General features: G+C 38.9%; 1 long non-coding RNA gene across 1 annotated transcript; it reads right to left on the bottom strand.

Annotated features, from left to right (window-relative positions):
• Window positions 1-70251: 70251 nt before the first annotated feature.
• LOC103280415 (uncharacterized) lies at window positions 70252-122625 on the bottom strand. The gene is made up of 3 exons (XR_010006778.1): window positions 122454-122625; window positions 77205-77276; window positions 70252-71964 (listed from the first exon to the last, which is right to left on the bottom strand). It is a non-coding gene; the product is annotated as an uncharacterized LOC103280415 (long non-coding RNA).
• Between the last annotated feature and the right edge of the window lie 10789 nt (window positions 122626-133414).

The following is a 133414-nucleotide window of genomic DNA, read 5'->3' as shown; positions in this document are numbered from 1 at the left end:
GAAGCTGTTACTAATAGTCCAATGTTTACTGACATATTCAGAAAAAAATCATGAAGGCACATACACATATAACAGGTCCAATGGCTCATTAATAAGTTGATAGTTTTCTCTCACTAAGGCTAGAACTAGTTGTTACTACAGATGATTTAACAACTCAATTTAACAACTCAGTTATTTTGCTGCACTGAATCCTAGAGTCAGATTTACAAGTAAAATGATAGCCCCTTTCATTGGCAGTCCCAGAAAATATCATTCCAAGTACAACCTAATTCTGTCTGGCTTAAAGAAATACTTTTACAGTCAACATAAGTCATTGAACAGAACAGTCAATAATAACAAATATAAATTATACTAAGATGACTCCAGAGCCTTCTAAGAAAGTATTGCTAAAATTACTTTTAAGCCCATAACAAAAAACAGAGCGATAGCCCATATCTTGCATCTCCAAAACAAACTAAACAGACATGATACAGCTGATGAATGCAGATAAGATTATCTTGAGAAGCAATAGAAAACGATTCTCTTACATTACACAGTCCATGTATTTCTCAGAGGTGAAACAAGACAACTAATAAAACAAAGGCTCTGTTTCTTGTATTTTATTAGGTGCTGATAAAAATTCCTTCTCTGATTCAAGGTGATGTTACAATATTTCATTAAATGGAATAGATTTCTGTGTAGAATTTTCCCATCTGAATTACTCAAGGCATCACAATGGGCTTTCAAAGTGCTGATTCTAATGTAATATCATCCACTAGTATTTTCCCCTACATATAACATTCCGTATGCTCAAATGAAAATCCATGGCTGAGATCCAAAACTCCATAGGGGTCCAGTAAGCACATAGACTTCAGTTCAAACAGAAGTTGAACAATTTATTTCAGTGGTGAGAATTGCTCCATGACTGTATCATGCAACATGATAGCCGCTCCAGGATTGTGATGCATGTATCCTCAGTGTGACATTTTGGTACAATTTGATCTCTTTACCCAATTTCTTATTAATGTAAGTATACAATTATGTTGGGACTTCCAGAGACTATCACTGTAGAGAACTACTCTGATTGAATTTGATTTATTATCTGATCTCAGGGAATGGGAAGACTTCACTGGGCATAATTGGAGCCCCCGGTGGCGTAGTGGGTTAAAGCCTTGTGACTTGAAGGTTGGGTTGCTGACCTGAAGGCTGCCAGGTTTGAATCCCACCCGGGGAGAGCGTGGATGAGCTCCCTCTATCAGCTCCAGCTCCAAGCGGTGACATGAGAGAAGCCTCCCACAAGGATGGTAAAAACATCAAAACATCCAGGCATCCCCTGGGCAACGTCCTAGCAGACGGCCAATTCTCTCACATAGAAGCAACTTGCAGTTTCTCAAGTCACTCCTGACATGAAAAAAATAAATAAATCTGGGCATAATCCACTTCAAATTAATCACATGTATGCCCCATCAATTTCAATGAGATATAATTAAATACTTAAGAATCTTATTGAAATCAGTGAGATACAAAATGCCCTGGTTTTCTGGAGACTGGAAGACATTATGTGATGTCATATTGGTTATCTAGAGCATATGGATTTTCTTGGGAGATATCATATGTGACTGGGTTACTTTGATGTGTAAAGGACAAATAAGTTTCTTGGGAGAAGGATGGCACTTCTACAGGGAATTACATGTTTTCAAGTTTTTTAACTCACTACAGATTGATTGGGAGTGATCTAGAAGATGAGCTCTTCCCACATCACTGCAATTTTCCCAGACATTCCTCAGTGGCATGAAACTACTAGGAAGAAATAAATCTTATGTTGTGCTTGTGTGTGTGGGACAGAAAGAGAGGAGTGGGGAGAGAAGAGAGAGATGCCATGTCTATACTAGCCACTTAATCTGGGGCCAGATTGGAGCATTATTCCTCGACTGGCCCCAGATTGATTGCGATGGTGGCTAGATGCACTGGACTGAAAGTTCTGTGGCACTATATTGCCAGGCCATCTCCTTGTCATCTGTTGCCACTCCACAGATATCCCTGTGAACACCTGACTTTTGCATTCATGTCTGTTGAGGGTCGATCTGTGTGGACAATGGATTGTTTTGAAATTGACCTGATCCAGTGATTCATATAATTATGAAGCCCTAGCATACACCACAGTATCTCCTGCCTTAATGTGGAGCAGAATTGGGTTAGGGACTAAAGAATCAGAGTATTTACCAGAATTCCCCATGCTTCATGAGGATGGCCAGTACGTAGACAAACCCAGAGAGAGAAAGAGAAAGAGTTTTTCTCTGATCAGAACATAAGTTAAAGGTAAAGGTTTTCCCCTGACGTTAAGTCCAGTCGTGACCAACTCTGGGGGTTGGTGCTCATCTCCATTTCTAAGCTGAAGAGCCAGCATTGTCCATAGACACCTCCAAGGTCATGTGGCCAGCATGACTGCATGGAGTGCCGTTACCTTCCCACCGGAGCGGTACCTATTGATCTACTCACATTTGTATGTTTTCGAACTGCTAGGTTGGCAGGAGCTGGGGCTAACAGTGGGCGCTCATTCCACTCCCAGGATTTGAACCTGGGACCTCAGCGCTTTAACACACTGTACCACCAGGGGCCCCATGATCAGAACATAGATTGTGACAATTAATTCCCAAATGGCAAAGTTTGCTGTTTTCATGAAAAAATGATGGCACCTGGGGCATAAATGTTATGCCCCAGGTTCCATCAAAAGTGACTGAAAGTATAGCACTTTATGGTAAAGAGCACTTTTTCTTTGAAATATTGCCTTATCTTATCAGCCAATGGTTTCTGTGTATAGCATCTGCTGTGGGAAATTACATTCTTCCAACACCCCAACCTCAAGTTCATAATTCCTGGGAAATAGAATGCAACCTTTCATCCAGTCAGCACTCCTATTGTTTTCAGAATGACACCCACATTGTCTACATTCTATAATTTCTTTTAAAAGTCATAGGTCAACCCCTGTCTACAACATTTGCTGACAAGTCTTAACTTTTTTATTGGTTTCCCTTGACTACAGATGTCTTAAAATGGCCTCTTTTGTTGTTACTGAACAATTCTTTTTAATTCTTTGAATATTTAGATTTTACTATTTTTTTAAAAAAAGATTACTATAAAAATAGTTACATATAAGGTGAAATATATAAAAAAAGTTTCAAGGGACAAATGGAACTCTGTGGGGAGTCCTATACATCCTATACATTGCACAATTGTCATGCCTGGTCTACAGAGTGTTCTACAGGTTTGCATCTATGGATTTTTTTTCCAGGATAACCTTTCTGAAGATGACAGATTGGACTTGGGATCTTCTCTGCACAAAATGGCTAGTGTAGACATGGTATCGCTACCACAGAGCTATAGTCCTCTCTTTTAGAAATAATTAAATGTAAGTTGTATCAATCTAGAGACAAAAGAAATTCTCAAAAAATAAGAATCTTATTTCTAATTATATGTGGGGTAGATCAAGATGTCTTTCCATCTGAAGGGGTAAATAAATCCACTTTTTCTTTTTCCTTCTCACCTTATGCTAGTTCATTCCCTACTCGTCTCTGCTGCTTTGTTGTGCTTTGTTCTTAGGAAGGACCTCTGCAAAGCTTGTCATTTGGGCCCGAACCATCAATAAATCAATGAATTAGGTGGGTGGCTACTCTTGACAGTGCCCATCTATCCAAGGTTTTCTTTAATATGTTGTCAAAGTGAGACATTAAGCAGGTGTGATCTTCTATAACTCCCAAACACAACAGCTTATATGAAGACTTTACTCTGTTTTATGGTGTGATGGCCCAGAGGCATAATCTGTGTAGTTTAAATTTGTACAGATATCAGATCAGTGAATAAATAGCTACTCTGTATACCTGCAGGTGGTCCTTGAAGGACAAAATGAAAGGTCATTTCTGTTGGTTTATATCAGTTTATATGTTTGGCAGTTGTCATCTATATAACCCATTAAGCTAACTCCATCTAAACAAAACGGTACAAAAGAATTAAGTTCAACTCATAGGATATACACAGACATATACAGAAAAAATAAACTCCATTTCAGCTTGAAAGGCACCTAAACCAAAGTCACAAATTCTTATTCTATATGCTGAAGAGTTATGTAAAAACCTGTTTATTTTCCCCCCTTTTTACTTACCCTTTGTGTGTTGTTATGACATCATTCCTCATAAAGGTAGAAATGGATTACCAAGCACACAAAACAATGCATTTGTATGCGATCTCCTGAATGTCCCAAGAGTGGAAGGAACAAGACATAATTTGGAGTTGGAATCTAGAGTGATTTATTATTGTCATTGTCTTATAGTTCAGATACTTTCCATATGTTGCAGTAGAAACCCCCTTATGTATAATATGTAGAAAACATATGTAGTAAATTAGGGCTCTTTAATTGTCCTGCTCTCCTCTCAAACTTGTTTTGGTTTAAGCATGGCAGTGTCTTTGTTTATCTGATCTATTGTGTCTAGCCTTCCTTTTTCCTTTTTCTAAAAAGAGGATGCCGAGACATGAAAAGAGTTTCCAAAACTTTGTTGGTGTTTTTTTTTGTTTTTGTTTTTGCGTTGCTTTTGGAAATAAGACAAGGTGGGTTTAAGATGTAAAACATCCCATTGCTTTGGATTTATGGCTTAACTTCTGTATAACGCTTAGCTTGCCTTAGTCACAGAACAGTCTGTAGCACAAGAAAAAGGCCCTGAAGGCACTCACCTCTTCCAGCTGGGAGAAATACGTGCATCCTTCTTTCCTAATCTGGCCCCAGCTGTTGAGCATTATAGCTCTATCTTCTATTATTTAATAGAAATAATTTGAAGATGAAATTTGCCCTCTCATGGAAGTGGCATAAATGGGACCATTTCACCATTTGAAGGACTAAAACGCCCAATTTGATTTACTGATCCAACAAAAAACCACTTATATTATAAAGTCTCTTTGACACCTTCACCCCTCGGCCCATTCACTCATTGTTTAATATACAAAGGAACATTTATGAACTAAATAAATCAGCATCATTCAAAGCAAGTCAACCTCAAAGTGCCTACAGAAAAGACTTGGTTGAGTAACCCATATGGAATTAGTTATTCTGTGTCATCTTTATGATGCTGATTGTCCAGTCACTGTTAAAGTTTTTTCTTCTTCACTGAACCCTCCAGGCCAATTCTATATTAAGCACAGAAGTGGAGAAATATAGAACAGCAATTAGGTCATTTCCCAAGAACTAAGTTACAACTTAATTTTGTTACAGCTGTCAATTAATGAGATGAATAATCTTTTCTTTGGTGGCATAATATTTCATGTTATTTTTATAGTCACAGAGGTACAGGATGGCTCACTAAATGGTAGAAAAAGAATCTAAGGTAGTTCAAGTGAGGACTCCCATTATGCCTCATGTGACAGAATGAAAAGCATTCAGGTGTCATCTTTAAAATCAACAATGCATTTTTTTAAAAATTACTTTTGTGAAATAGGACATTTATTTGTAACAAAAACCCATAACATAGAGCAATAATTACTTGCTTTTCTTTGAGCCCAAGTGCTAGATTGGTAACTAATTAATTTATAGAAGCTACTGTATAAATTCCGAAAATACTTATGAGTAGGGTTCATTCATAAGCTTTGCTTTTAATATTACAATTTTGACTTGACTCAAAGCTATTTAAACAAAAATCAATAGAGTGACATCAGAGAAATTTGGGGCAGCACTTTATCAGATCAAATAAGTACAGTCATACCTTGAGTTAAGACTTTACTCTGTTCCATGACCAAGTGCTTAACTCAAATCACTCTTATCTCAAAGCGAATTTACCATTGAAATGATATTAATTTGTTCTGCCTCCCCAAATCCCCTCATTTTTAACATTTTTAAATGAGAAAATGTAGTTTATAAATAACAAACAACATATACATGCATGATCACATGAGACAATAAAAAAAGAAAGATCAACTTTTAAATGGTAGAAGCGAAAGTTATGGCAAGAAGAGGCAGAAGCATCATTTTCTTCATACTGTACTCATTCCAGCCTCCCTCCCTCCCTTGCTCTCTCTCTTCAAATATACCAGGAATAAAAACCTCACAAAATCAACTAACTCAAAGTTCCTCAAAGGAGACAAGAGCAAAGTGGACAGCAATCTTCCAAAGCAGACAAGAGCTCGAGGCACAGAGGCTGCTTTCATGAAACCCTAAAGCCCTATACTCTTGCGCTAGCACTCCCTCTGGTTCTAGCTCTTTACTCAAATGCTACACCTATGTCAAAGAAAAACTCAGGCCAAGTGATAACTCTTAACTCAAAATGCTCTTAAGTTGGAATGCTCTTAAGTCAAGGTTCCACTGTATTTTTACAACTCTGCTATCATTAAATATATACATCTGAACTATCCTGGTGTGACCCAGGACAGTTCTGATTAAAGCCTCTGATGTTCTACTTTTTCAGCTGCTTTAAAAATGTCCTCAATCCCATTTCCTCCCATTTATCCTCAGCAATTTGTGCAGTGGTATTTTGCATTCAGTTAACCCAGCATCAGGGAGAGAAGAGAAAGGGGCAGAATCTTGTTCTTTTCTGTAGACTCAGACATTGGTCAAGCTCTTCTAGCTTCTATGTTATTCTGCATTAATACCTTTCTCCATTTTGACCACACTCTATTGTGGTCAAGATGCTTGGCCATACATACCACATTTTTCATCAGTAAAATCTTGGAAGGTAGCCAATATGGTGTAGTAGTTTGTACTTGTATGTTGGACTGTAATTCTGGAGACCAGGGTTCGAATCCCTGCTTAGCCATGAACACCAACTGGGCAAGTCATTCTTAGCCTTCAAAGAAGGCAAAAGCAAACCCCTTTTGAACAAATTTTGCCAAGATAATTCCATGACAGATTCACCTTAGGGTCACCGTAAGTCTGAAATGATGTGAAGGCACACAATAACAATGTAAATAAAGCTACTATTGAACTAACAAGAGCTTGTAGTACAGCTACAATTTATCCAAGTAGCTTAGCCAAGTTATTCAGACAGCTGCTTAATAGAAGGAATATCCCAGTCTTTCATAAGCTGTTTGTGATGCTTAGTGTTCTGTGTCTTCCAGCTTTTCTAGGAATAACAGACATCCTTTACTGACAAAAAATGAAAAAAGAACAGGTTTGTACCAAAAAGATTCCTGCCTGTACAATAGTTAAATCAAGTCAGGTCTTTGGATTTTTGTCATTGTGAGAGTCTTATCTGGCAAAGAATACAGTTCAACATGTTCACAGGTTTGAAAAGAAGTTTGTCCAATTTTAAATCTTTTTTTGGAACTGCCTCTTACAAAGTCCTGTAATCCGCCTGAGAAGGAAAAGCAATTTTATATAATTGGAATATGCAGGTTGGAATAATTTTATGTCTATTAATGGGTAACATGCAGTACAGTTCTAAGCATGTTGACTTATACGTAAAACTCTCTTTTAAGTTAAATGAAATGATAGCAAGTTATATTGAAGACTGCAGCTTGAAATATTTAGAAAACACAGTTTTTCTATTCCAAAATAAGTCTAAGCAATGAAAATATTGTAATACGAATCATGTCACTTGCACAATAGGTAGTAAAGTCTATGGTATGTACAGTTTTTGCAGCAAAGTGTTCATCTTGATAATGCATTCACCATTGTGAAAAAATTATCACAATTCCTAGGCATGCTAAATTCAGGGGCTGCCACCAATATTGAAAGAAATATAGAATAACATTCAGATTAATTTGAAACATATATTTTATCTGTTTCTGCATGCATGCCCATATATATTGATTATAGACACCTACATCACAACATTTAAACATTAATGAAATAATTTGAATGCCAGCAGAACAGTTTCCATACTAAGAGCTTGGATAAGTTATTTTTTGAATTACAGTTTCCAGAATCTTCTAGACTACATGGGCAGTAACTTTGCTAGTTGAAAGAATTCTGATAACTGGGTCCCCAAAGAAGTAACTTTTCTAAACTCTATAATTCATTGGCCTATTCCTAAATCTGTTTCCTCAGAGGAACATCCTACAGAATTCAGTGTAATTTTACAATATGATTTTGTTGTTAACTGCCATCAAATCACCTTTGACTTATAGCAACCCAATGAATAAGAAACCTCCAAGGTTGAATCTATGCTATAGAATGAATACAGTTTGACACCACTTCAACTAACATGGCGCAAGGCCAGGAAATGCTTGAAGTTGCAGTTTTATGAGGTCTTTTGCTTTCTCTTTTGTCTAGTGTGGATTGTTAATCACCTTGAGTCCCCATGGGGAGAAAGGCAATAATAATAATAATAATAATAATAATAATAATAATAATAAATCCAGTATATATATCTTGTTTGCTGTGTCATACTATGTCTTTATATGATGATGATGATGATGATGATGATGATGATGATGATGATGATGATGACGACGACGACGACAACGTCGTCGATTGGTGGGATCACAAACCTGCAAAAGTAATGGAAAACGAACTGTGGGAATAATACTGTGGGACTTTCGAATCCAGACTGACAAAGTTTTGGAACACAACACACCAGACCTCAGGTTGTAGAAAAGAAAAAAGTTTGGATTATTGATGTCGCCATACCAGGTGACAGTCGAATTGATGAAAAACAACAGGAAAAACTCAGCTGTTATCAGGACCTCAAGATCGAACTGCAAAGACTCTGGCATAAACCAGTACAAGTGGTCCCGGTGGTGATCGGCACACTGGGTGCTGCGCCAAAAGATCTCAGCCAGTATTTCGAAGCAATAAACATTGACAAAATTACAATCTGTCAACTGCAAAAGGCCACCTTTCTGGGATCTGTACGCATCATCCGAAAGTGTTTGACTTGTGATTCTGTGGTACAAAATCCAGCATATATCTCTCGTTTGCTGTGTCATACTATGTCTGTGTCAATAATAATAATCATAATTTTCTGCCAAAGAGGGCTGAGGTCTCAGCAAACTACAAATCCCAGGATTTGCTTGCATTGAGCCCTAGCAGGTAAAGTAGTGTCAAACAGGAATAATTTTACAGTGTATCTAGTAATCCAAGTCACCCTATCATCAACAGCTATAGTCAGGTTTTGCAGCCTCAAGGCCATAGCTTTCTTGGTTGAGTCTAATCTTTTACCTACAGGTGTGTTTTATTGAATTCAGTCTGGTTAACATCTGGAGAAATAAAACACCTTTGGTGTTTTATAAATTTATTTATTCTGTTTCTGAGTCAACCCAGAACTCTGTTTCTGGACAACCATTGGATGTAAAGTGGCAGGTTATTTCAGAGAGAAACCAGATCAGTGTGTGTCTATGAGGAACAGATTTATTTAATGAAGGAACAATCTAGAACAGGTAACTGTTTAAAGCTTGATATCACATTGTCTATAGCTTCCTAGCTATACTGCAGTTAAGCTCGACACCACAAAAGGCGCATGAAAGTTAATTTCTCTATTGTCAAAAGAAAAAGATACAGGTATAATTAAAGGATGCTTTATGAAGGTGTATATTATTTTCACAGGATTATAAGGCAATCTGGTCCTTAGCTTAAGTTTAACGTGATTACATTTTCAAACATGTTGTGAAAGTTTCAAAAGACATTTGCCTGGTGCTGGAAATATACTTGTGACAGCAACAGGTGAATCGCCTTTAAAAGGACATTCTGAAATTAGGGGCCATTGTTATCATCTAGCCAACTTTCTCATTCCAGTTTTTTAAGTACTTTGAGAAGAACCTCTACTAATGATGTTAAGATGGGCTGCGTACTTATTGTCTTTCCATCCTGAGTGAGGTCAGAATGATCACCATGAATAGGATCAAAAATTAATTGTGAACAACTGCAAATGAGAAACGAAGCAAGATAGTGAAACTTTGTGAGATGACTCATTCACAAATTTTCTATATTTATTACAATTGTTCGATCATGAGGATAATCTTGTTTAATTCCTTATATTTGTCTTTCCCCTTTATTCTGTAAATTAAGTCTTTCCATTTTACCTCCTGTTCCTGTGGAGGGGAGGGAGGGAGAAAAATGAAGAAGAATGTAAACATGTGATACCGATGGAAAATGTTCTGAACGTTTGTATAATTTTACATAGCACTATTTACAATTAAAAAAAACTTTTAAAAAAGATGACTCATTCACTATACTTCGACCCAGCGCCACCATATTTTATACCAACTGAAGCTTCTGAACAGTATTCAAAAGCAGTTCCATATACAGTGTATTTCAGTAATCTAAACTGGAACTTATTGAAACAGGGATTATTGAAGATAGGGTATAACCTTCCAAGGGAGACTCATAGGCCCGGGCTGTGGCGCAAGCTGGTGAGCAGCCAGCTGCAGCCAGCTGAGACCAATCACTCTGACCAAGAGGTAATGAGTTCGAGGCCAGCTCGGAGCCTATGTTTGTTTTTGTCTTTGTTCTATGTCAAGGCATTGAATGTTTGCCTTATATGTGTAATGTGATCCGCCCTGAGTTCCCTTTGGGGTGAGAAGGGTGGAATATAAATACTGTAAATAAATAAATAAATAAATAGCTGATGTGAAATTTGTAGATGACACCAAATTAGGTGGAGTAGAACACCCCAAATGACACAATAAGATTTCAAGATGACCTTAACAAACTGGGCCAAAACTAACAAAACAAATTTCAACAGGGAGAAACGTAAGGTACTACCCTTACATTTGAAATACAATGGCTGACACTTGGCTTGAAAACAGTACATGTGAAAGAGATCTAGAAGTCTTAGTAGACCATAAGTTGAATATGAATCAATATTGTGATGTGGCATCTAAAAAAGCCAATGTGGTTCTAGGCTGCATTGATAGGATTATAGTGTCTAGATTGAGGGAAGTCGTAGTTCCCACTCTATTCTATTTCATGTGTCCAGTTCTGGGCAACACAATTCAAGAAGGATATTGACAAGCTAAAATGTGTCCAGAAAATGGTTACCAAAGTAGAATATGTGACATGGTTTCTAATCACCCTTGCCTTGTTTAAAACTAAAAGCAGAAGTTATCTAATCTAACAAAATGCTCTATATCACTTTAGAGGCCGAGCTGTGTTAACTTTAGAATGGAAACTATCACTTTTCAACATAAATCTTTATATATTTAGTTTTTGCAGGCAAAAATTAATAATTTGCCAATTTTTCTTTTTCTGCAGCTTTTTCAACCATTGTTCAAATATTTTTAAAACATTATTTTCATCCACACACACACACACCCATATATATATTCAAATGTATATTTGCATTTATCTGTATGATTTTTTAAAGTAGTATATGAAGGAGGAACTCTTCCACCATTACAGTGCATGATGTGCAAGTGATTCTGCTCTTCTTGCTTCCAGCAGATGGCACTTGAGAGCCTAAAATATAAGCCTCAGGCCATTGAAGACCAGTTATTGATTAGAAACAGAACCTAAACAGTTCTAGGTACTTGAATGGTTGTTTAGGTACAGAGAGATGCTGATACAAAAAGCTCAAAATCGTTATTAACAATACAATTGAAACAGAAAAATCATCACATCCAAGCTATCTTAATGTTAATGAACATTTCCTTAATTATCTGCAAGCTTATCAATGTTATTATAAACTTATGGTTTTTTAAAAATAAAAAAAACACACTAAAAAACAGAAGAATTCCAGGCAAGAAACAATTAGGACACGCTAACACCTCGCAGCAAAGGATTCCCCCAGGCAGGAAGCAGCCAGACTTTGAAGCTGCAAGGCCATTCCATGCTAATCAAGGTAGCTAATTTGCAACATTCACACTTGCCTCAGGCAAACAAGAGTTCTTTCTCCCACCCTAGACATTCCATAGATATATAAACCTCACTTGCCTAGTTTCCAGAGGTTCCAGAGACCTCACAACCTCTGAGGATGCCTGCCATAGATGTGGGCAAAACGTCAGGAGAGAATGCTTCTGGAACATGGCTGTACAGCCCGGAAAACTCACAGCAACCCAATGATGTTCTTGTTTAGACATAGGTGCCAACTACAGGGTATCTCATTATGTATGCAAATATAGGCATTCCACATTCTGGAATCTAAAACACTTTGCATATCTATTATCTAAACAATGAGGTAATGGAGATGCAAACCCATAGTTTTTAGTTGCTTTACTAGGAAGTAGGTGACCTACTGAAAGGACATTTTACATTCAGGTACACAACAGTATTCCATAGGTCCTTGCAAAATAACTCAGAAATCCAGGCCCTAATTAACTTTCTAATGTGTATTATCACAGAACAATTGCTGAGAGCACAGTTTCTTAACTAGGAGTTCTGTGAGAAATCATTGGAAAACAAATGGTTTTTTGAGCAGTAGATAGATATAATATTTTTATGCAGAGCTTTTCTGAAATCTGGAAATTTTTTCAATGGTTCTTCCAGGGTAAAAAAGTTGGGAAAAGTGGGCTTGGAGATAGGAGAAAAAAAATCAATTTGCTCATATGTAAGCTAAGCTGTATAAGGTATATGTTTAGGTATATGTTTAGGTTACAGAGTTACAGTTTGTACCTCCCTGTTCCAGTCTTGGGCCCTCCAGCTGTCATATCAATAATCCCAAATCATTGATCATGTTTGCTGGGGCTGATGAAATGTCAAAGTTTATACTATCAACCCTATTTCACTTTCAAGTCTAAACAGCTCTATAATTTGCATTTTATCTCTGAGCCTAATCATATTTAGTAGATATAAATAACCTGATGCTGAAAGGTCCTTTTGATTTTAATAAACATTAATTAACATGCTTGGGATTACAGTGTTCATTCATAATTCCTTAGTGCTGCTGGCTCAAGACATTTGTCTCCGAAATGGCAGAATTAATGCCTTCTTCCTCACCAACAATAATGTAAAAAGCATCTTACAGACAGCCAAATTCTGTTGACACTATGGCCCAGTCTACATTGACAATGTAATACAGTTCAAAGCTAGCTTTAAACTGTGGCAGTTAGACAATAAATGCCTATGAAAGCCTTTGAAAGAAAGTCCTAAATACTCACCTGTGATTTGCATAATCGACATCCTGGCTTCACTTTCCTCAATGCTTGTTTGAGATTGACTTAAATGATCCATGTAGATGTGTTTAAATTTTGCCCCATAACCAACAAGAATTCAAGAACAGCAACTAATGCATTCCTATGGAAATCAGCAGACGATCTATCAATTAGAAGGTAGTTCTGAGTCTGATGGACTGCCTTAGCAGGGACATTTAAAAAAACAGCTTTAAGGAAGTCTGATTCCCATTTATCAGCTAATACTACAAATCATTTTTCTATGCAAGGTCCACCATCAACTAACTTAAAGTTATGGAGTAACAGAATAATTGATTTGCACCAGTGACTCTTAACAGTCTATATTATTCTTATATCACTTTTAGTGCTAAAGATTGAGAAAGCAAGTAGGTTTGTTAATACAAAAATAAAGCAAAACAGTCCAGTATCGACTCATCAAAATGCTGCACCTGTGCAAAGTATTTGTAACCATTCCATAGAATAAATCTCTAAAAATGCTGACATAATAATTACTTGAAAGGAAATAGACATTTATCTGGCCAGATGCTAAAAATCCCTAGGGCAAAGCTTCTTCCAGAAGGGAGTCCAGGTCAGTTGCCCTCCATTAGTGGACTTTTGCCCTTTTCACCTACATGGATTATCTTATTCCCTGTGGCTTCCTGAAATGAATTTGCTTGTGGAAGCCTGCTTGCCTATAATGCATTTTAAATCAAGAGCAATGATAGGTGAAGACAAGAATGAGAATGAAGGTGGTTCTGACACTGAATCAGGTAGGTTAACCTATGTTTTATTATGTTGCATATGAAGCCATGCCAAGTAACTTGGAATTTCATTGTGGTGCTTAAAAAAGCCAATTTGACATTTATTAATATGTAACCTAGTTATGCATTTGTAAGTGCTACATATTCATGATTCATATGTAGTCCCTAGTTTAGGGTTTATATAAGGACAACAAAAGTCCCCCAACTCCACTTACCAGTAAGCAGCTGCTGGGTTCGACAGGAATCCATTTCCCTGTTGATGAAGAAGTAGTTGTGATGTTCCCATCCAACTTTGTATTAGTGACAAGGGGAATTTACAACAGGGATTTCTGCCTGTTGCACCAAGGATTGTACACAGGAGGAAGTGGGAACATTGGAAGATATTTCTCAATCAAGAGGGGAATGGATCTCCATTGTTCCTACCGGCTGCGTACTGGTAAGTTGGGTTGGGATCTGGCTGGAATCCACCATGTTACCATGGGTGCATAGTACACAATGTCATACAGGATTCTGGTGTCCCAAACTAAATCATCTACACACAAGGCTATATATTCCACAACTGTCATCAATATTCATTTTGTTGCATGAGTACTTTAAAGATATTGTGACAAATAAGCTCTGCAGAAAGAAGGTTTTAAGGACATGAACTACTAGGCCTATGACCTTGCAAGGTATTGGACTTTAGAGTTATCTGCTTAGAGAAGTTAGCTCTGTCATGCCGCTATGTTAATCATGAACCTTCTCAATTTCATAGTCTTTCCAAAACAATGGAAAACATCTGGGCTTTTGGCATGCATGTCCCCACAAAAGAGCATGTATTGGTGAGCATTCACATAAAAGCAACTCTGTCATGCTGCCTCCTGAGTCCTAACCTATGCCTAACATCCAGGTTTGTTATGGCTTTTTCCAGGTTCCAAGCTTTTAGCACTTGAATCTCACCAAAATGTATTCAGCAAGAGTTTGTTGAATCAAACTCTTAAGCACCATCTTAATGACAAATAACTAAATACGAATAATTAATTCCTTTCCGCCAATGCCAAACTAAGTTGCATTGTAGATGTCACCAAATAAGGAATATGTTCAATTTTGGAAGGGGGCAGGAATGCAACTTTTAAGTTAAATTTATAGTTATAGGAGTGCGGTGTCAATAAAGGAAAAGGAATATCACATAGCACCAGTGTTTAAAAGTGCATAGGAAGTGTGTGTGTTTTGTATTACACAGGTCAGTGATTAATTGCATTTACATTTTTTAAAAAGTAGTTAAAATTATTTAATTTACTTCTGATAGACATGAAAGGAATGCATTATTTTTTTTTAAGTGTAGAAAAAATTAGAGCCTAAAGAAGGAATGCCCTAAAGGCAACATATACAGGCTGTGGCGCAGGCTGGTTAGCAGCCAGCTGCAACAAATCATTCTGACCAAGAGGTCATGAGTTCGAGGCCAGCCCATGCCTGTGCCTGTCTCTGACTCTGTTCTATGTTGTGGCATTGAATGTTTGCCTTATATGTGTGCAATGTGATCCGCCCTGAGTCCCCTTCGGGGTGAGAAGGGCAGAATATAAATACTGTAAATAAATAATAAATAAATATCCTGTCTCATTTTGGAAGCTAAACTGGTTTAGCCCTCATTGGCATTTACATGGGGAATCACCAAAGAATACCAGGTGATGGAAGCTATATTTCAGAGAAAGTACTGTAACTGACACAATCTAGTAGGCCCCTTCTACACTGTCATATACAATCCAGATTATCTTTTTTGAACTGGATTATATGGCAGTGTAGACTCATACAATTCAGTTTAAAGCAAATAATGTGGATTATCTACTTTGATAATCTGGGTTATATGACAAGAGGCATGAGAAAATTCCATGAGATTCATAGGGTTGCCATAAATCAGATGGCAACTTAAAGACACACGCACACTAACATGAAATTAAATTAGTGATTAATCAAGTCTATTCCACTGAAGAATATATATTCTATTTATACTGTACATATAAATATTTTAAACATTTAAACATATTAATATCACTTATAAAAACAGATTACTCAGTGAAGCAGTTTGGCTTTATTTATTAAATATTTATATCATTTATAATTACAAATGTGTGTTAATTGATCCTATTTTGATTTTTTTATTTGCAGAGTGTATATCTATGCATTCATTTAAATCTACAGCTGAAAACCTTTTTCATTCATAAAAGCATTTAACAAATGTAAAGTTAACATATCTTAAGGCCAATCACTTAGACGATTAAGAAATAGGATATTATGATACTCAATTAAAATTTCATAGCTTCCACAAGTCCCCAAAGTAGATATCCCCCTACAACACACAAAAAGCATTCAAGCAAATACCAAAACAAAAATAGCTTTTCAACAGAAGGAAGTCACTTGGGTCCAGCCAAATATCAAATCTCTATAGGCAATCGAGCTGGAGAAAGTTACTAAATAGTTCATCATACTGTCAGCTTCTACCATGGATACAGCCAATAACCATCATGCATGGACAGGGGCTGAAAAACCGAGGGGGATTTTCATCTTCCTTAGGTGACAAATTCCTCTCCTCTCCAGATTAGATGAAATCAAATCCTCCCTTGCATCTGGAAGTATACAGTTATACTTCTGCCCCCTCCCTTTTTCCAGACCAGATGAGGCAATCGCATGTGAATGGCTTTCTTTTGCAGAAGCAGCTGGTGTGTCTTTTGATCAAAATTGCCTTCCATTCACAGTGACTGTAAATCTGGACAGCGAGGTATTTTTACGTGATGAACTTGACATGCTTTACCCATTTAACTCTTCAACCTATACCTTTGGTTTATTAAACTGAGCTGTGGCTGAAAGAGCTTCAGATGTCTAGCCCAGGGAAGAGAAGGCAGATAGGAGACGTTCAATATCAGAGGGCACCGACAGGTTGTGGTCCAAGTAGGGTTGGGGAAGGTGCGGGTAACTCACTCCACTCTTTTGCAGTCCACTGCCTGTAAGGGTTGCATGCCATTCAGTCTTCTACATGTCAAGAACACACACTGCGAACAAGAGGTGATATGTTTCTGTTTCACAGAGGAGAATCAACTTCACATGAGTGTTGATAAACCAGACTAATACCATTGCAAAGGGCTGAGCCCCCAGTGGCGCAATGGGTTAAACCCTTATGCTGGCAGGACTGCTGACATAAAGATTGGGTTGCTGACCTGAAGGTTGCTTATTCGAATCTGGGGAGAGCTTGGATGAGCTCCCTCTGTCAGCTCCAGTTCCCTATGCAGGGACATGAGAGAAGCCTCCCACAAGGATGGTAAAAACTGTCAGAGTAATTGCAGCGCAGCAGCAGTTGGATGGAGTCAGAGGAACGCAGCACCAAGAGACATCAGAGACGATGGTAAAACTATATACAAGTTTTACTGAAAGCAGTAATAAAGACAAACAGACTTGCAGACAAACACAGGACTTGACACTCACTCAGAACTGAACTGAACTGATGCAATCAGCAATGCACAAACACTTGTCTCTGGACACTCCCCAGTTCCAGCCACACATCAAGGACATTACAGCTTCATAGTAATTAACTCTTTCCAGACTATAGTACACTCTGGATGATGCAATCAGTATGCAATACAAACAAGACACATTTCATTTAAACACTACCAATACACAAATCCCACATTAACAAAAACAACAAACATCTGGGCGTCCCCTAGGCAATGTACTTGCAGACGGCCAATTCTGTCATATCAGAAGTGACTTGCAGTTTCTCAAGTTGCTTCTGACATGAAAAAAAGTGAGCCAAAAGCAGCTAATTTGTGCAAATGTCACACTTAGAGACCTTGAGATTCCTAGAGAGAACATAACTCTGGGAATATCTAGGATCTCAGGTGCAATATGTAGACAGCTTCCACAGACGTTGACCATGGAGTCATTTGGGAAGACCTAGGGCCTTATCACACAGTAAAATACCCAATTTCTGATGCCCTTTGCATACTGGTTCTTATAGGTCCTGTCATATAGCACGTGGTCTGTTTCATCAGTAACTCATAGGAAGCCATATGCAAAGACAGTACCTTTTGTAAGACAGGATTCCAATAGTTTTCACTTGTCTTTTATTTCTCCACTTGTGTCTGATAGTACACCCATCTGCAGGTCATTGGCAGCTCACCCTCTGTTAAAAAATCTTAGGTTTCTCCTTGAAAGGAGTGGATTAGCAGATCTTGGGTTTTCCCTTGAAATATGTGGTTTAAAGACCACATACATTCTGATTCTCTTCATTTACTGTGTTTCCCGTCTGTTGTTATTTTTTTTAAATTTTGGAATCATGTACTTTTACAGGATCAAAAAAGGTGTTTTTATGTTTCTTCCATTGGGTGGAGGTCAGGACGTTGAGTGGTTGTGTAAGAGCTGTTTAAGGGGAAGGGAGAGTGATATAGGGGAACATCTAATGGATTGGGAGGAGTCATCTATCACGTTATAAAACAAAGGCACATTATTTTATTAGATATGGAAAGGAGAGAGCTCAGTGGCATGGGTATGTATCAAGCCCCCATCCAGTCTTCTTAAAACATGGATCGCCTACTTAAAAGGTGTTTTCCTTTGATGTGTGTGATAAGATGCTCTCTCATGTAAAAAAAAAAAAAGCAATATTTTCTCTTTCATGGGCTGTCCTGTGATTCTAGACACATGGAATATAGAGGGTTGATTGTACACAGAAGTATTTTTTTAAATAGGTGAACATACTCAAAAACAAACAACTCAACCTCACCATCCTAATCTTACCTTGTTTTTAGACCAAGGAAAGGCTGGAATGGTTGCTAGTGCTTTAACCTGGCCATGTTTTTAAAATGTTAAATACCTTTAGGAACACCAGGAAAACTTACAGTGTATCAAGACAGCTATCTGAATAATACTATGTACCCACGGTAATTAAAAAATTAATAACAAATATATACTAATTAAAGTTTTCTTCAGAGAAGTTAGACATTTACTATATAGGTAAAGGTAAAGGTTTCCCCTGACGTTAAGTCCAATCATGTCTGACTCTGGGGGTTGGTGTACATCTCCATTTCTAAGCCGAAGAGCCGGCGTTGTCCGTAGACACCTCCAAGGTCATGTGGCTGGCATGACTGCATGGAGCACCATTACCTTCCTGCTGGAGCAGTACCTATTGATCTACTCACATTTGCATGTTTTCGAACTGCTAGGTTGGCAGGAGCTGGGGCTAACAGTGGGCGCTCATTCTGCTCCCGGGATTTGAACCTGGGACCTTTCGGTCTGCAAGTTCAGCAGCTCAGCACTTTAACACACTGTACCACCGGAGGCTCCATTTACTATATAGGCATGATTAAATACATGTAGTAATTTGAGCAATGGAGACTAGGGACCTCATTACATTAGGGATTTTTTAGTGTCTTAAGATGCTTGCAGCATGCTGAGAGGATGGAGCCTGCTGGATGCCATCATATGACACACAGCTATTTCTGGCAGGGATCTGTCCTTCCAATGTGCTGCAGATATCCTAGGACGCTTCCCAGAGAACATGAGAGGCTTCCTGTATTCTCATGGAGAAGAATAGGGCTAACGTGGGGGAACCTGGACGGTCATGCTTCCCTCCATGTGATGGGTAAGTAAACATTGCGGGGTGTGGGGCAATTGGTTCTCCCTCGGCCCATCAGATTTGTCACAATACATGGTGAATCCTCCTGCTATTGCCCATAAACTGGACCTCAAGGTGATGATGTCCTAGGAATCATATCAAACTCAGCAACAGAAACCTACTGGGAGTGGAACTCTCTGTCTCGGCATGTGGTGGACAATGCTTCTTTGGAGGCTTTTGAACAGAAGCTGGATGGTCATTTGTTCGGGGTACTTTCATTGTGCTTTCTCTGTTTGGCAGGGGGTTGGACTGGATGGCCCATGTGGTCTCTTCCAACTGTATAATTCTATAACAATGAGCAAGTCACACTCTTTCCATCTCAGAGGAAGACAAAAGCTCTGAACAAATCTTGCCAAGAAAATAATGTGATTGGTTGTCATTAAGGTCATCATAATTTGAAAATGACTTGATACATCAAAGTGATGGTCCACAAATTCATGATTAATTTCATAAGTAAACAGTACTTTGAACTGGACTCAGAACATGGTCTCCCTGTTCTGAGTCCAGCACTTTAAATATGACTCTACTCCATGTTTGAAACAAAGTGGAAAAGAATGCAGCAATTCACGTGCTTAATTAGAATACAAAGTTAGGGGCAAAGAATTAATTTATCCCCTTGGCTACATTAATCTGGGTAAAATTTATTTTTAATTTGGTTTGGATCTACAGATCCAACTTATATATGTCTAAGGGAAGAATTTCTACTGAACTCCATGGAATTACTGTGCAGTGACTAAATTAAAAAGCTTTAATAAACTCAATACAACAACAACCACAATAGACTTTATTACAGTCAACAGACCATTAGGCGACCCATAAAATACATATTAAAACAGCACAATAAAAAACATTCATAATAAAAATAATTACTATCCCACAGTTTGAAATATGAAAAAACATTTGCTAGATATATTCGTTATTACAAAATTGCACAATACTAAAAACAGAATTACCGGTAAATATTTGTTCGGCCATTCATTAGAAAAGGTAAATAGTTCTGAATGTCCCACTTTATTATTATTATGAGCCACTATCCTGCCAACTTAAAAATCATAAAGAATCTAGAGGTGTTGGTTAAATGAAATAACCTAAAAGTTAGTAACATTGCAGCCATAAGACAAATTCAGTTGTTATATGTGTGAGTGTGTGTGTGTTATAGTCTTATGAGTTTTGGTAGCCGATAACAAAAATAAACTCAGTACCTATATTTTCATTATTTGCCAGAATGGCAAATTTTTAATTTTATGGTTTGTTCATAATCCTTTTGTCCATATAGTCTTCTGGTTTAGGATGACTGAGTGCGGTGCAGTAGCGATAGAATGAAACAACAGACAATTGATTCCCTATGTTAGATGGAGAGCTTGTTTGAAAAGATTTTCCTTTTGTCAGACTATAAAGTTGTGTTTGTCAAGCTATTATAGTTGTTCCATAATAGAAACCAGACAAAACCCACCTCTCTGTTACAACCGTGGGTAAGGACTTGAAAACATGAAAGCCTTTTTTCCGCCACTAAGGCCTAAAAAAGTCAAATCTTTTGTGATGTATAGAGTTAGGGGATTTGAGCATTTAAACCAGATTACAAAAAGTCAATCTTATGTGTTTCAACTTTATTACTTTAAAAAAATAATTTCAAGCAACATCTGAAGAATATGGGTTTGTCCAGATGTTCTACTTATTTCAAAAGACCCCTCATTGGTAATACTAATGCAGAATGAATTAGATGGCTTGGTTCATGTGAAGTTAATCCTTGAAAAACTGTTTTACTGTAAGAGGTCACAATTTTCTTGGAATCTTGTTTTCTTTGTCCTTGCTAAAGAACCTAAACCCCAGGCTCTTTGTAAGAAAACAATTGACAGAAACAAATGTGCAATATATCTGTAAGGAATACACAAATTAATGGCAGAGTTTTGAACATCTACTTTTTGGCATGATCGCTCCCAGAATCCCCCAAATTTCCTCTCTAAGGTTTTTTACCCCCTTTGACACTTTTTAAAATTCTAGTTGTCGCTGTCACAAAATAGCATGGACTTTAAAAAAAGTAGTAGCAGCTACTACAATTGTTCAAGCTCTTCCAAAATAGGTGTTGTGTTGGAGAGGGAGAAAGTTTGTAGTGCATTGGTGTGTTTTCATCAAAAGAATGATGGAGACTACATTTTAGAATGTAATTTTGGAAAGAAACAAACCTTTCTAATTCAGATTGAATATATTTTAGGGTACAAGGCATGGATTTTCCAACATTGCCTTCACTGTGTTGCTGTGAGTTTTCTGGGCTGTATGGCCATGTTTCACCCACATCAGGAGAGAATGCTTCTGGAACATGGCCATACTGCACGGAAAACTCATAACAACCCAGTGATTCCGGCCATGAAAGCCTTTGACAACACATTGCCTTCACTGTCAAAAAAGCAAGAAAAGAATCACCAACAATTGCAATTAAATTACCAAATTAAATTAAATAAATTACCAAATTTATCTTAAAACATAGTTATCAAACTGACAACTAAGCATTTATTACAAGCCGGATTGTACATGACCATTTTAATGTTTCCATCATTCAGTATTGCTAACCCAAAATTAAATTATATGCAAATCTATTAGTGTTATTTTCATGTAAACATGATTTGCATTGTGTGATTTAGAGCTTGGAAAAATTACTGTTTTGGATTGCATTTTCTGCTGGCAGGGGAAATTGTGAGACCTATAGTTCCAAATTGTGATTAAATTTTAAGTGAAAATAAGTAATATTAACTAATGCATAAGTCTTCTTGCTTTTTAAACCTGCATTTAACATCCTTAACTGCCATATTGCATTGTAAGTAAGCTGTCAAGCCCATGTGTGCACAATTACAAAAACAACTGACCATAAAGCTATACAATCCGTGAAATTTCTAAACACCCTTCAAGAAATACCCAAGTTGTGCTTTACTGTGCATTTATTACATGTGGCATACAAAACACAGAGTCTGTAAACAGACTGTGGTGCAGCCGATGAAGATGTGAATGAGGTTATCTCCAAGTTGACATTGCATGCAGACACAGAGTGAAGCTCAAGTCCTGAATCACACAAACTAAAAATATCAAAATGCAGAATAGGAAATGGTTGCTCATTGTGATAATGGTAATATAAAACTCCAGAACAAGAAAATAAATTGTTCTTAAATAACATGATTACAAAGGATTTTAATTGCATGATGCCAAGATCCCTCAAGACATCTTTCTAACTGACCCCCAATCTGTTGTCCTCTTGTTAGCACTTAAAATATTTTTTTATTCCAATAGACTATTTGAAAAATGATCCAAAAGATTTCAGCAAGGAGACCCCTTCCTCCATTCCCAACAACCTTAGTTTATATGATAGTCCTCATGCTAGCAAAAATAGGTTATACATATGCTGGGCAAAATGAAGATGAAGCCTGTATTGATCTTGTGTAGCTCAAACTAAGGGGTGTCTTATATTCATGTTTTAACTATGAGGCATGCATTTATGTCATTTCAGGGTCATTATGCAAAGATACTCTAAGTCATAATATTCCACCCCTTTCTATTCCAAGTAACGTAATAATTTATAGTGTAGGTTTGAAAATATCAGAAAAAGGATCTGCCAAGAAACAAGACATTGCGCACATTAGAAACCCCCCACTGAACAATATTTCTTTCTCCTGCATAATGAAATCTCATCTAATTACTTTCACTAGGGCCCAATTTAAATGCCTGGAATGATATTTTTATGGACAAGAATGTGCTGAGTAAACTAGATTTTGCATTCAATGAATAATAAATAAGTAATGTCTTGTTTGTTTTTGGGCCATCCATGTGCATAGAAATATTGATAGTGTATGCTGAACCAAACAAAATCATCCTTTATGGGACTACTTGGCAAAACTGTTATCTTATTTGTGAATAACTGGACATTTCACGACAAGGAAAGTACCGGTAATTGCCAAAATACTAGCATAGTTTGGGGGGAATTCATCCATAATGTTGGGAGTTGTAGTTCACCCACATCCTTATGCATTTTCTAATGGAAGCATTCATAAAAAACAAAAGCAAGGAATGACTATTTCCTATAAATACCATTACAAAAGAACTAACCTGGGCATTGCCGGGTATCTAAATTAGTATTATTATAATTCTTAATTTACACCTTTCCCTTCCTATTAAAATATTTATTTATTTATTTATTTACAGCATTTATATTCCGCCCTTCTCACCCCAAAGGGGACTCAGGGCGGATCACATTACACATACAGGCAAACATTCAATGCCTTTTAACATAGAACAAAGACAAACAAACATAGGCTCCGAGCGGCCGCGAACTCATGACCTCCTGGTCAGAGTGATTCATTGCAGTTAATTGCAGCTGGCTTGCTCTCCCGCCTGCGCCACAGCCCGGCTTTCAGGTCAATGCACAAGAGAGCCGGCTCCAACTTTTTTACATAATACGAGTATGATGATTGCTGTCTTGTGTTATATTTCAGATAGATGACATTGAGCATGCACATTGTATAACTGTTTTAATTATTTTATAAATGAATTTTTCTTCAAATAAGTAAATCCTACTCATTCTTAAAACCCACAGTTATCCTGCTCCTCCTCCTGCAAAAGATAGTCAGATAGAAAGTCATGAGTGATCCTATCAGATTTATATGGAGGAGGTTTACCATTGTCTTCTCTACAATGTGCTAGGTGTTTTGGACTTGGAAGAGTATCAAGGAGAAGGCAATTGCAAACTTCCTCTCTAGGTGTTTTGGACTTCAGCTCCCAGAATTCCTGACCTTTGCCAAGGCGGCAGAGGCTTCTGGGAGTTGAAATCTAAAAGACCTGGTGGACTAGAGTCTCTGGAATCTCTGCAAAGGCTTGGAGAGTGCGACCTCTCCATGCTTATCCAGTTGGTTTCCACGTTGAGCAGGGATTTGATCTTTGGTCTCCAAGAATGCAGGTCCAATTTTCAAACCATTTCAATATTTTCCCTCTCATCATTCTCATAACTAACTATGCATAAATAAACTCTTGACAAGTGCCTCATGATTTTCTTCTTATATTGCTTATGGAAAAACAATATCAATGTCTTATGGAACTCTTGCTGAATACATAATTTCCCCAACACACATTTATTCATATTTGGAAACCTAACCAGTCTGGGAACAGCCTAGCCTGTACAGCTTTTTTCTCTGATAAATACAGATCACTTTTAATGATTGATGGGAAATAATAACGATGCTATTTAACTAAATTGCAGCAATGTATATTAAAAAGTTCACATTTATCTGACAAATAATATATTCCATTGATTACGGAGATAGATTTCAGAGAATTAATCATGTGATCAGAAGGGACAATCTGCATTTGTTTTCAATCACAGAACTTTAGGAACCACAATATTCGTTTTATTGGCTTCAGTCCAAAGTCTTGTTAAAAGTCCCTTTCAAATGGCATAGAGATGCATCTCATTAGTACAGAAGTTATGATGTTAAGGAGCCTATAACCATTTAGCTATATGTGACCTTTGTTGTTCCTTGTTTAAGACAGATTGAAAAACAGATGTGTGTTTTGGAACTTGGCTCTGAATCCATGAATAGGATTTCTGTAGGCTTTTAATCTTATGGATCTATCCAAAGCTGTATCCCACTTTGTTATTGTTGTTACATTCTTCCAAGTTGACTCCAATTTATTGTGACCCTATTCTAAGATTTGAAGGGTTAAATACCCCAAAGGCACCGATCCTGTCTGATCTTGAAAGTTTGTATTCATATTTAGAATGAAAGTTTAACTTTTTTTTTCAAAAGCTGAAATGGAAGAGCATTCCCTCTGAGGGTGACCATACAAAAGAGTTTACTGCAAAAGGTACCCATCTAACCAGTAGCCAATATTAATAACATTTGGAGCAACAAATGGATACTGGCAGCTATCATCTAACTTTTCATGCATCCAACTGTCTTGGATAACAAGGCCACTCCTAATTATCCTCCTTCTGTCCAACCTTTTCAGCTCCTTTTAAAACGTCTTTTGTGCAGAAGAGATACATATAGAGTTCATACAGTGAACCTATGAAAAATATGTAATTTTCAGTAGATATAATAAAGTCAGGATCCCCCGGTGGCACAGCAAATTAAATTGCTGAGCTGCTGAACTTGCAGACTGAAAAGTAGGTGGTTCGAATCCGGGGAGCGGAGTGAACTCCCGCAGTTAGCCTCACCTTCTGCGAACCTAGCAGTTCGAAAACATGCAAATGTGAGTTGGTCAATAGGTACTGCTTTGGCGGAAAGGTAATGGTGCAGCGCGCCATGCAGTCATGCCAGCCACATGACTTTGGAGGTGTCTACGGGCGATGCCGCTCTTCAGCTTAGAAATGGAGATGAACACCGACCCACAGAGTCGGACACGACTAGACTTAATGTCAATGGAAAACCTTTACCGTTTATAATAAAGTCATGGATAGAATCTTACACTTTACAATATTATATGTATTAATTAATCATGCAGTGTGCAGGCATGCACATAAAGACTATATATTGATTTGGTTTCTTCCCTTTTTTTCAAGGTTTCCTAAACCCAGTAGAGAATTCCATGGTTTCTGTCTAATGTAGTAACTTTGTATGTTCTCCCTCACTACTAAATTTTGCCCTCTTTTTTGCTTGTCTTTTAACCTCACTTTGATGTCCACATGAAACTTGGTTTTTCATATGTGAAGGGGAGGCAGGTATGACTTGCAATTCCTGCTGTTCATAGACTTGACTGCTTCTAAGGCATTGTATATATATATTTGTTTGTACTGAACTAAGTCCTGAACTTTAGGTTCACTCTTTGCAGAGTGTTTAGTGCTTTATTGTATTAAAAAGCTTTAGTGCTTTTTTGTATTAAAAAGGCCTCAAGCGGGACCATTTCCAGAACAAGCAGGAGGAGTCAACATCTCTGACATGTTAAAGGGCCATCCATCTTGTGTCTTTGTCAAGGGGTTAAACAGTTTGAAAAATGTGGTGTTGTACAAGTTACTCCCTAGTTTGCCATGGGAAGAAACCCGGCCTCCTGTTTTCACTTTCTCCCTCCACTTTCCCTAATGGATATAAAATATATGAGCATCCCACTATCTTGGCAACAGCTAACACTTTCCAAATGCTAAATAAATGCAGTTTATGCGAGTTCACTAATTATGAGATAGAAATGGAAAGCTGATTCTCATTTTTGTTTTTGAAGCCTCATGCTTATGAGGTTTGAGTGCAGAATTTGAATAAGATTTTGTACCGAAGAGCTGAAACAGGGCACATGATAGTGAGAAGAGGAGAAGCCAAGGAGTAACCAAATTCGCAGGACATCTTGACTCATGTTACAAGACTGGAAGTTGCTAGCAGAATATTGGTACTATCCCATTTCTCTTCTTATTTGACTCAATGGGAATGAAAATAAATACACCATGTCCAAAGCTGGCACATTTCACTGACATGCTCAATTTTAAGAGTTTGTTACAGTAATGGGGAGGTTTTGGATCAATCAAAATCACCATTCCTCTTTCCCAGTAAAATTGCCTTTTATACCACACCCATTGTCATTATTGGGGCAACTAAGCAAAGCAAAGAAAGAATCACGTGTTCTGGGATGGCAGAATTACTATGCTTGCTGACAATAGTGAATATTGGGGAAAACAGTTTGGTTGGAGAGGCTGGTGTAGAGTTCAAAAAGGTGAAAAGAGATAGTGTGATTCCACAACTAGTAAGCTGTGATTTACTTGCTTGGTTTTTTAAATTAATATTGTTTCTGAATTAGATGTTGCACCAGATGGAAATTTTAGTCACAGCCAACTATAGCTTCAGGACTTTTTGAGTTCTTTACTGTTTCTCACTGTTCCAAAGGTAATTAACTTGCTAGTGTGTCTTGCAAGCATTTAATGGGGTGGTAATTCTTGCATGATAGTAAAATATTCATGTCACCTCCTCAACACTTTTTTAGTCATTGTGTTTGCCTCCCTGTGACACACTGCCACGTGCAGGAATGGGAATCAACACAGTGACAGGGCTCTTGTAAGTTTTGTGTCATTTACACAAATGATTCCTCCATAATTTCCATGTTATGAACCAATTACAGTGAAGGTTAGGGTTATATGGCAGTGTGGACTCAGATAATGTAGGTCAAAGCAGATATTATGGATTATCTGCCTTGATATTCTGAGTAATATGGCTGTGTGGAAGGGCCCTACATGTAGTAGAAACTCTATTTAAACTGTTATTCTCTACCCATGGAGAGCGATGATAGAGGGAAATAGGTTTAATCTGCTTCTCAACCATAAAATGAATGCCTGGCTAGAATCTATAGAATGCTTAGATTTTTGAGACCATCATTGATTCAACCAATAAAGGCATAGTGAGCTAAGAAGTTCTTGTTTGCAAGCATCTTTCAATTGCTTGAATGTCTTTTTGGTGAAGGGCTTTCTATTGAAACGATGTAGTAATTTCTGTGCTACTCTCATTATTTCATTGGGCTGGTGTGTTTCCCATGAACTGTATGCTCATTTAGGAAGGCCTATTTAATTTTAGTTGTGCTTATCTATTTTGGGTTGTTGTATGTTTTCCGAGCTGTATGGCCATGTTCCAGAAGTATTCTCTTCTGACGTTTCGCCCACATCTATGGCAGGCATCCTCAGAGATGTGGGCAAAACGTCAGGAGAGAATACTTCTGGAAAATGGCCATACAGCCCGGAAAACATACAACAACCCTGTGATCCTGGCCATGAAAGACTTCGACAACACTTATCTATTTTGTTGGAGCCCCTGGTGGTGCAATGGGTTAAACCCTTGTGTTGAAAGGACTGCTGACTGACAGGTCGGTGGTTTGTATCTGGGGAGAGCGGGTGAGCTCCCTCTGTCAGCTCTAGCTCACCATGTGGGGACATGAGAGAAGCCTCCCACAAGGATGGCAAAACATCAAACATCTAGGCATCCCTTGGGCAATGTCCTTACAGATGGCCAATTTTCTCACACCAGAAGTTACTTGCAGTTTCTCAAGTTGCTCTTAACACAAAAACACACACGAAAAAACAGACATATTTACACTCAAGGATGTTACCTAGTTCCTTCATAAGGTAAATATTTCCCCTTGACATAAAGTCTGGTCGAGCCCAAGTCTAGGAGGTGGTGTTCATCTCCATTTCTAAGCGGAAGAACTGGTATTGTCCATAGACGCCTCCTAGGTCATGTGGCCAGCATGACTGGATGGAGTGCCATTACCTTCCCACTGAAGCAGTACCTATTGATCTACTACAGATTTGCATGTTTTTGAACTGCTAGGTTGGCAGAAATCGGGGCTAACGATAGGAGCTCACCCTGTCCCGTGGATTTGAACTGCCAATCTTTCGGTCAGCAAATTCTGCAGCTTAGCGGTTTAACCCACTGCGCCACTGCGGCCCCTAGATTGTGGTATTCATACTAGTGGATAGCATTCAATTTTTTCAAAAAGGATTTTATGCTACTTCTGAGAAACAGGAAAAATATTCTTAAAAGGAAATGGTACTAAACTACTATTGTGGCCCAGGTAGAACAATTCATAACTATTTACTTTAAAATAATGTCCATAGTCTGCAAACAGTCCTACTTGAAATGTTCCTCCATATGTTTAACAAACTAGCTGTGTGCTTTTACCATCATTCCATTTTCATGAGCAAAACACTGTGACCATAAAACATAAGTGTCCATTTTTGTTTGTGTTTAGCTTTACATCTGAAATTGCTGCCTTGAATTATAAGGAGAAATCCCAGCAGCATGAATAGGAACAACAGTCTGCTTTCATAACTTGCATAAGTGATACAAAACTCTTTTGTTTTACAAGTTGATTTATGAACTTATTCTTATATATTTTTAAAGAAGTTTGAATTCTAATAAGATTACATCATCCCTTGGGATCCTGAAAATCCATATGTGCTTTTATGAGTCCAATTTTGTCATATAGCTTCTGCGGCAGGGATATGAGCCAGGCACGCTGTTCCTTTATGGTCAGAATGACCCCGCGTTCCCAATTAACAGACATTGTTTCTTACTAGGCAGAGTCAGCCAAAGGAAGCCCGCAATCCATAGCACCTAAATGTTTTTTTTAAGACATCACAGCCTTACATGTGTATGCATGTAATCTAAAGACTTTTATCTTGCTTTTTTGATCAAAGGATCCTCAAGGTAACTATTGTGTTTTATCATTGCAATGGGCATATTATAATGGTTAATTACACTAGCTCATCAATATTTAGAACTAACTGGTTGTAGATCTGATAGTTGGTCACAAAACAGATATGTTTATATGTAAAGTAAGAATTACAAATTCATCTGGTCTTGTTGTAATTAGACTAATTAACTCCATTTTGACAATAACTGTCATCTAACCCATGGCCTGTAGTGTTTTTCTGAACTCTGCCATTTCTGCTATATTAGAAAGGCTGTATCTACAATGTAACTACAACATTATGTGCTCCTGGCCACTGCACCTGAGGTTATGGCCTCACTGCCAAATCATGAAAACATCCTCATAAACAGCAAACAATCACAGGCTACATTTTGTCCAGGTGTCATGACCTTAGATAAGAGTTGCCAAGTATGTATTAGATATTGTTCATGTGCATTTTATCTTTTTTTTTGTAGCTTTATAGTCTTATAACATAAAAATATATACTTCAACTAGTGCTGTTAGTATGTTGGACAGTACTGTGCTTAATAGTTCCTTTGACCAAAGTTATTGGTTGTTGTCTGTTTGCCTTCCTTCTTTATTTCAGGACTCATCTGTTTCATGTCCCACCTTTAAAATTCAGTAGGGTTGATATGTCAGTCCTACTACACTCATGGGACTGGATATTGTAGTTTTGCTAAAGATGTTCAATCTGGGCTGATGGCAGCATGAAGCATCCTCGGGTAGCTCAGACTTGGTAAAAGGACTTCCTGCAAATATCTGCAAACATCATTTTGTATTTATTGGTTATTGGTTATTTACAAATGCAGTATTGCACATTCTGAGAACCCACCTACACTGTCATATAATTCAGTTTTAAACACACATTATTTCATGGTTGGAATGGAGTGATCACACAATAAAAGCCTTATTTGGAAGCATCTTTTAGCTGAAACTGGGTTTTATCTCTGCCTTAGTCTTTGCCACACTGCTATCTTTTTGTTAATATTAGAAAAAAGTATTGTGTATTAGGTAAAGATAAAGGTTTTCCTTTGACATTAAGTCTAGTCGTGTCTGACTCTGGGGGGTTGGTGCTCATCTCCATTTCTAAGCTGAAGAACTGGCATTGTCCGTAGACACCTCCAAGGTCATGTGGCCGGCATAACTGCATGGAGCACTGTTACCTTCCCGTTGGAGCAGTACCTATTGATCTACTCACATTTGCATGTTTTCAGGCTGCTTGTTTGGCAGAAGCTGGGGCTAACAGTGGGAGCTCACCCTGCTCTCTGGATTTGAACCGCCAACCTTCCAGCCAGCAAGGTCAGCAGCTTAGTAGTTTAACTCACTGTGCCACCTAATTCATTAATTTTCCATGTTTAATAGATTTAAGAATGTCTTGTCTACTTGATCCAGAATTCCCCAGTCAGGCTCTAAAATCTCTTTTGATGGGACAGAATGATTGATTTTATTCTGTCTGGCTTCATCTTACCATACCCAGAATTCAATGGTAAGCTGAATTTTGCTTTTGAACTAATGAAAATTTCACAGTTTGGCCGTTGCCAAGTGTCTGACATGGATAATATTTAAGTTAGTTGGATGAAAAAATATCAATTTCCCTTATAATCCCACCCAGTGTTAACTAACTCAAAACACATATCATAAACAGATTAAGGCAATACAACAACAACCACCACAGTAAAAAACAAATCAAGCAAAAAACTGCTGGTGTCATCTTTATGATTTTGCAATATGTTTTTGCTATTAAAATCTATATATATAAAAGAGTGATGGCATCACGGCGACCCACAAAACAACAAAACTACAGGCCCCCCAACCCCGAAATTTGACAACACAACCCATCATCCACGCCTCTAGGTTGATACAACAAAAAGAAAAGAAAAATAAAGTCCTAATTAGAGAGAGAGGAATAATTGTTTTTATCCAATTGCTGCCAGTTAGAAGGCTAAGCTCCTCCAACAGAAGTGTCTCCTAGAAACCCAATAAAAAATAATAAAAATACCAAAAATTAATACAATAAAATACTATAATAACAGAAAATAACTAAAAATAATACAAGAAAATAATAAAATATAATAAATAAAAATATAACTTACAATAAAATTAATAAAAAATTGCAAATAACGTCAAATAAAAATTACACAACAATTTTTAACCAATACCACCATCACTTTGCCACAGCAACGCGTGGCCGGGCACAGCTAGTATTTTATAGATTATTGCAAACAAAACACTCAAAGCAAGTGTTATGATAATGGTATCTGTAGATATGCTTCTCTTTATGAACAAGAAACCAGCAGATTGCATGCAGGATAAGCCGTACCTTGCTATTACAAGATGTCCTTTGTGGTGACTCTGACTCAGCCCAGGCTGGCTTCATCATTTTCAAAATGTAATGACACTTCAACAGTTATTTTCAACTCCTTGAAGGCAGTTCAGTGAAACAGAGACAAAAGAATTAGCTCCAAGTTTATTTCATTCAAAACACAGCTGGTCATCCACAGCACTCCACTGCCTCCAGCAGCAAAACCTCTTCCCAAAATGGGAAACAAACATTTGAACAACTCAGAAAAGAATGACACTTTATTTATTAGGGATGTCTATCAAAGCCTCCCCACCACCCAATTCTGTTTCCACTTGGAATCCTACATAATACTTGTAGATCAGAAAACCGCTGAACAAGTGTCATACTCTAAGCATGGAGGCAATTACAATGCAGAGATGAAGAACGAAGCAACCCAAATGTAGATGGATTAAGGCATAAAGAAACAGCCTGACATACTTATCTGATCTTTCCCTTTGCTCAAGGGACTCCTGCATTATTGCTTGCAATTCTCTTTTGTTCCAGTTGGTTATTGCAATAGTAATGGCTCATCAGTGTATAATAAACTACATCTTGTTTATCTCATAAATGGCTTGGGCTGTTTGTCTTTCCTCTAGGGAGAGTGTTGAAAGCAATGGTGGGTTTCTTCGTGGCGTCATTGTTCTGGGAATATGTCTGCAAATGGGCTCCAGATGCCCGTTTTTAAACTCCTTTTAGATCTCTTTCTCTAAGGTGAAATAATCCCCTTGCATCAGGCCAGGAGGAAGTGAGGGATAGGCCCTCCATCCTATCCAACCACCATCTGTGTCAGAGAACACAAGGCAGGTATTTCTACCTATATTCCTTTACTGCATGAGAATCAAATCCCTTCAACATCCATTATTCTTGCATATCTTCATTGAAATTGTATTGTCTTGTTTTTAAAAAGTTTGTTGCAACCAATAATTTTAAAATGTCTTCCATGTAGTATTAAATATCTTCTATTGTGACAACTTCTAGGAAGGTGGTCTTATAACAACCTCATCACACGGCCACCGTAAGTGTCCCATGTCACTCCTCTTTGTCACGGGGCATGAGGAAGCCATCACCCCATGCCCCATATTGCTGGTCTCCTCTGGCAGCTCATCCCATGGGGGGAAGTGTGGAGTGTGTGGAGCGTGTGGAGCGTGTGGCTTCCCCACATTAAAGTCAATGGCAACACAGGAAGCCTCCTGTGTTGCTGCAGTGGTGGCACACCGGTTCCGCCCTCCTTCACCCATAGAGCCGGCATGACGTCTGATGAGAGCCGGCCGGCTCTATGGGTGAATGGAGCTAGATTGGTGTATGCCGCCGATTTTAGCCCCGTATGATGAGACCTCAGCAAAACCCTGTACAAACAGTCCCCAAGTTACAAATACCAGAGTTACACATGATTCATGTCAGTGTGAGATTTGTGTAATGAGAGTATTTAAATGTAATTTGTGCCATGCTTATATTGCAGTCAGATTGCATCATCCAGTGTGTGTAATAGTGTGAAAAGAGTTAATAACTAATGAGCTATGATGACCTTGGTGCGTGGCTGGAACTAGGGAGGATCCAGACACAAGAGTATGTGCATATCTATTGCATCAGTTCAGTCTGTCTTGAGTTCGAGTTGAGTTTGAGATCTGTTGGAGAACAGATCAGTCCCGTGTTTGCTTGTCGTCTGCAAGACGTCTCGAAGTGTCACTTCATTCTGCGCTCCATTGCTTTTCATACTACTACTGCTGTGCTACAATACTCTGACAATTCACAGTTAAGAATTAAGAATGGGGGTGAGACAACAGGAAGTGAGAGAAATCTACCTTTTGGAAGTAACATTCACTCCTGATAGAGTTTTCATGGGGAAAAGGTGTCTCCACTGAAGCTTTCTCACCAATCCTTGTTTCCACAACAAGCCAAATTTTTCAAAATCCAATTATTACAGGGACAGAAAGTGAGGTGAAATGTTCTGAACAGGGGCACAGACAGCAAAATAGACTCCATGGGGGTGTTAACCCTTCCCTATATTATCCAAATCTATCTATCTATCTATCTATCTATCTATCTATCTATCTATCTATCTATCTATCTATCTACACACACATACACACACACACACACACACACACACACACACACAGAGAGAGAGAGAGAGAGAGAGAGAGAGAGAGAGAGAGAGAGAGAGAGAGAGAGAGAGCTGGAGTTACACTTTAAAATGTACCTGTTCTGACTTACAAATTCAACTTAAGAACACACCTACAGAACATATCTTGTTTGAAATCCGGGGACTGTCAGTATATCAGATGTGCAACAAAATAATGGCTATTAGCATTTAAAGAGGTTTTGAAAAGGCATTTCCTGTTTTTGAAAATGTACTCCTAAAGCCTATACAAGATTAGGCAGGATATATCTGCCAATGTGGCATCACACATTTACCTTGTAATTTAACCTTTGTATTTAAGCACAATATTGTGTTAATGTATGCACGCTGAAATGGGAAACCAAATACACAACTCTTGAATGGAAACTTGAATGGAATTTCAGATGTTTTGCTTTGGAAAAAAATGTCCAATTTCTTCACATGCAAAGCATCCATCAAGACTTATATCCTGAAGGCATAGATCCCATCTGATCAGGTTAATACTTGGATATAAAGCTGTTAAGGACCAGGTTATGTAGGCTACATTTCAGAGGAAGTCAATAACAAATCCCAAACAAAATTAGTGGAGAAAATTTACTCTGCACAGATGACAATCTCATACATCTACCTACCTTGTAGGTTGATCCCGTGCATATTTTGCAAGACAGAAGTGTATCAGGGGAGATAAGGTGTCCTGCTATTTTACACATAGATCAAATTGAACAAGATTAGATTTCAGTACAAATTTTTGAGTACTGAAATACTGAAATAATACCATAAGATCTGCTTTTGGTAGCTCTCATGATTTGATCTTTTTAGTTTTAAAAAAGAAAACAGTTTTAAAAGCTCAACATATAACAGATAGCCCATTTTAAGTGTTATTTCTACTTGTCGTTAAATTCTATTTTCGTGAAATACTAAAGTTGCTTTTGCCACCCAGCTTCTCATATAGGCAGTAATTAAAGTCTAGTCTTCTTTGAACTTGTCCACAAATTTTTAGGGTTGTTCAATTTCAGCAAAATCAGGATGCTTAAAAACAATAGAGAAAGAAGAAATAGTTCATAGTGATCTGGCAAGTTGGAAGTCATATATTACCCTGTATCCATTTATTTTAGTGTAGTGCATTTGGTAATAAAAGTAGTTAAGTGTATTTGGAGGTTGCTTTCATTTGTTATGTCTTGATGTATTTGTATGTTTATTTTTATATAAACATCATTAATGTTGTTTTGTGTAATTAAAATGTAAATGTTAATAAAATATTTTTTAAAATATCCCACACTTCTAAAGACAGTTCTTGCCATCAATATATTTGATGGAATTATAAAGATATTGTCCTTGAATCAATCAAAACAGGGTCTAAATGCCTTTAGTAGCACCCAGATCTGGAGGACTGATAACCTTTTTACCTTGAGTTCAGCTTCAGTTCTGCATGTCAACAGGTTTCTGGTGGCGTTAATATATTAATGACATTAAATGGCTCCACAGGTGCCATATAGCAAGGACATTGTTGCTATATTTTTAGAGGTACCTGAGGTCTTTGGGAATATTGAGGGATATTTGCTGGACCTATTGTTTTGTCCTGACAATCATTCAAAAACAGCAATGAAACTGGGTCACAGACAGCAATACATTTCTTTAGCTATTTGAAAGGTATCCTGAGAGAAATAGCTCCATAAATTGAAAACAGATGGACCAAGATGCATGTTTGGCTGCAGAGAACTCTAAGGAGCAGAGCAAAGTTAAGTCAGGTGTCTGACACTCTGTGACATTTCTGTGTCTCAGTAGAATAGGAGAAAACACCTGGAGACCTGGAGTGATTGGTGGTGGTGGTGAGTTAACGTTTTTATAGTTATGATACAATTGTGTTTGCTTCTTTAATATGTTCCAAATTTAATATGGTTTGCAAGAAATGACTGAAAATGTTTGCAGTTTGTTCTTTCTTAGGAACAATATTAAGGGTACGCTCCCTGCAGCACATCGTGTTCCCATAGAGATATACATGCACTGTGGCACATTGTGACGGCGTCAGGGGTCAGCTATGATTTCACTGATTTATTTATTTCAGTTTATATCCTGCCTTTCCTCCAAGGATGGGACTTGTGAAGAGTTTGCAATGGCACAAAACAATACACATATAAACGGTTTAAAGCACAATTGAAAACATATATAAATTGGAAGAAAATTACGTTATCTTCTAAAATTTATTTTCTTCATTTATTGATTCTGTTCTCTCCAGTATAACTAAATGATTCTGGTTGTTGATATCCATTAGATGCTGGCAGTTTGTAAAGACCCATTGGTATACTTATACAGTATTTATTTATTTTATTTATTTCCAACATTTATATCCCACCCTTCTCACCCGAAGAGACTCAGGGCAGCTTACAACAATGGCAGTAATACACAAGATCAAAATTACACAGTACATAAAATCAATTAAAACTATTAAATACAATATAAATTTTTTTAAACAATTTTAAAACAAATAGTCAGATCCATTCATCCACAAAAACCTTGTGCTTTAGCCATAAGACAGTCCGTGTCATCTTTGCCATTATTCATTAAAAGCCTGAGCACATAAACATGTTTTTAGGGCTCTTCTGAACCCCAAAAGTGTTGAAGCTTGTCAAATATCTCTGGGGAGGGTGTTCCACAGCCGGGGAGCCACCACCGAGAAGGCCCTGTCCCTCGTTCCCACCAGCCACATTCAAATAGAAAAAAAGAGTGGAATCATCCAGTTGCCATGGCTGGCAGTTCTGGCAGATGTTGAATTAGGGTGTGTGCTTGGATAACTAAAGTAACAATTTGCTTCCTTTCACCAAATGTGTTGCCTAATGTTGGCATTTCACTGTTAAATTAGCTGGGCCAGGCTCAACATTTGGATTTATAAGACAACGGAAAAGCTTTATTTGGTTCCCTGTTAATAAGTTATGCAGATCTAAATCCTGCATAGCTCACGTTTTTTGATCATTGCAGAGGTTGGATGCCCCTACAGACTTGGGAGATTCCTGTTCTGGACATCCAGCTATAGGAACATATTGGATGTTTCTCTGTTCCCCCCTATGAATCTATGTCGTGATGTCAATATGTATTCTGAGCACTCTTAACTCATAATAAACACGTGTGTTCTGCTTTTCTAATGTGCCCATCTGCAAACCCTTCCTGGTTCATCTGCCTCTCTGTATTTTCCTGTTTTTTTTTTTTTTTTTTTTGGGTTCCCATTCGTGTGAAGTCAGGGAACTATTTTTTACCTCGCGTAATGCATTCTTAGGGGTCAGGTGCAATCCTGAGTGGCTTGTATCAGCTGCATATATTGGAATTTAATTCCCAGGTGCTCTGCATTTGCTTCCTCAGATAGAATATTTTGTCTGTAAAATGTAGATTCCTGAAGGCTTCTCCTGGTCTTAGGTCACCTATAAAGTATTTCATCTGTCTTACATTTCTTCATTACACAGAATAGTTGCAAATGGCCTCATTTTCTTCACATTACTAGTACCTGTTTTCCACAACAAATCTGGTTTCCTAGTTGTAGAACTGTAGCAGAGGGATTATAAACCCAAATGTTTTTTGTACACACAAGCATAGATGTTATTGTTCTTGTATTAACGATATGTTTCACAATAGTATTCTAACATCTTTGTAAACTATCAGGCATATTATCATTTATTCTCTGTGTATCCTTTGTGTTTAGATTTTGTTTGCTGTATGGATAATAATAATTGTGTAAAATGTACTCACACAACCTACTTTTTTTTCGTGTCAGGAGCGACTTGAAAAACTGCAAGTCGCTTCTGGTGTGAGAGAATTGGCTGTCTGCAAGGACGTTGCCCAGGGGATGTTTTGATGTTTTTACCATCCTTGTTGGAGGCTTCTCTCATGTCCCTACATGGAGCTGGAGCTGATAGAGGGAGCTCATCCGTGTTCTCCCCGGATGGGATTCGAACCTGGCAGCCTTCAGGTCAGCAAGCCAACCTTCAAGTCACAAGGCTTTAACCCACTACGCCATCAGGTGCTCCGCCTCACACAACCTACTGACTGTAGTCTTATAGATTTTGCCTTGTTCTTTAATATCACTGGTTTTCAAGGAAACATTTTCATAGCAAACTGCACTGTTTTATATTCATCCTCCGTTACGTTACAGATTCACAGATTCATAAACACTTATACAGTAGAGTCTCACTAATCCAAGCTAAACGGGCCGGCAGAAGCTTGGATAAGCGAATAACTTGGATAATAAGGAGGGATTAAGGAAAAGCCTATTAAACATCAAATTAGGTTATCATTTCACAAATTAAGCACCAAAACATCATGTTATACAACAAATTTGACAGAAAAAGTAGTTCAATGCGCAGTAATGTTATGTTGTAATTACTGTATTTACGAATTTAGCACCAAAATATCACAATATATTGAAAACATTGACTACAAAAATGGCTTGGATTATCCAGAGGCTTGGATAAGCGAGGCTTGGATTAGTGAGACTCTACTGTATAATGTTAGAAATTGAAGTGACAACAAGGGCTATCTAATGCAACATTATGCCATGCAAAAACACACAACTAAAGCACCCATGATGATGCCCATCCAATGTCTGTTTACAGATCCTCCAAGATGGATGGATGAATTTGGGAAAGTGTCTGTTAGCACTGATGTAAGGAAGCAGAATTGCAAGCTGGGCCTTTTTTCAGAGGAGCAGCAGTGAATATCTGCTAAAACACTAGGATAACAAGTGGATCTTCCCTTCTCACAAGTAAATTATGTACAATTATACATCAAAATTTTATTGTTTGCTATCAATTTGCATAGTTTTGCTTACTCTGAGATATGTTTGCATGCAGTTGGAATTACAGTAATCCTAATAAACTAAGTATGAGGCTACATTGTACATGCACACATTGTCTTGACAAGCTCTTGCAGTTCAGAATTTACATTACTTTGCTGGTATTCAGTTTATTGCAGGAGTTTGCTAGATTGAGTGATTTGGGGTGACTATACATAGGCATGAAAACCCAGACTCACCTAGCATCCATTGCTAGCTGTCCCTACAACATTTGCAGACCTATGTGAGTTTTGCGTATTTTTAAAGTTTAAACTGATTTTGCTCTCCTTTGGGCAAAGTTATGGAACCCTTCAGAGCTTGCTGGAAACTCTGGAGTATGTGGTCTGGACATCTGGATTAGGATCAAACCAGATGGACACTGTACCATCACACTTTTCCTTCGCTGAATAGTGCAGGAGAAAGAAATGGATAATCAAATGTCACTTCCATTTCTCCTAGCTGGCCATGGATTTCTGTCTGACCTCTTAGTCATTACAACTGTCCCTTCTGGTGACAGAAAGGGTGTCTGGGTGACCAGCAAGAAGGAGGGACACTTGTTTTGACATAGCAGAAGTGCTCAGATGACCTGCAAGAAGGAAGGGCACCCATGATGGTCAGAAGCTTGGATGGAGTTCCATAGCTAAGTGGAAGCAGCAGAAGTAACACAGAGAGTGAAGAGATGGTTGAGCAGGACCAATGCATTCTCAGACTGGTTGGACCATGTGGATGCAATACTGGGCTGCTGCAGGTTTGACCAGTTCCATCTTGGCCAGGATTTAACACCCAGTGTAGGGTTGCTATTGCTTTTAGACATTCCTTTGAGGGCAGTATAGGGAAAAAAAACCTCTCTGCAGCAGTGGTTCTCAACCTATGGGTCCTCAGATGTTTTGGCCATCAACTCCCAGAAATCCTATCAGCTGATAAACTGGTTGGGATTTCTGGGAGTTGTAGGTCAAAACACCTGGGGACCCACAGGTTGAGAACCACTGCTCTACAGCAATCTATGCAAAGCATGGAAATGTTACTCCCAGAATCAACCTGCCAGTATGAGAGTTAGTCCAAACAAGTAACATCCACATTCTAAATGAGATCTGACAAATGTAGTATCTACCCCCATACCCCCCCCCCCCCCCAACAGTCCTAACCCTTAATTCTTTCCTAATCTTATGTGGAGATGCCAGAGACTGAAGATGCAAGTGAAGCATTTCATCTACCAGTGGCCTATGAACAATCATAGAATCATAGACTCATGAAGATGGAAGAGACTACAAGGACCATTGAATCCAACCCCCTGCCATGCAGGAAAACACACTCAAGGCACTTCCAACAGATCTGGCCTCTGTTTAAAAACATACAGAGATAGAGACTTCACTACACTCTGAGGCAGTATATTCTTTTGTTGAACACACCTCTAATTGTCAGGATAATCTTCCTAATATTTAGGTGGAATTTCTTTTCTTGCAGCTTGAATCCATTGCTCTGTGTCCTGGTCTGTAGAGTACAGAAAACAGGCTTCCATCCTCCTCAGCATGACAGCCTTTCAAATATTTAACTTTGCTATCATGTTCCCAGGTCCATAGCCAGAAAAATGGGGAGGGGGGTGTTGAAACTTTTTTTTTTTTAGCGAATCACGAAGAATAGTTCCATAACGCAAAATAATTTAGAAATCAGGCTCCATCGATAAACTTCAGTGTACACTCAAGACAGATAAACTTCAGTGGACACTCATGGGGATTTGGTTAACCAGTTAAAATTCATGAGTAAATCAGGTTTTTTTTTAAACTTGAAATTTGGGGGGGGGGTTGACCCCCTAATCCCCCCTCCTTGGCTACAGCCTTGCATGTTCCCTATCAATCCTCTCTTTTCCAAACTCCCTAAGCCTTAACTTCTTTCATTTTTGATTATCACAAAAACCTGTAACTAATTCAAAATTATACGTACAGGTGAATCAGTAGATTAATTGGGGTCTAGAAGATGTCCGCCCCCACAAATTGTCTGGGGAATGTTGTGAGAACCAGTTTTTCACTCCTGTCCTCCTCCCACATCTGTTATGGTGTGTGAGACTCAGTGGAACACAAATACACATGCAGGGCGTGGGGAAGCTGATAGATTTGGAAGCCAAAGGAGTTCTTATTTTCTCTTGTGGCTGGCCAAAGATGAACAGGAGCTGGGAAGTTAATAGTTTAGGGATGAAATCAGTCGGTAGCCTTTCAATTGAACAATTATATTGGTGTGTGCTGAAGATTTTTTCTCCAGCGACATGAAGTCATTCATAGCTTGATGTACATTAATATTCTTTTCTCATATTTTGTGACTCTGCATGAACAGCATAATGTCAAAACTTTAAGAAAGAGGTGGGGGGGGGGGAGAAGAAGAAAAGAAAATCATTTAAAACTAAAGATGTATTTTCCCTCTTGTCAACAAGATATACTGGTTACGTTGAGATATTTTGTTTTGTTTTTGTTTAAGAAAACAGCATACCGTATCCAAGACAACTGAAATTTGCAAGGACAAATTTAAGGGTGGGAGAAATCAGAACACCTTAGAATCCCTTCAGGGAAATCTGAAAACATTCAATATGGAGAAAACATGAATATAACTCCCTTCACTTGGGATTTTGTGCAAAATGACAGTGTTCGTTTGTTCTTTTTCTGGATCTTCTTTTTTTATTACATCAGAATGTATTGTTCTGGGCAGGGAAATTATGACATGGATAGATTGTTACTTTGGATGAAATAAGCTGTAAAAGCAATGAACATTGGTGAGCCAAATAAAATGCAGAAAAGCCATGAAGAATAATAAACCATTTTCTTGTGATAAATATTCCGACGAGAGTTGGATTTACTTCTGATCTTTCCATTTGCAGTTGATTCATGTCACCTTGGGCATGAGGCAGTAGTCTTCAATGGCAAGGTACAACCTAATGCAATAAACCTGCAAAGAGAATGCAGGGATTAGGGACTGAAATCCTTTTAATACATTCCAGAATGAACTACTTCTCAGCATTTATTTGGGTAAAATACCAAAGTCTGAAGCCAGAAATTTTGTAGGGAAGGGGTAAAGAATCATTGTACAGCAGCCAAAACATACCTAGTTGTAACCCAATATGTTTTAAAATGATTTTATTGATTCTCCCTCTCCCCAAATTTAAAAATATTGCTTGCCAGTTATCCCAATGGTTTTTTAAAAAATCATTTTGAAAAATTGAGCAACTTGACTGGATTATTCCCAGTGTATTTGAACATTTTTAAGGCAAGGTGACTATCTGAATATGAAGCCAATGCCAAGTATTTTTGGTTCTATATTCTCCATCTTCTTTTGCATTGACACCACAGTGCAATTCCTTAACATTTAACACACAAAGCCTTAACCTCCTCCAGATGTTTTCTAATGCAGCTGTTCTCTACTTGTTATTGGCAATGCTCTATGGGCATCCAGGTGCCATCACTAGAACAAGTGCTGTTGCCAGAAACTAGTGTTCAAACTACATCGTTACAATTGTCAAACCACAAAGAAAGACTCTGAGAGTGATTCCTATGGAGTAGGAATTTTGGAAAGTATAAACATAAAGGTAATGGCTGGGATTCTGTATCAGCTTATGCTTAATTAAGTAATTTCTTTTTCTTCTTGCATAAGGAAATGGTTACCTTGCAAATGTCAATAATAGGAGACACTCAGCCTTTCTTCTCTTTGCTGAGATCATTTTCGATTGCAATTGTAATCATTACACATAAGCCCCCTTAATTGTCCACAATTGCAAAAACTGAAACCGAACAAAGAATGATAATGCGTCCATATAAACATTGAGATTATCCCATGAAATCCTTGAGAAAATTAAATTCTACTCAGCCTAGTAATGACAGAAGGTTGAAGGTATTTTCCACAGTAAGCCATAAAACAAGAATGGTTTAAGATACTTTGTTGTTAAAGACTGTGGGAAAAGGGCTCAGAGTGGCCTTGAGGTTAATATTTCCTGTATTTTTATTTGACAAAACTATTTCAGAATGAGAAGGCTGTGGTTTAATCATTATTCAAAGGAGTTAAAATGTAGGCATCAGAGGTGAACATTATTCATATCCACAGAATGAGCGAGGTCATTGAGATTGGTTTGGAAAAACTGCAGCAGTTTTCCTGGTTGAGCTGAATAAAAAGTACTGTAGAAATGTGTTCTAAACAACAATTTTGTTTAGTTTTCTTTTCTTTGTAATTTCTCATCTGTGCTTGTCATTGGTAAAAAACCATTTACAAAGAGTCCTGTTTCAAACATATTAATCCAACTTTTTATTTGTTAGCTTTATTTCTGGAAATGCTTCATAAAGCAACTTATCTTCTCTTTTTCTGATGAAAATAGTCAACTGTAATGCAGTACATATTGATCTGTCATATAGTAATAGATCATGGTTAGATGCAGACCAAACTGTCCGTGAAGTTCCCACTGAAATCAAAGGGAATAAAGTCAGCCAGCCAAGGCTGAACGTTTGATTGGTAGCTTTGTGTCAATGTACTGCTGAGAATAAGCTCCATTGAACTAGGTCCTCAAACTTTGGTCCTCTAAGTGTTTTGAACCAACACCCAGAAACCCCAGTCAGCTTAGCTAATAGTCAGGGATTCTGGAAGTCGAAGTCCAAAACATCTGGATCACCACGATGTGGGCATCGTCAATCTAGAGGGAACTTACTTCAGAGTATACATACTCAAACATCGTACTAAAGGCTGTAGCTATAGGGGAAGGGGCAAAATTCCTCTCTAAATTATCATTTTCCCACCCCAATGATTGTTTTCTTTAATTATTATTATTTTATTGTGACAGAAGTGACTTGAGAGCATACTTCAAATCACTTCTGGTGTGAGAGAATCGGCCATCTACAAAGACGTTGCCCAGGGGACTCACGGATGTGTAACCAGCCTGTGGGAGGCTTCTCTCATGTTCCCGCATGGCAAGCTGGGGCTGACAGACAGAAGCTCACCCTGTCTCGTGGATTCTAACTTCCAGTCTTCAGATCATCAGTTCAACCGGTACAAGGGTTTATCCCATTGTGCCACCGCAGTTCCTTATGACTTCATAAATTGATGCCATTGTAGTAACTCAAGATATCAGTTAAGCATTTAGAAATAGTTTCAGCATCCAAAGAGAAGTGGCACATAAAGTTCCCAAGGAAGTGTCAACACAGAAAATGTAAGAGTTTTAGATATTCATGGTGATCAATGTCTTCAGTGCTGGAAGTTTGGGGATTGAAGGAAAAATGACAGAAGGGAGGCAGAATTCTAATTTGGGGAAGCAATGTCTTCATTATGCTTTCCTGCAGCTCATTGCTACAGTCCACATAACTTATCAGAAAATGCAGTACTGAAGGGAATTTTGCTTATTTCAGAGGGATTCCATGAAGGCAGAAATTTATGCTCTTCGACTAATAGACCAGCTATGTTGGCCGGGGGATTGTGGGACTTGTGATCCAAAAAAAATATTTTAACCATGTCACCTTGAAAACAATTGTCCCTTTCTAATGATAGAAGTTGTGAATAACATTTCTTTATTTATTGGCTTTTTGTCTGTATTTTTTATGTAGCTGTCATGTAAGCAAGTACTTGGGAATGATAGTCTTACATCTGAGGAGATATGTATAGAGTTGCACATCTCCCACATGCTCTTGAAATCAAAAACCAGCTTTCATGGAACATGCTAACAATGGTTTTTCAGCACACTGAAATGTGTTGGCTGCTATCCTGATGCCTGAAAAGGTAAAGGTTGTGAAATATGTTTTGGGACAATTGATTTAATTCCCCATTAGTCATCAGGCTGTGTATGAAGATTATATATTGATGGGTCACCATACTAACATTAGGGGCGTATGTGTGTCTTTTCCTGAACCTATGATTACCACTACACTGATCAAAGGCTCAAAGGAATGTAATTGCAAAGGGACTTTGCTTGTTGTTTTGCCAGAGGATCTCTGAATCTCCTTTGTGTTGTGTTAACAAAAAAGTATTAATAGTACACTGATCCTTTATCTGAACGTGTTAAGCTTTTCCATGAGGCAGACCTACCTCCAATGAAAGAGGGGGATTATTTGAATAAGCAGGATATGCTTTGTGATTTCTCTTGTTCAAAACAAGAGGTTTTTATAGAAGATGTGAACTTGGGAGGTCTGGATAAATAAGGGTGTGATGTTCGAGGACAAGCTTTGTGTTAAGTCCTCTGTTATAAAGCCACTGGAACATTGATGGCATGAATGTGTATTGCTTTTATTAAACTATAAATGCCACATATTTACTTCAGAGAAGCACTGCTTATTTTAGATTGACTCCATGAGATTGGAAATATATGCTCTTTGAACTATTAGGCCAGGTATGTTGATCAGGGGATTCTGGGAGTTGTGATCTAAAAAAGTTTCTTTTCTACATTCTGCTAAAAATGTTGTCCCCATGTTGTTGTTTATTCATTTAGTCATTTCTGACTCATCGTGACCATGTAGAATTATCCCCGTGTAGAATTCTATAATATGTGGAATTCACTTTTCTGCCACAATGCCCTGAATTTTCTTTTCTTACCATATCATTGCCTTCCACAGAGATGTACAAAGCTGATATCAAGAGAATGTTTCAACGAATTAATGATACATAAATGGACCCCCCTCCCAATTACATGTTTCTTAGATCAACATTCTGCAGGGCTACCAATATCGGGATCCAATGAAGCAATTTGCTTTGTCCTTTCAACTTAGCTTGTAAGCTTTTAGGATATTTATTTATTTACTATATTTCTACCCTGCTCTTCTCATCCCGAAAGGGACTCAGAGTGACTTACAGTTTGGCCACTTCAGCGCCATATTGCAAATACACAGTGTATAAATACTACATTTATTTATTTTGTATCAAAAACATTGCATAAATAAGTAGTAAGGTAAAGGTTTCCCCTGACGTTAAATCCAGTCATGTCTGACTCTGGGGGTTGGTGCTCATCTCCATTTCTAAGCCGAAGAGCCAGCGTCGTCCGTAGACATCTCCAAGGTCATGTGGCCGGCATGACTGCATGGAGTGCTGTTACCTTCCCGCCGGAGCGGTACCTATTGATCTACTCACATTTGCATGTTTTCGAACTGCTAGGTTGGCAGGAGCTGGGGTTAACAGCGGGTGCTCAAGCCACTCCCGGGATTTGAACCTGGGACCTTTCGATTTGCAAGTTCAGCAGTGCTTTAAGTATAAAACTGATAAAAATAGAAGGAGCACAAGCAGCTAAATATTTTTTTGACCAAAAATGGGCAATAGCAACCACATTGTCAGTAGCTTTAAACAATTCTTCCATTGTACATAAGGCTAGGACATTGTGGAAAAGCATACAGATGTGGAGTTGTTTGTTGCACAAGGTGGAGGAGTCTCTTAGGAAGTGCCATTTTGCCAGGTTGTCCTTTGATCTGCCCACTCTACTTCTGAGTCTGTTCAGGGATTTCAAAGTTGCCCATTCTTGCTTTGCCCCTGGAGACAGACCCTCGTGGGGGGCCAACCAATTGGGATTTCCTGGTTTATCTGCCCAGAGGGATACTCTTGCTGTTGCTGGGGGAACATTAAGAGGAATGGTGGTTGTCATGAAGGTTTTCCTTGATTTGAGTCTACTGGGAGGAGGCTGATAACCAGTTTTTTTAAATCTATTACATTAGTTAAAAAAACAGATAAATATATAAATACAATAAAAATGTTAAAACTATTAAAACTGTTAAAACATAGCCCTAAACCCATGGTCGTCCTTCATGCTGCTGCATTCAAGTCAGTTCCATATTGCACTATTCCCTAAACACCTGGTTCCAAAGCCAAGTCTTAGCTTATTGGCTCATAGGATATAGGCTCATAGGCTGGGTAATGTTAATTTCACACCATACAGTTATAACACTTTATTACTGATTTAATTTCTATGGCTTCAATCTATGGAATCGTGGGATCTGTAGCTTTATTACATTTTTAGAGTCTTTCACCAGGAAGTTTTACTATAACAGAAAAATCTAAATCCCAGGATGTAGCCATAGCACCTAAAGTGGTATTGCAGTGGTACAATTGCACAGTGTGAAAGATACCTAATGTATGAAGTTCTGAGAACTGTGCATACACTTTAAAATGATAACAACTGTTTTAAAAGATCTAAAATGGTTAAATGTTGTTGAACAAAGAAAGCTAGGGGAACCCAGTTATTATGGTTACATGTACAATGCATGCTTCGGGCTCAGAAAATTGCCTCTTTGTGCAACCCCTCTCTTTGGCTCTTCTTTCTTCTTTAGGAAAAAGTATACACATAGCCCTACAATCTTCTATTTGAAGGTATTGCTCTCTTTTGCTCTTTTTAAAAAATGTATACCTTGGGGTTCCTTCAGATATGCCGCATCCTCTGTTTTGCATGTGAGTGGTCCTGTTTGGACTCCGAAAAGAGTTTGCGAAAGACCACCCAAGCTCAGTATGAGATGAAAAATGTAACAATAGCCTAAAAAGACATCACTAATAATAAAGCAACTTTTAAAAAAATTATTTTAAGTTTTACTTACAAAAATAATACATGGCGGCTACATGCAGATTTCATTCTTACTCGGGAAAAATTCATTTATTGAAATAGTAACACCTACGAGATATGTTTGGACTTTTAGAAACAAGAAAATGTCACTTCTTTTCCTGAACCCCCCCCCCCCCCCCCAAGATTTTATCAATAAATTAGTTGATTAATCAAGTAAGGTTTCTTTAATTGGGCAACACTCTTGATCAGGCTACAAAAGTCAAGATACTATATCAATTCAGCATAGCATACATATTTGCCAGAGGAGTTTCTGAATAACACATAACACAATATATGTGGATCAATGGTCAATGTGATTGACTGTCATCCCATTCAACAATTGCTGCTCATGTTACTCTGTGAACTTTAATGTTGGATATGGTATGCATTGGCACTTTCCATGTGTAGGGCAACTTATTTTGCCATATGTCACTAATGCATTCCACAAAGGAGACATTGACATACATATTCAGAAATTGATTTATTTCCTAGTAGAATAGAATTAGATGCAGTCAAATCACTGTATAAAGGAACACAATATGGTCTCCTGATGTCTCACCAACAGTTTTTTAAAAGGCAGGTTCCCTTTTCTATTGGCAATCTTAACTAGATAATGTCAGCCACTCTTTGCTGTGAGTTCTCTGTCCATATAGATCACAGTAGTGAGCAGTATATGTGAAGAGTTTGCCATCGTTTTCATTCTCCAGGGTGCACTCATGCAAGTGCCCTCTGCCAGCTTGCTCACTCACCTGCTCTCCACTCACCTGCCTGCCTTCTTTGCTATCCCACTCCCTGCTCACTTACCCCTGAGTTTGGACACTCAGTCTCTAAGAGGTTCCCCTGCATAAATGTTCTTTATTCACAATTTTTCCACTTTCATGGGGGTCTATGCCCCTAAATACAACAAATGTTGAGGGATGACAGTACAAAAATATAAAATGTGTGACAACTCTCTTGAAAATACAGTAGAGTCTCACTTATCCAATATAAACGGGCCGGCAGAATGTTGGATAAGCGAATATGTTGGATAATAAGGAGGGATTAAGGAAAAGCCTATTAAACATCAAATTAGGTTATGATTTTACATATTAAGCACCAAAACATCATGTTATACAACGGATCTGACAGAAAAAGTAGTTCAATACCCAGTAATGCTATGTAGTAACTTCTGTATTTACGAATTTAGCACCAAAATATCATGATGTATTGAAAACATTGACTACAAAAATGCGTTGGATAATCCAGAATGTTGGATAAGCAAATGTCGGATAAGTGAGATTCTACTGTAGTACATTAAAATGATTCAAAAAGTTTCAGTAGAACACAGGCTAAAGATGAATCAACAGTGTGATGCAGCAGCTAAAAAGGCAATGAAAATCAACAGAATTCAGGGTCTATATCAAAGAAATAGTAGAAACAATATAGATAGCTTTAATCAGACTGAATTACTAATAATACATTTATTACAGCCTCTCCTTGTGGCTTGAGGCAGGGTACAACATCATTAAAACAAAGAGATTTGTTTTCATGTCAAGAGCAACTTGAGAAACTACAAGCTGCTTCTGGTGTGAGAGAATTGACTATCTGCAAGGATGTTGCCCAGGGGATGCCCAGATGTTTGATGTTTTACCATCCTTATGGGAGGCTTCTCTCATGTTTCTGTATGGGGAGCTGGAACCGACAAAGGGAGCTCACCCTCTCTCCCCGGATTTCAACCGCCAACCTGTTGGTCAGCAGTTCTGCCAGCATAAGGGTTTAACCCATTGCACCACCGGGGGCTCCAACAAAGAGATAAAACACTATTAAAATACAAGATATCCAGAGTTAAAATGCAGGCTACAATTCGCTTAGGATGCTCCATCCAGTTTTGAGCACCACCATTCAATACATGGGAAAATCATTCTGATGCAGTTCATTATGAATAGGTTTAGATCAGATTGATGGTAGACTGGGTAGATAGAAGTCAAGCAGTTGCAATGGAAATGCTTTACACAAAAAGTCGCATTTCCTTGTTCTTTAACATTTTTCCTTGGGACAAGTAATAATATAAGAAATGTTAGTACAAACAGTTGCGTGTAAGGCTTATATTAATTGAATAGTCTGTGTCAGTGGTATGTAGCTATTTTGGCACATTAGAAGGAGGGAGTGAATGTGCATTTTGAGAATGTGATCCTGAACACAAGAACTTTGGAAGGAGTTTCCATTGACTTCAGTGGGACACACCCCAAAGTAAGCGTGTTTATAAGCCACTTAGGTGCTTTTGAAAACATTGCCGCATCTCATGCTTCACACATACGTCTGTCCCATATTCATCCATCTGTGACTGCATTAAAGAAGATGGAAAATGGAAAGAGACGCGTAGTTTTCTAGCCCTTGGGGCTTGTGAGCTATAGGTAAAAGTGCAGAAGACAAGGATCCATGGCAGAGAAACTGATTAGAAGGTCTGGTTTAGATCGCTGTGTAAGCAGGAAATGATGAATCTTGGCAAAAGTCCAAGACCCAAAACAAAGCAGCAAGGAAAGCTGATGCTGATGCTTGGGAAAGACAAGGGAAGAGAAAGAAAGCAGCTGGAAAGAAGCTGTAGAAAAAGCCCTCCCCATAGGAAATTGCAGACATATTTCAATTCAACAAAGCCTGAGGAATTGGTTATCACCAGTCTTTGTACATATTATTTGTTGACCATTAATAACCAATAAGAAGAAAGACGGGGGTGGGGGGGAGAGGCAATTCTTCTTGGAAAATTCTGAGGAGAAGATAAAGGATTTGGATATTTGGCTTTGAAATATATTACAAATTGGCAGAACTATCCTTGTGAAAGATGATTGACAGGGAAACAACAAGATATCAACTTATAAAAGTATATAACTTTGGTTGCCTTTCAAAATTTGTCTTATTTTATTTTCTTAAAAAAGGTTCCCTTCCACTACTTTAGGGTAATGGAGTAAACTGTACCAGCTCAGAGGCTGTTGTCTTTTCACTATTATATTTGAGAGGCATGTCAAAAGGAAGTTAGTTGAGCAAGTGTGAAAGCTTTGGATTGGCTGTGAACTTTCTTCCAGTCACATCCCAGAAGTTACTCAGGTTGCTTTGTCCCCTTTGAGGATTGACACCTCTTTCTGTCCTCCAAAATGGGGATAAAAATTTAGCCTAACAAGTGCAGAGCTTTCTATGTATAAATATATGGATGAATAATTATGGGAAATATTGGGGTAAATTTGTGTATATATATATATATTTGTGTGTGTGGAAAGTCCTGTTCTTATTAATAAATGTTAAAATTAAATAACTTTCCAGAGATATGGGTGGCAATGGTAAGAATAAACACTACTCCTCTCAGTTCAGCATTTTCTTTTCTGGAAAAATTATTCAACAGTTATTGTCATACCTCATGAATACCTTTCATATGTAGGGGAAAGGTTCCTAAGGTTAATCTCTTGCCATGGAGATTAAAACCAATAAAAATGGGTTCTTTGGTTATGCCAGTAGAAAAAGGAAGAAAAAGGAAACAGTAAGGCCTCTGTGTGAAGAAGGTTTGTTTTCTGCTGCCCTTGAAACGAGGACTCGGAGTAATGGGTTCAAATTACAGGAAAGGAGATTCCACCTGAACATTAGGAAGGACTTCTTTGGGGGGTGATTTGAATGTGATTTTCCTGCTTCTTGGCGGGGTTGGACTGGATGGCCCGTGAGGTCTCTTCCAACTCTATGATTCTATGATTCTATGACTTCCTGACCATATGCGCTTTTCAACAGTGGAACTCTCTGCCTCAGAGTGTGGTGGAAGCTCCTTCCTTGGAAATCTTTAAACAGAGGCAGGATCACCATCTGTCAGAGATACTTCGTGCTTTTCCTGCAGAGCAGGGGGTTGGATCAGATGGCCCATGTAGTATTTTACAACTATGATTCTATGAACCCTAGTTCCCAGAGCTGTAGCCCAATATTTAAACTGCTACACCACGATGGCTCTTTTTCATATTGTGAATAGGTTCAGTAGTGAATAGATCCAATACAAGTTTCTACTATAAAATTTTATAAGAGGTATAAGATAGATTTTCAGACTTGGAGAGGATTAAAAATACTTTCCAGACTCCTCTGTCCTGTCATCTTTCCTCCTGCTTGCTCATCAGAAAGAAAAGAAAACAAAAAGCTCTAAAAGCCACTGTGAGAATGTGAGAAATGGAGTGGGATGGGAATGCAGAAGGAAACTACTTGAAAATATATTCTGAAATATGGAAAGGATTGGTTTGTGTTTGGGCTAATGTATGAATTGGTTCAATTCCAAAACAATGTATTCAACTATCCCTAGTGAAAATCTACAGCACATAAGTTCTCTGTAGCAGGCTGAAAAATTACCAGTTCCTTACTGAGGTAACCCAACTAGGATTTGGTTTGTCAAGATATTCCAGATAAACCATATTTCATGGTTTCTATAAAGCACTCAACTATGAAGATTCTACTGTGTTTGTTTTTATTGGCTACAACATTTCCACCAAAAGGCAGACAGAAAGCAAATTCAAACAGCTGGTCAAAATCCTTCTGTATGCATAAAACAGCACCTGCTACCAACTCCGTTGTTTGGAAATCTCTTTCTTTGTTTCATTTGAAATATGGATTAGGCACAGAAAGGTTAACTTTTTGGAATCTGTATTTTTTTTTATTTTGATTGAATAGGCCATGATCCATTCTCCCATGCACACAGCTGCATCTGGTGGAGGAGAGGTCAAACATTGAATTATTCATTTCTACTCTGTTTTACATACAACTGGGATAGAAAACAGAAAGATCAGCTTCAATAAAACCCACAAAAAGATCAAATGCTCTCTAAAGTTTAAAGACCAAATACGAAGAAATATCTATCCATCTTAATGAGCATTGTTTTACTCAAATGTTATGTGAGTGTCCACAACTCATAAAGCCATTCTCACTATTTGCATTTAGTGGAGCCTCTCTAAATGTCCTGATTTGGTAGGGCCAGTTCCAATTAATCTACTATCTCACTATTTCAGCTGCTTTTAAAAATTTTCTAGTTTTTTCCTTTCCCCTTTGGCCTCAACTAACTTCAACTGCTTCAAACTCATTTCAAAGCATTCTCAGCCCTGCAACCCCCCTCGGAATAAATCATGCCAAGAAAATTCCATGAAATATTTATTTCAGAGTTGCCATAAGTTGCAATCGACTTGAAGGTACATAGCAACAACTGAAATTGTTGTCACCTGTTGTTTCCAGCTAAAACCACTAAATGATATATATAATTTTCTCCAGATCTTCCTGGACAGTAGGATTTTGGTAGCTTGTAGACAGTCACTTAAACAAAATCATCTCACTGGCAATAGGAGACTACACAATACAGGTACAGATACAGTGTAAGATCAGACACTATGGCTGACATAGATATTGCAACTTCCTCCATTCTCTTTGCAAACAGAACCTACTAATGACATGACACCAAGGTTTCACACACCAGCTCATCTTCCAACATGTCATTTCTGTGAAGTCAGGCAGGCTCCCTCCCTCCTGTCTTTCCGAAAGAGAACAAAAATGTGGCTATGGGACCAGGCATTTGAGCATGAGTAGCAGCAAAAATGAGATATGAATATATGACCTACTGACAGACTCCACCTGGACATGGAGAGCGCCTTAAATGTATATTTAAATGTATAATTATGTATATTTTTAATGTATATTCTTAATTTTATTGTAATTTTTAATCTCGATGGATTTTTAAATTTGATGAAAACTGTTTTTTGATGTGTATGTTTATATTGTAGGCCACCCTGAGTCCCCTGATGGGTGAGAAGGGCGGGGTAGAAGTGATGTAATAATAATAATAATAATAATAATAATAATAATAATAATAATAATAATAATAATAATTTCTGATTTATGGCAACTCTGAGGTGAATTTATCATGGGATTTGCCTGGCATGGTCGATTCAGAGGAGGTTTGACATTGCCGCCTTCTCAGGTGAATAGAGCTTCAAACTCTGGTGTCCCAGAGTCCAAGTTGTCTACACCAGCCTTAAAAACGGAAGGAAATCAGAAGTCATCTTTGCTGATGTCATTTCTTCTCTAGATTAGCCCCAGAATATTTAGTATATACTATATATAGATGAGCCTTAGGCCTACTATTCAAACCACTACATCACTGTGGGCCCTGGTGGTGGTGCAGTGTGTTAAAGCACTGAGCTGCTGAACTTGCAGACCGAAAGGTCCCAGGTTCAAATTCTGGGAGCGGAATGAGCGCCCGCTGTTAGCCCCAGCTCCTGCCAACCTAGCAGTTCGAAAACATGCAAATGTGAGTAGATTAATAGGTACCGCTCCGGTGGGAAGGTAACGGTGCTCCATGCAGTCATGTCGGCCACATGACCTTGGAGGTGTCTACGGACAACGCTGGCTCTTTGGCTTAGAAATGGAGATGAGCACCAACCCCCAGAGTCAGACATGACTGGACTTAACGTCAGGGGAAAATCTTTACCTTTACCTAGGACTAATAATTAGATTTCAATAATGGTATGTCTTCAGTAGCTTCAACAAGACTATTGCTGCAAGACAACAGGCTACATGTGAATTGCGAACAATAACTCTCGACATGCACTGAGTGTTCTGTGGGGCTGTTTTGATAAATAGCAATATTATCCAAGTAAATATGAACTGTGGAACCAAATAGCACCTCAAATAGAAATGAATGTACATTTCTACATCAGATAAAAATATTGAACTGCTTTCATAGAGGAACATTTATGTGTGTAAGGCTCCAGAAGATCCTTGTCCCTGTTAGTATTTTTTCCATGTATCTTTGAATATGTTATTTTCCTTGTATTATCCTGCCCTCTTACAGCTGTGGAGTAACCTTGGGATGTTAAAATGTTCTCAGTTCAAGCTATGAAACACGCCAGTTAGTAGATATTAAATGGGAACTTTTGCCAGTCTGCTCTTGCATGGAATGATGAGTAGGAGTGATTTATTGGTGGTATCACTCCATTGCTTTTTAACTTTAGAGTCAAGTTCAATGAGAGACTCTAACTACCTCCAAAAATGCTTTCCCCTCAGATCTAGGTGCAATGGTGCCAGTCTCCCTGGGATTGGATGGCTTTATATGGGACCCTTCCATCCTGTTTTTTAGCAACAGCTGCATTTGCTAGACTTAGCAGCCATTCCTGTAATCTCTGCTCTTGTGCCAGGCTTAATAAAACGTCCCTCTGCTTCTTCTGAAACTTTCCACCCCCATTAAGGTCAGCCAATATGTGATTTTGACAACATTATAATTAGTCTTTCTTGCTTGCTTTTATTTGTTTGGCAAATGATCATTTTTCCACTGAGATCTGAACCAGATGAGGACAGAGTTCCATCTGGCCTCAGGTTTCATCATCCAACCCCTTTCATCAGACAATCCATGGGAATCTCTGCCTTTTCCTGAATGCAAAAGGTGAGCCTGGTTTGTCTCTCACATTATAAATAGCTACTTTCCAGGCAGGGTGTAGTGGAATAAAATTCTGTTTGTATCATGTGCAGAAAGCAAATTCTGAAAGTCATTACTACTTTCCTTTCTACAGATCCTGTTGTCTAGATTGTCTGCTGGTCGGTGAGCATAAACCACTCTGAGTTTGCACAAGACAAATCACCACCTGTGGCTCATTAATGTGAATGCAGATGAAGCAGGATGCTTTTATATCTACAAAACTGCAATCCTAAACATACAAACAAGAGGTGATGCATATGACTGAGAATTGACCCTGACAACATGGCAAGTTCAACATTAATTATGGCTGGGTGTGCAGTGAAGATTGCTCTGTCATGTTGCCAGATTGATTTTCAAGCCATTCTGAGGTTCACGGAAAAAGTTACCTCATTGCAGGCTGAAAATCAATCTGACTCTATGATGGAGCATTTCAACCTGCATTATGGTGTGGTTAACAGAAATAGGCTCAAAACTTCCTGCATACACAGCAGCTGATCATCAGTCACATAACTGTAAAATTGTAGGGACTATAAGTGTCATAGAATTGAATGCATTGTTAGTATCGGAATCCATTGATACATAAAACATCCCTGGGAGATGGCATCCGACCTCTGCTCAAAAAGCTCCAATGGTACTTTTCTGCTTTCCAATATAAGTCCACTGTCAGAACACTTTAACTTTCAAAGTTTTCATGAATGTTGTTTGAATTGTTCCCACTTTTCATGGATTTAATTGTATCTTATTCCTCAGTATTTGTGTATGAGATCATAGTCTACAGCAGTGGTTCCCAACCTGTGGACCGTGGCCCAATAGTGAGCCGCGAGAATAAAAATCCGACCTGCAAACCACCTTCCTCTTTATTTATTTATTTTATTATTAAATATGTTTTTCTAGATTATTAAATATGTAGATGAGCAGATTGTGACTACGGGATGGCATATGTTCTGTATCTGAAACTAGAGGTGATGTGGTCTATCGAATGGGATTTTCTGAATCAGCACCCCAAATAACCAAACTGAATCTAAAGTTGACCAAATACTGATTTGTAACTCCTTTGGTACTGATGTTGGAAAGTGGTCCCTGGACAAAGTAGTCCCCGGTCAAAGTGGTCCCCAGTCAAGTGGATCCTGGTCAAGTGGGCCCTGGTCAAAAAAAGTTTGGGAACCACTGGTTTACAGCAAGGGAAAAAATAGAATGGCAATAAAGATCTTTGATGATCATGAATTACAACCACTATTTTTGCTGCTTAATTTGTTATGTGGCATAAAGGTTAATAATTCCACTGAGAACTGTCACTGCCTAACAGTCCTAAAGTTTGGCTAAGCAATTCTGTGTCATGGGATCCATGCTCAGCGTACTGCCAAGATGCAGCCTAGTCTTCAGTACTTGGTAGAAGTAATAGCAGAACTAGCAGAACCACTGCTAGTAATGATAACAGTAACTTTCATCATTTTCATCCTGATTTTCATTGTATAAAGAAAAGACAAGTCCCTTTCTCAAGGCAGAGATATTTCAGGATATGAAGCTAGAAGAATCAAAGGACAATTAGTTTGATGCTATCATTATAAAGTTAGACTGAACTAGGAAGGCCACTGTTGCCCATAAAGCTCTAAAGGCACTAAACTATTTTATGTATCTAATTATTTATTTAAATACTTCTATCTTGTTCTTTATCACAGGATTGGAGGACACTGTACAAGATAAATAACTGTAAAATTTCCTGATTAAAAGTGAAAATAACTGCAATAAGATAAAGGCATAGTAAACATAACAACAATTGAAGTTATGTAAAATGGTTTAGGGTGGGAAACATGGCCAAAGATCACTGACAGATATTTATGGTCAACAATAGCCTTCTTAGTTCAGTCTAACATTCTAATCATAGTATCAAATTAACTGTCCTTTTAATCATTTTAGCTCCATATCCTGAAATGTCTCTGCCCTGGGAGAGAAATTTGTGTTTTCCTTATATAAAAATGATGGGAATAAAAATGATGAATGTTACTTCTATTACTACTAGTAACTTGGAGAATGACCATACATTCATATTAATCTAACTAAAATTATACACTGGCAATAACTACTGCAGCTTCTGTGTAGAAGTATCATAATTTTAATCAGGAATCAGGATAGTTGCAACAAGTAGTGGAGGTATTATATTGTTTGAGGCAGCATTCAGGTCTTTCAAATAGAATTACTGAAGCAATGATGGATATAACTCCTAATGATGAAATACTATTACACTGTAATGTAACCAGATGCTCTCCGATGGACTCTCTTGGTTTTTCTGTGGAGGAGATATCATCTAGCATATAACCCACAACATTCATTATTGGGCTGTGGAATCATAGCATTTTGATTTTGTGGTTTGGCTATAGATATCAAAGAATGTATCAGTTCAAATATCTTGATTTTATATAGTATAGAGCAGACCTACAATAAAAATACTTTGAGAGTCTTATCTTGATTCTGATTGATTCTGGGAAAAAGGGACTGGGAGTGGGTGGGAAGAGCAGTGACTCTTCCACTCCCCACTTTCTGTTGCTTGAAACTACTGTTCCAACGTGTTTGAATTAACTGGATTGCATGTCTGCCTAAGAAATTAGGCATAACCAGTGCTTAGGCTACTGAGACTATGTAATCCCCACCCAAAAAAGTCTATAGCTGGCATACCAGCTGAGAAGCCTGCTGTTGCGCTGCAGAAGAGGCCAGAAACATCTCCAGCCAGCCTGCCTGTTGCTGCCTCTGGGACTCCTTGTGAGTAGACTGCAGCCCCAGGCCCTTTCCATCTGGGTGTGACTCGGCACTTCCTAGGAAGGAAGCTACATCTATAAAGCCTGAGTCCACAAGGCCCTGGTAGGGCTGAGAAGCCTGCTGTTGCGCTGCAGAAGAGGCCAGAAACATCTCCAGCCAGCCTGCCTGTTGCTGCCTCTGGGACTCCTTGTGAGTAGACTGCAGCCCCAGGCCCTTTCCATCTGGGTGTGACTCGGCACTTCCTAGGAAGGAAGCTACATCTATAAAGCCTGAGTCCACAAGGCCCTGGTAGGGCTGAGAAGCCTGCTGTTGCGCTGCAGAAGAGGCCAGAAACATCTCCAGCCAGCCTGCCTGTTGCTGCCTCTGGGACTCCTTGTGAGTAGACTGCAGCCCCAGGCCCTTTCCATCTGGGTGTGACTCGGCACTTCCTAGGAAGGAAGCTACATCTATAAAGCCTGAGTCCACAAGGCCCTGGTAGGGCTGAGAAGCCTGCTGTTGCGCTGCAGAAGAGGCCAGAAACATCTCCAGCCAGCCTGCCTGTTGCTGCCTCTGGGACTCCTTGTGAGTAGACTGCAGCCCCAGGCCCTTTCCATCTGGGTGTGACTCGGCACTTCCTAGGAAGGAAGCTACATCTATAAAGCCTGAGTCCACAAGGCCCTGGTAGGGCTGAGAAGCCTGCTGTTGCGCTGCAGAAGAGGCCAGAAACATCTCCAGCCAGCCTGCCTGTTGCTGCCTCTGGGACTCCTTGTGAGTAGACTGCAGCCCCAGGCCCTTTCCATCTGGGTGTGACTCGGCACTTCCTAGGAAGGAAGCTACATCTATAAAGCCTGAGTCCACAAGGCCCTGGTAGGGCTGAGAAGCCTGCTGTTGCGCTGCAGAAGAGGCCAGAAACATCTCCAGCCAGCCTGCCTGTTGCTGCCTCTGGGACTCCTTGTGAGTAGACTGCAGCCCCAGGCCCTTTCCATCTGGGTGTGACTCGGCACTTCCTAGGAAGGAAGCTACATCTATAAAGCCTGAGTCCACAAGGCCCTGGTAGGGCTGAGAAGCCTGCTGTTGTGCTGCAGAAGATGCCAGAGACATCTCCAGCCAGCCTGCCTGTTGCTGCCTCTGGGACTCCTTGTGAGTAGACTGCAGCCCCAGGCCCTTTCCATCTGCAGCCCCAGGCCCTTTCCCTTTCTACTCACAGGTGCTAATTTTGAAAGAGCAGAGTGGCATACTATAGGAAGGCTCTCTGAGAAGGTAATAAGAAATGAGTTGGAAGGAAACTCCGGGCAATAATGAACTCTCGCACTTATGTGATCTGTTGGGGAAATCGTTCGGTACCGTCCTGCAGCAGCTGGAAATACTGAACGCGAAGCTCGACCATCTCTTCAAGGGAATTTCCCTGATTGTGAAATACCCTTCTCCTACAGACACTATAACAACTATACCAACCAGGCTTATTAACTCAAATGAGGAACTAAACACTCCGGAAGGCCATGGAGAAATTAAGCTCAAGGAGCAGAAGATGGTCGTCGGTCCAGGCCTGAGAGGGACTAGAGAGGAGGGTGGGTTTTTATCTGGGGGAGTGGGTCTGGGGAGGGGGGATGGGAAGGAAACCAACAATGTCCTGCAGAAGTCTAACACTGTGCTGCCCTCTGAATTGGCCGGACAATCTTTGGAGACTTCCTGCAACTCTCAGCATCTGCTACGAACAAACAAGGTTGCAGTGGAAGTCTCAGACTCATTATTGAACAGAGGCAGGTGGACTTCTAAGCGAGCAGTCCAGGTATCTCTTGCACAAATTTTATCCATAAGCTGGTCGGAAGTGAGAATCAAGACAATCGACTGGCTTTGTAGAGAACACCAATCCTGGAACCGCTCCTTGCGTCTTATCATTGGCTTGGAAGATAAAATATTAAGGGAAAAATTGTTTTTGTGTGGGCCCAAATTGCAACAATGGGGCATCACTCTCAGGAGGGTCCTGGTAGACCCACTGATTCGCCCCTTGGACATCGGGCTGAGTATTGACATTCAAGATTCCCCAATTCTAAGTCATGCTTATTCTACCTCCGAATCCCACAACAAGACTCCAGTCTTGTTTAGTCACCCTCCCATTCATGTTGATGATAAATCAACTGACCCCTCTCTCCCATTAGTGGAGAGAAGCTCCTTCTCTAAACAAACAAGTACCCTTGGAGGCTCTCCTTGCCAGGACAGCTGACTAGTCCCGGCAACTGGCAACCCCACCCAGTTTATCCATCAGGGGGAAGAAGGCTTTCATGGAGGTGGCCCCATTGAGGTGATATGGGGGAGGAGAAAGCACGGTCACTATCGACCCGGGGAGAAGCGCAACAGAGTTTTTGTGACCCTGGAGAGGTCTAGGTGCGGTAGTCTTCAAGACAGACCCCCCAACCTCAAGGTCCTGCTTTTGAACGCCAGATCCGTCAACGGTAAAACAGCTATCATCCAGGATTTGATCCTGGATGAGGGGGCGGATCTGGCATGCATCACCGAGACGTGGCTGGATGAGCTGGGAGGTGTGAATCTCACCCAGCTGTGTCCTCCAGGTTTCGGGGTGCATCAACAGGCCAGGGTTGGGGGGCGGGGAGGAGGAGTCGCGGTGATCTTTAGGCAGTCCATCGCCCTGATCAGATGCGCCGTTCCGCAATCTCCGAGGTTCGAGTGTGTTTTCCTGAAGGTGGGAGCCCGAGACAGCGTGGGGATTCTGCTGGTGTACCGTCCACCCCGCGACCCAGCAGTCTCTCTGTCTGAGCTAGCAGAAGTGGTCTCCAATGCGGCCCTTGTCTCCCAACAACTGATAGTGTTGGGAGACTTTAACATTCATGCTGAGACCACATTGACAGGAGCAGCTCAGGATTTCATGGTTGCCATGACAACCATGGGGCTGTCTCAAATTATATCTGGGCCCACACATCAGGCAGGACACACCTTGGACCTTGTTTTTATTGTGGACGGTGGGACAGTCAGAGTGGAAGAGCAAAACATTCTTCCATTGTCATGGTCTGACCATCATCTGATCTGTTTAAGTATCGCCGTGTCTTCTAACCTCCGCAGGGGTGGTGGACCCATTAAGATGGTCCGCCCCAGGAGACTGATGGATCCGGATGGACTTCTGAGGTCTCTTGGGGATCTTCCTGCCTTGGAGACTGGCGATCCTGTCGATGCCCTGGCTGATCGCTATAATAGGGAGTTGGCAAGGGCACTGGACACGATCGCTCCCGAACGTCCTCTCTCGCTACGTAGAGCCACGTCGACTCCTTGGTTCACTGAGGAGCTGGCCGTGATGAAGCGTGCGCGGAGGGGACTAGAGTGCATCTGGAGGAAATCTCGGGATGTGTCTGACCAAGCACGGGCTAAAGCCGCTATTAGGGCTTACTCCGTGGCTTTGCGAGCAGCCAGGAAAGCTTTCACGACTGCCCGCATAGCGTCTGCGGCCAATAGGCCATCGGAGTTGTTCCGAGTTGTTGGGGAGCTCCTGCGGCCTCCTGAGGCACAGGGGCTTCCCAATGACTCGGCAACTAGGTGCAGCGATTTCGCTCACCATTTTGCAGGCAAAGTTGCTCAGATACGCCTTGAGCTAGACTCCAGTTTAATTGTAGTTCCAGAGGAGGTAACCGAGGTACCTGTCTGTTCGATCTCATGGGATTCTTTCCGGCTTGTTCTTCCTGATGACGTGGAGGGGATTCTTGGGTCTGTGAGGGCGACCACCTGCGCTCTGGATCCTTGCCCCTCCTGGTTGGTCAAGCTGGCCAAAGATGGGTTGTTGGATTGGTTTGTGACCATAATAAATGCCTCTTTGGTTCAGGGGTCAGTTCCATCCTGCTTTAAGCAGGCGGTAGTAAAACCACTATTAAAAAAGCCCTCGCTTGATCCATCTATTTGTAACAACTACAGACCAATTTCCAACCTCCCATTTTTGGGCAAGGTGCTGGAGCGGGTGGTTGCCAAGCAGCTCCAGGAGTTTCTCGATGACACTGATTTTCTGGACTGCTCGCAGTCTGGCTTCAGGCCTGGGCACAGTACCGAGACGGCTTTGGTCGCCTTGGTGGATGACCTCCGCAGAGAGCTGGACAGGGGGAGTGTGACCCTGCTGGTTCTCTTGGACATCTCAGCGGCTTTCGATACCATCGACCATGGTATCCTTCTGGGGAGGCTCTCTGGGATGGGGCTTGGTGCCACTGTGCTGCAGTGGCTCCGGTCCTTCCTGGGGGGTCGTTCCCAGATGGTGAAGTTGGGGGACTCCTGCTCGGACCCCTGGCCATTGACCTGTGGGGTCCCGCAGGGGTCTATTCTATCCCCCATGCTATTCAACATCTACATGAAACCGCTGGGAGAGGTCATCCGGAGTTTTGGAGGGCGTTGCCATCTCTACGCAGATGACACGCAAATCCACTACTCCTTTCCATCTGAATCCAAGGAAGCCCCTCGGATGCTGAACCAGTGCCTGGCCGCTGTGGCGGACTGGATGAGGAGGAACAAGCTGAGGATCAATCCTGACAAGACAGAGGCCCTCCTGGTCAGTCGCGCGTCGGATCGGGGTATTGGGTGGCAACCTGTGCTGGACGGGGTTGCACTCCCCCTGAAATCACAGGTCCGCAGTTTGGGGGTCCTCCTGGACTCAGCGCTGACGCTTGAGGCTCAGGTGTCGGCGGTGGCCGGGAGGGCCTTCGCACAACTCAAACTTGTGCGCCAACTGCGACCATACCTCGTGAAGTCTGACTTGACCACGGTGGTGCATGCCTTAGTTACCTCTAGACTGGACTACTGTAATGCGCTCTACGTGGGGCTTCCCTTGAAGACGGCCCGGAAACTACAACTGGTTCAGCGCTCGGCGGCCAGATTAATTACAGGGGCGAGCTACAGGGAGAGATCTACTCCCCTGTTCAAGGAGCTCCACTGGCTGCCGTTCACCTTCCGGTCCCAATTCAAGGTGAATACCATCATTTATAAGGCCCTAAACGGTTTGGGACCCACCTACCTTCGTGACCGTATCTCCTATTATAAACCTGTTCGATCCCTCCGCTCATCCGGGGAGGCCCTTCTTTCGCCACTGCCTTTATCCCAGGCCCGTCTAGTGGGAACGAGAGAGAGGGCCTTTTCTGCTGTGGCCCCCCGACTGTGGAATTCATTGCCCTCTGAGATCAGGCAAGCCCCCACCTTATTGGCTTTTAAGAAAGATCTAAAAACATGGCTTTTTCGATGTGCCTTCGGGGAGTAAATGTTATATACCTTTGATTACTCCCCTTGGATTTTATTCTTTGGACTGTTTGGACTGTTCCATCTTATACCCCTGTTCTCTTTATTTATATGCCTCTCTCTCCCGAGTTTTTAATTAAATGTTCATGTGGCCCGCCCTGTCTGCTCTGATCTGTGTTGTAATGTATATGATTATTTTTGTACTATTATATTGTGTTATGATATATTGTTTTATTTTGTTATATTGTATGGTGTCTGGCCATGGCCCCATGTAAGCCGCCCCGAGTCCCCATTGGGGAGATGGTGGCGGGTTATAAATAAAGTTTTATTATTATTATTATTATTATTACCACTCAAAGCTAGTGCAATCCCTCAGTGTCCACAGGATCCATTTAGATATTCCATAACAAAGATGGATCAAGTAATACACCCAGGCTATCCCCCCACTTTTTCAGAGAGAATGCACCTCATGTAGAGCAGGTAGCTTACCCAATTCATGAGCTCAATAACTACCAGCCTCCATTTTTCAGGATTCAGCTTCGTTTTATTGGTTTTCACCCTGCCCTTTTATACTATTCTGGCATTGGTCCAGTGTCTCCACACAATCAATTCTATTGACAAGAAGACTTGAGTGTCAAAAGCATACTGATGAAACCAACCCCTAAACTCTTTATGAGCTCACCCAGAACTTCAACATGGGTTTAAGAGATAATCCATGACACCCACAGCTTAATGGTCATGGAGTTGATCAGGAATCTCTCAGTTGAGAGTGGAATCATTATAACACAGTGCCAACTACTCTTTTCTGATGGAGCTGGTCTAGTAAGATATCATGTGTGGATGACACCTTCACCATTTGGAGCCATGGAGAAGAAGAACTCAACAATTTCCTGGACCACCTCAACAGTATCTGCCCAAACATCCAATTCACAATGGAAAAAGAAAATGAAGGAAAACTGCCATTAATAGATGTTCTAGTCATCTGCAAATCCAATCAACAATTGGGACACACAGTTTACAGGAAACCTACACACACAGATAGATACCTTCATAAAAACTCCAACCCAAGTCAAAAAAGAAGCACAATCAAAGCCCTGGCAGACGGTGCACAAAGAATCTGCGAACCTCACCTCCTCCAAGTTGAACTCAACCACCTAAACTGGGCTCTACAGGCCAATGGATAGTCCACCACATTCATCAGAAGAGCTGCAAGGCCAAGAACAAGCCATGAGAGTCAAGACAAAAATCCACCCAGAGGAAAAGTGTTCTTACCATACATCAAGGGAACCACTGACCACATAGGTAAGCTGATGAAGAAACACAACCTACAAACTATCTACAGACACACCAAGAAAATACAACAAATGCTACCCTCAGCAAAGGACAAGAGGGATCCTCTCACCTCTGCAGGAGTCTACCGGATACCATGCAGCTGTGGACAAGTCTACATAGGGACCACCAAATGCAGCATTGCTCAGACATGAATCAAGGAACATGAAAGGCACTGCAGACTAACTCAACCAGAGAAGTCAGCCATAGCAGAGCACTTGATGAACCAACCTGGACACAATATATTATTTGAGAAGACAGAAATGCTGGACCACTCTAACAAATAATCATGTCAGACTACACAGAGAAGCCATTGAAATCCACAATCATGCGGACAATTGAAACAGAAAGGAAGAAACCATGAAAATGAACAAAATCTGGCTACCAGTATTAAAAAAAAACCTCTAAAATCAGAATAGTAAATAAGGAACAACAGTCTGAAAACAGAGGAATTCCAGACATGAGTCAATTAGGGACAGCTAACACCTCTGAACAAAAGATTCCCCAGGCAGGAAGAAGCCAGGACATGGATCTGGCAAGATCATTAATGCTAATTAAGGTTATTAATTAAAACATGCACACTTGCCTCCAACAGACAAGAGTTCCTTCTCCCACCCTGGACCTTCCACAGATATATAAACCTTCCTTGCTTAGTTTTTTTCCAATATACCTCACAACTTCTGAGGATGCCTGCCATATATGTGGGTGAAATGTCAGGAGAGAATGCTTATGGAACATGACCATACAGCCTGGAAAACACACAACAACCCTGTGAAAGCCTTCAACAACACAAATGGGGTCATAGTATGGGTCCAAGTATTGACCCTTTCCTCATGCACAATTTCCACCCTGAAAATACTTCCTTCTCCTAAACCTTCTATTTGTCCCTGGTTATACTAAGTGCTATGACTCAGAGCCTGAAAATCTTATCATTTTGACTGTTAATTGATAACATTCTTCACCTTGCTTTTATGCAGTATCGCTACAGATGGCATCTTCGGGTGGAAATATACTTTTGGTCGTAGGCGGCATGAAGGGAAAAGGATAAAACGTAACCTTCCTTTTATGCCGTGATCCTAATCTGGTCTCCTTCCTTTGGTTAAGAAAAAGAAGTGACAGTTTTGAATTGCATGTTTGAATAGCATGCCTTATGTCATGTGTAGTTTGGCCCTTGAAGAGATGAGCAAGCAGACAGCACTGAAATCAGTAACAGACATGTTTGTTGTTGTCATACTCAGTTGGCTTTTGTTGACTTTACTCCAACTTCCCCCCTTTCCTTTTTGACCCTAGAAATTAATCCCTCCACCATAAATATGCAATTGAAGAACGAAGAGCTTAGGTTTCATATGCTGCTTTCTTTATTACATTAATGTTAACACAGGAAATCAAGAAAAGATCACAAAAAGACACCAAAAGACTCATTATCAGGATGTTCTCTTTGATTCCAAACAAAAAAAGGAGAGTGAAAAAAAAAAGAAGGGGTGAGTTTGATCAGGCAACATCAAAAGCTAAAGCTAGCAGGGCTTAGTTTGTTTTGCTTTAGGATTCAACCCTTCTCTCCCAGTTACAAAATAGGAGGATTTAGTTAATTTTCTCTGCAATTTTGCAGTTGCAGTTTTAATTGCATCTCTTGTTTTATGGCCTTCCCTGTCTATTTGTCTCTCTCACACACACTTGAAGACACATAACACAACCATCCTTATGTTGCACATTTTAATAAAACAGTTGAAGACATATAATGCCAAATATATGCTTGGCATGATATTTTGATACTGTTGCTTCACTACTGGTGTTTTGCAATGCTGTAGTCTCACCCTGCTTTTGCAAAGGTTAGAAGTGCAGGAACCCCACAAAGTGTAAATAAGAAGAGAAACACTTCTTTTGTCAATTTCTAGAGCAACTCTGTGTTCAAGAACTCTCTCTCTCTATATATATGAACAGCACAGAAGGAACTAAAATTCCTAAAGCAGCATTCTCTTAAGGAATTTTGTGTTCCTCCAGTATGACATTATGCTTGATGTTTGTCAGAAGTTGACCATGCAGTCATGCTACAGGACACAGAGATTCCTAGAGATAAATTATTAATCAAATTGACAAATAATCAAATATGCAGTCTGGCAAATGTGAAGGGTCAATTGGATTTGGATTTGGGGTGGGAGGGGAACATATTTACTATGCAAGATGAATTTGATCCAGGGCTTACCTTCTTGAGGGAGAAGGAATTGAATGTGTGGCTCCCTGACTTTTGGGGACCATATAACACACCATTGTTCTGGGTCCCTAAAACTGGTTTCAATTGGCTGGAGAGCCTCATGTGAACATGAAGAGCCAGTGTTTTCCTCCAACCCTATTGTATATACCTAACGCTGGATGCAGGCTAATACAAGCTCTTTCACATTATACAATTATGGCACAATGATCTCTAACAGCTATGGCTTCATCCTATGGAGTCACTGGATTTATAGTTTCAGAAGCATTTACTTTTATCACCCAACCATAAACCCAAGAATTCCTAAAATACTACCATAGAATGTAGAGTAGAATGATAATGCTTTCATAATGTAATGTTCATGTTTCCATGCATAGTTTGGTAAAGGTTTCCTCTGACGTTAAGTCCAGTCGTGTCCAACTCTGGGGGTTGGTGCTCATCTCCATTTCTAAGCCAAAGAGCCGGCGTTGTCCGTAGACACCTCCAAGGTCATGTGGCCGGCATGACTGCATGGAATGCCGTTACCTTCCCGCCGGAGCGGTACCTATTGATCTACTCACATTTACATGTTTTCGAACTGCTAGGTTGGCAAAAGCTGGAGCTAACAGCGGGCGCTCACTCCGCTCCCCGGATTTGAACCTGGGACCTTTTGGTTTGCAAGTTCAGCAGCTCAGTGCTTTAACACACTGAGCCACCAGAGGATCCCAATAGTTTGATACATTTACATTATAAATCACTTTACATTCTCTGGTTAATAAAGGAGGAGCTTTTAAACAATAACAAATAATAAAATAATAAATCCAAACACACATTTATCTCATTTATTATATTATCCAGGAGCCCCCAGTGGTGCAATGCATTAAACTCTATGCTGACCGAAAGGTCGGCGGTTCAAATCCGGGGAGTGGATTGAGCTCCTATCTGTCAGCTCTAGCTCCCCATGTGGGGACATGAGAGAAACCTCCCATAGGATTGTAAAACATTAAGCATTCGGGCATCCTATGGGCAGTGTCCTTGCAGATGGGCAATTCTCTCATACCAGAAGACATGAAAAGAATGTATTATCCAAATAGTTCTACATGAATAAATGTTGCATGTAGTCCAAATCTCAGTATTCGAGGTCTAAGTTAGGATGCTGAGTGAAGAATGCGATAATGACACTTAATGTACTACCTTCCAATTTGGAGAAGTTATTTCTTTAGAATACAGTTTGCAGCATCTTCCATCCACTACAGCCAACTGGCAGCAATGATCAATTGTCAGGATTGTGAGATCCAGGGATGACATGGTGTGATGATATGAAGATTGTACAAACACTCTCGGAAATCAGAATTCAAATCCTTGCTCACCCATGGAACTCCACTAGGTGACCTTGGGCAAGCCTGAGATTAAAGCAAAGGAAAACCCTGAAATTTTTTTCCAACAAAACTCATAAGTCATAGTCAACTACTGTAACATGATGGGTGTACTTAGCCTTAGTGTAAGATTAGACTATTCCATAGAAGTGCTTGCTGAGAGGAGTAAAGGACCCTTTTCCTCCGGGTATTCTACCAATCTGACACGTAATTTTAAAACCTGTTCCAGTGACTGTAACAAATCAGTCAAAAGCTGTTTGGGATAATCCATAAACTGTACAAAAGAATACAGAAGAAAAAATGTAAACTAATGCACTCTAGTACAAACTTTGGTTCTGCTACCATTTACTCTGAAGCAGACAGCAATGGCTGCATTTCAAGATTCAGTCACAGAGCCAAACGGATCTTGCTGTAGTGGAAATATTTTACATCCTGCATCCATCCCATAATTGTGTTTGAGAGATTCCAGCATACCAGTCTGATTAATGGCCTGCAACAAGTTCATATCCTACCAATGAACTGATGCTGTCTGTAAGCGGTGCTACCTGGCTTCTGTCCACACTAATGCATCTTGCTAGTTTTGCTGCAGGCTAGATATTTAGTGCATTCTTGGCCAATAACTTCGTTCTTCCAAAACACATTTGTCTCACCCTGTAAAGATATCAAAATGGTCAGAGTTTTCATTTGTGCGGTTTCTGACCTCAATAAAGCTTAATATATTTTTGACAGGGTTACTGATGCTAACATTACATGAGGGACAACTCAATGGCATAGGGAGACACCTGAGGGTTGACCTAAGGATGATGAAGTGTTGCTTTGCATATTTGGAAAGTGATATTCACCAAATGCAATTCCTTCCTAACATTCAACACTGGAGCATGAATTCAAGGTGACAGCTGGAAACCCCCCTAACTCTATTGCTTCATGTCTTTTGATATGGTAGAGAAGTATCAAACTTTTAATGAGTTCCAGAAAGCCAAGAGACTTTCATTGTATAAAGAATCAAAATGTGGGTTTGCGTTCAACAAAAAATGCAAAAATAACAGGGTTTGAGATGGGACAGGGGTGGGTAGAAGTGAGAATGGGTAACACAGGGGATTTATAGCTGAATAGAAAAGCCTAACTTGCTTTTCCAAAATCTAGTCCAGCTGAATGGTGACCTGGGATGGTTACCCTTATGGTCTTATTGGGTGGTCTTTGTTGGGAAGCACAGTGTCCAACAAAAGCATTAGCTCAGCTGCCATGATGGCAATGCCTGAACCTTTAAAAATACTATTCTTATTTATTTATTTTTCATTTTATATGAAGTGAATGCAATAATGAAACATCATGTGTGGTAGAGAGGTGTCATATATTCCCATGTTGTAGATAAAGAGAAGGATTAATATGGAGAAGTCTGACCCACCAATCAGTTAAACCTCAGTTCATGGTCTGAGAGAGACTAATTTTACTGGAAGTCAACAACATTATAAGCTATTATTATATTACACTGAGCTACAAAAAAACCCCAACATCAGTGCTGATAAAACAAAGAATCTGTCCAGGAATCAGACTTTACCATTGAAAAACAGCATGATGTCCCAATCAATTTCAAGGGTGAATAGCTCTTTTTTGTGGCATATCTACTTTTTCCACATAGTTGAGACCCCAAGTGCTGAGGTACAGAGGAATGCAACATAATTCTCAATCAGAGATTTCTATAGGTCTCTCACCAAACTATGTATATCAGGATTCAGTAAGATTGAGCAATAGCAGTTAATATGGTATTAAACTGCTATTAACAGTGTGATGGAAGTCATTCTGAGAATATATGTTTTTGTCATCTGTTGACTTATGATGACCCCATGCATTTAGAGAGTTTTCTTAGGCAAGGAATACTCGAGGTGGTTTGCCATTGCTTTCCTTTGACATATAACCTACAACACATGGTATTCGCCATATCCCATCAAATACTAACCAGTGTTAACGATACTCAGTTACTTTTAACTCACTTGGGGTGCTTGAAACACTGCTTTGTACAGTTTTGTCTGCTGTGATATCAACTGATGGTATTCTTTAAGGTGAATTTCAGACTGTTTAAGGACTTCATCAGACAGGCAACATTGCCCATCCTATGACACTTGGACCTTTCTTCAGGTAAGGAGCCTGCCAGATTCCATCATATGATGTTGATTTACTTCTGTCGGGGTTCCATGTCTGAAGAGAGATCTAAGCATCACAGGAGGCAGTGCCAGCAACACAGGAGGCTTCCCATGTTGCATACAAAATAACGGGGATACTGGGTGGCGATGAATTTCAGGATGTGTAAGGGATTTCTCAAAGCAGCCTGCAGTTTAGTCTTCAAATATTTATATCAACTTCTTCAGTGGAAAAATAATTTGTAAATTAACACAATCATTTGTTAGCTTACATTTTGGAGTCTATCTTTTAAAAATTTCTGCAAATCAATCTCCAAATTGTTACCCTGAAAGAAGACATTAATATTTTCACGCTGAAACACTGAAAAAATTGTTTGTTTATTTAGATTAATTTTATCTCAACCTTTTCCCAGCATGGGATCCAAAGCTGACACCTTAAGTAACACAAGATGGAAAAAGAAAAAAAAAATACTTATTTCAATATTGTACTTGTTTTTAATCCATTATGGGGTGCTGAATTCAAAAAAGACAATAAAATTGTTGTACAAGTTTACATACTTGTTTGTTACTCAATTTTTATTAAGTACAGGTGCTGATCTTCCAGTGTGATTTCTTTTAATGCTTTTGAAAATGTTTCTGTGCTTCTATCAATGAATTAAAGTATTTTGAAAGTCTATTAGAAAACATTAACCTCTTTTCTTACTGTTTACTCCCCAAAGAAATCTTTACTCAATCACATGTTACAAAATAAAATTACCAAAAACAAGTTGTGGAAAAAAAAAATGTATGTGTTAGAGCAAATCTGATTCAGAATTTTGGATTCAGAATGCCAGATTCCCATAAAATATGGTTTTTATGACTCTCAGTGTTACAGGCCTGTGAATCAGTTTTTTTTATAATGAATTGATTATTGTTGAGGTTTAACAGCTTCAAGATTTTATATATATATATATATATATATATATATATATATATATATATGTGTGTGTGTGTGTGTGTGTGTGTGTGTGTGTGTGTGTGTGTGTGTGTGGTGGTATTTACGATATAATATAATATAATAAGGTAAGGTAAAGGATTCCCCTGACGTTAAGTCCAGTCGTGACCAACTCTGGGAGTTGGTGCTCATCTCCATTTCTAAGCCGAAGAGCCGGTGTTGTCCATAGACACCTCCAAGGTCATGTGGCCAGCATGACGGCATGGAGCGCCGTTACCTTCCTGCCTATTTATCTACTCACATTGGCATGTTTTCGAACTGCTAGGTTGGCAGGAGCTGGGGCTAACAGTGGGCGCTCATTCCGCTCCCAGCATTTGAACCTGGGACCCCCACATAATATAATAATATAATATAATATAATATAATATAATATAATATAATATAATATAATATAATATAATAAAAGAAAGCACATATTAAAAGAAGATGTGACATGCTGGGTCAAACCAATTGTCTAATCCACCATGTGGCCAACCAAATACCGATAAAAACTGCACAAATAAGGTACGAGTGTGGCATCCCTTTCCTACAATAGCACGCTCCCTTAAAATGTTACTAAATGTTATGAGATTTTTTTTTTTTTGGGATGGATGGGATGAACAAGTTCTATAGAAGTGAAAAGGAGAGAGATAGAGACTGCAGTGTTAAAAACCAAAGCATGTTTTATTGAATCTTGTGCCTGCTGTTGGTAGCATGATGTTTTTAGTTTGTTGTGGAGTTTTAAAATACAAAAGTGTTATTTGAAGTGGAGGGGGAAAATGTGGGCAATATTGCCAGCAGCTGCTGGTTATTGTAGCCGTGCTTTTCCTTATTCACACTCAGATTTCTTCTGTCATGGCAGACATATGGAAGTTTAGGGAGAGAGCTCAAGCTGTTTCTACTTAGGAATAGAATTCCTGGGCAAATAGGACCCCGAGGTTATATTATTTTGCATTGATCTATCTCAAGCATTCAAATGACATGCTGGGGACTGGAACCAAAGAAATTGTATTTTGTCTAAACAACAAAGAGCCCCATGGCACCCTAAAGATGAACAAGTTTCGTTTGGCAAAGGCTGTTACGGGCTGCATCCCAGTTTTCTTTGAGCTCTTCAGCTGAAGTTTGCTTCACCCTTTTAGAGAAGGAAATGCTGAGCAGCTTCACACAGGACTACCTGAAAGAGAGAGTGATGATATTTCTCTATCACTCAAACAGCTAAAAGACACAACCAGGAGTAATAAACGAGTATTAGCATTACAACTCTCTGTCTGCTATAATTGTCTGCATGAGGGCAACGTTTCAAGGTTAGAATCAGCTATATTTTGACAAGTTGTGATCTTTTATTTTCCTCCTACAAATCTTTACACTGATTCCTCCTGTATCCTTTCATTCTCAGGGGGAAGCTGAGTTCACACACATGTTGCTGGACAAGAGACAAAGACAATCTGTTACACACGTGTAGAACAGATGCTTGCAATGAAAAAAAATGCTTCGATTGCTGTATTACTCATTTCCGCTGTCTCACTGTCCAGGCAAGTGTTGACCCACATGGAACTGGTCTTTGGGATTTTTCCATGTCAGAAGCAGCAGACAGGCCACCCAAGAGAGCTCCACAGTCAATGTTTGTGAACCACAAGCTGCTTGGGTACCACCTGCTTTAAACAAAACAGTGGGAAGAGGAAATGCACAATAAGAACAGAATGTGAGGGAGGGAGGTATCTTAAAAGACATTAAGAAGGGGGCATGCTTTGGATTTAGGCACATCTTAAACCCACAGCTGAATTGGGCTGATCAGAGAGATTTGGAAATTGTCCATTTCGAAACAGGACCCATCTCATGCAGATCAAATATGATTCATTTATGAGTAGGTACAGGACCCCTCAAAAGTGGGAAAAAAACACAGATAAAATACTTTTTAAAAACTTGAAATAGAATTTCTCTAGAAATCTCTAGGTCAGTGGTTCTCAACCTGGGCTCCCCAGATGTTTTTGGTCTATAACTCCCAGAAATCCCAGCCAGTTTCTGGGAGTTGAAGGCCAATAACACCTGGGAACCCCAGGTTGAGAACCACTGCTCTAGGTCCTCAAGGACTACTTTGTGGTCTATTACCATCTTAGGTCTTGACAGAATAATACAGATTACAAATGTTCTATCCAGATTAATTTTCAATTTTGATTTTGACGTATTTATCGATGGATTTTTTTTGTTTTTTTAAATTTTTTAAATTTTTTATTGAATTTTACATATTCAGTACTTAAAATTTATACATTCTTTAACAAATTTGCAATACAGAGTTATGTATATCATAGCTCCTATGGTTTTTTCACTCTCTAACTATATTACATACTCATATTATTTACCTTTTATTACCCTTCACCTAGTGCTATCCCTTCACCCCAGACCAGCCAATTACAATATTTATTTCCAAAATTCCATTGTTTCTTTTACAGGTTTTCCCCCCTTTCCTTCTACGTATACAAACTCTATAAATTATCCCCATATCTTCCCAAAATCATCCTTTTTTAATAACCCTCTTTTAATTTTAATATTACATGTCAATTTATCATTTATCACAATATCCCAAATCTCCTTATACCATTCTTCCAACTGGCACTCCTCACTTCCTTTCCATTTTTTGGCTGTTAACAATCTTGCTGCTGTTACCAAGTTGGCGATTAGTTCCTTTAACTCTTTTGATATTTGAATATTATCCATAAATGACAACAGTGCTATTTCAGGCGTTCCTATTATTTCTGTTTTGGTGATTCCCTTTATTTCTTTAAAAACGTTCTCCCAAATTTTTTGAACATATTTACAGGACCACCACATATGTATATATGTACCGATTTCCTGACAGCCCCTCCAGCATTGCTTAGAGTATTTCTTATCAATTTGATTTAATCTAATTGGTGTGAGGTACCATCTCCAAACCACATTATAATCGATGGATTTGAATATGTATTAGTTTTATATGCTCTTTTAACTGATGTTATTTGTTGCTCCACGCCTCAATTCACAGGAAGAGGCAAGTAATAAATGAATAAAATTCTTCTTCATCATTATCTTCTTCTTGCTGCTACTTTGCAGTTACATGGATTCCACATTATGATAACAGGTCTCTGTATTTGCCCAAAGACTGTTGGACTGATTTCTTTAAAAAGATCATATAGGTTCTTTCCCTGTATATGATTATGAGGAGCAAACTTTGAAACCCTTTCACGTTCCAAAGCAGAGGAGCTTGAGCTTGGCAAATCACGATACTTCAGCATCTGTGCCATTAAGCAATTTTATGAGATTATGCAATATGAAGCCAGATGTTTTCAATCTCTACTCTTAATATGACACCATAACTGTGAATGAATATGTAAGTTTGATGATAATATTTGGGAAGGACTCAGAATGCATGTTCTGTTTGTTTAGCCCTGTTTGTTTGTTTGTTTGTTTGTTTCTTCCTTCCTGATGTTCCTTTCCAGTAAAAAAAGCTAGTAAAGAAATATGTCCTGAATTATTTTTTTCAAGGGAAATGGTGCACAACATAACAAAAGCATGTCTTCATGTTGACTGAGCATTTCTATATCTGACATTAAGAATGGTTTAACTCTACTTAATGGCTACCTTCTGTATAAAAATCTCTGTAGGTTCCTTAATCTACTGTCTGCTTGAGAAGCAACAGAGCTGTTACCTACATACTTCTGTATCTGAATTTCGGTATTTCAAGACTGTGGTCATTCATTTTTCTTTTAAGACATGTATATGCGATATATTTCAAAGATGTGCTTTTGCCTTTCCTGTAGGTCTAGTGGCTCAGTGAGTAGGGTTGTCATCTTGTTAAGCTCAACACCATGAATCAAATCCCAGAGGGAATGTTTTCCTTGGGCTATCAGTGTAAAACAATGGTAGGCATGTACTTTCAAGCTTTCCGCTAACTCTCCTTGTCATCTCATTTTGCCATAGTTTGTATCCCATTTCTGACTAGTTTTGCTGTAGCCCTGTGAATCTAATTACAAAAATAACTAGTGTGTGCATAATTACAATTATTTTTGAACAAGTTCAAAGCTTAGCATTTAATTAAACATTTAATAGCCTCTTTCATAATGCCATACATGGGTTATATGAAATATAACCCATGAACTGAAAGGAGGATGCAAGTAAGCTATTGAGTCAAAAACTTGTAATGACCCCTATTTCCTCTCTTCACATTACTCCTCACACTAGAAGCTGTGGTTCCTTCTACCTTTCCACATCTCTCTTATCACTTTGCTGGAGATGATCAACAAATAAGTAGGGGGCATCAATTCTTTCTCCTCAATATTACCATTTTTAGGGCTAGCCCAAGAGGTAAATAATGAGCAGGTTCCTGTATTGAAGAGGATAAAGTACATAACGTTGTTGTTTACTTTTAAAAGCACCAGGCCTCGGCTAGGATGTGGGACCTCTGCAAGTGCTTGGTCATGCCAACAACTGATATCTGTTCTGCTGTTTTATATTTACTAAAAGAGAGGTAGGATATAATTAAGTACTGCTCAATCCTGTTGAGTTGAGATTTAAGTCATGTTTAGCACTGATTTTTGCTGGGACATGTCCATAACATTTAAGGATGTCTGTGCCTCTATATGGTAATCGAACCCTGTATAGTCATTTCAATGTTGGACGAACCTGGAGAGAAGGATTTGAATCCCTGCTCAGCCATGGAAACCCACTACAGTAGAGTCTCACTTATCCAATATTCGCTTATCCAACATTCTGGATTATCCAACGTATTTTTGTAGTCAATGTTTTCAATACATTGTGATATTTTGGTGCTAAATTCATAATTACAGTAATTACTACGTAGCATTACTGCCTATTGAACTACTTTTTCTGTCAAATTTGTTGTATTACATGATGTTTTGGTGCTTAATTTGTAAAATCATGACCTATTTTGATGTTTAATAGGCTTCTCCTTAATCTCTCCTTATTATCCAACATATTCGCTTATCCAACATTCTGCCAGCCCATTTATGTTGGATAAGTGAGACTCTACTGTATTTGTTTTTTGTCAAGGCACACTCCCTCAGCCTTGGAAGAAGACAATGTCAAACTCTCCTCTGAACAAATCTTGCCAAGAAAACCCCATGAAAGGGTCATCTTAAGTTTGTCATAAGTCAGAAATGACTTGAAGGCAAATAACAACAATATGTGGATTATACTGAATTTTTAATATTTATTTCAAAGTATTTATATCTAGCTTTTTAACTTTTGTAAGCCCTTTGTCACTTTTAAAACAAAATAACCCAGAAGTAGATAAAATACAATTTCTTACAGATGCAGAATTTAGAGCTGGATGACAACACCTACTGTCCCCCAACTGTATTGCTAATGGACTTGTTGGCTTTGGCATTCTGGTCTAAGCTCTGGTAGGATCTCATCCTTGTGCTATACTAATGTATCCAAGAGTATGTCCCACTGAACTCAGTGGCATTTTCTTCTGAGTAGACATGCCTAGAACTGCAATGTCAATCTTGACTATGCAGCCAAGAGCAGCCATTGGAATGTCACGGAGAGTTCTTCCCATAGTGAAATCTATTCACTCACACTGAAAATCACACTATTGCCTCAGAGGGAAGAATACTGGAAATGCAAGCAAAGAAAAGGTAAATTATTTAAAAAACCAAGAAAGGGAGTGCCTTTAAATGTTGAGACTCAAGGAGTGAATACTTTGGCTTCATTTATTGATTTGCTGTTGAATAACACAACAGATGTTTTCCATTAAAGCCCTGGAGAAAGTTCAGTAGGCGCCAGTAATCCTTACAGTCCAGAGGCCTTTCTGATAAGGCAAAAAATCAACGTCTGTTCTATTGTTACCAAATGAAAGTGGCAGGTTAGGCTGCTGTAGGTTGCTCATGTTTCTTGAAGTACGTGCTACTTTTAGCATGGAAATGACATTTTTTCCTAAGTGGAGACTACAGAGCAAAATCTGTTTTGCCAATAGTGTAGTGTTTTGTTCCAAAAAAGTGTCAGGGACTGATGTTTGTAAACCTTTTTACAAAGGCTTTTAGAAAACATTTACACTAGTAGGTAGCACACGGCAGAATTGTATTACTCCAGGACTGGAAGATCCCTGCCTCAAGGGAGACAGTCTTATCTCTATTTGCATCATCTCTTTCTATCAGCCAATTCTTTGGATTTCCTCATTAGCTTCATAGAAGCTCTGGGATATATGTCTGCATTGTTGAGGTGTTGGAGCCAGAACATATTAACTTAACAGGCCTTCCCCCACTTGCAATCTTTATGCATAAACATTAACCAGACCTCTATTTAATGGAAGTTCAAAGCTCTCTCATATAATAATAATAATAAAAGGGGAAGGGGGATTCAGAAGGCTTTCTTCACTTTCAGATACTTGTTTCTCTTTTCAGACTTCTTGGAACCCACTTGAAGGACTGTAATTGCAGAACTCAAGCTGTCTGCTGCCGCCAGGACACCAAGATGGTTCTTCAAAGCTCACTGAAGTAAAAAAAAGAGAGAGGAAGAAATAAACGGTCTTGACTTGAAGGACTTTGGATAACCTGTAATACACCATGGAGAGGGGAGAATGAATTCTTATACTGAGATAAAAGTGAAGATTCTCGGATTTTGACCCAAACTTATGCATAATGTTGAGTCCTAGCAAATAGTATAACTAATTTGATACCAAGGTAGAAGATGCTGCCTTTTTGTTCTCGTTGTCATAGACATGTTGGACCCTAAGAGACATCACATAACAATTCTGGGGTCTGTAGATTAGGGATGAGCCTTTAAATTGCTCATCCTAAGAAGCCCTGAGCCTCCCTAAACTGCAAGTCCCAGAATTCTGCAGGAGACAGTCACAGCATTTAACATGGATAGAAAAGGGATAATGCTTAAGTGTGATGAGACCCCGGGTTATACAGTGGCACCTGATGGCTCCCAGTTGAGTTGTAAATGGACCCTGGGTATCACCCATTTTTGAAAGGAGCTGTCCAGGGTTATAAACTTAGATCAAAGATACGGTTCAGCACCTCAGATACAACCTTTAAAGTTCAAACTAACATTTGACATGGTTTCATCATCCTACTGAAATGGAAACCACCGCCTGTCACTGTTATTAGTTAGATATACCAGTTTTCTCCACTGTATTTCAAAAGAAGAACACTCCCCTGGCTTTGTAAATTGCTAGAAGAGAGGATCTGCTGTACATGAATACAACTGGCCTAGGAAACTGCCTTGTGATGAGTCATTGGATAGTTCCTTCTAGTTCAGTAGTTACACTTGCTGAAAATCCTGCTTAAGGGAATCAGTCTGCCTTTCCCAATTCTAGGTAGTGATGCCAGTGGTTGGAAAAGATAATTGTTTTTGACTGCCTTTCCCAGAATATCTCAACTAGCTGGCTGGTAAGTTATGGGACTCAGTGTTTCCAGACACTGGTTGATGCCAAGGACTGAATCTGGGATGTTCTGAATGCATAACATGTGCTTTATCATTGGACCACATCCCTTCTCAATAAAGCTTTCAACAATGCATAAGTGTGTGTGTGTGTGAGGTTCTGTATCTTATCTGCAGGATCAGAGTACAAGTGTTACAAACCTGTCTCATCTGTTAAATGTTGGCAGGCAAGCTAGCACATTGCCAAAGAAGCCATAAATTGGCCCCAAGGCATATGGAAGAAAGGCTATCCATAGGCCTGGCAATACTTAATTTTAGGATGCAACATTACACAGGAAGGGTAGGTAACACCCAGGGGTCAGTGAAGCATATTAGAAATCATGGCATCCCATGTGGGCCACACTGCTGAACTTCAGTACAAATTTGGTTGGTATTGCAATGACTCTCTATGGTACAGAAGGGTGCCAAAGTGTCCTCCTCTACCATAATATTCCCTGAGATGATGATGCAGGAAGGGAAGAGAGGAAATTGATTTGCTTCAAATATTTCAATGGTAAGGTGTGTGTTGTGACAAGAACCATTGGAAATGACAAAAATGGGTCAGTGATAGGAACAGCCCATCACTGTTCTATGCACATCACTTGGGATTAAAACTCATTGAATGCCACGCGTAGGATTTGTTAGCAAGCATAGGATCAGGCTCTCAAAGTAGGCATCATTAACTGTTAATATTAAACTGACATAATTAATTCTGACTGCCTGAGAACATTTCCCTGTGCGTAGCTTAATGTAAGATCATTTGAAATGCAAATGCAAGCCATTTGAATTTCATAGAGCTTAAGATGTTACAAAACATAAAAGAGCTTTGGGAATTAACAATAATTAGGTTACCAGCAAAAAATGAGAAAATGTGATGTGCATATGAAAGTGAACCCATTCAATAAAATAAATAAACAAAGCAAAGCCATCCAGTTATAACTTGGAGTAATGAATGATTCTGTCTTATTTTCCATATAGAGTGCCATCCTATTCCATCATTTTCATATTACTGCAATCTGTTCAGAAACAAAATGTGGGTTTTGGGATAAAAAAATTAAAAAGCACAATATCCTGGCGGGTGTCTGATTCTCAATATAGAAAATAAACATGTTGCCTAATGTGCCTTTTGTGGTGTTGGGGAAAAAAATTGATTCTCCAGATGTGGTGGTGCATAGCAAGCTGTTTGTGGGTTCCCTGTTTAATACTATCATAAAACACTGTCTTGCCATCTGTGCTTTGTGGATAGGACATGCAGTCTTGTAAGGTTTGCACTGACAATGCATGAATACATTTATATGAAGTATTTAGAGGCTACCTTTGAACTATGAGTGCCAAAATGGATATGAGACAAGGCTCCTGTATCTGTAACCTTTTGGCAAAACCTGAAAGCAGGAAGACATAGTGTGGAGTGTTCTGCCAGGCAGAATTGAACATCTCCTTCACTTTCAACCCACCTTTCAGCTACAATATTTCATTCCCTGCCCAAGACAGCTATTTGTTGACTTGTGGGGGAGAAGTGTCCAAATATGACATCAGTACTGTTAGGCTCAATTTTGGCAGCAACAACCTTGATTACTTCTCTGTCATCCAACTTTTTTGATGCTTTTGAAATGTCCCCCTTTGTGTCTCCTCACATGTTCCTACTTTGTTCTCAGCTTACTTCAATGTCTGAAAATGGACTTCAAAGGACAGGGCTGTGGCACAGCTGGTTAGTAGCCAGCTGCAATAAATCACTACTGACCGAGAAATCATGAGTTTGAAGCCAGCACGGGTCGGAGTGAGGGCCCGAAAATTAAATAGTCTAGCTTGCTGTTGACCTCTACAGCCCGAAAGACAGTTGCACTGTCGAGTAGGAAATTTAGGTACCACTTTATGCGGGGAGGCTAATTTAACTAATTTATGACACCATAAAGCCTTCCAGCAGTGTGTGGAAGAATGAGGAAGTACTCCATCAAGGACTCGGTGTCGCAAGTGGACGGTGAAGCGGCAGCTCCCTCTGTGGCCGGAATCGTGCATACCCTCATGAAGCCGGAAGCTGGAATGTTAAATTGCCTCTGTATATATATGTTGTATGTCTAATGGTATTGAATGTTTGCTATGTATATGTGCATTATGATCTGCCCTGAGTCCCCTTCGGGGTAAGAAATACTATAAATAAATAAAGTACAAATATAATTTGTACTCTATTAACTCAGCAGGGGAGCTTGGCGAAAGGAAGAGGAGATGGAATCTTATACTTCCCATTGGACTCAAACAAAAGCAAATTTCTTGGGTTGCTTCTAGATTTTGTTGTTCTGTGTTCTTCCTCATTAATAAGTTTTGCCATGCTCTTATAGTGCTTGGCTACACATATTCCAATTTTCGTCAGTGAAATGTTCAGCGGCATGATATAAGAATATAGCTGAACATTCCTCTGTCCCGCCACACTCCAAAATCTGATAACTATTAAGGCATAGGAAGAGGCCTGACCTGGAAATTCTACTTTGAGCATAAGGAACCTCTCAAAATAGTTTCCAAAATAAAGCACACACAGATATACAAATAAATAAAAACAAAGACACACAACTCCTCCCAATAGTAAAACTCCATAAATAATGAGGTCAAAAACCACAGAAAACAAATGTGTCTTTAAGACTTTCCTAAATGCCTGTAATGGAGCACCTCAACTGGCAATGCATGCCAGAGATATGAAGACACTGTTTTTTTAAAAAAGGTCTTTCCTTTTGTGCTTGCCACAAAATGTCTTTCAGAGGTTTTTAACGCCTAGGTGGAACTTTCTTTTCTGTTTAGGATTTGTGAGGAGCATCTTGATTAGGGCCAGCCCAAGATATTTTTCTGCTGGAGGTGAAGGAAAACATGATGCAGTCTGAATCTTACTTCAGAAAAGGAGATTGCATTTAAAGCATATATAAGGATACTCACAGGCCCCCTCCACACAGCTGAATAAAATCCCACATTATCTGCTTTGAACTGGAATATATGGCAGTGTGGACTCAACTATCCCAGTTCAAAGCAGATATTGTGGGATTTTTTGCCTTGATATTCTGGGTTATATGGTTGTGTGGAAGAGTTCTTGGACACAGAAACAGCTGGGAGGAACAACAGAATAGATACCACCGATCATCTGCTACCTGAGGCAGTTGCTTTACTCCCCCTATTCATGCCGAATACCTTGACTTTTATTACTAGAAAATCCAGCTCAGGAATGTCAGGGGTCCTGTTTGGGGAAACCACACTTCTATCAGTCCTGAAAAGACTTAATATTGCCAAATATTTTTGCCTCAGAAATGTTTTTAGCAAACCCACCCCTTAGTTTAACAAATTATTTTTAAATAATTATCAGTCAATTAATCCACACCCCAAACACAGTGAAATGACAGAACATTATCCTTGGTCACCATTGTCACACTGAGAGAGCCCAAAAGGGACTCTGAAGAATGCCCATCCTGGATCCTGCTGTCGATAGCATTGCTCCAACCATAATCCATAAAGGCAAGAAGTGCTTTTATATGTTATGGACTAAATTATGAGCTCAAAAATTATATATCTGGACTGCAATTTCAAGATTTTCCCATTTTAGCTATAGTCTTTAAAAACTTTCCCAAGTTCTGGTCTGACCCTATGCATCTAGAACAATGGCTTCAAACTACAGGAAAGGAGATTCCACCCGAGCATTAAGAAGAACTTCCTAACTGGGAGAGCTGTTCAGCAGTGGAACTCTCTGCCCCAGAGTGCGGTGAAGGCTCCTTCCTTTGAGGCTTTAAAGAAGAGGCTGGATGGCCATCTGTCGGGGGTGCTTAGAATGCGATTTTCCTGCTTTTTGGCAGGGGGTTGGACTAGATGGCCCACGAGGTCTCTTCCAACTCTATGATTCTATTTTTAACCTGAAAATGAGTCTTCTGTTTTATCACCAAGGCACATTGCATAGTACATGTGCATATAATTATATCCTTATAGACTTATTTGAAGTACAATTATATTTCTTAAAAAACAAAATTAACTTTATTCAGTGGGCTCATTTTCAAACATTTATAGAATTGCAGTTTATATCACCTAATGTTTAAATTCAATGCCATAGATTTCTGCCACCAAATATTCTGAGAAAAAAAAATCAAGTGCATTAGAAATTCTTCTAGAGTTTGTCTCCAGTTCATATCTTGATCAACAAGGATTAATTAATTACATAATTTATATTAGCCAGGCTCTGCCTTTCTGACATAAATTATAGCCTGAAGGAGGCTGTAATTTACATGTAGTAGTAATCTTGAATGAAGACTTTAGGACTTCATTTTGAGTAGAACTCCTGGGTAGGATCCACTGAGATGGCAATCTGCATGTGTCAAAAATATTTCTTTAGAGATTCAGGCAGCTCATATATATTCCCAGAATTCTGGTGATTTGGGAAACTTGAAGTGAATTAGGTTTCCCAGAAGATATCTCACAAACATCCTTAACCCAATTAAAATAAATAAAATCTACTCACTTCTGCCAGCTGTCAAGCAGACTAGACCTATCAATTGTTGAATGGTAAGCCAATGCACAGGTAAATTTCATTATAGTACAGCCTTCATATCCACAGAGAATACATTTCTGAATGTACCATGGAAACAGAAAACCGTGGATAAAATTGAATTGTATTGAAATGAACAACTTCCACCAGATATTACCATAAAGTTTACAGTAAGTGGTCTGTGGTTTGCTCTTCTCCACGACATGTGAGTGTGGAGAAGAGCAAACCAAAGACCACTTACTGCAATGCAGTCTGAGCTTTGCCACATGCACCATAAAGGACCTTCTCACAGCGACACCAGGGGCACTCCAAGTGACCAGCTTTCGGTCCAAGGAAATCTAATATAATGTCAAGTTTTAACTTTGTTTGTGTTTTTAAAAATACATTGTAACTGTACCCTCAATTCTCTTCTGACATGATACATAAATAAATACCATAAAGCTGCCCTGGAGGACCTAGAAAATTCCCAGAGAGACTTCCTTTCTAGAAATTTGCTAGGTCCTCCACAATGACTCTATAGTAACATCCAGCAGAAGCATACTGTACAATCACCTGGAAAACCTAGATGATTCCTACAGAGGACAAATTTTGTCAGATGCAGGTAGGTAAAACCAAAGTACCAGTCCTATGGGCATGGGGTTCATACTGGAATTCTCCTTTGAACTACCAATAAGATTTGGGCGAATACATCCAAATGTTGGTGGGAAACCTGAAAATCTTAAATTTAGGTGAATAGAGTAGAAATCTGCACCCTGATGTAAGGCCTTTCATAAAATAATAGTTTAAGGTTGGCATTTATGACTCCTTCCCCAATTTTTTTTTAAAAAGAGAAAATGCATTGCCAGAAAGGAGACATACACAAAAAGAAGTTGCTTCCAAGTGAAAATCCTCCTCCGCAAAATAAAGCACATAGGGTAAACATTTTCATCATCTTGGAAATTTTTGCTCCATGTCATGTATAAAAGCTCTAACAAAGCAAGATGGCTGATCACCCCTTTTCTTTGGCACATGGCAAGTATCTGCATGACCAACCTTGGGTCTATTCCCTGAAGCAGAAAATTAACAAAAATAGGTGGAAGTCATTTAGCTAACCACCCACTGGGTGTCAGTGTTTACTGCACACAACTAAAAGGGAATTACAGTCTTACATGGGGAAAATAGCCTTATACCCAGAAGAAAGAAAATCCAAGGGTGGTGTGTTATTTTTGTGGCCAAAAATTGTAAAGACATTACCAGTAAGATGAATGATCAAGCTAATAGTTCATTGGGGGGGGGGGGGGTTGTAAAAAACAAAAACAAAAAAAAATAGCTCACTGGAGACCAGTTTTGAAGACACCTTCCCTCCCATACAATATTTGTGGGTTTTAAAAAAATTATCTGGATAATTAGGGCTCAGTTTCAGGAGGTCAGATTCCGAGATATAATCTTGAATAGACTTTCCAATGAAGTTTCTCTGGGATGCTGATTAATCCCAAAAACTTGGAACATGCTGACAAAATGCTTGTGTGCCTGAAGAGAAAAAAAAATTCAGAAGTATGATGGATCAATTTGTATTATGATTTTACACATTTTACAAGTTTCCGCTTATTCGGCATTGCCCCAAAACAGGATGCCGCCACTTTACATGAAAATTTAATTCAATATCAAGATTTCTAGCCTTAACTTAAAATTTCACTCCAGAACATTTAGAAATAGGGTTTTAGGCAGCCAAAGCATAAGAGCAGGCAAAGCAACCAGAGGACTGCAAACACAGCATATAGAAAAGTCCAAGGTGTGAACAATTTGTAAACAATCACTGCCTTCCCATCATAGCAATATCTTTGGTTAGTGTGCACATTCTAGAAAAACAGCTTAAAATCCTGTTGATTATTCCTAACTAGAGCAGATCTACTGAATTGTTTCTTGTATGGTACGTCAACACCCATTGGTGAATCTAAGTGACCCATTGAGTCTCCACTTGATGGGACTAATAATATGATTTAGGCTCCAGTGTTAAAGATAGTGACCTTCATAAGAAACTGAAGTGAGCTTCAGTTTAATATAATGAACTTCATAAGACTCTAAGGAGCAGAATAAAATAGAACTCATGCACTATCATATGCATAGTTTTCACAAGAGTGTCATTATATAATTAGTAATTAGTACCTTCTGAACAGCTGGATATATTCTGCAGCCTTATTTTGGCATTGAGAAGCTTAGTAAAATATATACATGAGAAGTGGGAACTCCTAGGGCCCTTCCATACAGCCATATAATTCAGAAAATCCCACAATATCTGCTTTGAAGTGGGTTATCCGAGTCCATACTGCCATATATTCCATAATGCGGGATTTTATTTAGCTGTGTGGAAGGGGCCCTAGTCCCATATGTATGGAGAATCTCCTCTGTCTAAGGATGCGCTCCATGTGACAGAAAAACATCCTCTCTTTCCTTACCAGGATTCTGATTGCCTGAATAGAATTTATAAATATCCTTTTGTTTTGCTTTGCTTTTACTTCAAACAATTATTACATAATAGGGTATCATAAGTGGTTACGTCAATGCAAAGTCAAACAACTATCTAATAAACCAAACGGGAAACATTAAGAAGATTATAGAGATGGCCAGAGAGATAACATTATATGTCAACTGACTGTGCCTCTTCATTAGTTTCTGAGAGGCTAAGGAGGAATCAGGAATGAATAATTCTGAGTAATATAACAAATAAATGAATGTTTTACATTATAATAGTGTTCCTGGTTCTAATTTGTTCCAAAAATCTGCAATTGATAAATTAATTTCTCCTTGCAGGCTGACTGCTAAGCCCTGTTTTTCCCTTTAGAGATGGAGAAATTCAGCCTCTTTTGTTGAAATGGATGTGAAGAAATGCTATGTAAGCACCAGAATTTTCCAGTCAATTATGATTTTTGGACTGGGTTATTACACTTTTATTTAACAAAAATATTCTTTCTAGACACCCACAATTTAGATGAACAAAAACTGAGAAAACCTAGCACCCAGAATCACATGATAGCAAAATCATATGGATGGTTATGCACAAGGGCATCTGATTTTAGTCAATGGTGGTTATTCTCTGATAAGACTATTTAAGAAGATAGTAGCAAAATCAAGTTGCAAACAGTAGCAACTGGTGGCATCAATGGGTACTTTTATCATCATAGGCTATCACTTGTGGCTGAGTATAATTGTCTTACAAGGGTGGAGTCTTTGTCTAAATGACTGTAGAGACCTATTTTGAATCCCCATGGTCTTTCACAATGACATAGGTTTCCAGGTGGAAGGCAGTCCCCATAAGGGTTTGCTTGATGTGCCTTCCTCTTGGCACACTTCTCCCTTTCACACTCTATTGGTCTTTCAAATTTTGTTGTACAAAATTAGTAATTTTATACAACCAAATGATAATGCTACCAATATTCCATTCTATGAAATTCCAGGATCTGTAGTTCAGGGAGCGGTACCTAGAATTTTTAGCTACTTCCTCAACAAACTACAGATCCCAGGATTCCATACGATGTTCCCATGGCAATTAGTGGAACCATAATGCTACAAGTGTTAGTGTGAAAGTAATCTTTGTCAGTGGGCTAGTGTATCTGTGGTTTAGAAAAAAAAACTCCAAAGGTTCATAGTTCTTCCAAATAGGTTACTCACTGTGGACATCTCCTTTAAAATTCAAAGCAAAACCCACAGCAAATTCACATCAGAAACTAACAATCACTGATGGATACACCACAAAATGAAACTTACTTTCCTTCTGCAGACCCCGACATCTCAAATTGTACAAATCAAAGTTGAATTTGTTCTTGGCCATTTTCCCCTTTCACAAAAAGAATGGCAGACGTTTACAATTGTGCAAACTTTGCATTTGTGTTTCATTACTATATAAGACTATTGAACTGACATCAGCTGAAAATGGTTTGTTGGAGTCAGCGCCACAGCTGCAGCCCCACTAAAGGAGCGTGCCAATTGAGGTGTGAAGTTGTGCAAGCATTTGTTTCTGGGACCAGCGGGCTTCTCTTTCTGCATACTTACCAATCTAAGTTCTGCACTTAACTGACAATTTTCTTTCTAAAGCGAAACCAGAATAGTATCCAGACGACAATTTCCCCAGCTGTACTCACTTGCCAGCTCTAGAAGCAGTAAAATCACAGTAGTAAAATCAAAATTTCTCTCTCAGTATAATCTTTGTTTCTTTCCCAGCTTATTCTTCTCGGGAACATAAATAGCCAAGACTAAGAACAAAAACACAACAACACCCAAAGAAGACACATTAGGTTGGGCAGTCTCAGACTTGTTTTAGGCTGACCATAAGTGCCATTTAGTTTTCTTCAAGGCAAAATTGTAAAAATAAAACAGCCCACACTTTTTAGGAGGCTGAGCAATACTGTTAAAATATTGTTTTCACCTTCTCCCCTTTTTATTGCTATTTTGAAGTTTTCAGCCCTGAAATATTTTAATAGGTACATGCACGTATGTGTACCTACTAGGGGTGTGTAAAATTATCATTACTCTTTGTATTTCGTATGAAATTAGTTAAATTTCTGCATACAAATTGATATTTAAAATGTGCAGGAAAGGTGGGGGGATTTAAGAACTGAAATACCAATAATTTTCGTTAAGATTTGTTAAGATTTGGATGCCTCCCAAGGTCAGCTTAATTTTCAGTATAAGCATTTAAAAAACGTTTGTAAAGCCAAAAGTGTTTTAAAAACCAATCCTGTTTTTCTTTGGCTCGATTGCCAGAGAAGGCACTGAGGGTGAGACTAGCAAATTTGGGTAGGAGACTACAAACACAGCATTCTTAGAAATGTAGTTTGGGAAGGCGAGGCTCCCTGTGGCAGAGAATACAAAAGGCCCTGCCAGAAACTACATTTCCCAGAATGCAGTGCTCAGCATCAGAAAGTCCATTTACAGTCAGTCTAATAATAACAAATAAAATTATTGAATCTGCAAAGGGGACTGAAGTAAATAAGTAATAGTATAAATCTGTGCTAAGTTGAAGTTATGTAGTTGTGTGTCATTCAGACAGACATTAAAGGGAATTGGTGTTGTCGCTGTTTTTGTCTAAACTTTTAAAAATCTGTAGATGTGTGAATCTTTCTGAAACTTCTGTGGATTGATGCCCTGGTTATCTTGTGCATTTTGTATAAAATTTAAATAGATAGCTATTGCAGTTTTTTGATGTTATTTATAAAACATTTGAAAATTCCCCTAAAATCCATAGACAAGTGAAACATTCTGAAATTTGGTGGGCTAACAGTGGTAAAAGTGTTGTACCAATGTAGCACGTTTCACTCCAATGGCTATAAAAATCACAGAGAAAGGAGCCCCTGAAGTTTCCCCAATTATAATAATTATGTGCAATTACTAAAAACGAAATGTAATGAAATTTTGTTACTTTCATTATAGAAATGAATTTTAGAAACACTTTAGAAATGAAATGCCAGCACTCCCCAGTTTTGTAATGACTTTTGAACAACATTTTTACTTAAGTCTTTATATATGCTTTAATATGTATTGAATTTAATTTTTTAAAGATGCCACGAGTTTGAAGTTTCAGGAAAGCATTCCTGAGAGGGCTCTAGCGCTCCCAAAAAAATCCAGAAGCAATTGCCAGCTAGACCTTTTTGTTCACATTTGAAGTCCAGCCACATTTAGCATATTGACTGTGGCAATATCAATCAGAGATATATATATATATATATATATATATATATATATATATATATATATATATATATCACAAAGCTATTTTTAAAGTGTGTGTATGCATCCAATGAGATTGAAGAAAAGAATAGCGGAGAGGAATTCCTTTTCCATGCATCTTCCCTTTTACATTATTGAAGGAAGAGCAGGATGGGATTAGAGAGCTGCCTTGTTGTTATAGTGGTACCATCCCAAACTAACCTAAGAGACTGAGTGCAGTAGAACCACAAAGGGAATGTGATGAGTTGAGGAGAGATGGACAGGGAAGTTCCTTTTGTCACAAACAATACATACTTGAGTCTTACGCTACAGGGAAACAATACGCTTATGAGCAACTAACCTTTTTGAGCTCCCTAGAGCTTTTCATCAGATTAAACAGTTTAAAAAAGGCATGCAGGTGGCTGACTGGCAGAAAAGCATGGAAGATTAAAATCTGGGCTAAATGTTTTAGCTGCTAGTTTGCTTCTGATTGGCCAACTGCTGTCCTTGTTTTTCTATCTACTAGGCTTGTGCGTTTTAATCCATTTCTGCTGGCCAGATGCCAATAGACCCCAATTTCCATTTTCATGTGCCTCCCAAAAATGGGCATGCAGCTGGATGGTCATTTTCAGACCGCAGCCAAAAAAATACGGCGAGATCTGGCCCACTGACAGCAATTGGGGGGGGGGCTTCCCGGGCTCTCCTTCCCATCATTTTTAGGGTTAGGGTTTAGAATTAGAGTAGGTAGATAAATGTAGGTAGTAGTTTTCTGAGAATGAGGGTTGTCTTTGTGTTTGCTGAGATTATTATTATTAATAATAATAATTATTATTATTATTATCTTTTAGAAGTATTTTCTGAAGGAGAGGAGGGGAGACAATGGATTCTGGCCAATTTTCTCCACTGATTGGTGGGCAGAAAATGGTGATGGCTGGAACTTTCACATTATGGCCACTCGGCCAAGCTGAAGAAGCAGGATTGGCCGAAGGAAAATGGCTAAAGTGGATCCACGCACAAGCCTAATATTTACCCCTCAAACTGATGTTGTTTTCTCATGTCAGCCTGCTTCATTCTGTCACAGTCTGCTGGTCTCTCTTTCCCTCTTGATGGATGGATGTGCACCCCCCAAATATCTCTTTCCATCCATAAATGCCATGTTGTATCTATTTTAATTAAGTAAAAACTACTGTATGGGAAAGAGGTCTTCAGCAATCTCTTGAATTACTTAACCTATGAATCATGCCAACATTTGGTTTGAGTTATTTTAAGTCATTTGAGGAAAATGGATAAATGAAGAACTTATGATCTCTGACACATTTTGCATTGCTTGATTATGAATAGCTATGGGGGCCTTTTAAACACTATACTAATCCTATGGAGAAAGCCCTTCCATAAGTAGTCCACACACAGATGGGATAATTGTTCAAATTACTCAGAAACATGTATGTGTGAGAGCAGGGACAGTGGTGATGTTCCAGATTTTGGAGTATTGACATATTGGTTAGGACACTTGCAATGTAAGGCATGATATGACTGGGGCATTAAACCACAATCCCACTCAGATCAACATTGTTTTATACGGTTAGTGAAAGGCTCTTAATTGTTAGTGTTTTAGAATTTTAAATAGCAAAATATAACCATTATAAAAACTTGTCACTAGGAAAAATTAAACCATAGCGTCTAGAGCAGTGGTTCCCCAGATGTTTTTGGCCTACAACACCCAGAAATTCCAGCTAGTTTACCAGCTGTTAGGATTTCTGGGCATTGAAGGCCAAAAAATCTGGGGACCCCAGGATGAGAACTACTTCTCTAGAGCCATAATCATGATTAAATCTCTGTACTATGCTGTGTCATTCAATAAGTCTACTGTAGTTCCCTGTTAATTAAATTTATATGTGGATATACAAGCCTACATTTCTAAATGCTCTCCTCACAGTGATAGCACTGGAGCTGTCTAGTAGTTGCTAGTCCCAATCAGAGTAGCATTTATGTAAGTTCTATTGATTCAGTAAGTCTGCTGTAGTTCTTGGCTAATTAAATTTAGGACTATATATCCTTGATCTAAATTTAATTAGCAGGGAACTACAGCAGACTTATTGAATGACCCAGCATGATGTAATGGTTTAAGCACTGAATGATTTAAAAAAACATGCGATTTTTCTTGATCTTCTACTGAGTGTGCTTTAGAAATTCAGGAATCAAATTTGCAAATTTAGTCATTTTTTACCTTCTAGAGGACATTCAACAGAAGATTTAGAAAAAAATCGCATGCAAGGAAAAACCATGAGCTATAACAAACAGACCTTTTGAATCACTTGATGGAACAGTGCCTCTAAAAATGTGGTAAATGTATCATTTAGTACAAATAACAATTTTTGTCAGAATCTCTGTAGGAGAGGAAGTCATCAGACTCCTCTTCCCAGCCTACTGCAATCCAGGTAATTATCAGCACCTCTCCTGGTGGGATGCTATTTGCATTTTTTAAATCAAAAAGTAGAGTTTAAATTCAAAGCTTGGCATGTCTATTCTGGCTCTTACTTTGGAATTTTTAATCTATCAATACTGTGTAGTCAAACATATGGAGCCATGCAAATTTGGTTAATGCTCTGTATCACTGAAGCCTGATGCTTTTCAGCAACGTATGAATTTCAGTTGTGGAGAAAGTGCTCCAAATGAAAAAGCAAATTGCGATCATAATATTCTCTCCCTCTTTCTCTCTCAGCCCCTATATACCCATGAACATTACAAGATACATAAATGTGCAAGTAACAGTCTATCTTTAATCATTTTCTTTCTTTCTTTCTTTCTTTCTTTCTTTCTTTCTTTCTTTCTTTCTTTCTTTCTTTCTTTCTTTGGAATCAACATGCTGTTTAAATTTTTCAAATATATGCATTAGAGTGGGATTGTAACTCTACTAGCAAGGAATAATTAAATTAAATGGCTACACATATTTTAATGGGTATTTTTTTGCCTGAATTGACATACATTTGAATTAAATTTCAAGGCAATTGTTTCTCAAAATGAAGGAACCCAGAACAAGGGAAAATGTAACTTAAGATTCAGAGTGTTTTGCTTACAAGGGAAAAGTGAGTTATAGCATTCTTGAATTCTTTCTTAACAGAAGACACATTGCTTGTGAGACAAACATTTGAGCTGATATTCTGAAAAAGGCCAGAGAAACAGGGTTCTTTCTCGCTTCCAGTTCTTCCAAACTTCTACGGTCACCAAGAAGTCCTTGGTTTTGTATTCCTCCTCCAGGTTTATAGATGTTTTCCCACTCACCTACATCAAAATGCCAAAAGGCTTTATTCTTCTGCATGCCTTAAAGGCAGCAGTGTTCTAGTCAATTTTCCAGGGTGACTCAATTGCAGTGGTTCTCAACCTATGGGTCCCCAGATGTTTTGAACTACAACTTCCAGAAATCCCAGCCAGTTTACCAGCTGTTAGGATTTCTGGGAGTTGAAGGCCAAAACATCTGGGGACCCACAAGTTGAGAACCACTGTTCTATTGTAACCTTTAGTACATGTTCAAGTTCAATAGGGTTTGCTATCCACAATTACCTGTTTCCATGGTAAGTGCAGAATTCATGGATATAAGTATTGTACTGTATTTTGTGATACTGATTATAGCCTGTTTGTAAATCCCCCTGAACAATTCAGAGTAATCATATAGTCGTTTAGAAGTTGAGATTGCTACTCCTTGCAGTCCTAGTCACCATGACCAGTTGTGAAGAATTCTGGGAATGCCTTCCCAACATCTGGATGCCGACATTATTCCAATTTCTACCCTAGTACATCACAATGTGTATAAAAATAAATAAAAATGGTGCAATTAACACCTATTCCTAACCATTGCTTATGGGGGACATTCTACTTCTATTTTCCATGCCTTGCTTGTTCATCTATTTTTAGAGATGTACTACTAAGTTGTCCCCAATTATTCATTTATGGTTGAAAAGAAAGACCACACAGATAAAAAGCCTTTTGTAATTGAAGAACCAGCATGTGTTAGATGAGAATTCTAGGAGACAGAGATTCAAATATAATCTCAGCCATTGGAGACCCACTGGCTGACCTTGGGCAGGTCACATTATCTCCGTGTGAAACAAAGGTGGTGGCAAACCTCCTCTGAATTAATCTTGCCAAGAAAACCCTATCATAGAGTCACCATAGAGTCAACTTGAAGCCACATAATAACAATGACAATAGTAGAACAAGTGCCTTCATGCTCATGTTTATCAGAATAATCATACAGTATATCACTAAATGCAGAAAATAAGAATGAGAGTCATGCCATCATGACACTTACAACAGATCTCCTTCTGGTGTGGAAGTCCCTTCATTTTTATTATACTCTGTGATTTAGAAATAGGCAACTTTTCTGGATCTGCCACTATGGCCTTGTTTAACCTAAGCATGTGCTCTATATGGCATGTTGAGTTTTTAAAAATCTATGCAAAGCTTTGCTGGCTCAAACTGCAAAACATTCCAACACTGCATCTCTATTTTCAGATAACTTTTCTCATGTTCACTTCATGTCACAATCTTGTGTCTCCTTTTTGAAAGGCAATAAATATGACTGTTCCTCTCTAGCCTGTTATCCTTCCCGCAACCACGTGAAGAATGTATCAATATCACTTTGATATCTTTGTGGAATGTGGAATGTGGATTCTAATGGGATTTTCTAAACTCAGTTGGGGAGGATATAGAGGGGAGCAGACTCCAGGTTGATGGAATCTCTGTTCCCTCCAGGAGGCTGGAATGGAATTTCATTTGTACCACACTTTCATTCTGCAATTCCTACCACTTCTGCCAGGGTATTGTAGCCCAATATTAAATCATTTGTTCCTAACCACAGGCCAATGTGAATGTCTTCTGAATGACCTTGGGACAACAGGGAAAGTATAATCAACAGCATAACTTTGGGTTATTTTCCCCTGGGAACAGGGAAAATTGAGGTCTTTCCTGCTCCACCTAGTTGGCTAGTTCATATTTATCATTTCTGGATTGTATAAAGATGTTTATCCTTAAATATTTGTTGCTAAGGTAGTTGCAATTGCTGGCAAAACACATTGGAGATGCTTGTTTTCTTAATGTGCATAAAAATACGGCTAATGTTCTTATTAATTCGGCGAGACAATATGAATTTACCTTACAGATAAAGTTATCAATATGTCTGGTTGTGGATTCTGCAACACACAAAAAAGTCTCTGGAGCATTGAAATCTTCACTTTTGTTGAACTAAGCAGATGTTATAATCAAAATGTCTAAGTATAAGCCACATTTAAGGTAGCATTTAGATTCTTTGATGCCCCTTCTCTCTTTGGGACACAAGAGAGGAACGTTTTGGTGATTGCCCCTTGAACATAAATGGGCTAGAGGGTGCTGAATTATCTTTAACAGCGTTTTTCAAAAATTTAATTAAATTGTTTAAATAATTGAATTAATTGAATTCTATTTTAATATTTGCCTTGTATATGTTTGTAACTGTATCGCTTTTTAAGTTATTAGCTTAGCTATTTTGGGTCCTATGCAAGCTATGAATGAAGATGATGATGATGATGATGATGATGATGATGATGATGATGATGATGATGCCAGAGTGTGGAATATGCTAGCTTTTTTGAACTTCCCAGATTATAATTTCAATCTCTTCCCAACCATTTTTATACTACTTGGACTTTAATAATTTTTATAGGACCACACATTCCCCGCCTCTGTTACAAGTGTGGCTTGGGTTCTCTGCTGAAGTTTGGAACAGAAGCTCCTGAGCAAATTTTAAGAGTTCTTCTTTAGCCAATGACTTGGTGGACAGAGGGGAGAAATGTGAGAAGCTGGTTAAGCCGAGCAGCCTTTGAAAGGGAGAGAGGTACTGGCTTCCTACTGATATTTGCAGTGTTCATAAAAGTAATCCAGGTACTAAAGCTAATCCTAAAACTACCATACTGTTAGAAGTCTAACAGGATTAGCAGATACAACTCTCTTCCCAACTTTTAAAGATGACAAAGTAAAAAAATTAAAATGACCAGTGCCGCAGAAAAATTGATCCACCTAGAAATAGTTAATTCATTATATTACTGAGTCTATGAAATGACTAATAAATGAACCCAATGTTTTTCATCTTGTTACTTTATAAAACAGGAGGGTAGGACATAATATTTAATATCCTCCTTGGCCATGAGGACAAAGACATGACACCATAGCACTTTGTAGAAACTGCTCTCAAGATATACTGAAAGCATAATTTGAAAAATGTAAGTCGATAATTGTTTCCCTTGATGGTGTCCTGATAAAGTTGACTTAAGTGGACAGGATGAAATGACATCTAAGCATAATGCAGTTTCTCTAACTTTGTTCTCCTATGTTACACTACAACCACCGTCGTCCACTGTCGGGATGAGGGATGCAGTCAGAAGGTGCTTCCAGACAGAAGGAAAGTCCAGCCAAACTAGGTTTAAAAAACCCAGTTTGGGTGGCCTTTAGCTCTCACACCTCCTCCTAAACCATGTGCTTTCTCTAGGAGGATTGTCTAGATGCTCTCCTGGTAACTTCTGGGACACCCAACCCCCCCCCCCCCACCACCACCACCACCACCCCAGTAGAAAATAACTTACCCAGCTGCCATTAAGATTCTACTAGAGTCCTGTAAAAGTGCATGAGCTCACGTGTTTTGGGCCCTTTCTGGATGGGCCTTAACAGATCTGGAGGAGTTTTGTTTGGGGAGAAGATTGATGTGACCATTGGGCTTTTTAAAATAAGTACTTTCCTGATGCTAATTTAGTTTGATTTTGTTTTTATTGACTCCACATACATTCTGACTTATGGTGACCTTCTCCTAGGGTTCTTTGAGCAGGATTTCTTCCAGTGAGGTTTGCCCTAATCTTTTTCTGAGAAAGTGTGATTTGCCCATAATGACCAAGTAAGTGGTTTCCATTGCTAAACAGGGATTCAAACTCTGATCTTTCTGAATCCTAACCAAACACCTAGACCATTACAACACAATTATTGCCAATATTATCTGAACCAACCTAGCATGAAAAATCATGCTGGGCTGGTTTCCCATCCCAAGAATCTGAACAATAGCAATGGGAATGACTGTCTTTAAGTAAACCGTGAAAATGTTACAAAGGGGAGAAGAAAAGGAGGCTCCGCCTGGATGTTTTAGGCCACAAGATTTCTCTGATAGATCCTAATGGCAGCCACAAAATCCCCCTAATATGTCCATAAGCTTTTGGTTATATCAAGGCATTTTAAACCTGGGATTTCATTATGGTATGTCTCTGTGGGAAGGGAATAAGAGCTTCAAAGCATGAATAAAACAAAACAGATTCAAAACCCTAAAGGCTGATTTTTTTTTTTGGATCATGTCCTCCTTTCTTTGTCAACGGCAGTGGCACCTTTCCCAGCTTCTTACAATTTCTAAACTCTTTTCCTAGAGTTCTTCCTGAGGCAAACAGCCACTGACGTCAATAAGATATTTCTCATTAGTCAAAAAATTGAGCTAAATTCGAAAGGGCTGTTGTCACTTTATGTGTCAACCAGTAATACTTCTATTTCACAAAAAACACGGGGGAGATTTTTAAAAAATTATCTACAGATATGAGTGTACTCATTTCAAGCTCTATTGTACATAACTATGAACTTTAGGTAAAGGTTTCCCCCCTGACATTAAGTCTAGTCGTGTCTGACTCTGGAGGTTGGTACTCATCCCTATTTCTAAGCTGAAGAGCCGGTGTTGTCCATATACGCCTCCAAGGTGGCACCACGGGTTAAACCATTGAGCTGCTGAATTTGCTGACTGAAAGGTTGGTGGTTCAAATCCGGGGAGCGGGGTGAGCTCCCACTGTTAGCCCCAGTTTCTGCCAACCTAGCAGTTCAAAAACATGTAAATGTGAGTAGATCTATAGGTACTGCTCCAATGGGAAGGTAATGGCTATGAACTTTAGAGATGACCTAATGGCACCCATTCTTTTTAAAACAACATTTGAACTCAAGGCATTGATTGCCCAGTCTTGTTTTTTAGCTACTGATCTTTTCAGTTGGAACTAATCACTGATGAAGGGTAATGTTCTGATTGTTGTTGCTGTTGTAATGCACCTTCAAGTTGTTTCAGCTTATGGTCACCTAAGGAAAACCTATCATGAGGTTTTCTTGGCAAGATTTTGTACAGAGGGTTTTTGCCTTTGCCTTCATCAGAGGGTGAGAGAGTGTGATTTGCCTAAGGTCATCCAGTTGGTTTCCATGGTTTAGGATTCAAACCATGGTCTCCAATGTTGTAGTCAAAGATGCATATGAGAAATTATGATTATTAAAAATTAAAATCCTGGCTTATCATAATTGGTGAAATGAGCTTAAAGATGGCAAGATCTCTCTCTTTCATTTCTCATCTTTCTCCCAGCCCAGGATTCAAAGCAGCCTGCAGCATTAAAAATGCATTGATCCATAGTTTTCTGACTTCTAAAAAACTCAGTCATGTTTTTAATTTCTCGGGATCTAGGTATGATGGAACTCCTCTGCCGATTTGCCTTGCCATTTTAAATATCAACAATCATTAACATTTGTAGAAAATAGAAGCCTTAAATATTTATTATACTGTATAACAAATAAGTAAAAGATGAAATCCCTAAACTCCTTCTGCAATCCCAGTTCCCCAAACTCGATCCAAATCTTCACTTCAGTCCTGTCTGTTCTCTTTTTAAAAACAATGACAAGGTTCAGTTTCTTAGCTTTGGGGTTTCTGAAAGGTACATCAGCCATTGGTGTTTATATTATTAAATATGGTAATTTACAAAAACTGGTATGGTTAGCTTTCTGGTGACATGGATCATAGAATCTCATGATGAAAGGAATATTTGAAAATATTTTTGAGTGTTGAGAAACTCTGATGAGAACAATCCTGGATTTTTGCAGTCCAGCACGTTTTCTACACAAAATATATATTCAGTTGTTCAGCACACAAAATAGCACTCTCTACACAGGGAACAGTATTTTCTGTGTGGAAAATAATATTTCAATGCAGAAATATTAATTTCTGCACACAAAAATCTCTGTGCAGAAAACAGCATTTTCTGTGTACAAATTAATATTTTTGCATTAAAGTATTAATTTCCATACACAAACCGTGCAGAAAATGCCATTTTGCATGCAGAAAATTTTGTTTTATGTGCAAGACAATCATATGTGAATTTTGCACAAAACAAGTCCCAAATTTTGAATACCCATCAAAAGCTCTGCATTTTTCAAAGAATGTCTAGCGCCAGAAAGAAACTGCTGAAATTAGTCATTGCTACCTTTTAGAAGAAATGTAAGGCACATATATACTGAGCATTTAGGCCAGATAGAAAACAGTACTTTAACTGCAATGGCTGGATGCCATGAAATCCTGGGATTTGTTGTTTGGCGAGGCACACAAGTACTCTTTGGCAGAGATAGGAAAAGACCTTGTCAAACTACAACTTCCATGATTTCATAGCATTAAGCCATGCCAATTAAAGTGGTATTAAACTGCATTAATTTTACAGTGTATCTGAACCTTCAGAGCCTGACACAGTAGCAAACAGCTACCATTGGTATTGGTTAAATTTATAAAGCAATAAGCATTTATTCTAAGTGTGTTCTCCAAATGTAAGCAACTGTTTATTTTCTAGCCATCTGTCGGGGATGCTTTGAATGTGATTTTCTTGGTTCTGGCAGGGGATTGGACTGGATGGTCCTTGAGGTCTTTTCCAACTCTATGATTCTATGATTCCATGTTGTAATCCCATATATCATATTATACTGAAATACTTTTAATGTAAGTCACTTTGAGCCTCCTTTGTGGAGAGAAAAATGAGTGTATAAATAATAATAATAATAATAATAATAATAATAATAATAATAATAATAATACAAATTCCATAAAGTCATAACCAAACATCATTTTGATTATGGCATCCCTTTGGGGAAATAGGTCACATTGGCAATGTTGCAAACATGTCATGGGCACATCAGGTCCTGTTATTCCTAAAGAAGGCCAACATAAAATGCCTGGCATGTTGAATATTGCTAGTTGCAAAAAACCCTCACCACCTATTTCCAGAAGATAAATTGGTGAGGCTAAAATAAAAACAACTTGCTGAAGAACCATCTGCACAGCAGAGGAAGACAATGAGTTCCAAAAAAACAAATTTGCATATTTTTGCACTTATACATTTCTACACATTGGTTCTTTTGGAACCTTCCTTATTTATTGCTATGTTTTCACTGTTTCTAGAGTGCTTCCCTTGATATTATCACGGAGAGGCCCATGAATATGAACGATTTGGTGGCCATGTGAATCTGGTTTGGTTTTGAAGCCATGAAAGCTCTTTGAAAGCTCTTTACATAGTGATTTTTTTTGGGATTTATTTCATTGTTTAGCTATCTGTCATCCAGAAGTGCAATGTTTACTTAAATGCTGCAAGTTCAATGTTGCAAATTAACAAGCACTGTCATAAATTAGAAGCTTTGGTTTTAAACGGTTGAGTTAAATGTTATAATTAGAAAAAGCTCAACAAATGTTTTGCTCTCTGAGACCAAATTCATGGAAATATCCACATACTCAATACTCCAAGATCCTCAAAGATATAACAAATGTGTACAATGATAAACCACAAGATATGCTTTCAAAAGTTGTATTTTTAGTCGTGGGGAGGATAAAAAAGTGATAGCAATATTGAGGAGCGTAAGGAATGAGACCAATGTTGCAACTATTGTCCTGCATTTCTCTTTGAATGATGGAAAATAAGGGATTTTGCATACAGTGTAATTATCAACTATTTTATGGACCAATTAACCAGTCAAATGTATCAGTTCTTTTGGGGCTGCAGTGGCGCAATGGGTTAAACCCTTGTGCAGGCTGAACTGTTGACCTGAAGGTTGAAGGTTCGAATCTGTGAGACAGGGTAAGGTTCCATCTGTCAGCCCTAGCTTTCTATACAGGGACACGAGAGAAGCCTCCCAGCAGGATGGTAACGCATCCGGGTGTCCTCTGGGCAATGTCTTTGTAGATGGCTGATTGTCTACACCAGAAGCAACTTGCAGTATTTTCTCCATTTGCCTCAGACATGATAAAAAAAATCAATTCTTTTGAAACCTGATCCAAGAAAATGTTCACACTGTGACACAGATGATCTGTAAGGTAACACTTTGCTAACAGCATTGAGAGATATCTGAGAATATATCCCTTTATCTATAGTGGGTGTTGCACTATATGGATTATTAACATACTCTCTCTGCAGCCCTCTCAGGGTATATCTGCACTGAAGAATCTTTGCATTTTAAAACCACTTTGAATCTCATGGCTCAATGTTATAAAATAGTGTTTTTGTAGTTTGCTGAGGCACCAGCACTCTTTGGCAGAGGAGGTTAAAGGCCTTGAAAAACTATAACTCCCATAATTCCATAGCATTGAACCATGGTAGTTAAAGAAATGTCAAGCTGTATTCATTCTGCAATGTAGATGAACCCTAAGAGGGCTGCAGGAGAGAGTATGTCTTGGGTTTCGATACGTGAAAAAAGTCATCACCTTTTGTTGAAACATTTCATCAGCTGGTGCCCCATGATGTCTAAGGAACATCTAGGATATTAAATAAAATAAGCAAGGATGTGCTTTTTCTTCTTCACTTACAAATTGTGTTACACGTTTGAGACTGGGTATATTTTTAACTTTTATTTGGTGCACTTAAATTTAATGGGTGGTAAAATCCATGGTCATTCTCACTCAGCTCCTGAAGAAATGAGTTCCATGCTCAGATTCTCCAATTACTGCACTTCAAGTTAGCTATAAATTATTATGGCAAAATTCTTGGTTTGGTGGATGAAGCAGCAGTAATTGGCTTCAGTCAACTGATAACACTGAGCTTAAGAGCCAAGTTATTAAATTAAATGTGATTTTGAAAAAGCACACGCTGCACTGACATTCCAAAAGGTTGGCTCGACGCAAAGGGTTATGACAAGAGGATATTAAAGCTTTTGCCACTCTGAGAAATATGGACCATATATTCCAGCAGGTTACATTTTCCCCATAATTTTTTTAAACAAAATCAGTAATACAAACAATTTGGAAATTAGAACCAGTATTAAATGATCAAATTTAGAATCAGTAAGGTATTTGCCACTATCTTATCAGAAAACATTTCGATGGTGCAACCATGTCTATCACACCATCTTTATCCCTCCAGGGCATCTGTAATCTCATACCTTCATGCATTAAGCAGAAAGTCTGAAGGGAAAACATTTAGCTAAAGAAGCTTATTGGTGGTCTCTAGACAATTCCACTTAGTTCTCTGAAAGACTTTCCAACATTTGCAGACCAATAGCTGGTTATTTTCCCTTGTACTGTTTCATACATGTGATTCTAAAGGTGTGATCAGCCAGGACTCGGGAGTCTAGGATGAGACTATTGCATGAAATTTTACTTCTGTGTTTGTGTGTCCTTGGTAACTCTTTGTCGGGGAATTCCAAGTCCACATAGCTCCCTTGGATAAATACTCCAGATTGGCCTACATTTTTTTGTTTTGTATTATAAAGTTCTCTTTCATGACAAAATGTCTGATTCAAATACTATAGGATTACAGAGAATATTAACTCAGAGAATATTTGAGTCTATAGATCTTAGTACAGTTATGGAGCCACGGTGGTGAAATGGGTTAAACTCTTGTGCCGGCTGAACTGCTGACCTGAAGGTTGAGTTGCTGACCTGAAGATTACTGGTTCGAATCCGCTAGATGGGGTGAGCTCCCATCTGTCAGCTCTAGCTTGTGGGGACATGAGAGAAACCTCCCTGCTAACACATCTCCTGGGCAACGTCTCTGTAGACTGCCAATTCTCTTGCACCAGAAGTGACTTGCAATATGTTCTCAAATTGCTTCTGACAGGATAAAAAAATAGAGGGCTTATTTCCATTTCCTAGATTATTTATGCATATTGTACATATTAGAGCATCTGCTGGTATCTGCTGCAAGTTGGTTCTAGGACTTAATCTGGATACCAAAATTAGTGGATGCTCAAGTTTCATTATATGCAACAATATAACATAGTGGTGTCCTTCCTATGAAATGGCAAAATAAAATTTTGCTTTATAGATTAAAAAAAAGTCATGGATGATTGAATCTGTGGCTACAAAGAATTTCTATCTTGTTGGTAAAACCCTACAGTTATGTTAGAGTATGTACTTTAACCAATGTTGTGCAAGAAGGTACCTCATACCTCCCTTTTAAACACTGTTGCTCTCATCACACAAGGGCAGACAGTGGGCTCCATTCATTCAGCTACTAAATGGGTTTGGTATGGTGCCAGGGCATGTTATGGCTGCCATTGAGCATCAAATGGAGACCCAACAGTCTTACATTGGTATAGAAGTTGCTCCTTTCTTGCTTCCAGAGCAGCTGGAACATGCACAGATACAGACCTGAACTTGATCAGAAGCTAGGAAAATAACTGCAACTGACAATTCTTGCATGTTGAGGAGAAAGTAGCAATAGAGGAACTGTTTCTACTCCCTATGGTAATGGTGTGAGTATCCTAGTAGGGCACATTCTCCATCAGGATTCTTATAGGCTCTAAACCACTGGGAAACAAAGATGGTCTTCAGGGCAACTTTCAGCAATTTCCTCAACTTTATCATGCTTTGAAAAAGGAGATTATTATTGTTCTATTATCACTGCTCAGATTCACCTCTTAAAATGGAAAGTATAATTCATCTAATTTTTTGAACAAAGTGAAATGTTTGACAGTTACATGAAGGGCTTCATTCTTCTTCACTTTTATGTTTGAGGTTTATCTTGCCTTGGTAGGAAGTAATCCCTTTTAATCAGAGTTTGGATCTAATGTATCACAACATAAGATTTTGCTTATAGTCTGGAATTCTATTGGGGATGTATGCATGTATACATTTTACTTACTGTTGTCACTACCAAGTCAAATAGACCCAATGAATCAATGAAAACATGGTTAATCAGCACTTCTGTTAGCCCATTGATTCAATGAGTCAACTCTAGATGGGTCTAACTGAAATTTTAATCACAAAATACAACAGATAAAATCTCTCATTGATTTAAAGGGAGGTTGCAATTAATTAAATGCTCAACTTAAATAAATCAATAAAACAGTTTTAACCTAGCTGGGATCATTCCATATTTATCTCTGTGTTTTTCTTTCTTTCTATTTGTCTCTTGGCTGGATTATGCCATATGTCTGAAACATCTGCTTCAACTGTTTTGAATAAGAGGTCAATAGGAAATACAATGTTTCCTGATCTGGGGGTATCGGACTGACTGGTGTTTTGGCATCTGCATGAGCTTACATCATTTCATTAAGAAAGACTAGCAAAATTCTATTTTGGGTAATATGAAAAAGAAGTATGATGGGGTTTCCTCTTTCTTTTGCATCCCATTAGACGCAAAAGCTCTTCTTATTCAGAAGTTGTTATGCTCTGATGGTGACCTTTTCCTGTTCTTTTTCTGGGAGCCTTTCTCAAATCTTCTAGCTTTTAGTTTCTCCTCTGGGCAACAGATGATACCCAGCTGTCATGGAAGACTTAGAGGATACACAAGTCAGGAAGCTAGATGAGAACATAATTGTCTCCTTTAAACAGGAAAAGAACAACAAAAGAATGCTCCAAACTCCGGCCAGCGACAACTAATTATTGTGCCACCTTGTGGCTGAACTATATAATGATACTATCCATTCACGAGTGAAATCAATTTACACCTGATCCTTCCTCTCAAGCAGCTTTCCTAACTATCAGCAGTATTGCAAATTAGAATAAAACACATCCCTATTAAGATAGCTATTGTCTTACTTTTCCACACATTTGAATGTCTTAAACCTCAAGTTCTATCCCAACATGAAGGATTGTGTGATTCAAAAATAATAATAAAATGAAACAAAACTCCCCTCTCTTCACATTGGCTGCATTCAGTGAGTACAGCTATTCTCAAGACAACAGAGAATTGCTATACCTACCTTATATACACACACAACAGTTTAATTCAGAAATAAAGAGGTAGTAATCCTAATTTGCTTTGAGCATTGGATGATGACTGTGGAGGTGAAGGTTCAAATACTAAATCAGTCATGGAAACCCACAGGGTGACACGGGGTCAAACACGTTTTCTCAGCCTCAAAGGCAGGCAAAAGAAAGCTCCCTCTGAACAAATCTTGTTCATCTTTGGTTCTCCATAGTTGGACGATTAGAGGGGGTAAGTGTTTCTTTTATGTTCGCCTAGGAAAGACTTATCTCCTGTCATTCACTACTCTAGTCAGATATTGTTCCTTTTTTGTAAGAGCTAAAGTAGAGTGCTTACACTGACATATGGATAAGTTGACTCAAGTTTTTGAGGTTGATTTTTTTTACTAACATTTATAAACTTATATATGAGTATATAGACTACTCATAATTCTGCTTCCCTCACATTGAATGTTTTTAATTTTAAAAACAAGTTCTTAATATCTCAAATATTTTTTAAAATGGTGATTTAAGTAAATTCTCATCATATGGAAACTGAAATGTAATTCTTAATTACCACTTGTCCTACCTGTCTGTGAATGGAGGACAATGAGAATGAAGGACAATGGGAACGATGAAATATTATTGTTCATAGTACACTTATCCACTTTAGCTGTTGTATTACAGTTTGTATGAGTGGTTTGTGACTTGTATTAAAAAAGAATTTGATTCCTGGAGGCTCTTGACTTTTTAACTAAAATTTCTAGACTTATACATGAGTATATGGGGTAGTTGAATTTGTTGGTCTTCTTCAGATAGTGGTCACCATGTAGGTTGTTCCTAAAAAACTTGAACAGGCTCAATTTGAGTACTGTACATTGAGGACATTATCACAAAGGGAAATAACCCATCTCTGATACTCTTTGCATACGAGTGCCATGGGTATGAGCACATGGCACACTGCAAATCTTGTTTGCAACGTTTAGGGACTTGTATGCAAAGAATATTCATTTGATAGCCCTGGAAAGTGTCTTTGCCATTCCTTTTTGTTTCTGGGTGCATTAGAGGTGTGGCTTTTGCTGTGTGAGCATACTCACAGGAAACTGGATGACAGCAGATTGTGTGGTGGGGAGAAGCCAAGTACCAGCTATATAAGCAAAGGTTTCCCAAATAACAGAAGAGTCAAACAAAGTCCCAGTATATTAACTGGAAAAAACCCAAATGCTAAAGTCCTTGTAGGCTAGCAATATTAAGGTATGCACACACACAAGTTGTTGAGGATGAAATAAAGCCAATGTCCTGAGTCCAAGTTGCCGTGGTCATGTTGAAGAAGTTCATGCAGGAACAAACACAAGCCAGAAATTTCAGCCCAAAGTCCACAAAGCCAGCAGTCCAGAAACATTAGAGCCAGAAATTCAAATCAGGAACCAAAATACCATAGTCAGGGCACAGTCCAGAATTAGCAAAGGTATAAAGAGCATCAGAGTCCAAATTCACACCACAAAGCAAACACAATGCCTCCCACAACAAGGCTTCACCTGGAGGGCCTTTTAACCTATGTTCTCAGATATTGCCTGTGTAGAGCCAGTTTCTCTGATAATTGTGCAGACCTGTGGGCCTCTGCATGCTGTTGTCTGTGTTCTCAAAGGGACAGTGCATTTAGCCTTTCACCAGCCTGCCCTGTTGTTCTGAGTTCTGCTTGCTCTTCCTGCTGAGAAGTGGTGGCTGTTGCTGAAGGCTCTTCTCCAATAACTAAGCAGGTGCTGCTAGGAACTGCTGATCTCCAACTCCACCACTGGTCCTTCTAACAGCCCCTCATCTTTACTCTCACAACTAACCATGGCAGAAACTGAATGACAGGAGATGGTGGAAAGCAAGGGAGTCTGAATGAGAGATCACTTGGTGGGGAGTAACTAGATGACAGTGGATGTGGGGTAGATGGGTGAGAGGCAAACTGTGCAGTGTTAGTATTCATATCTATGGCCTATGTTTGAATTTGGCTCAGAGGCTCCAGAATTTAATGTAACCCCTGCCCAAAGAAATGATAGTGACATATGTCCACATCCTACAGATTGGGGGAAGTAATCTATATGCCGTGTGATGAAACAAGGCACATTATTTTATTTGCCTTGGGAAGGAATGTGATCTGGCTCATCCGTATCCTGTATGTATCCAATCCTAAAAAGCCACGGGTTCCCCACTTTGAGTATAATATGATTCTAATTCTTATTTTTAAAAAGATGATAGCAGATTGTATGGTGTTTCCCCTCTCTCGGGAGAGTGGCAAACCTAAAAGGGGAAACCTAAAAGAAAACCTAAAAGAAGTAATGCCACCCTCTTCTCTCAATGCTGTGATGCCACTTATGGCTTTTTTGAATACTTGAGCAGGAAAATGCCAGTGGTTGAAATAGCTCACCCCCTGAGGCGATATTGGCACTTCCCCCTTTGCATGGAATAACCTTTGGACATCCATGGCATGGGTTATATCAAAACCCATAAATTTGGCCCCCAAACATGTCCTCAGCATAAACATGAAGTTGACTTATACATGAGTATATGTGGCACATAAGGAAAGTACTGCAGAATTTGTCCCTTATGTTTAAGTTATCAATGTGAGCTTGATTTAAGACAGACAGCAAATGAGAAACATGCATACCATGTTGTGGTGGATGTGGTGTATATTAAAATGCCATCATTGGTGAGACTTCAAAGATAACAATCCATTCCCAGCTCACAAAAGCATTACAACAAAATGGCACTGAAATCCCACTAAGGCAGTCACTGTTTTGGAGGCGGAGGGAGAGGCCGGGGGACATGAAATGGCTGTTCTGGCAAAGTTTCCTTAAACAGCTTGTTATCCTTCTGTTGCAGTTAAAGACTGTTTTTGGATAGTGTCATCTTGGTTCAATGAGCAAATTATGTGAATGAGACCTGTTGGCTGCGCTTTTTATGCCACGAGAAAACAAATCAAGAAATCCCTTAGGTTTCTGTTTCATCTGATTTGTAACAATGCAGAATACTAAACCATGGGGTGAATACAACTTGAGGTCACTTTGATGATGTGTTTAGAAGACACCAAAATATCTCAAGGGAAGGATTATTGAGAATCAAATCAGTTTAATTCTATATAGCGATGGGCACCTTGGAAACTATAATTCAGAAGGTGTACTAGAGCTCTCTTTCAGAATATTCCAAATATCCAGTCCAATTGCAAAAAGGCAGGACTGAGTGGTACGAAACTGATACAGCTTTGTAGTGCACACAGAATTATATTCCATATTGTACTGGAGCAAAACCAGAAAATATGGTTACCCAGGCCTGATTTGGGATTCCAATTTCATGCCATAAATAGTGCTTTGTGTGTGGGCAATAATCTCATTGTTATTAAAACTTTTGCAGCAAATTGCATTCAAAGTGCAAAGCAATTTGCTCTTAATTAACTCAGTAGGAAGGAAATGAGAGGATAGGACATTGCCCTACCATGTAGTCTTGGGAAGAATCTAACTGTTGCAGCATCTCTTAGGTTTCCTGCTTTTCCTCATTGATAACTTTTGCCATCTTGATTACACTATGATGCTGTTTACCACATAGTCCCAATTTTCATCTGTGAAATGTTGGAGAATGTGACCTTCCTTACAATTGCCTATTATGGCTTAGGCTATCAAATAGCATCTGTAGGGTCACACTTTGCTGAATCAAATTCAGTACAGTTTTTTAAAACAAGAAACGAAATCAAGCATGAGGTCTCCAAAGAAGCCCAAAGGACTACTGTAAATTGAAATTTGCATTGATATGACAGAGGACTTTGTTACTTTTAACACTTTAATCATTATTTTAATATTCCACTATTCTACCTGCCCCACCTAATGGAAGGGCTAGTCTGAGATTTAGATACAATTACTACAGTATGATTTAAATAGAAATACAGTGCAGAACAGCACAGTCAGAAAGATTGTTCTCCCTATGCTGACCATTGATGTTTTGTCTGTAGGGTTCAGTGTCTGAGATTCTACACTGGGGTTGCAAAGCATAGCTCTCTACAGGTGGTGTTGAGTGTTGGTTGTGTTGCATGATCCTGGCACAATGGGTTAAACCCTTGCGCCAACAAACTGCTGACCTGAAGGTTGGTTTCTGACCTGAAGGTTGCCAGCTCAAATCCAACCTAGGGAGAGTGCGGATGAGCTCCCTCTGTCAGCTCCAGTTCCATGTGGGGACATGAGAGAAGTCTCCCACAAGGATGATAAAACATCAAAACATCCAGGCATCCCCTGGGTAATATCCTTGCATTTGGCCAATTCTCTCACACCAGAAGTGACTTGCAGTTTCTGAAGTCGCTTTGTCACCAAAAAAAAAAATCCTTGTGTTGAATGACCATATGGCACAATGTTCAACTGAATGTGCTACCAAAAGAGTACTTCCGTGAATTTAAGTTGCCCATGCAGTGGGTGAGAATGTATGGGCAATGGCATCAAATACAGTTCTGCTTTTGTGACTTTGAACTGATTCCAGACATTGTGCATTTAGACAAAAATATCTGACTGCTTCCATTGGGGAAGCCATGCACACATAAGAGTCTAACAAGATTTTGGCCTTTCTCTTGAAACCAGACTTGGACTAAGCACCCTTCAAATAGAAGAGAGATACAAAGGATTCTCCTGTGTAAGTTAAGGCACACAGACACTCTACCAATGCCGTTAGATACTTTGAGATCTGAATCTGATAATTTATTTATTTATTTATTTACATCATTTATATTCCGCCCTTCTCACCCTGAAGGGGACTCAGGGCGGATCGCATTACACATATAGGCAAACATTCAATGCCTTTTAACATAGAACAAAGACAAGACAAACATAGGCTCCGAGCAGGCCTCGAACTCATGACCTCCTGGTCAGAGTGATTCATTGCAGTGATTCATTGCAGCTGCTCTCCAGCCTGCGCCACAGCCCGAGCCCACATGAACCGCATTATGCCACTAGTGGCTTCAGTGTGCCTCTAGCTGTTAGGGTATTTAAAACTAAGGCTAAGTTCTTACTTCAATCCAGTAAAGTGGAAAGTTTCACAAGTTTACTTACATGGAAGTCTGTGTCATAGAGGAAAGGCAATGAAAATCACCTAGAGAAAGAGATGAGAAAACTTTCCCAGCACAACTCCTTCACCAGTCAATGACTTTTAAAGACAGAGTGAAGCTGTGTCTGAAGGTACAATTAATGTGGTTTGATACCACTTTAACTGCCACAGCTCAATGCTGTGGTATTACAAAGTCTTCTCTGCCAAAGAGTGGTGGTGCCTCACCAAACTACAAAGCCCATGGCAGTTAAAGTAGTGTCAAACTGCATTAATTGTACAGTGAATATGAACCCTGAGTCCATCCAGAGTGCTGCCAAGCAAAAGGTTACTGCTATGCACAATTTGAAAAAGTAATATAAATTAACATGAGGATTCTAACAAGAGACAGCACTCCTACGGACACTTACTTGGAAGTAAGCTGCTTTGAAATAAGTGGGAGTTACTATCAAGTAGACATGCCTAGGATTGTGTGGCCACTTTGCTTAATTATAAACAAATATCCCCTTATGGAAAGCAGTGAGAAATCATGTTCTACAAAAAGTTGTTTTTAAAAAGCATTTTGATGCATTTAAATATGTAGGATGTGTGCTTAGGTGCAAATCATAAAAATCTGGTGTCATTTTCCCTCTTCTTTAAGGACATTTACATTTTTGAAACACATTTCTGAGGGTTTTGAAGGTACGGGCTGGGGGCAAAAAACTCATGTTTTTAATTGCAGTGTGGCTATTCAGTACTCCATATGTGGACAAGGGATAACAATCGCTCCCAAACTCATAACAAACAGACATTTTGAATAATGTTTTCTCTACATGAACATTACCAAAAAAATATAGTTGTCCAGGAGGCATTTACAGCCCTCAGAGCTGAAATTATGTTTGACAAATGGGTAAGGAGAGACAAAGGACGAGGGCTTTTGAAAACAACCCCAGAAAATGTAGACACAGAAAGATCAAAGCTCAAGAAATATATCCATTGCACAAGCATCAGGAGTTTGTGTTCTTTTTTCAGAACTTGAACATGTGTGGCAGAATGCGGTTAAAGCTTCTAAGAAAAAAACAGAGGACTGTTTCCAAATACTACATCTACCGTGGAAGACAATCACACAGAGTTCATTTTGAAGAAATACAGACCGAGCAGGGTCGAAGTAAATGCAATGCTCAGTTGTGTATAGTCTCCCTGTACATGCCTTTAAGTTGTCTATTGCCTTATGACAATCCCATGAATTTCACTGTCTTTTCTTAGGCAAGGTATTTCAGAGGTGCTCTGGCCAATTCCTTTGTCTCAAATATAGGCTATAGCACCTACCCTGTTTCCCCGAAAATAAGACAGGGTCTTATATTAATTTTTGCTCCCAAAGATGCACTAGGTCTTATTTTCAGGGGATGTCTTATTTTTCCATGAAGAAGAGCTCACATTTATGGTTGAACAACAAAATGAACATTTATTATATACTGTAAAGTAGTTGTCATCACAAACCAGCATAACCAGACAAACTATGAATCCTATCAAGAATTTCTTGTTACTACCATTATTTACATGTACAACAATCTATGGTACCTCTTGCCATTTAGGTTTCACAAGGTTTCTACGCTGATTTCTCTCTATTCTAGTTTCAATGTAGTCATGAATGATGAATAATATAATATACTATAATAATAATATGATAATATAATAATAATATAACGATATACAATATATTAATGAGATAATATAATATAGGATATAATAATAACAGAATATGATAATAATATGGTATTAATAGGATAATATAATAATGGGATATAATAACAGAATAGCATAATAATATAATAATAATAGGATAATAGAATAATAGAATGGAATAGAATGATATAAAATATATTAATAGGATAATATAAAATGGAATATAATAATAATAACAGAATATGCTAATAATAATAAAATAATAATATGATAATATAATAGAATAATAGTATAGAATATAATAATATAAAATATATTAATAGGGTAATATAAAATGGAATTTAATAATAACAGAATAATAATATAATAATATGAAAATAGAATAATAATAGAATAATAATATAATGATATAATAATAATAATAGAAAAATATAATATAATGATTTAAAATATATTAATAGGATAATATAATAATGGGATATAATAATAGTAACAGAATATGATGATAATAATATGGTAATAGAATAATAGTATAAAATAATCAGTTTCATGGCATAGGATAGGAATAAGGATGAGAGGAGAATCCCAATGCGTCCTGTACCTTTAAGGAGCGAAGCCTTGGGGAGGAGTGGAAAGCCCTCTTCCTTCCCTCCCACCCTCCCTTGCCCGGGCTCCAGGAGCCAATCAGAAGCCTTGGGGGCGAAGGCAGCATGACCAGGAGGGAGACGGAAGGAAGGAAGAAACGGCAGCGCAGCAGCAGCCATGGAAGGTTTTTCAAGCCTCGGCTGGGGGACAGGCAAGGCAAGGCCAGCCAGGGAGGGAGGGAGGCACAGAAAGCAAGCACTTTCCCTCCCTCCCTCCCTCCCTCCGGTGTGTGTATGAGGAGTGCTGCTTTAGCCCTGCAGCCATGCTTCCCAATGGAACTCTGCTGCAGCCTTAGTTGCTAGGTCTTACTTTCAGGGGAGGCCTTATATTTGGCAATCCCCCCAAACCCCTGCTAGGTCTTATTCTTTGGGGAGGTCTTATTTTCGGGGAAACACGGTAGTATACAATGGCATTCTCCCATTCAAGTACTAACCAGGGGTTCACCCTACTTAGCTTCCAAGTTCAGAGAAAATCTGGTGCCTACGTCCTTTGATATTTTCGCTTTTTGTTCTATCTTTCTTTTTTATTTGTATAGGCCACATTTGCAAAGGAATACTGGAGCTTGGGGACAAGAGCCATTAAAATGTTCCTCTTAAGTGGGTCTTTTGCTAAACCATCCATAGTAAAATAGACTCTCAATAAACTGGAACTAGGCAATCAGAACTCTCAAGTAACTGGCAGAAAAATCAAAGAAATAATACCTTAAATTTAAAAAAGCTGTTATGATGCCATGAAACAGTGTAACTGTGATGCATTAAGCTTGTCTTTATTTGTCTTTTTTTGCTTTTAATTACTGTATTTCAATATTATTACCACATCATTTGATACAGGAGCCCCCAGTGGTGCAATGGGTTAAACCAGGGGTCCTCAAACGTTTTAAGTGGAGGGCCGATTCACAGTCCCTCAGACAGTTGGAGGGCCGGACTAGGATGAAATAGTCCAAAATTAGGATTGTTGTTGTTGTATGCCTTCAAGTTGTTTCAGACTTAGGTCAACCCTAAGTCTAAAGTTTAGGACAGAGGCCAGGTCAATGACCTTGGGGGGCCGCATCCAGCCCATGGGCCTTAGTTTGGGACAATCTCATAAGACCATAGGTAAGCAAAGAGACCTCCAAAGACTATCTAGATGGTCTCATAAGACCATAGATAAGGAAAGTGACCTCCAAAAGCCATCTAGATGGTCTCATAAGACCATAGGTAAGTAAAGGCACCCTCAAAGGCCATCTAGACAGTCTCATATGACCATAGGTAATGAAAGTGACCTCCAAAAGCCATCTAGATGGTCTCATATGGCCGTAGCTAAGCAAAGAGACCTCCAAAGACCAACTAGACGATCTCATAAGGCTATAGGTGAGCAAAGAGACCTCCAAAGACCAGGTAGACTTAGATCAACCCTAAGTCTAAAGTTTAGGACAGGGGCCAGGTAAATGACCTTGGAGGGCCACATCTGGTCCCCGGGCCTTAGTTTGGAGACCCCTGGGTTAAACCTTTGTGCTGGCAGGACTGCTGACTGACAGGTCGACAGTTCGAATCCGGGGAGAACAAGGTGAACTCCCTCTGTCAGCTCCAGCTCCCCATGTGGAGACATGAGAGAAGCCTCTAAGAAGGATGGTAAAACATCAAACATCCGGGCATCCCCTGGGCAACGTCCTTGCAGATGGCCAATTTTCTTACACCATTTATACTATCAGTTGTGCTTTTTTGAACCTTGAATAAGTATGGTCTTCAGTGCAGTCAATTATTTCACAAATACACACATATTTTACCCATTCTTGACTTAATGGGTGAGATGCCATTAATCATTGTGCAGCAGATGAGTTCAAGGACTTGGTATCCATTGTGCACCCAGTTATACAGCCAAGGGATGCAGTTGAACTACACTGGTGTAAATTGATACAATGCTAACAACTTATACAGCATTGCCCTGTAACCTGTCTTCCAGAGTGATTTTCCTTTTGACTCATAGAGGAAAATATCTTGCCTTTTCCATCATCTTCAGTTTTAGATGGCACAAGCAGTTGAGGAAATAATTGGTGTTCCGCTATAGACTGCAGTCTCCATAGCCATGCTGTTTTCTTTTGGTTTTAAGAAAGCGCTCACTGTAGGGCAGAACCACAAGCACTCAAGTGCCTTAAGTATTGAGCCTCTCAATGATTCTTCCCTTGAATTGTAAATATAGTGTCTGAAGAGAGTAGATTTTTGAGAGGGAACTGTGACAGGGAGAGAAGTTGAATGAGTCCATATCATTGCACCTATCCACAATTCCCTGGATAATAGACAGGAAAAAAGGGAGGATATGGAATGGTTCAAATGACCTTAGCTGCATCCTGCTTGGGTTACTGTGACATGAAATACAAGTACACATTTCATGTATTGTTTGAAATGCAATTGCAAATTTCACCTAATTACATGCCGTTTATATTACTGTAACATCCTGTACACGGAGCTGCTCTTGAAGGATGTTCGGAAACTTCAGCCGGTCCAAAGAGCTGTGGCCAGATTGCTAATTGGGGCTGGTTACAGGGACCCTACAACTTCATTACAACAGCAGTTCTGGCCATCAGTCCATTTCTAAGCATAATTCAAAGTCTTGATTTTTATCACCTTTACATTCTGTTTTCAGGCTATCTGAAGGGCCATAGATTCACATGTGAATCTATCCAAGCTTTTGGTCCTGCTACTCTTGCTTTTTGTGGGATATGTTGTGACTTATTTTAAATTCTACAGACAGAATTATAATATTTTAATTACACCCTTTGTATACTTCTATCTATGGGATTGTATATACTAGCCCTAAAACCTGAAGTGGACCAGAGATTGCTCCTGCATATTGAAATGATGTTCAGGAACTTATCTCTTATCTCTTCTGTCACTGTTCATTAATGTGGAGTAAACCAGGCTGAGCCAGTTTAGCCTCATGTTAAGAAAATTCAGGGAATATTCCAGAATTTTGCCAAAATTCTGGAGTGGCCCCATACTTTGAACAGAATGTGAATAGCAGACTGGCTTCAATATGAAGTGGTCTGCTGTCTACATGGGCTGGCACTGCCATCCCCTTTCCTCTGCACTTTTCAGCACATGGAAAGGGGAATGGGTCAGGGCCATGTTGTCCACAAGGCCATGGTAGATATCCAGGGAGTTCTGGATATTCCTGGCAATTGCGAGGTGCCTTTGCTGGCATCAGAAATCCGCTTGCTGACATTCAGGAGCTCTACAGACCTCTCCAGCTATCTGCCACAATAACATTAGTGACAGATGAGATAAGGATGACAATCAAGCCAGGTTTTATCAGTTTTGACCAGTTGTCCCAGGCCACACTGTTGCTGCTGCTTATGGGAAAGCAACTGAACACTCTGACTCTTCCAAGGCCAGTCTAGAGTATTTCTGCCCTGGACTAGCCCCAAAATTTGGAAGATGTACATGAACACAGTCAAATACAGTAGAATGCTTGTTATATTGGAAAAGTGAGATGAAGGAGGTTTTAAAGTATCTAGATTAACTAGGATTGTAGATCTTTGTAAATTTCATTATTACAGAATATCATCAAATAACTAAATTTTCTTTCTGGTTCAAGACATCTTTCAGAATAGTACCATTTTTGAAAATTATTTGCTGTTCATAACTTAAGAGCATTTCTGCAAAGTGTATCATGTTTCTCTGTAGGAAACACAAATTACGGTGCAGAAAACAATATTCCTGCACAGGAAATGCTGTTGTACATGTAATAGCCATGGAACTTTTCTCACACAATAAACTCCAAATTGCAAATATTCTCTCCTGCAGAGTTTCCTGACACTCAAAACCCTTGCAAATATTGAGCCTTTCTTAAAATTAAGTAGTTCAAATTGCATTGGCTGGATATGCTTAAAATATTGTAGTTCTGTTACTCAGAGCAAGAACTTTCCCACCAAATCCCGTTTGATATGACTTCTGTATTCATAGGATCAGGCTTTCAACTGTTTATAGGTTAGTAGGTGGATAAGTGTCATTCTTTGTTTTGTACTGTAGGTCTAATTCTTGGACGCTATGCCCAAGCCAATTTCTAAGAAGTCAGCAGCAAGAGCGTCTTTAGACTCCAGCGGTCTCATTCAGCACAAATCATAAAGCAATTTTAGGTAAGGAAATTACCAAAAGATGTTCTTTGCAAACACAAAGTGCCAAAATCACACTGCCAGCTAAGCAAATGACTGCAATAGATTTTGACATGAAGGCTACTCAATCATGATTTTTCCAAATCCGTAAGAAATTCAGCATGGAAATAATATATTAAATGGTTGGGTCCAGGGGGAGGTAGCACCCGCATTTAGTTATTTTGAGGAGTTTATTTTGTGGATATGTTAAAACTGGTAAAAATGTTGAAGCTCAACTCAACAGTGTGAAAACGTAATAGTTCTGTTACTGTGTATGTATGTATGTATATGTATATGTATATATATATATATATATATATATATATATATATATATATATATAAAAAATCTCCAAGCATGGATAGACATATATTACAGCTCACACTGTTGAGATTGAAGAAGGATAAAGAAACATTATTCTATGCTGTTGTTGTTGTTGTAAAAAAAAAATCAGAATTGAAACCATTGCATGTTACTTGAGACGTGCTCATTCTTCTACGTAAAAGTGAGGCTGGGAGCCCCACACTGCTGACATGTTTATGGCTCTTCATTCACACATGTGTGGATTTTGGCCCATAAAGGGAAGCTGTGTGTGTGTGTGTGTGCAATTAATCTGGCTTCTGGTAAACAAACAAATAGCTATTTCTGTGGCTTTATCCCTTGGCTGCAATCCACAGGTGCGGTGGTCAATGAGGGAGCAGTATCTGCTATGTAATGGATTATTGACTTTCCCCTGTTGATAAATAGATCTCTGACTGCATTCACTATGGAGACAAGCAGGAGTTGGAAGACAAATTCATTATGTCAAAAGCATGTGAGAAATGGAGAGTGTTGAACTATTAGGCCATCCATTTCTGTTGTAACAACTTGCTCAGGGCTCAGGTACAAATGAGTAATACAAGTTCAGGGACTTGTGTTAGATATGAATTGCTATATGTAACACTTTTAGCAGAAAAGAAGAGAAAGCTCAGTTTCTTCTCTTTCTTTTTTCCCCCTTGCTCACATTTTCTCTCTATTTCTTTCTCGTTTGGCTCCTCAGGTTGATTACCCTTTCAAGAGCCATTCCTGCTGGAAAAAGAGACGTCACCCCATAGATTTACAGAGGAAAAGGTGGAGCTTAAACAATATTTAAAGGCTTCCCTTGAAAATGGGCCATTTGACCTGAAATGTAGCAGTAACATTTTCAAGTGTGAGGTAATGGAGTTATTTTCATTCAGGCCTGAACCTTTCAGCAGTACAGCTGGGTTTTGTACAGCATATCTCCCAGGCAACCTCATTTTCCAAAGGGGATAGTCCCTGCCAGTTTAGTAGCTCAAGGCCTCTTGTTTCCATCCAAACTGATGAGATGAATAGTAAAGGGAGAAGGGCTGGAGGAGTCAACCTATGAACTCCCCTAAGTTGAGTCAGATCACACATCCACTTCATCCAATATTGTCAACTCCAGTGACTCTCAGTGGTTGGTCCGGAACATGTTTTGGACTTTGGCTCCTAGAATTCCCAACATGCAAGCTTTACACTTTGGGGAGACGAAGTTCAAAACATTTAGAATGTGAAAAGTTGAAAACTAAAGTTCTTCTCTAATTGGCAGGAACATTTCAATGTCTTGAGCAAAGTTGTCGAGCTCGGCTTTGTTCTTTGGTAATCTTTTCATTGAAGAAGATGAGAAGTAAACTGGAAAGCTCTACTTGCTCTACTACTTATCTCTGAATTACTATCCTGTTCTGGAATCTGTCATTTCTGCTGAAGATGGTTGGCCACCCTTCTTTGAAATATAATATCCACTTGTAATGATTGATCCTACGCAAATGGTAAAAGAATAGTTGTAAGGAACAAACAACATTTTGGATCCCAGTGCATGACTGATAGTTGAGTTTCCAACAAAAGAATATTTAAACTGCTTACTGAAATACTACCTTTTGGTGCCTTCTTTGATAGGAAATGAGCTGACATATCATAGGACTCTCAAATCTGGGAAATGGCATTTTGCACTGGAAATTGACATTTAAAGGAAATCCACATGGAAAACAAATGTTCAGAACTCAGACACACGCCTACTGATTATTATCATATTGGACTAGTCATCTACAGTTTGTTTATTTTAGGGGGAAGGTACAAAGAGTCAGTCACATGTTATTGTCACACAGTAAAGCCAGAGCAGAATAAGTTCAATGTGTCTAAAATTGAGTGAAAACCACACTGGCCAACAATAACAGCAGAAAGAAATTAGAACTGATCTAGGGCAGCAGAATGGTGAAACTGGCTGTCTTAGAAAGGCGCCCTTGTGGTGGTTTCATTATCAAAAGCAAAATATACCTTAAGTGGGAGAATTGAATATAATCCAACCCCCTGCTGCCGGAATGGACTTGAACAAAGGAGGATTTGACTGCTATGTTGCCCCACACGGTTTGGGAAAAAAAGACAAACATATCAAAGATTTTTTTAAAAGTGAAAATACCCAGCAAACAATACTGCAGGCCAAATGAGATGTGGTGATGGTTTAAATTATTTATTTAATTAATATATATCCCTCTTATCTTCCAGTATGGGATTCATGGCTCACAATGTAAATTAGGATGAAGCATTGTTAAAACAATGGGAAAACACAAAAGTTTAAAAACAATTAATCAAACTATTAAGTGAAGATACTGAAAGCATGAATGATTAGTATTTGTTTTATTATATAATTGTGATAGAAAAAACTAGGATACCTATTCAGACTGACATTTAGCAGTCAAAGGCCTGAACAAAAAAGGACTCCTCTGTTGGCAGAAAGAGAGCAGAACAGGGAGCAGAACTATGGAACTATGGAATTCAATAGCCTGAGAGAACACACCAAGAATTATTTTCCTTGTGTTCTCACCAAATGTACCTAAAATGGCAGCAGGACTGAAAAAGCACTTTCCCCTGAGGGCTTTAATACCCGGGCAGGTTTATATTCACTGAACGCAGTGGTTCTCAACCTGTGGGTCCTCAGATGTTTTGACCTTCAACTCCCAGAAATCATAACAGCTGGTAAACTGGCTTGGATTTCTGGGAGTTGTAGGCCAAAACACCTGGAACACACAGGTTGAGAACCAGTGACTTAGCAGCTGCCATGACATTAGAACATATAGGCTAGGCAATGTGCTGTGCAACTGTAGAGTGACTGATGTGCCATAGCATGATCTGCCATGTTCCACTGCACATCTAGATGCAAGTTAGGAAGTGCCAGAACTCAACAGATGCACCCAATGTGCATTAGAAGTACCCAATGCATATCGGAAGTTGCTGACACACACCAAAGGTGATGTACATTGGAATTACTCAAGTTGCATCAAAAGTGTTCAATGTATACCAGAAATGCCTAGTGTGCATCAGAAATGCCCAATGGCCATCGGAAATGCCTGATCTGCATTGGAGCACTCTTGCCAGTACTAAGATACACAATTCCCTAAAGGGTTTTGTTGACTTTCTGCAATGTAGTTATGGATTCATTAAGTCAGAAACACAAATTATGATGTAGGATCTCAGGCATGCTCTTTCAAATAATCTGGGACCCAAACTATGTCTGGGCCCAAAAACAAAATAAATTCTCCTTCTCATTACCACTTCACAAAGAGGTATGTCCAGTCAATTGAAATATTTAAATAATTTATCTATTAAAAGATGGTGAAACATATTGTCATATATCCCATTAATGGAGAGTCTAACCTGTGTAAACAAAACTGGTTTCCTGACTTAGTTTATCCATACCTCACAACCTCTGAGGATGCCTGCCATAGATGTGGGCGAAACGTCAGGAGAGAATGCTTCTGGAACATGGCCACACAGCCCGAAAGACATACAACAAAACTGGTTTTGATTTTGATTTGTTTGTGTTTGTGTTTTGTCCTATTAAGCCAAGAAGAAATAATTAAAAAGTGCCCCAATCACTAGATAATTTAAAAGGTAGGCTGGTGAGAAGTACAGGATCTTCCCCATGCCATGATATCTCTGGAGACAACAATCCATTATGGATTTCATTCCAGAGTTTAAAGAACTGCCTGGAGTGATGAACCTGTTTCAGGGAATCACAATTTGCATAGGTCCTTTAAAATCAGGCATAGATGTACTCCTCATTGACACAGAAGTCACCAGGCCCCACCATAGGATAATGTGCCAAGTTTTTATCCTGCGGCATGTCTGATCATACCTGCAGATTTCCTTTATTGTTAAAATTGGTCCATATAACAACAACAACAACTTTATTTTTGTATCCCGCCTCTATCTCCCCGAAAGGGACTTGGGGCAGTTTACATGGGGACGAGCCTGATCAAACATAGTTTAAAAACACGAATCAGTAAAAATAACAGCATTATAACAACATAAAACAACATATCTTTTCATTTCTACATAACCCAGACCACTTTCATATTGAATTGTAAGAAACTCTGGCCATCACATCTGCTGAGATGTTTGGAATCACTAAAGAGAGGCTCATATTATAAGAAGAACTTTGGCAATGAACATGTATCACACGGAGATTGATGACCGTTGTCGATTGGTTAGACTGTCTCATTTATCTGAAAATCCATGTTAATTATGTGCCTGGAATATGGTCTTCTGAATGACAGGGCATTTATAAGGCAGTTAGCAGTGATGTATGACTTCTGTGAACAACATCTCAATAGTGTTACAGTGATGCTTTCCTCAAACATGCCTTGTCAGAGATGTTAGAAACTTGGTTTTTTTTCTAGAAAGTTTCCATAACAGCTTAAGTATAGGTTGTGGATAGATATCTTTACAGAAACATAGTGATGTACCAACAAGAAGCAGCATTCCAGGGAACTGGTAAGGACTTTCCCAGGGTTCTGTGCCTCAAATCTTGGATAGGATCTAGCACCATAGACTTATCTTTAATGTTCAGACTAAACCTTGAGCATTTACATCAACTTACTGATCTGTAAGGACTTTCAAAGGGGTGTGGTAATTTCATTCTCTTAGGTAATTTCAATTGTGAGAATTACAACTTGTAGTTTAGGATGTTCTCTGCAAATTTCATGCTTCTTTGTGCAGTAAATAACATTTTTTGTATAGTTTTCTGTGCAGAAAATATTGCAGTTGTGGACATCTCAAAAATCTCACACATAATTTTAAAAGAAATATTTTGGACAGCAAATGCTGTTTTCTGCACACAGGCATACACACAACACATGCACAATAAAGTCTTGAACTGCAAAGATTGTCATTAATCCAGGATCCTCCTTGTTAGACTTTCCCAACATTCAATAAACATGTTTTTCAAGTTTGTATATTTTAAGATATTCTTTCCATTCTTGCTCACATGTGAATCAACAGATTTTTGGTTCAGCAGTAAAACATTACTAAGCTTCTGGAATTATTTGAAGGCTGCTTCATGGAACTTCAACTTCCTAAGGCAAATAAACTAATCCAGTAATTCCAGTCTTTTGAGGAGACAATAGGTGAAGTCTGACTGGATAGAAAAAATATATTGTAGGAAAAGACAGAGGTAAATGGGAAGTAGGTGGTAAATATATTTGACTAACAGGTTGATTAGTCTATAGGAGTGCAGCCAGATGCTACTCAGCCATCTCACATTCTCAATTGGCCACTATATGGCCATGGAAGGGAAAGGAAGATACGTCTTGATAGATGAGTGGGATATTTTATTCATTATTATAATTAATTAATGTAATAATGTATTATTATAGGATTTGAAAGTCAAATTTAAATAAGTATTTCAGTACTGTTTATGCTGCCTGTTTTTGTTCAACAGTTGCCTTGTTGATAATTTTGAACTCTTTAAGATGATGTGAGTAAATGCATAAATCCAATGAGGTTATTGCTAACTTCAAACATGTTTGTGGTCAAGGGATAATGTATGTATCTCCTGGGGTGATTGGAGAATTTGGAAATGTCTGCACATTTCAAAATCTTAAACAAGACTTGGCAATATGTAACCCTTGAAATGGGGGGACCAAAGGAAGCCAGAATCCAAGAACAGTGGGGTGTCACAATTTTTCCAACTCTGGTTTACAGCAGTTGCATCTTCTGTGACTATATATGATCAGGCTACTTCCTAATCAGTTCCAACACTTCTCATGCTACATTTTGTTTTTGGGTGTGAATGAACAAGCCTTGAGCAGATGGTAGCTAAATTTTATTTTTTTCCCAAGACTTAAGGAATCAACCTTCCCTGTTTCAAGTCACCAATGAAGGCATTCAACATCACTGGACCCTGAAGGAAAGAATGGGGGGATTCTATGGAGGAGGGCTATTTTGATGTACAGATTTGACTGTGTGCAAGGTTTTATTGAGGTCATCACTTAAAAAAAAAGGCTAGCTTCAACTAAGCAAATATTTTTCTAGTTTCCTGTTATGGTTTATAAAGTTGCCAGACTGAGATTAACCACACTCTGACAATCCCTTGGATGCTTTATCTTGGAATCCATTGTTTCCGCATTTGTCACAAACATTTCAAGTAAGCGGGTTTTGTTTTTCCAATGAAACCTATTTTTTTCTTGTTGGAAGTCAGAACTGATACAAGTAGCCCTCCAGATGCTGCTGGGGTGCAATGTACAATATTTTTCATCATTGGCTGTGCTGGATTGGACTGCTAGAAGTCACAGTAAAACAGAATCAGGTATTATTATTATTGCTATTATTATTATTGCTATTATTTCTCACCTGCCTCTCCTCATGGGTTGAGGCGGGTTACATCACTGCTAAAACACATAATCAAAACACATAATCATTTAAAAACAGTCCATAAAATACACATATTAAAATGTATTTCCATAAAATACATATTAAAGTACACACAACTAAAGTTAGACATAGAGTGGAAGTTTAAAATTCATCATTAAAACTGTCTGTGTAGGCCTTCACTTGTGTCTTAAATTCTAACAGCTGATACATAATACATGACTTTTACTCTTGCAATACTACAGCAGACCCACTGAAACAATGAGAAATTAATCAGTCAGCATATATAAAAGTTCCATGGATTCAGTAAAGCCATCACTTGAAAATGGTTCATGTGGCCGGTATGACTGCATGGAGCACCATTACCTTCCCGCCGGAGTGGTACCTATTGATCTACTCACATTGGCATGTTTTTGAACTGCTAGGTTGGCAGAAGCTGGAGCTAACAGCGGGCGCTCACTCCGCTCTCGGGATTTCAACCTGCAACCTTTCGGTCTGCAAGTTCAGCAGCTCAGTGCTTTAACACACTTCACCACTGGGGCTCCTATAAAAATGAAGGTATTGACCCCTAAATAAGAATTTTGTCTTCCTGAATGAAGATACCTTTAGTTCCCAGATTTCTAGCACTGCAGTAACTTCAAGCTTTAGTTGAGCATTTAGAAATGTTTTCTATGTATCCAAAAGAAAAGAGAGGGGGGCAAGCAAAGTATTTGAGGCAATGTAAACATGGCAAAGAGAGGTTCTTGGTGTGAATAGTTTTCAGCACCTCTTTCTTTAAGGTGCTAGAAATTGAGGCTCAAAACATTTTCATTGGGGGTAGAATTCTTACTTTGGGGGCAATGCCTTTAATTTGTTCCCCATACCCCTTGGAAACATTTCAGTGTTACTTACTGTAATATGGGACATGAAAGAAGCCTCTCACCGGATGGAAAAACATCAAACATCCGGGCATCCCCTGGGCAACGTCCTTGCAGAGAGCCAATTCTCTCACACCAGAAACAACTTGCAGTTTCATACGTCGTTCCTGACACAAGAAAAAGAAGCATAATAAGCTGCTATGGGGAAGCAGGGAAAACATCTGTAATCTACATCAATAAGCTTTCTATGGCAGACAAATGGAGAAACAAAGGGGTTCTCGTTATCATCTTTCAACATTTTAACAAATTCAACTGCATGTTATATATTTGGAGATGGAGGTTATTTTATTTTATTTTAAAGAAAGAGAATGGCTTCCTTTTTCAATACCAGAAAGCCTCCACTCAGTCTGATATTAACGTTTGATGGTGGTTTCAGATCACACAATAAAAGTCAGGGTGGGCTCCATCAGAAAAGTTGCATTTCGCAGAACATTTGCTATTGATATGTTGGGAAAGTGGCAGACTGGGCGGGGAAGGGGAGTTGGGAAGTGCTTGCATGATCCATTAATAAGAAACAGTTTGGCACAGTAGATTACTCAAGCATGGCTAATCTTCAAGCCAAAACCCACACGTTTCTTGTTTTTGTTTCCCAGCCTTTTAGAGATGGTAAATGCGTATAGTATAGAGGGACTGGATAATTAAATCATTGAAAGGAAAGTTAGCATTTAGACATTTTGAAATGGGATAAAAGCACAGCAGACGAGATCTGTAGAGGCTCTTCTTTCAAATTAACAGGGAAATAATCTAACACTTGCCCTTATTGCAACAATATATGCTTGTCAAATGTTATAGTGTATTTGTGTGCATAATTCTATTACCAATCTATTTTTCTATCTACCAACCATCTACCTACTTACCTACCTACATCTATATCATGTCTACATATGTCTAGGTTCTCCCTGCCTCATGTGTCACGTTGACTCATGCAACATTTCACCAATTTTCACTGAGCCTTCTTGAGCATTGAATCACAGTCAGTGCTCTAGCAATATTACATTAGTTAAACATTAGGGTGATTTTGTTTTGGTACAAATTTTCCACTTCCCTTTGATTGATATCTGGCAAATCTGCCTCCTGGTAACTATGTTTACTGGAGGTAAGCATCTCAGCTATTTCTTCTATTATACAGACAGCCAAGTAGAGATACATTACATTTTGGAAAAACACTGGGAATTGATCTGGGAAGTAAAAATGAAAAAGCTCTGCTAATGCCAGAAGTTTATAGGAAACACTTTGGGATGAAGAAAACATCATGTGGATCTTCAAAATAAAATTGGTTTGCGTGGAAACAAAACCAGAGACTTCCGAGCACTTTCATTTCTTGTCGGAATGGCTTCTTAGTCATATATGTTTACCTACTTCCCATTTTCCTCTGACTTTTTCTACAATATGTCCTTTTATCTAGTCAAACTGCATCTATTGTCTCCTCAAAAGACTGGAATAACTGGATGAATTTATTTGCCTTAGAAAGTTGAGGTTCCATGAAGCAGCCTTCAAATATTTCCAGAAGCTTGGTTCTGTTTCACTGCCGAACCAAAAATGACCATGTCTTTTGGCACCTTAAAGACTAACAAATTCTTGGAGACAAAATATTTTGCTGATTAAAGCTCTTTTGGTCAGACTCCATGAGACTCCGGTTTACGGTTGTTAGTATTGCAAAAGGTGAGAGCAAATCTTGTTTTCCTTATGGGTCAGAATTTGAGGGATGTGTTTATGGAGAGCATTCTGGAAGACCCAAATCAGATAGCTTTGTGGGAAATTACTCTGGCTCTCCACTGCCTCTCCCATTTGTATTTTCACTGAAATATTAAATCATGATGCTTATGGATTGCTTGTGGCAAAAAGTGTGGCTCATGAACAGACTGCAAAATTGTCCTGCTGAGATGGTGATGTAATATTGTTTCCAAATACAACTTTGGCTAATTTAAGGCAGTCTCATCTTCTTTTGTATGTGTGTGCATGTGCGTGCATGTTTTGGAGAAATTTAAGGTTTTATTGCAGGGCTCGGGGATCAGAAGTCCTGCATTTTAAGGCTGAGGAGGTGATAAGTTGCCACAAAATTACTCCTTGCCAACAATGCCATCTCTCCTATGCCCCACATAAAGGGAATCTGCTCTATGTCCCTGGGTTGTGCCTGGTTCGATATGGATAGAATGTAGAAAACTGACAGTGCCAGCTTTAGCTGGAATCGAACTGGCATAGTGAAGCCACAGATAAAATTCTGAACTTATATATGGTTGTGCTCATTTTCCACATACCAGGGCCATAACCAGAAAAAAAAATTCGGGAGGGGTTTTGAAAATTTGGGGGGGGGGGGGTTTGAACCCCTAGCACACACACACACCCCGGCTACAAATCTGTCAATATCTGCTTGAGATAGTGCCTGGAGGGGCTCTTAATGTTTTGCGTCTCATAGACTTAGCATAGGGATTTGATTAACCAGTTAAAATTCATGAGTAAACCAGGTTTTTTTATAACCTGAAAAATTTGGAGGGGGGGGGGGTTGAACCCCTAACCTCCCCCCCTCGCTACAGGCCTGAGGGCTACCATGCTAATAACACAGAAATGATTGAATAAAGGTGCAGTATGGGATGTGCCTAGGTGGCCTACCAAGTATGCATATTGCGTATGCTAAGAAATGTGATCTGCTTATTATAGAATCATAGAGTTGGAAGAGACCACAAGGGCCACCCAGTCCAACTCTCTGCCATGTAAGAAAATACAACCAGTTAATGATGTAGCTGTCATCTATAAGGTACACCTTGTAATTTCCATACAGAAATGTATAAATGATTCATCTTTTGTCTTGCTCAGAGTGTCTGTTTTGTTGTTTTTGGACCCCAAACACATTTTGCTGAAGCAAAAACAAACTTTTGTGACCCCTCACTCAATTCTCTGATCTGGCTGAAGTGTACTGTGAAGAGAACTGAATGCTGTTTTCAGGAGCAACAGTTCTGGTCCTTCCCCCCCTTGGGGTTTAATATTTTGGCCAGTCCATTCAGTCACTGTAGTATCTCAATGGTAGAAATCCTCAGATCTACCAATTGTACTGCTTTAGATTGAAACCACCTTTTAGAAACTTACCTTTTAGAAATCATGACTAATCTGATGGTTTTCTCTTAAATTAGCACAACAATTAGTATGCATACAGAAATGATCATATATAAGTACTACGTTGAAGTATAGGATCTTAATATTCTTATATAATTGTATTGCAAAGAATACAAACTATTCATTGTGCTTCACATCAATGCTTTAGTGGTCTACTAGCCCCACATATTTTCTGGCGTGTTTCCTTCTGTGAACATACTTTAATTTTTTTCTTATTGTTCATTTTTATGTCTTTTTTTTAGCTGGTTACAACAAAAATTCCCTCTTGACCAACTTTATTATAAGTTTCTTGTTTAGTTTTTTTTTTCATTTATCCTGCCAGAGTTTATGCTTCCTTCTGTTTTCCTCATTTGGACCTGGCTTCCAGGTTGTTTTTTAATTTGCTCTAAAATTTCTAGTAACACTTCAATTTTCCTCCTAAATGACATCTTTCTAGACTGACATAAATTGGTCCCTCTCTCCCCACTCATATGGACCATTTCCCCGAACAGACCATTCACTCAGCCTTCCCTAATGTTTCATTTGTTTTACTCCTTGAGAGGACTGCGAAGAGCAATAAGCAAGAAAACATAGGGAGAAGCAAAGACACACACAGAAAGGGTGAAGAGGGGTAAAGGGGTAAGATCTGCAAGTTCTTGCAATACTATCATCTCCTGGGGACTGAAGTCAATGCCTGGGTTTTCAAGATTCAGTCAAGGCTACCATTCTTGATTCAGGAAATTGTTAGGAGGTAAACATGTTGGTCTTTGTCAGAAAGACTTGGGGCCATGTGTCTCCTTACATTGGACATTTTAATGTTAACTGGTGTTTAGATATTTAGTATTATGAAGGTCCCACATATATGATCAATCTGTAATGAAGGACATAGTTTGAGGAACCTCTCCATCTTGGTCGCAGCTTGTTAATTGTACTCCATTCTATGCAACTGACCACACAATACATTGGGCCTTTGATATCCACTGTGGTTTAATTCTAGCACATCCACTACACCATTGTAGCTAATGGGACTTAAGCATCCATGGATACCAAAATCCATGAATGCTTAAGTCCCATTAGCTACAATGGTGTAGTAAAACAGTATCTCATATAAAATTTCAAAAATCAAGATTTTCTTTTTGGAATGGGTGAGGAGCATATTTTCAATCCATGGATGGGGATATCCATGGGTGCAGAATCCATGAATATGGAAGGCTGACTGTATTAATGTTTTGTGTGTTAAATGGAATTTTACTGTGATCCATGGTCTTGAAATTCATAAACTTGTTAAGTCAGAAGACTTGAATGTTAGCTACCACAATCTGTTGACTTTAGTAAGACTAACACTATAATGCTAAATGAATGAATGATGGTTTTATGGATTGCATTACATTAACAATTAGAATGCATTAATCAATGTATTGCTCTCTTGGTTGAATGACTTTGTGCATTCATTCTGGGTGTACTTGCAGTGGTGTCACAATTTTATGATGCTTAACATTAAGCCATGGCAGTTAAAGCGGTGTCAAATTGTATTAGTTCTGCAATGTATCTGTACCATAGGGCACATATAATTTCCTTTATGTTTGTGATGTGTGTAACTGGTTGTATTCTTTTACACTTTAGTCAGAAATTCCTGGTTTCTGATGCTGAAAGTCCAATGCTGCCTAAGTTGTCTTTACCTCGGAGTAATTCCCATTGCATTGAGTGCAACTTACTCCAAGGTTAGGATTGCATCTTAAGTAATCCAGAAAGTACTGTGTTTATTAAGGAAGACACTTTATACCAACTAGAAAAATCCATATACAGAACACACTGAGTACATTAGGAAACATGGAGAGAGCAAACAATGTAAAATCAACTTGAAATATTCTCAGATATTGTTCTCCTACCATTTTGTTTAGTTTGCTATTGTTATGGACAACCAGGGAATGTCTTTATGACCCCCAATATATTTTTCCGAAAGGCAATTAAATAAACTGCCAAAGAAGCCCAATAGGGGGAATACTAAACAGGATAATCTCGTACTATGTTTGTCTTACAAGAGAAGCTGCACAAAGTGGCAGAAATTCATTGCAGCTGGTTGGAACCATAAAAAGACTAGATTCACCTTTATTTTATATATCTTTCATTCAGTCATTGTCTCCGAAACTTAACACAAAATTAAAAACAGATTATTCTTGGTTCAAATTCATCTCGCTACTTCTCTTTGCACTACACTAACTTTTGATGGATTTTTAAAGAAAACGATTCATGAATGTTTCCAAGTTTTAAGAAGAAAGAAAAGGCTACCAATTCCTTGTAAAGAGGAATCTAGCTTGCCAAAGAGCAGTGTGGTGAATTGTTTGTGCAGAAGAGAATTCAGCAATGAGATTTCTGATGGACCATCTCGTGCCCTTCTTCAGCACTTACTTCTTTCTGCAACCAAATCTAAATTATACAGTGGATCAAGCTGTTTAACTAGAATTCTGGAGCCTTAACATTCCTTTTCCAGAATAGGATTTCCTGACCTGGAGGGTGAATTCCACAGAATAACTCCAGAGTATCTGTTTTAAAAAAACTTTGCAAGGTATTGTTCCTTACACATATTTGAAGGAAAGATGGCATTCCATATTCCCAGCAGTGCAGAGAGATTAGATCAGAACAAATACAGACATGATTGCCTTCTAACAGGAACAGCTGGAAACTTTAGCGGGAGATCCTACCCAGATGCAGACAAACCTCATACCAGTGAAGCTGGAGAGTTTGAGAGAGGGAGAGGGAACTAGCAGACTACAGGAAGAATTACCTCTATTAAGTATAAATAGTTAGCTATTCTGTCCATTTTACTTTACTGATACTCAACAAGCAGATTGGCAAGGCTTTCTAACTTCCAGTTAATTGATGACGTTATGTATGTGTGCATGCCTTCATAGAATCATAAGAGACTACAAGAACATCAAGTCCACCCCCTGCCATGCAGAAATACACATTCAAAGCACTCCTGACAGATGGACAACCAGCCCGTTTAAAAATTTCCACTGAAGGAGACTCCATCATGCTTCAAGGCAGCATATTCCACTGTCGAACACCTCTAACCATCAGGACATTCATCCTAATGTTCAGATGGAATCTCTTTTTCTACAATTTGGATCCATTGCTTTGTGATCTAGCAACAGAAAACAAGTTTCCCCCTCTTAGCAATATGACATCCTTTCAAATATTTAAACATGGTTAGCATGATCTTTCTCAGCCTTCTTTCTCCCAGGCATGGCCAGCTCCCTAAATCACTCCACATATAGGGATTGACTTCCAGAGCCTTAGCCACTCTCCTCTGGACACTTTTCATCTTGTCAATATCCCAATCATGTGGTGCCCAGTACTGAACATAGTATTCCAGGTGAGGTCTGATCAGAACAGAATAAAGTAGCACTATTACTTCCCTTGATCTAGACCAATGGGTCTCAACCTGTGGGTCTCCAGATGTTTTGGCCTTCAACTCCCAGAAATCCTAACAGCTGGTAAAATGGCTGAGATTTCTGGGAGTTGAAGGCCAAAACACTTGGGGATTCACAGGCTGAGAAGCACTAATCAAGACACTATTTTCCTATTGTTACAGCCTAGAATAGCATTGGCTTATTTAGCTGTTGATTATGTTTAGCCTGTGGTCTACTGAGACTCATTCAAGCTACCTTTTAATTTACGGTGACCTCAGATTATATAGCATTTCTTAGGCAAGGAATCCTCAGAGGTGTTTTTGCCAATTACTTCTCCTGAAATATTGCTTAGGTTAGTTGTTGGTAATCTCCCATGCACATACTAACCAGGACTGACCCTACTTCACTTTCAGAATAAGACAGGATCTTGTGCCTTTGGGGTATTTAGGCCCTCCCGTTTAAGTACGGAAGTCCAAATTCAGACAATCTCTTGCTTGGGTAAACATATTCCTTCTATAAACATTATGCATTATGACTGGGGAAGTGTAAGAAACCCACTATATCACATTTTTAAGTTTTGTTCAAATATGAACTGCCAAGAAATGAATATGGACCAGAAACACTTTACATTCAGAAATATACACATTGAAGGAAAAGGATGCTTTGAAAAGTATGTGTGATGCCTCATGGGCCCTGTAGATATTGATGTTTGCCCTCAAGAATTCAGTAAAACAGGCCTTGGGCAGAACTCCCCTCCGTTTCCCAGGAAAGAATTTTATTCTAAAGACAGAGGAGTCAGAGAAGCCCAGCGGAGGAGTTTGCGGATTGCAGCCAAACAACAGACTGATTAGGCCTGCTTCCCTTGGGAAAAGCTAAGGAGTCTTGCATCTGGACAGAGTTGGGTTTCGTTTCTTGTTCTCTAGGGAAAGAGATTTGTTGGCGGGAAACGAGACCCAATATAGGTGGTTGACACGGGAGATTCTTTGCGGAGTCAATTGATAAGCTTCAGGAGAGAGATCGTGTGTGGACTTCGTAACCCCAGTTCCTTGCTTCCCGGATCAAGCTTCCAAGCCTTTGCCTGCCTTGCTGTGTAACCACGGACGCTTCATGTTTCATGTTTTGCCCTGTTCCACGGACGCTCCACGCTTCATGTTTTGCCCAGTTCCCAGTCACGGACCTAGCCAAGAATCAAGTTTATTTCCAGCCTTGCTATCAAGCTTCATTGGACTCTAAGACTCTGACATTTCCCCACACTATTGCTTGGCAAGTGTGTGTTTCGGTCAAGTGGATTAAAACTTTGAACTCTAATATCAATTATTGGACAATACATTTTTGGACTATATTTGACCTCATTTGAAAGGTCTGCTTCTGAACTATATTCTTCATTTGTTTTTATTGCTTTTATATATTTCCTTAATAAAGATATTAGATAGAGATTGGCCTCCGTGTATGGTTTTTGGTGCCCAGCAGCCAGGGTTCTGACAGTATGCTTGGTTAAGTATTTATACTATGAAAGTGCACATAGAAAATGTATACATTTAAAAATGATCACAAAAATAAGTCAGTGGGTAGATGCATGCCTGCAAAGCATATAAAAATACATTGAAAATTTCATTCTCTAAAAATATGATTTGGGCTATCTCACAGCCTATTTCATAAGGAAGCAAAATATGGTTTATGAACTCCAGGAATCTCTGAAAGTGCAGTTCCTCACATCTCCAAGCATCCAGTCTTCCAAGCAGTAAACCATTTTTTCACAAAACCTCTTGGCTAGCATTTTATTTGCTACAGCCCCTCCTTAAATATGACCATTTTTTGCTTATCTGTTTGGCTTTGAAACCGGTTTGGTTGATGGTCTTTAGTGAAAGAAAGGGTTTCTGCTCCAAGTCAAGCAACAAACATTTGTTCTTTTCTGTCTTTATTTATTTCCTTTTGTAAAGTTGCATTTGCATAATGTATTATTTGCTTTGATTTTCCCATTCTTGGAATACAGACATTCTATTTTTCTGTAAATTAAATTCCCAATTACAAAAAGATCCAGCCAGTTACATCTATCAGATGGTTTCACTGAGACTAGATTAAATGAAATAAACTAATATACTTCTTAGCATTCACCCAAAATAGGCTGTAAGTCTCCAGTTTTGATGAATGCCAATGAACAGCAAATTCACTTCATATGAATTTCCACATGCAGATAGTGCAAAAAATAATACTGTTCTTATTTAATTGTAGTGTTATTATTATTTACAATAATATTTTAAATCACATTTAGTTACATAACACTTTAAAGGAAACGGTTATTTAAGTAATAGCTGTTATCATCTTGCTTGCTACAAACTGGTGATAGCTTGTAGGTTCCATCCATGTCCATGTGGTTGAAAATCTGCACAAGGTTTCTCAGGAGCTATCCAAGGTGCTAAATCATCCTCCAAAAAGATTGGGCACCCTGAACAACTACTTCAAAGTTTGGACTAATTTACTGCATCACAGATGTACATATCGACCACCATCACTGGTCCATGTAGGTTCATGGTATTTTGGAACTTGTTCTCCAGCACATTCTAAGTTCATATGTGACATTAAGCTGAGATCCTGCATAGCCAAAGTCCTGCCATGCCAAAACTATGAAATATTTTTTCCCCTCCTCTTGTAGGACTCATATTCATATAGAAGCGTGATTAAAACATAATATCAATATGAGGCCTTGATGAAAAGAAAGAAAACTGTATAAGATAAAGATGAATGGATTTTCAGCTTAGATTCTTCCTGCAGCCACTCTACATAGCCATGCAATAGATGGCTGAAAAAACATCTACCTATGTAGTCAGATGTACAAAGCCAACATCATGCTCCAATACCTCCAGATTTGCATAGGTAAGAAATACTCAGAAGTGTTTTACCAACTTCTTTCCCTGAAATATAGTTTACAGCACATGGCACTTGTTGGTCGTCTCTCATCCAAGTACCAAGTAGTGTTGATTCTGCATACTTTCCAAAATGTGACCGAATCTGGTGTTGTTGACTCCTTTCTAACTAAATTATACTGCTGAAATGAAAAAAAGATGTCTGAAGTGTCCCATTTAGTTCTGGAATAAAAAATAAACCCCTTTGCTTTTTAAGGGGCTGATGTTATTTAATTTTAAAGATGTTATCAATGCTATATAGTTACACGACTTTAATTGATTTGCTTTTCTTGGATTGGGTGGGTATTGCATTACTTTAATTCTGTTGTGTTGGCAACCACTCAGAATATATTTGGAATTGTAGTTTAAGAGTACAAACTAGAGAAGTAGTTCTCAACTTTTGGTCCTACATATTTTGGACTCCAAGAAATCCCAGAAATGTTCACAAATGATCAAAAACCTAAAGTTCAACCTATCTGGACGATCAAAGAATCAGATCTACTGAATTACAGTTGTTTATACAGAACCTCAAACGAATACAAGTCCCAGAATTCCTTTAGATCAAACATGGGCAAACTTGGGCCCTTTGGGTGTTTTGGATTTCACCTCCCAGAAATCCCAACTAGCTTACTGGCTATTAGGAATTGTGGGAGTTGAACTCTCAAACACCTGGAGGGCCAAAGTTTTCCCACACCTGCTTTAGATGGAACCATAAAAATTAAAGTACTGTAGTATGAAATCTAGGATTTGAATCTCCACTTAGCCATGGAAACCGACTGGGTGACCTTGAACAAGTCACATTCTCTCAAAGGATGGCAAGGGCAAAATCCCTCTGAACAAAACATGCCAAGAAAACCCATGACAAGTTCACTTTAGGGTCACCATAAGTAGGAAACAACTTGAAGGCACACAACAACAGCAATAGTCCAAATCTCAGAACACCCTATAATGGAACTACAATAAGAATGGAAACATTCTTTTACTGAATCTATTTTACCTTAGGCTCAATTCAAAGATCTCAGGGGTTTAGTAAAAATCCAAGCCAACAAATTTGAGCAGATCCCAAAGCTCTAAAATCTGCCCATCCCTGTGTACACAATCGACCAAAGACTTTTTGCACTGCATTTTCCATGTACCCTTCATTCCATTCCAAATCTGGGTACAATTTCCAGATGCCTGGATGACCTAGGTGCAAATACCATGCAAGAAAGCATCTCTGATCTGAGAACCCAGGGCCCTTTCTTCCCAAATGTGTTACATTCTTCAACAAAGCTGTAAAATCTGCTCTCCTGCTTAGAAAAACAAGGATACATTTTCCCTGCCTTCAACACTTTTTCTGTCAGTCAGACTCCTTTCCACTCATTCCCAACACTGCAGGGCAACTTTGAAGTAAACATCAAAGACTTCAAGGAAAGTTTGTTCCAATCTCAATCAGAAACACATCAGAGCATCCTTTGGAACATTTCTTCAGGCCCATTCACACTACACAATTGTAGCAATTGATCCCACTTGAACTGCCATAATTGTAT

The sequence above is a fragment of the Anolis carolinensis genome, chromosome 5 (assembly GCF_035594765.1).
Source record: "Anolis carolinensis isolate JA03-04 chromosome 5, rAnoCar3.1.pri, whole genome shotgun sequence".
NCBI classification, from domain to species: domain Eukaryota; kingdom Metazoa; phylum Chordata; class Lepidosauria; order Squamata; family Dactyloidae; genus Anolis; species Anolis carolinensis.
The sequence above is the reverse complement of the archived record's forward strand: the minus strand, read 5'-3'. Positions and strand labels throughout refer to the sequence as shown.